Genomic DNA, 121922 nt, shown 5'->3' on the forward strand with positions numbered 1-121922 from the left:
ATTTGTCCCATTGCAGCAGTTTGCATCTGCGTCACTCATGCAGGCTTACCAGCAAGAAATCTGTATTGCAGAGCAGCTCTCCAGGCTCCCTGCCAGGGAGCAATTTCTTAGCAGAGGAGTCCATAGGGTGAGGGAAGACCTGGGGTCAATCTCCGCAGTTTGGAGAAAGAGCAGAGGTGGGCAACAGCAAAAAAAGCGTCCCTGAGAAATGCCCTGGAGCTGCCTCACAACCCCACTCAGCAGCACTGACTACGTCCCTGGAGTCTCCTACCATCCTTCATCAGGACAGCTCACCTCATTACTTCTTTTAAATGGAGGAGAGTGCTAACCACTCACTGGTGATACTCCTATTTTCATCCTCTCTTCTAAGGTGGAGCCCTACTGGGGATTATGGCTGTTTAGGGATGACACAGCTCTGAACGGCATCCGCCTGCTCTGCACCGATGGCACAGTCATAGAGTCCTCTGTTGGGCCGTAAGTACTCTTTGCTTTCTTGTCCTCCTTGAGGTCAGCAGCTTCCGGGCAGCACGTAGGAAAACCTGTGTGATGGTTTCCCCATAGGCACCCACACCCCCTGTGAGCGTGGCTCCCCACCTTGCTTGAGGACGTGGGTGAGGTCCCCCTGGCCACCAAGTGTGAAGGTCTTTGGGTGGACATCCGGTACTGCAGAGGGAACAATATGTACTTTAAAAGATGGGAGTTGAAAAAATCCACATATTAAACCTGTACTTTCTCCTTTTCCTCAAATACTCACTTGGAAAAGGACATTTATGTTAAATAACAGGGACAAAGCAAGGAACTGAACTCCTCAAGGAGTCTTGCAGAAACAGGACAGCCCAGGCTGGATGGTGGCCAGGCATCCAGGGGGTGATGGGGAAGCCGAGTGAAACAGGTGCCTGTAGAAGAAACCCACTGTCCCTCCGTAGGTCCCCTGCCCCCCGACTACTGGGTCACAGGTGTGTTGTGGTGTTGATTGCATTACAACAGGGGCTAAACACATCTTGTTGAGCTGTTTTCTTCTCTGGCAGGTGGGGAAAGTGGACTGGCGCCCAGGTCTGCCACAGCAACAAGCTGGTTTCCTTCTCACTGCGTGTGGAAGGGAGGCAGTACCTGGGTGATGACACAGCTGCCAACAATGTGAGGTTCGCCTGCTCAGATGGGACACAGCTGGAAGGCTACGGACTTTCATGGGGTCACTTCGGCCCATGGAGTAGCAGGTGCAGCTCCGGGGCCATCTGTGGGCTCCAGACGAAGGTGGAAGCACCCCAGGGAGTTCGGGATGACACAGCTCTCAATGACGTAAGAATCTTCTGCTGTGAATAAGTCCAATCCCCCACCCCATGACAGTGTGTACTAAGTGATCCACCATTAAACCTTGAATCTGTCCTGCACAAGGAGAGGTGTGCATTTTTCTCCATCACATTTTGTCAGAGGTAGCCTGATCCTGTGGTGACAACACCCTGGGGGTTTCATCCTGCCCCCATCCACCTGATGTGAGGTTGCTGCAGTGCCTTGCTCCTTGGTCCAGCCTGCAGCAAGGCTGAGGATGTGTTACCAGGAGATGCATGTGCACACACACACACACAGATGGCCAGTCACTGATGAACACAGAGAGCAGTGACTTTACACATCCACACAGACTCATGCACACACACACTGCTCACACACACATGGACAGCATGGGCAGCAGGTGCTGTTCCTCTCAGACTGATCAGTATAAACATCCACTAGTGAAATATGGACCCACACATGGAAGATGGGTCTCTCCAGTAGCAGGCATCAGCTGGCTGAAGGTCCTGGGTTCCCCAGGTGTTGGCACCAGACCGTCCAGCTCCTGAGGATCATGGTCCCGCACCATCCCATAATAATTCTCACACATTCCCACAACACTCCTCCAGCAAACACAGAGAGCAGGTTTGGGCTCTGTTGACACTACTGAGGTTACTGCTCCACCTGATATTGCCTCCCTGATCCTCTCTGAGACTTTGTGTTCACTGTAGTTAGGCTTTGTAATAAATTCATAACCCAACAAATTCCTGGGGGTGAGCACAGAGGATCCCCACACTTGTAGGTAAGGCAGGAGGCAGGACTATAAGGGATGGACAGTGAAGGAGGAGAAGAGGGATATCTGTCCTGGTTTCAAAGGAGAGGAAGACCAGTTCTTCACTCTCTCTCCATTACAATGGTTACAATGTGGAGGGTTGACCAGCATACTTCATTCATCCATGAATAGGTTCAAATATACCATGCAGCTGCAGGCCTCAGCTCCATGCCTCTCCTTCCAGCCTGCTCAGCACAGCATCTCAACATCTCTGGGTGTCTGGTGCAAATCAGACAGCTTGAGGATTTTTGTTTCCAAGCCTGCAGTAATTCACATGCAGTGAAATCAGAAGTGTGCCATCATGTAAGCACCTTTCCTGAACCCACCGCCATCTCCTTCAGCATCAAGACCTCGTATTTCGTCCTGCTTTCTAGAGCTGTAGGTAATACTTCACATGTGAGGACTCTGTCCATGATAACAAGTGTGGGACATGGAGTAGCCACAAACCCAGTTCTCACAGAGTCTTATGCAAGATCAAAATAGTTGAAGAGTCCTATGGTCCACACACACAGGGAGGGCTTGGGGAGGAAGGGAACAAACAGCAAGGACGAGGAGAGTTCCACAATGAATTTGCAAAGATTTCAAGAACAAACCTTTTTCTCAGTACCAAGAGTACAAAAAGGAGGAAGAAATCTGAGAAAGACATAGGGGGGAAGGAGAGTATCTTTCCCTCTAGTTCGTTCATAAGCGTTTCCCACACACATATTTTAAATTTGCTTGCTATGGTATGCTCTCTGATAGGTGATTTTTGCATAGGAAGATTGTGAATGGTTGTCAGTAGCACCTGTGAGCCAAGAGTTTCTGTGCACATATTGAACATCTGAACACACAGATACAGCTAATTCAGTGTTACCTTTGTTTAATCCCTGCTGGGAGCCCAGATATGTCTGAAGCATGAACCATGCCATCGTTTGCCCTTATGCATCCAAACAGTCTGTCTGCCACTTGGCATGCAGCCAAGAGAATTCCAGAGTCATGGAATGGGTTGGAAGGGATCTTAAAGATCACGTACTCCCAAATGCCTTGCCACGGGCAGGGACACCTTCCGCTAGACCAGGTTGCTCAAAGCCCTGTCTAACCTGGACTTGAATACTTCCAGGGATGAGGCATCCACAGGTCCTCTGGGCAACCTGTTCCAGTATTTCACTATCTTCATGGTGAAGAATTTCTTCTTTATATCCAACTTAAACTTACTCTCCTTCAGTTTAAAGCCATTACCCCTTTTCCCATCACTACATGCCCTCATAAAACATCCCTCTGCAGCTTTCTTGTGGGTCCCCTTTAGGTACTAGAAGGTTGCTATAAGGTCTCCCCAGAGCCTTCTCTTCTGCAGGTTGAACAACCCTAACTCTCTCAGCCTCTTTTCACAGGAGGGGTGCTTCATTCCTCTGATCATCTTGGTGGAAGAAGCCTCACAACACATATATTTACAAGCATGTTTAACCCTTTCCACCAAGACTTTGAAAACCAGGGTTTGAAACTCCAAGCCGTTACATTTTTAGTGATCATTTCATTGCTTACCACATACTTACCTCAATCCACACCTATACTGGTAAACCACACAGAGACACCTGTTATCTCAAGAGAACACCAGACCAAAAATCAAAACAGAATCACTGAATACATGAGCTGGCAGCAAGGTCACACATCTTCACAGGTGGATAACCAATTTTAAGAGATAAAGGCACTGTTGAGGCAGCTCAGTTTTCTATTATGGGAATCACTTTACGATCAGATGTAGTAGGAAAATTCATAAGTCAGCTTTTCTTCTAGAAAAAGGTTCCCCTAGAGCACTCTGAAATACACTAAGACAAAAAGATGGGATGCTTGTCATGAATGTCTCAAGAGGTTTTTACATTAGCTTTGTATTATTATATCACTTTCATATTATTCACTTGAGTTGTTGTACACAGCATTTTGCATGGTATTAAACATGAAAGAGACTTTCCCTCTACACAGGTAGTTCCTGCAAAAGAATCAGTCTTAGAAGTCATTTTCTGGTCTTTCTGCTCAGCTCTTAGCCCTCCCCATCATAACAAAAATGCTCGATTGAGCTAAGTCCAAATGCAACGTCAGGTCCTTTCAAATAATAAATATCCAAGTTTCTGGGCTGATAAGATCTAACAGCGAAATTCTGGAAGAGAAATCCATGTCCGTTACTCTTTCGAATTCGTTATTTGATTAATGTTGGATTTTGTACTGTGTGTGCCATTACTTCTCCACAGTGAACCCCAGGGCTTGCCACAGCCCAACACAAAGCGACAAGGCTCATGTCAAGCACTCGCTTTCTGTCCATTCACAGCAGCCTGTGGCCCCTCCCATCTCAGGAAAACCTGAATGGAATACCTGCCAGAACCCCAAGGCTTTTCAATAATGGTCCTGCTTCTTTTGCAGTTATTTACCTTGATGTACATCAAGAGCTGGTTGAGATGTTTAATCTTAAGCCTCTCACTTCATGCTTATTTTGTCTTTAGGCACCATTGATGTTAAATAACCAGCAGCAGCTATTCTTCCTCCATTTACTGGGCAGACCATACATGGTGGTCAAAATTTTATGTGAAGATATTCACAGAAACACTTCCTCAAGATATGTGGGTTACATGCAACAATTACCATTAACAAAGTAATGTCAGTTCTCCACATATATGTGGTTTTGAGCACCTGGAGGATGGTGACTAGCTCTAAAATAACACCTAGGGTTCACCTTGTGAACAGTTTGTAGTAGCTGTGGAACGATGGTGGCCTTGTTCTACCCAAGTAACCAGTTTTCCTCCTTAGAAAATCCTAGTTACTTCCCCAAATAGATTGATTCAGTCAGAGAAGTGCCAATGGAGTTACGCTGTAGTAAAGAAGTGCAACAGGGGATATCCCAAAGCTATAATCTTTGTTAAGCGAATAGGTAGTAAAGGGAATACAATGATGTCATTTACACTCCAGTGGGCGAAGCACAAATCACAGAGGTCTCCACACAACCTAGGCATGCGCCCAGTTTCCTTGGGTGTACTGGCATGCTGTCCATAGACGGCTGTGACCTGCCTCTGCTGTTGTGAGCAGGAGGTTGAGCCTGCAGCCACAGCCATCACCTCCCAGCAGCGTTACCAGTCCAGCACCTCGCTCATCACAGCTGTCCAGTACCCAGCCCAGAGCAGAGGCAGCACCACACTCATATCTGTTCAGAGCAAGCCTGCAAAAATAGACCTACTTTCGTCCTCAGGCCTCACTCCCCAGGGCTCAGCACTGCTTTCCCGCTGCTCCCATGCTTTCTTCTACATCATAGAACTTTCTACTCAATTCTCTTTCTGTGCCAGACACAGGATAACACCTGCTTTTGCTCAAACCCCCTCCTCATTCACAAAATGCAGGGACAGATGGAGAACAGGAGCACTGATGTCACACCTGCTGAAAGCAGCATTCACATTTTATTATTTGCACCTGATAGTTTCTTTTTGACTGTCTATTCTGGCGGCAGATCTAATGTGTAAAGCCACAGTAATGGACCAGGACCCCTGTGGAACCAAGGAGCAGAAGGATGGTCCACGCTCTAATCTTTGTTGCAATTTGAGCACGCACATTTCCATGCATCCTCGTGTGCCAGTGAGGTGACAGGGCACTTCTGAGAAGCCATAGGCCTGTCCCCTGGCTGTCACAACACCTGGGACACCCTTTCTGGAGTGAGAGAAAATATGTGAGTAATAAAATAGAGCAGGATGGAAATTGCGTTGGAAATTTTCCTAGTATTTCTCCCAGGAATACTGAAGAAAGACACACAACATGTTGATCTTCCACATCTTCATTCCAAAGTTTGGTGACCCAGTGGATATCACTGCCATATGACACAAATGGCACAAGCCACTTTGCAGGCTCTGAAATGAATGGATTTAAATCTGCTAATAGATAATGTAAACTGAAATAATTAATACTAAAGCTAGAAAATAGGTGTCTTCAAAGCTTTACAAAATGCTAACGTTGTCAGACAGCATGGACTCACATCTAGGCACTGGATATTTCAAACAATCTACCTTCATTGGAGCAGTCAGCCTCAAAACTTCTCCAGAAAGCTTCTTGTTTCCCCCCTAAAAGCAGCAAGCGTTGGATTCCAGTCTAAACTAGAAAACAAACTGCACTGGGAGACATTGCAGCCTACTAGCTGTCTTCTGCTTATCAGCATTTCCATCTTCTGAGCCCACCACATTCTGGTCAGAAAAACTATATCTCCAGCTCTGTGAAGTCTGAACTTGGCTCCACATTGAGCAAATGTCCCCAAAGTTCAGAGCTCTTCCAAGCCAGCTTATTTCCTCTGAGAACATCTTTAATGAAGTACTTATTTATATTTTCCTTGCAGTAGAAATACTGTATCTGATATTATTTGTTATTTTTTATTTTAGTAGGAGATTTGGGTTTGCTTCCACAAGTGTGTCTTTGGCCTGTAATAAAATCCATACTGAAGCAATGGCTAATTCTGAACAAGCAAGTAATTATTTCAATAAATCCAAGGGAGGACACAAACAGCTACATCCCTCCGACCTTTCTGTGCCCCTTTTCAGCAACAAACATGTGCTTTGAGTAACAGAACAAAATTTCTTGTGCTGTGGTTCTGCAGCGTCATAGTAGAGTGCTACCTATATCCATGTAATTAGAAGAGGGGTTAATGAATTGCTAAAGCATATGTTTTCAGTGGATAAAGTAGATAGAAATCATATTTAAGTGGGCTAAACAGTTTATTAAATGAGATTGTAATAGATAGTTTGTCTCTTGTCAAGTGTAATTTCAAGATGAATTGATGTAATTCTTTATCTCAGGAAAGTCTGCTAGTTAAAAAAGGGCTGTAGGCTCTACTGATGTGAACCAGTGTCATCACTCATTTCTTGTGGCTTGAATACTTTCTCTCTTTTTTCTTTTTCATCCCTTAATCTTTCATATCTTTCCTTTGATTTTCTAAAAAATAGAGATCAACCTCAGCCGTGACTTCAGATACACACACTTTTGAGTACTCACTGCTGTGTTGGAGATTTCCTTCTTCTGTCCAGCTTCAGCACAGTGTTTGCAGGAACAATTCCATGGAGTATAGTTGCCTTCCCTACACAGAACTCAGAAGCTGATTTAGGAACAACCAGACTCTTACATAGCTTTTAAATGCTGCTGTCCTCAGGAAAGAAGAGCGTAGGGACATCGCAACCCTCACGGCAGTTTGCCAATACCCGGGGCAGGTATGTCTATGAAGGAGCTGATCCCTTGCCAAGGTCTGGAGGTGGCTTTGACGAAGAAGAGGAAAGGACATAGTTCTAGGGAGGCTACCTGCTCCCTGGCTTGCAGAGGGACGAGTTCCAGCATTGCTGCTCTTTACAGCTGTGTGGAGCTTTCAGAACTGGGAGGACAGGGTTTCCTCTTCCCATTTCAGGGAGTAAGGAGATCTTTTGAAAGCTTCCAAGTAACAAGCTGCAATGGTGATACTTTTGGGGGAGAGTCCTAATAGAAAGAAAGAAAAATCACCACCTCTCATTTTTCTGCTCTCTAGCGTGATTTTGAAGTATGTTTAAAAAAAAAAAAAAAATGTATCAAAAGCAGCAAGCATCATAAGGATCATCTGCTGTTCTCACGGTGCTTCCAAGCCTCAAGTTTGTGCAAGTAACATCCAATTTTACAAGACCAAGACATCAAGAAAGTGCTAGGATTTCAATGTCTTGCTGAAGTCTGTGTCTTGATTGCAGTGGTAGCACATATTCCAAAGTCTTGTTATGCAGCTACTTTTTCCTGGTTCGTCACAAAGGTCTGTCAAAAAACAGCTACTGTCTAAGGACCTGATTCCCATTCTTCTGTAAATATTGCTTATCTGCTCATACAGATTTGTCTAAATGCATCTCTGTCATCTGTAACAAGGTAATAGGCCTAAAAATTACCTGATGTCATCCTGCATCTTCCACTTAGCTACAGAAGATACTTTAAATCTAAATTGATGCCTTTATTACACCTCTTTCTACTCCTTGTAGCACTTTCGGATATCATCTCCCAGTAACTGCAACACAGAGAAAGAACATAAACCTGTTCTGTTATCAGTGTTATTTTCTTGTGCTGAAAAATCCCCATGCAGAGTTCAGGTTCAATATCTCCACCGATCTGTCATTTTTATTTGCTGTATTAATTAAACAACCCGTAGAAACTCCATACATTGCAGTCTGATAGGAGCTGGTGTCCAGGCTGGATTGCCTGGAGCCTGGACAATGAAGTGGCTCCGCTGGCATGACATATTCATTAATAGCTTGTGTGCTGAAGCTTAGTGAAAAAAACCACAATAAAATCATAGCTTGACATGAAAGAAAAGCAGGACAAATGACCAGTGTCTGTGTTAATAATGCAAACCAGTGCTCTGAGCAAGACAGGGAAGGTGCCCAGTGCTGTTCCGGGTGGGGCCAGCCAGGGTTCTCTTGCAGCTGCCCAGGCTGGTGTGCCCCTCCCGCGCTCCTCCTCCGGCACTCCTCTGCTGTTATGCATATGAATATGATATCCCTGGAGACATTTCCTTATCCAGAGCAACTTCCTAACAAAGTGTGGGGTTCCAAGTTACAACGCACTTATCATCTAGCCCACCTTACACTGTAATGCCAGGCTGGTTTTTGTGTAAATGGACTTCAACTTATTTAAGTCAGTTTTACACACATCCTAAAAGATTCAGAATGCACACTGATTTTTCTGTCCAGTAAGCATGAAACACCAAGTCAGCATATCAAGCAATTGTCTTATGGATAAACTCACATTAAAAAGAAGAACCTGTTCACTATTCACTTACTTAATACTGTGCTAGTCCTGCTTAAACCTCTTATGACCAATAATACCATGTCCTTCTAGGAGTGGAGATTAAGGACCATTAGTTCACTGTTTATACACTGACAGAATGATGGCAAAAAGATACAGGCACCTGAAATTGCTCCAGGTTACCAAGAACAATTCAGCAGTTGGGCAGGAAGGTTTTGGTCTCGTACCCACAAAATTAAGTTTTCCCCAACCTCTTCCATCTCTTCACACCTCTCTTTGTTTGGGCTGTAAGCTGTTCAGGCCAGGCACAATCTTATTATGTATATAAGGTGTCTAGTGTAGGAGGGCACTTAGACCTCAGACTAGATCTAACAGCTGTGGGATTTCTGCTCTTGCCTCCCTCCCCAAAGCTTTTCATGTGAGCTCTAACAGCTCTGAGAAATGTTGTATCTCAGGAGACCTTATCTTTGACTAAGATATCTGCATCTTTTTAAACGCCTGGATAATTTTTGTAACCAACATTCTGAATGTCAAAAGTTCAGTTGATGCAATTTGCAATGAGTGAATTGGAAGTATCTCAAAAATACAAGATTTATAATGGGAGTGAGCCAAAAACCACAAAATGGCCACAGAGCAGCCATTACAGAGTCATATGTCCCCAGCATTATTTTTCATGCAAAGTGAGTAATACATTTTAAGTCAGTCACAAGAGCTACAAGACTCCAAGTCATTCCTTTGCACAAGATCAAAATGTGCTGAGGTTTCTTCATGTAAAAAGGTAATTGATAGATTAGTGCAAGTCCTTATTAGGTGATGCTGTCCTGAACAGCCACAGAAAAAAAGCCAGTTGAGAGCTAGTATTGTCTACAGACTTGCTGAGAAATCTTTAATGCTAGATTGCAGCCTACGTGTGGGGCAACACACACTGGCTTGGTCAGAAGCCTGGTAGAAAAGAGACATCTCCAGCTCCTCAAGTTGAACGTCTGTCAATTATTTCTTTCTGCAATCTTTACTTAAGTGTCTAAAGAAACTCCTCTTGGTACAGCTTCACAAAGAAAGGTTGTCCAAATGAAGATTTTAAAAAAGAAAATGAGACTTGATTGTCTTTTGGAAAATTATATTAAAAGCAGATAGAATACATGCTGTGTCAGGGAGAGGCAGCCTTTGTTATACCTAATCACACTGTAAAAATCAGTAATTAAGGGTGAAATAGTACTTCAGAGACATTATGATCTGTAAGTCCAGATTAATCAGGACAACACTTTACTAATTCAATGGTAAGATGTAACACCTTTAGAACCAAAATCATCAAAAGTGGGTGTTTTCAAGCTCAGGAACTATCCCAAACACACTTCCTTCTGGTTGTATTAAGGCAGCAAGTAGACTTAGTACAATTGCAATGTTCTCTGCAATGCCTAAAGCCACCTCTGTTTGGCAGACAGATTCCCAGGAGCATACCTTCAAGAGGAGACAGGACTCCACAGAAAAATATTTTACCCCCCCATGAGAAGGGACGACTCAGACCTGTTCAAAACTCTTTTAGAATCACAGAATCATTTCGGTTCAAAGAGACCCTCAGGATCATTGAGTCCAATCACCTAATCTTCATACCATACAGGGGTGAAATTAAGAGGGAAAGCGTTCACTCTCACCCTCTTCTTCCAGTTTTTCTTTTTGCTTCTTATTTTCAAATGCCATTTTTGTAGTTCCTCTGAGCAGCCTCAGCAAGCTCAACCAGCCCATTTTCAGGGCAATCAGAGCTGATCCTTCATCCCCTCTGACCATCTTTCCCAGCACTGTTGGAGCAGCTTCACCCTTTGTGCCATGCCTCTCTTCTGGGATTAGCTGCTCTTTGGGTTGGCAGGACCTCCTGTCACAGAAGCAATATCACCACCTGTTAATCCTGGTTCTGCCACAGGTAGAAGCACATGAGGCTGTAACTAGAGGCAGGCAAGAAAAACAAGGTTACTTTATTAGCAAGTTCCAGCTAAAGGGTAGACATCACTCAACTGGATAATTACAACAATTCCTTCTGGCTTCCAAATTACAGAGAGTGAAAGAGCATTATTTTGAAGAGGCTGTGTCTGGCAGCACTCTGAGAAGCACGTGATGATGGAAAACGTATCTGGAAGCCGCCTTTTGCTTTACATGGTTCTGGCTGTACCGCAATATACATCACCTAGTTCTACCTTAAACCTTGAAGTTTTCTTCGTTCTGCTTGGCATGTGCAGCAGTTTCCCTTGAATTTCCACTCATTTTCTCCTCATCTGTGAGTCAGTATGTGCTGGAGCTGTGGTTGCTGGAGGTTCCAACCAATGGAAACCCCAAGGTACATTTTGCCCTCAGCCTAATGCCATGCTTGGGCTCCAACATGCCATGGGGCAGAGTCGTTATGAAAGTGATGCCCATGAGACCTGTTGTCATTAATTGAGACCCCCACATAGGACCTTTGTAATTAGGGAATGAACAGAGGCAATGAGTCATTATATTCGGTACTGTGGGAGTCTTAGGAAAGGATGTTTTCTGTAACTCATGGAAATAACACGCGACCTTTGACATGACCATTTTTTCTTTATTGTTAACAGATGTCATTGCAGTCAAGGGAAGCAGGATACCATATTGCCACTGTTTTAAGAGAGTCACTTAATTAAGTCCATGCCTTTTATACCATATATTTAGAGCCTTCAGGAATGTCAGTCAATTACAAAGTAGCCTTCAGATATCTCAGATGCTTGCAAGTTTGGCCAGTAATGAGGCTGAGAGCATATCCCAGACACACACATGCAGAGGACACCGACACGGGCTGCCACAGATAGCACGGCCTTCGCCAGCATCCCCACAAACACCAACAGCACCCACACACAAGCACCGATAGCTCAGCTCCCTCCCTCCTCTCCAGCTTGTCAGGAATGAAGCCTGCTGGTGAGAACACACATGCCTTCTCTCTCCATGTTCACAAGCACGTCCATGTTCCCAGATCTCTCAGATGACAGCACAGCTCCCGAGTACACCCAACGACCATGCCTGAACTTACCCCCTGACCCCATACAAGAAGTCTGTTCCTACCCACTGGCTCATCCAGCTTGATCATCACCAGCGACACAGATGCACACAGCCATATGCTCAACTCACAGGCATTCCACACTCACCAACACCTTAAATGTCAGCACAGGCACTGATTCCACCTCACATCCACACCCAAAGCCCAGGACTCTCACCCGGCCACTGGCTCAGGCCTTGAGTATTTCTAGAGGCAGGTCTTCTCCAGCTAGTCCGGTTCAAAATTTGCCAGCAAACATATGCACGCATGCACAAGGAATTAAATTCACTAGGCAAGTATTAGCACACCCAGGTTTTTCCAGTTGTTGGAATTTAGGCCATTCAGTCTGAAGCCAGGAGCTCTTCTCAGTCCAGCCTTCCTGGATCTGAGTTTCTACAACACCGTTCCATGTGTCTCCATAAGGTATGTGTCTGAGCTCCAACTCACATTTTTAGCTCATCCCAAAAACATCACTCACATTTACTCAGTTGGCTGAATCACCCTCTCAACTCCAGCAACTGTACTGACTATAACAGGAGTTTAGACACCTTCCCTACACCAGTGCTAAATCACACCCCTAAAGTCAAGGTGAGATACGCTTGCTGCTCATCATTGTGCAGTGAAGAGCTTACACTTTCTACTGCATTTCCTAGGAAACCACAGAATTGATTTCCAAGCAAACTCTGAAGGTTACAGAAGAAACAAAGGCTGAGGGTTACACTTAGCAGCAAGGGTAACATTGTCTTGGTTGGCTTCTTACAGAAGGCAATGTAACTTGCTCTATGTAAAAACTGGACTCAAGAGAGATATGAGGGGTCTTGGTTTAAATGCATTCATAATCCATTATGGCATGTCAGGTTCTCTTCCAGGGGATGCTGATGGGCATTTGAAAGAAGCTTCTTTCCACATACGTACAGCACATGTACAGAGTTTCAAGCAGTTCTGTGATTTAGCTGGGAACAAACACAGACAAATACTGAGATATTCAGCCCTTCACTACCTCTCATTGATGCATCCTGCCTTGGAAAGAATACATAAATTGTTTCAGTACTGAAGCCATTTCTCCTCTCAAAGGGTTTGTCCCAACAGAAGGAAGAAAGATATTTGAAGATCCAGACACAGAATCAGAGTTCTTTTTTTTTTTTTTTTAAATACCCAGGGTCCTTTTTTCTGTGATAATACAAAGCTTGTCAAAGGTGACAAGAAAGTACTGTAGGATTCCTGTCGCTTATGGTAGCTATTAAGCATAAACTAACTGTCACAGATGAGATTTTTCTTTTCAGTAGTGTGGAAGAGAGAAAAAAGTTTCATTAAAATGCGGTTATTTGAATATATTCATTTGGAAAGAGATGCGGATTACTTGATTATAGGGAGAGGGAACAGAGGTGACTTTCAGGATCTGAACATTTTGCTTCTTGTAGCAATGTGTTTTATCTGCTTCAGGGAATTTTGAAATTAAAAAAAAAGCTTCATGGCCACAAGAGGGTGTAAAATTACCCAGCACAAAGAGCAGGTTTTGTGCACTTCAACCTTTCTGCTACACAAATCACCAGGAGGGTAGTGAAAATTATACTCTTTTTCTTGGCAGTAAATCTCCATCTGAAAGAACTTTTTCATGGGTGAGTTTTATTTGGACTGCATAATGACAGAAAACTCAAAGTGGAGATTCTGTAAGCTTTGCTTGGATGGAAAGGTAAATTTTTAAGGAATTGTGAAGATTCCCATGGAGAGAAGTTAAAAAAACAGTACTCTTTTTGGGTGTTTGGTTTTGTTTTTAAAAAACATTGTTGACAAAATGAACAAAGCTACAGGCCACAGGTGTCAGCAATTTGATACATATTGTAACATTATACTACACTTGATAGTCTCTGTAAATATTTATTAGTATGCAGCAATAATATTTTCACACCTTCCCAAATACTCCAAACCATGCAGATAGTTTCTTTCTGATTTTTCAGAGACTGCCATGCATGCAAGTTATTGAACATTTTTTTCTAACTCTTCTTTCTTTATTTCTGACTTCACTATTTTCTCCTTTGAAATCTTCATTTTATTTAGCATTTGGTGACAACCCGCGTTTGGTTTTTCAACAAAGTTAGAAGCCGAAATGACTTCACCTGTCTTCTGCACCATTGGTTATTTCCTGTTCTTCCCAGCTCAGCATGCTGACACACTTCCATTGCCACCCTTTTAGTTCAGGTGAAGAAGCTTCTCTCCTGGTCTTTTATGACCCCACAGGTCACTAGATCCACTTCACATCTTAGCCGTTCTGATTTTATCCCTGCATATTCCTGTTATGTCCTTACATAGATCTCAAATAATTTTCCTTTCCACAAATTAGAAGTGGATTATCATCCTTCCCATTAAATGTTACCCTGTGCTGACCACATGGGAGCAGGAAGGACACAAGCTCCAATCTTTCTGTGGGTCATTTCTCATTAGCAAAATGGGAGTGGAAAGTATGACTTTTCCTCTGCTCTGAGTGTTGGGGTTTTTTGTTTGTTTGGTTGGGTTTTTTTTCTAGAACTTGAGCTCTTTATGACATGGGAGGCCTCGCCGTGTGACAAGGTAATAGCCAGCACAACAGTCGATCTGGTCTGCAGCGTGCTGATTGCAACACAATAATCATAAATTCTAAATCATAACATATCTGTTGTATTTGAGAAACAGTTTCAAAATGCCAATGCTAATATTATTCCTTTCCCATTATAATCAGTAGCAAAACATATCAGAGTCCTATGACAGTATGTTTCTGTCAACAGTTCTCACTCTTCCTTAGACACTGCAGATACCCAACTTGTCTAAACAACCAAATATTCAGAAGTTCAAACACCATGAAGAGCTGCTAACTTCAAGACCAGCTTGTTCAAATCTAAAAGATTCTTTCCCATCTCCAATCTTTGGATTCCATGTTTTAAATAATAATCCATAATGAATCTGTCTTCGTAAGGATCATCCCCTTCTTTAAGACTAGTTGTTGCATTCATCATTCATGGCTGCTAGAGAAAAACACAATTAGCTTCTGGGCAACAAAAACAATGAACTGGGAGTAGGTCTTCAAATACAGGGAGACAAGGGATCTGCATCTGAGCATGGCAGCAAGAAGGATTTTGCTGAAAGCTCATTATCTTTACCACACAAGAGATCTCTGCAACTTCAAAGAGACAGAGAATGAATCCCACCAGTAACTACCGGTGGAGACTATGAATCAGTGGGAGAGTCAGACCTTCATCTCTCCAAACAAAATAAAACCCTGAATTAATTAATTTCTTTAATCAAAGAATTGAAAAGAATCAGAATTTTCTGCCAGGCATGCTGTCAAACCGACACAGTGACTCAGCAAGCCAAATAATTGGTCTGTAATGTGATTATATTCAGGGATTCAGGTTGGGGTTTAGACATGTTTGGTAGGGAGATTATGATCTGGTGGCAGTTACAGAGACATGGTGGGACAGGTCACATGACTGGAATGTGGTCATGGATGGCTACGCCCTTTTCAGGAAAGACAGGTCAGCCAGGTGTGGTGGTGGAGGTGTTCTTTATATGAGAGAGTAACTACAATGTATTGAGTATTGTCCAGGCATGGATGAGGAACAAGTTGAGAGTCTGTGGGTGAGAATTAAGGGGCAGGCTGGCAGGGGTGATACTGTTGTGGACATCTATTACAGGCCACCAGATCAGGGTGAGGAAGTTGATGAGTTCTCTACAGACAGCTGGGAGCAGCCTTGCAATCACAGGCCCTGGTTGTGGTGGGGGATTTTAGCTTCCCTGATGTTTGTTGGAAGGACTACTTGGCCAGCCAGACACAGTCTAGGAGGTTCCTCCAGTGCCTTGATGATAACTTTCTGATGCAAAGGGTGCAGGAGCCGACTAGAAGAGGTGCATTGCTGGACGCCATCATCACTAACGAGGAGAGTCTGGTTGAAGTGGTAAAGGTTGAGGGCTGCCTTGGTTGCAGCAACCATGAGATGGTGGAGTTCAGGATCTCATGGGGTAGGAATAGAATACCAAGCAGAACCACAACCCTGGACTTTAGTAGGGGCAACTTTGGCCTTTTCAAACAATTGCTAGGGGAAATCCCATGGGCAAGGCTGCTTGAAGCTAAAGGGGCCCAAGATAGTTGGTTAGCATTCAGGTACTGCTTCTTCCAAGCTCAAGATCAGAGCATCCTGACACGTAGGAAGTCAAAGAAGGGAGCCAGGAGACCTGCGTGGTTAAACAGGGAACTGATGGATAAGCTCAAGTGGAAGAGGAGAGCTTATAGATCATGCAAGGAGGGGCTGGCCACTTGGGGAGAATATAAGGCTGTTGTCAGGGGATGTAGGGAGGCAACTAGGAAAGCTAAGGCCTCATTAGAATTACACCTGGCAAGAGGGGTCAAGGACAACAGGAAGAGCTTTTTTAAATACGTAGCAGATAAAACTAACACCAGAGGCAATATAGGCCCACTGATGAACAAGGTGGGTGCCCTGGTGACAGAAGATACAGAGAAGGCATAGTTACTGAATGCCTTCTTTGTCTCTGTCTACTCTGCCAGAAGCTGTCCTGAGGAGCCCTGTACCCCTGAGGCCCCAGAGGAAGGCAGGACAATTAAGGAGTTTGCCTTAGTTGATGAGGACTGGGTTAGGGAGCAATTAGGCAATCTGGACATCCATAAATCCATGGGTCCGGATGGGATGCACCCACAGGTGCTGAGGGAGTTGGCTGAGGTCATTGCTGGACCACTCTCCATCATCTTTACCAAGTCTTGGGAAACAGGAGAGGTGCCTGAGGACTGGAAGAAAGCAAATGTTACTCCAGTCTTCAAAAAGGGTAAGAAGGAGGACCCGGGTAGCTATAGACCAGTCAGCATCACCTCCATCCCTGGAAAGGTGATGGAACAACTTATCCTTGGTGCCATCTCAAGGCATATCAGGGATAAGAGGGTCATCAGGGACAGTCAACATAGCTTCAGCAAGGGGAAGTCGTGCCTGACCAACCTCATAGCCTTTTATGAAGACATAATCAGGTAGACAGATGATGGCAAAGCAGTGGATGTGGTCTACCTTGACTTCAGTAAAGCATTTGACACTGTCTCCCACAGCATCCTCACAGCTAAATTGAGGGAGTGTGGTCTGGACGATCGGGTAGTGAGGTGGACTGTGAACTGGCTGACGGGAAAAAGCCAGAGAGTGGTGGTCAATGAGGTAGAGTCTAGTTGGAGGCCTGTGTCTAGTGGAGTGCCTCAGGGGTCAGTACTGGGGCCTGTATTATTCAATATATTCATCAATGATTTGGATGAGGGAATAGAGTGCACTATCAGCAAGTTTGCTGATGACACCAAGCTGGGAGGAGTGGTTGACATGGCAGAAGGCTATGCTGCCATCCAGAGACCTGGACAGGCTGGAGAGTTGGGCAGGGAAAAATTTAATGGAATATAACAAGGACAAGTGTAGAGTCTCGCATTTGGGCAGGAACAACCCCAGGTTCCAGTATAAATCGGGGAACGACCTGTTAGAGAGCAGCATAGAGGAAAGGGACCTGAGGGTTCTGGTGGACAGTAGGATGGCCATGAGCCAGCACTGTGCCCTTGTGGCCAGGAAGGCCAATGGCATCCTGGGGTATATTAGAAGGGGGGTGGTTAGTAGGCCAACAGAGGTTCTCCTTCCCCTCTACTCTGCCCTGGTGAGACCCCACCTGGAATATTGTGTCCAGTTCTGGGCCCCTCAGTTCAAGAAGGACAGGGAACTGATGGAGAGAGTCCAGCACAGGGCAACAAAGATGATTAAGGGAGTGGAGCATCTCCCTTATGAGGAAAGGCTGAGGGAACTGGGGCTCTTGAGCTTGGAAGAGACCGAGGGGTGACCTCATTAATGTTTATAAATATGTAAAAGGTGAGTGTCACAGGGATGGAGCCAGGCTCTTCTTGGTGACAACCAATGGTAGGACAAGGGGTAATGGGTTCAAACGGGAACACAAGAGTTTCCACTCAAATATGAGAAGAAACTTCTTCTCAGTGAGGGTGACAGAACACTGGAACAGGCTGCCCAGGAGGTTGTGCAGTCTCCTTCTCTGGAGACATTCAAAACCCGCCTGGACACCTTCCTGTGTAACCTCATCTGGGTGTTCCTGCTCTGGCAGCGGGATTGGACTAGAAGATCTTTTGAGGTCCCTTCCAATCCTTGACATTCTGTGATTCTGTGATGTTGTTAAAGACTGAAATGAAATAACAGATTAAACACAAAGTCATCAGGCCTGCAGTTTTCAAAGGTCCTGCTGTCTGTCATTAAACAAGTAGGAACTTGGTGCAAGAAATAATTGCCTGCTGTGTCATCACACTAGGGTTAGTAAATAGCCGTAATAAGCTGATCTAGGTGTGGAACACACTCTGCGAGAAGGTGAGGATGATCATGTTTAGATCACTCCCCAAGACTGATGTCTTCTGGCACAATGTTTTTCCTTTAGAAAAGGGAACGATCAATGACCACACATCTCATCTCCAATAAATAGACCCTGTCCCCAAGACCCCCACCCCACTAGGAAAGGCAACAGCACACGTCTCTGAGGTCTCCCAGCATCAGGCAGTGCCAGTCTACTCAACTATAAGGAATTCACATACCGAGATGCTAAGCACAATACCACACAGGAGAAGCATTCTTGCTGCCACCCTCACACTAGCAGATGTACTGCAGCCAACATCTTACATGGAAAAAAAAATGCTATGAAAACAGAATAGCCAGAAATCTGCTATGAGTGTAAAACACATTAACCAGATGTTGTACAGAGATGACTTTGTTACTCAAGTAATGCATATAGGCTAATTTAAGAAAATGAAATGTTACAATTTTATTGTCCTGAATAATAATGCAGCCATAGGCGTAAACCACCACAGGACTGGTAACAACAGAACTGAGGAATCACCTGATCATAAAACCAAAGGAAACTCTATGAGCAGTGGAGAAACAAAGATTTATTTAACAAAAGCATTTATTAAGAAAAGTTATATTGTTATTAGCAAAATACTTGTAATGGGGTGGTCTTTCACATGGTGGACCTTAAACTACAGTTTTCCATTTAAAAGGAATTCACTGCTGAATGTTTAAGGTTGCTAACAATTTTTTTCCCCAAAATAATCATATTGAATTTGGCCTCCATTACTGTAAAACTGATTCCTGGATTAGTTCTTCACTTTCCTGTGAAACACCAGAGCAAGGCTACAGGAAGTGATGGGATGTTCTGTGTCTACCAGTGACACTGGAAATCCTTACAGATGCTTTTTTTCCTCCCACAGTCACAGCTAGCTGTTTGCTGACTTCTTACCTCTTTGTATCACGAGTCATGCTCTATTCCCAAGCATCAGTTCCCAGTACTTAAAAAAAAAAAAAAAAAAAAAAAAGAAAAGCTACTTAAGCCACTTTCATTTTAACTTGTTTGTTTCCTGTAAAATCGCAATTGTTTATAGCCTTTCTGGATCTCAACATTTTCTCTAAACCTGCAGATCCCATAGCTGCGGAGCCCAGGGCAGGGTATGCTGCTCCAGCTCAGGCACTGCCACCACATGTCACAGACACTCATTTATGCCAGTGTAACACATACTAAGCAAATGAAGGAAGCTGCAAATATTGCCAGCGTTACCGGTCTGGGTTACAACAGGCCATGCATTAGCAACATGGTCATGTTTTGCTCATCTTCCAGCATCTTGCTTCCAGCCCCTCTGAGTTTTTGCAGAGGGGAAAAAAATAAACGCCAACAACAGAAACTACCAACCACAAAAAACCCTCTTTTTCAGAAAGTCCCAAGTGTCGTTGAATGCAAACATGTCCTATACTAATTTCAATCTGTTTCTGCTTTTTGTGCTTCTCCCTGTAGGGCACTTACAGACTAAGGTTGCAGGGTCCCAGTCAGAATGCAGAGGAAGCCACTGATGCCTGGTCTCTAACCCAAATGAAGCCAGGATTCTGCTACCAGATGGCCAAACACCTCACAAACTAGTCCCTTCAGAAGAAATTCCTACTGTTCTTATATTTTCATATATCAAATACCTTAGAAATAAGTATTAATGTTTAAATCACAGCAGTTCACAAAAACAATATATGATGAAGAGGCTCCAGGACAGACAGGAGAAGTGAGCATCCTCACTGCACAGCAAACTCGTGTCCTATGAATGCTGCGCAACTCCTCTGGGAATCAAGGGCAAGAAAATGGTGAATTGGAGTCCTCACAGCCCGCTTGTATGAACACTCTTCCTATCATTAAAAGACAATCTAAGCTTTCTAGCACTGCTGTTTTGTTAGGTAAGGACTCATTAACCTTTTAAAAGTTAATTATTTAATATGCCAGAATCATATTACTGTTCTCATCTACCTGTATTCCTGTTTGATTTGTATAAAAATGTACTAAGGAAGACAACCATACCATTTAACTGCAAGACTGAGTTGGTTTTCATTAGTGGAGAGGAAGACAACAAAATTATCCCAGACAGCAGCTCCCACCAAGATTTGATTTGGAAGCTTTACACAGAAGCTAAAAACATAAGTCTGTGCAGTCATAAATAATTTAAAACAGTTCTCGTGGACAAAGAACACTTCAAGGAGGATGTGACCAACTGAAGCGAGTGGGATCTCTGGGGTGCACAAAGAGCTGGAATCCAAGAGGACCTTCTGGGCCCTCCCGGCAACTCAAAGCTGGGTTGGGGCGAGGGATGCACTGAGGCCTGGGGGCAAATTCCCCTGGTCCAAAGGGAGAGCAGTGTCACGGCTGTCAGAGGGAGCTATGTTGGTCAAAGCCTTCAGACATATGGAATTAATCACAGAATCACAGACTGTTAGGGATTGGAAGGGAGTTAATGTTTATGAAGAGCTGTGAAGATGAAAGTCCTGAGGATTAGGATTTCCTTGGAGGGTTTCACTCTTTTCTTTCAGTTTTAAACAAAGTTTTTAAAATGTTTCATATTCAGCAGGAAATATAAATGCTATTTATCCCCACAGTCTTCCAGACAGCTCTATAGAGAGACAAGAATTACTCACACAGATGTGAGGTCAATTCCATATCATCCGTTTCTGTAGTGATACTGGCCAAAATATTTTTGCTCTGAAAATAACCCAAAAGCTTCCACTAAAGACTATGCATCAGGAAAAGTGGAGAGCTGGTTCACAGAAACCTCTCAAGAAGCATGTGATGTTTGTAAAAAGAAATAATACCTAAATTCTCTGTCTATTCTCTGCCTCCAACAGCATGTTAAGTTGTTTAGGGCTTTTAGAATCCCCAGTCTATGTCAGAATTACAGATAACGTTTTCCCCAGAGTTCTCAGGAACAGCCAGCAGTATAACACTTTTAGATTCAAACAACCTGTTTCGAAAGCACTGCAAGTCTTTCAAAACTTCTGTTGGGTTGTGTTTCTCTCACCATCTGCTGATAGCAAAGGCCAAGGAAAGAAGGTAACTGGCCCTCACAGAAACATGGGCCAAACTAGGACCCACCTCAAGCTTTCCAGATCTGTTTTACATGGACAGTCACTTTCCACTCACTCCAAATGCAGTTGGATAAAAATACTAAATATGGGAATACTACATTATTTTCCAACTCATAATAAGCAAGGAGATAGAACTGCTGAGAACATCAGCCATGAAATTTAATCCAATAAGTTGTTTCAATAAAGCTGAGCCATTTCACTGAAATATACTGATTTTGACCAAGTTTTCTTTGCTGACAGACTAAGGTTCAGTGCTCTGATCACTTCTGATTAGAGAGAAGAAAACTCAAGCAAAAGAAACCTTGGATTTCTGACTGTAAAAATCACTATTCAACACAGAATTCACCATTATTTGATTCTATGAGTACCCCCTGCAGTGTGTAAAAGATATTTCTTCCCATTTCATGAATATTCATGAATAGCAACAGAGGGAAAAAGAAGAACTGTTACTATGCAGCAAAAGGGCACTTGCTTAAGTCTGAGATAGATAATACAGTGCATCCTAAACCTGCTGAAATGTAATGACAGTCTTTAAAGGGAGAAAACCAGCTCAGGAATCAGAGATTTGCCTGCAAAAAAAAAAAAAAGGTATGTATCTATATCACGTTTGGCTGGGATGGAGTTAATTTTCTTCACAGCAGCTCATATGGTGCTGTGTTTCAGATATGGGACCAAAACAGTGCTGATAACACAGTAACATTTGCACAGCACCAAGGCCTTTTCCTGTTTCTCCCTCTGCCCCTCCAGTGAATAGAGGTTGGGAAGGGACACAGCCAGGCAGATGACCCAAACAGGAATGGTATTACAGGAATGTCTGATTTTCAACCCAATTTTTCCCCACGGTGACACAGAATATAATCCTAGAGTTCATTTTAACCTCACCTTTCTCAGATGATACCACTTTCTGACTTTCTAAAACCACCCTTCCTGTTGTTTTTGCTACTTGTGATGCCCACAGCCTCTACATCCACAGCAAGAATAATGGTATCAGAAGCTGCAGCAAATCCATCAGCAACAATAAAAGTGACAGCAGGGAAACAGTTTAGCCAGTGTACACAAACACTGCAGGGTTCACATGGACACGGCATCAATTTCCAGTTGCCACAATACAGTATTCTGCTTCACCCAAAACTAAGAGCAGAAGTAGAATTCAAAATTATGTCCACAAAATGAAAAAAAAAATACCTACAGCATAAGTGTCAGAATTAAAAGGGACAGCTAGGCAGTTATGCAAGATTGATCACTGAGCAGAATATAATGTTTAAAACTACAAATTCATCAACTCCTACAATGATAGATAATTATTTTCCAAATATTTCCCTGGGACAGACCTGCAGTTACATTATTAGCTTTAAAATCTGAGACCCAAGGAAGGTTTAAATCTTCTTTTGGAAGCAAATTCCAGTGGTTCTTAACCTAAGGGTAAAATTTACACCAACTTCTCTGTAAAGGGTGTATCAGCATGACCTTCTTGAAGGAAGTATGCTACCCCTCCTTATCACTTTTAACAACAGAAATCCAACATTTGAAAAGTAATGTTATCACCCAGTGACATCAATACGCACATGATAATTACGATGTTAGCAAGCTTGGATTTCTAAAGCCTGTTCCTTCATGCTGGATTAGGTTGTCTTGATTTATGAGGGCTAGAAATGGTACTTTTAGCTACAATAGTTATGATCTTGCTTCAAAACCAGCTCAGATTAAACTAAGAGTATAGCAGCCTGTGTGCCCACATCTTTTCATCCAGCAGTAGAGCTGGAATCAGAAAGAGAAAACATGCTTTAATGATAAAAATACAGATGAAGACAGGAAATTACGAAGAAATTTTGACTGAGGACAGATCCCTTAAGTGACCCATTAAAATGTTTCTTCTTTCATAGACTGTGAGAGATTTGAGATCTCTTGCCATTAGAGTGTATTTACTTATTTATTCTACCATGTTATTTTTCCAATTAGAATTTTTATGAAATTTAAAACAAGTTGGTTGAACTCAATATGTAAAATCCTACTAAATCACATTTGACTATGACTCTTGGAATAACTCATCATTTGGATTCATGAACAAACTGCAAAAAAATCAGCCCAAACAGACCTAAGCCTGAATGTTGCTATATTGATTTTTTAGCAAAGCAACAAAAATCCACATTGTTCTCTTTTGGGTATTTTAACAAGTACAAAGGAACAATCCATCACTGTTACACCAGAACTGCAATAATGCAGCATCTCACATTCTCATTCCAAAGGAAAACACGAAGAAGAAGGGAAAAGCAAGTGGAATAGGCACATAAATGATAAGTACTTATCTGGAAGAACAGTAGTAATTAGCAGAAAGCCCTGCTTTTCATTTCTGCTGGGTTTACCTCCGCTTATATCAACCTTATTTTATAGGGTGCTTCAAAAAGATGGAACCAATTTGAAATCACTACTGCTTTGAAACTGGGTCCATCTTTCCTAAATGTCCTGTACATTACCTCAGTTTCCATCAACGGATGACTTCAGGCAATCACCTCCACATCAGCCAACCACTGGTTATGGATAAGAATAATGATGCCATGGCAGCTTTTGCACTTCATTTTGCAGCTAATGGTGTGATACGAATTCACGTTGCTTTCTTTCCATTTGACCAAAAATAATAACCTCAAAACGTGGGTCCCTGATATGAAGGCAAAGGCCTCATGCTTCAGGCAGCTTTCTCCAGCAAGCATGTGGGCCCGGGAACACCAGGGTGAGAAAAAGCCAAGAAGAAAGTGAACATCTCACAGGAGCCTGTTTAGCTCATTTTCCCCAAGACAGACCCAGGCTGCGAATCTTCAAGGTTTCAAAGCCTGAGGCAGATGATCTGCTTGACTACAGGATCCATCCTGGTTCCCTCTAGAGAACCTCATGGCAAACGTAACTTCATAAAAAGCTCTGGATCCTGAGCTCCAGCACATATTATACACAAGAACCTTTCTGTGTGATAGGGTAGGACATGACTATGTTCTAACACCTGTTAAATTACACACACAGATTCACTTCAAGAGAGAAGTCACTTTACCTCCTGCTTACACCAAAGAGTACATAGGAGAACATTTATAGCCATGTAAAAAAATCCAGCTTCTGATCCCTGTTCTCCCTGGGGACACCTGAATTTACATTTTCCACCTCTTAGTGCCAAAGAATGTAGGTAACGGGTATTCTTCGGGATGAAGATGGTCTATTTAAAATATTTTAATATTTATATAAGACTGAAGTTCAAGTGTACTATGCCTTCCATTTAAGTGCCCTAACAAGCTGTGTTCACTCTCATGGCCTTATGAATATTTAAAGATACTTGCAAAGAGGAACAGCTTAACCTGAAGATATGCTCGTCTAGTCTGTGACCAAGCACAACACGATACTATTCTCAGTGTATGTGGTAAGCACGGTCCCCGTTCTGAAAACTTCTGTTAAGGCAAGACACATTCTCCTGTATCGGCAGCTTGAGGTTGTTACCCTTACTCCATATTTCAAAGTCCTTTCTGGTCCAAAGAGTATCAGTAGTTTTGCCCAAACCAGAACAATAAAATATGCACACACCATGAGTCAGAGAGACAGACTTTTCTACAAGTTAGATATCGTTTGTGAAACACAGCACTTTCCTTGAGTGTCCTGGTTTTGTTAAAAAACAAGTTTCTCTTTTAGTGAATTTTACCTGTCAGCTAAAGCATTCATGTTAGCTGCATTTTCCTGGAGAACCAGATACATGTTTTGGTAAACCTAGCAATGGAATGCAAACTTATTGATAAGCACAGATGGACATCTCACAAGAGGGGCAACGAGAAACCAGTGACCAAGGAACTGACCAATGGGGTATAACATTCCATTCACGTGAATACTTCATATAAAAGTGGGAGATCACGAGGATCTCGGCCCTTTTTCCTTTTCCCTTCTGCTTATGGCCGACATTGGGAGAGGACCTTGCTGGTCGTCCCTGTGAATCGAGGCCTAGTGAGAGACTGAATCCAACTCTGGTTGGCTGCAGAGTCTAATCCAGGACTTTGGGTGCTGGCTCTGCAGTTGCTGAGACTTACAAGATTGGTTTTGTATATTTTGTATTATTTTCTCTATTCTTATTAGTAGCATTAGTAAAACATCTTTAATTTTTCCAACTCTCTTCTCTCTGTCCTTCTTTCCCTCCCGATGGCCTGTCCTGAGTGGGAAGGGGGGAGAGGGAGGGGCAAAGGGGGAAGTGGGGGGGGAGAGGAGGTTAACAATACATCTGCCAGGGTTTGATTGTCACCCCACAATCTTAACCCTTGACACTTGAGGAATACGAATTTTGAGAGAAGTGATATTTAGAAAAATTGTATCTTCAGCACGGCATTGGATAAAAAATTCTTTGTGGCCTTAAAGACACTCACCTCTGCCGCTTCCCAGGTATCCTCCAGGGGGGCAGATGAGACCAGGGGCAACACTTGCTTTCAGAGAAAACCACTTTTAGTCACGCTTTACACCACCAAGACTGCACTCTTCCTACATTTGCTTCAGTGTTACCACATACTCAGCAACTCCAAGCAGCTGCTCTTTCACGTCCTATTTGCTCTGTAATCTCCCCAGTAGACTAAGGACTATCAAAACTTAGTGGAGAACAGTAGAACTGGCCCTTTTATCCATGGCTGGCTGGTGAAAAATAGTATGAATCAGACATAAAAATTACTAAAACTAGTGTGACAGCTTATTTTTAAGGTATTTCTCTTGCAGTGACACAAAGATCCTACAGAAAATGATTCAGAGAGAAGATTTTGTCAAAATGGGAAAAAAAAATAAATAAAAGGTACTAACTCGTCAGGAAAGTTGCAAAAGACCACCAAGGGACTAGAAGTGAACACTTATTCAACCCAGTAATATTTAGTGATCCTTTTCTCAACCTGAGCAGTTCACAACAGTTAAGAGAGCTGTACAGGGCAATGGTGGGGTGGGAAAGGAGTGGGAAGCATGCTGGGAGACTGCCAGGATGCCTTGACTTCCCCTGCACTAAGGGCCCCCATTTGCCCTTCAGAGCCACTCCCTGTGGCACTTTCTGTTCACAAGTCAGTCAGCTCTCTTTGCCTCACCGGCTGCGAGGATGCTGTGGCAACATTTCCATCCCTGTCCTTCTGTCCTTGTCCTGTTCTCCCAGCTCTGCATCTGTGAAGCCTGAGCCTGCTACGGCAGGTTTCCCACGGAAAGGGATTGACACTGATGCGAGAATCTCCCTTTCCCTCCCCCACACTCTCCTACTCGCATTTTGTAAATATTACACAAAATAAAAAACTAAAACCTAGTGCATAACAGAGCAGTCCTTTAAAGAGTGGACAGGCAGTTCTCAGTGACGTCCATGCACAGAGCTTAACCATCAGCTACGGAGCAGCCCTTGCCCGGATCAGAGTGTGCTTTGATCAGCACTAACAGCACCATGAGCAGGAACAACCAGGAGGGAGTCTGAGCAGATCCCGATGAAAACTATACAGTGATTATCAGAAAAGTATTATGGCGGGCCACCTGCAGCACCAGAGGGGATGCCCAGGGCAGAAGAGTCAGCTGGGGAGATCCCTGTGATGATTTTCTTCTTTCCTGGTCATCACAGAGTGTTTTCCCTTAAGGTTCTTTCACCCTCCTCTTTTTCTTTTTTGTTTTTTATTATCATCAAAAGTAACTTTTACCATGGAAGTTGACATTCACCACCAGCAACAGACTGTCTTATCATCCTTTGTGCAACAGCCCAGCTTGAAAAAAATACTAATTCATACTGAAAATAAGTACAAAAAATTGCACTAATTCTTGTGCAGGGGGGCAGCAGCAAATTTATCAATCATATCCCATGTCTGTATTACTGCAATGACCTCAACTTAAAGAACACAAGGACTCAAAATCAGAAAATTATTTTCTGTACGGCTTCCATCTATAACAATGTATTTGTATTAATCAAAATGTTCTTACAATGTAAACCATTTTCTGAAAAAAGTCACCATGATAATTAAGCGCTGTCTCTATACTAAATACAAAATAGAAAAAACAGTTGCCTCAAAGATGATAAACACTCAAAATGTAGCTTCTACTTTTGGAAGAACCCCTGTAGCCACAGGGATATTATTCTTTTGGCTCAGCTAAAAACCAAAAAACTAAAACCACTGTAAACTTCTGTTTTTCCGGTCTTGCAGGTTCATGTCATTCACAGTGCCAGAAACAGGTAATCAGCGGTTAGACAATATCCTTGGTTTTAAAATATATTAGCAGTAGATAAAACACTATTGTTATTCTTAACATACAAAATATCCTTTAACATAATTTATGGCTTGTATAGTTCTTGTCTGCAGAAGTGTACTCATTCCTTCTTTTTGGTAAAGTCATACGGTTTCCACCACTGTGCAAACTGCAACACCTTCTTCCTCTGCTCCTCAAAGTTCTGTCTGATTCCTTTTCTCCAGAGTCGCGGTTCCAAGTCCAGCATCCCACCAATGATTTCCTTTGCAAGAAGAAGACAGATAATGATACGTGAAAATTAGCATTCACTTAACACTATTTTCCCTTAGAATAAAGAAATACATATTTTCAAATTATGAGATTGTCACTGTTTTCTTTGAGTGCTAGTTATTAAAACTTGAAATTCTGAAAAATATATCAATCCAATAATTAGAACCATAGCTGTTGTATGGTTGCTTCAGCAGAATTCCTTTAGGTATAGCGTAGCAATGGACTGCATAAAAATCATAACACTGCAAGATTGTTAATATGTTAGCATGCCTGTGACTAAGAAAAAATTCAGAAAAAAGAAAGCTTCCCAGTTCACTTATAACTCCTTCTGAAGTTACATTTCTCCCCAATCACTCCTGTTGTTTTTGCAATATTGACTCTTTCAATAAATGATTGCTGTGACATACTGTGACATAATGAAGAAAGGAAGAATTTATTGCAGCTCTTCCTGTATATATGATATTCTCTATATCACACAGAGTAATTTAACCATGGAAGTATTTTACTAGGAGTTGCCTGTGAGACTCCATGTGTACGCACCTTAATTTATACAATCACAAGTCCATGCACCTATATGAGAACACTCTGGCCATGAAAACTCTTAAATAGATGTATTTTCCACCTATTAGATTATATGTCAAATATCTGGACATCCTACTAATACAAAAGAAACATGGATCTAGAATCACATTCTGAGTATCAGACAGCAAAGAAAGGAACTACTTCTTCATTCAACAAGCCAAGTTAAAATGAGTCACCAGGAAAAGCTGGCTAACAAACTGGGACAAGGTACATCAAAGTGACTCTTCTGGCAGCATCTGTTTCAATTACTTAAATTTTACAAAACAGGGCATAATTGGTAAATTGATCTTTTACATAACAATACCTTTCCAAAGTAATGAGGAAACTTGTATTGATCTTCAATAACATGAGCAAATCCTCCTTGCAGCCCAAAGTCCACAGAAAAGTATGGTAATCCTTTAGGAACCTACACATGCAAAAACATTTTTATACATTTAATAGACTGTAGGTATTTACTTAACATCCCCACAATGTAATCAATTTGAAAGTGTTTTTGCAGTCGATGGTATCACATCCTACACCTTTGAAGAACAAGCATCAAGCAGAAATTTCAAGACAACCACCAGCAAGTTGCATCTCCTACAATAAGGTGTTGTGTGATAACAACCATTCAATCCCTTGCTCTACTGCATTTATAATTTCTCTCTGTCATATCGGGCTTCACATCTCATTATTGAAACCCATTTCCTCTTTCTCTTAAATCAGGACTTTTTTTAGTGCAAAGGTGCTATATTTATTAAAAGACACTTTCATAAATTAAGTATTATTACTACATAGTAGTAAACTACTTGTGGTAAAGTTTATCTACCACACATCTTTAATATTAAGAAGATGGAACAATCTTTGAACCTAACAGTTTCAGCATTACTCCTTTAAGATTTGTATATACAAAGATGTTTCAATTCAGTATCCAGGAGACAGAGAGAGTTATTGTTCCCTTGCTTTGGGAAAAAAAAAAAAAGCTTATAATGCTATTTATATTTTTTGCTACATAAACTTAGCAACACAAAAGGCTGTTCTAGGTCAATGAAAAAGACACATCATATTTTTCCAGGAAAGTAATTTGCAAATCTTTGATCTACCTTAATTCTTAAAGTTAATCAAGAAAATTATTCTGGTACACGTCCTCATAGTGCCAGCTTTGTTCTCAACCAATGCGTGCAGCTCAGTCCACCTATTGTTGAAATAAATGGGAATCTTTTCCCTGATGTCTGTTATGAGTTCACTCAGCCTTTTAATTCTCATCATGTCTATGCCATCTCCCGACGCACTAATCTAATTGTGTTCCCTTTCTTCTCTCTTTGAAACAGTTATTGAAAAAAGATGAGAAAAATTTGCTGAGAAATTCAGCGTTCTCAATACATTTCTTTACTTACAGATTTCCGAACATCTTTCAAAGAAAGATCAATTAACTTCTTGTTCACGGACCACTCTTCATCAGACTCCATTATAGCTTTCTGTAAAAACATTTTATCTAAATGTGAAAATAGTCTTTCAGAGGAGCAAGCAAAGAGCTAACTTTTCAATGTAGTGATGTACATTGCACTGCAAGTACCAATTATTTCTGAACAAAGTAACTTTATTTTAGCAACCTTTCAGATTTCCAGAACTTACATACTTTATAAAAGCATCGTATAATATCTTCAAACTCACTTAATTCTATTCCTCTTTTTTTTTAATTTAACTTTTGCCTGACACAAATTATCTCTCACAACTCTCAGCTAAAAGGTCACAATGTCTTTTTACTGAGCTCATACAAAAACCTCTTATGAGTTCATTATAGTAGCCTTTTTTTTTTAGTTTTTAAACACTAAGAGGAGAATCCAGCTTAGAAGAGTGATTAAGCTTAAATCCTTTTAAAGCTGCCTCTGTATTCTCCATAGTATAGAAGCAGGTCTAATGTTGCATAACATAGGTACCTTTTAAAATGTACAACAAATAACATTTAATGGTGGAAACTTCTGAGAGAAAGTTTTATGCACATTACATCACAATAAATCTTGTACTCATCTTTCCTTTAGCATTCAGACAAAACCCAAGTTTTACCAGTGCTTGAAGTACAGCAACAAAATCAACCAGGTGAAGAGTTTCAGATGTGGTAGTTACTGCACTACTGTTCATCATACTGACCACCCCACTTCATCAAAACCCAATCACACTATTTATTTCCAGAAAACAAAAATAATATTTCAAAGCACAAATAAAAAAATTTACTTAAAAAAGGCAAATCATGATCTAGTTGCTGAAAGCCAAAACGTTTGTCTTGCAGGCAGAAGGTTCAACGAGCTTTTTCTTGCAGGGTCAGTGGAAACAGACTGGAAAAGCTACAGAAGAAATACCGTGCTGTCTAATGCTCATCAAAAACCTAAGACACATATCAAATTTGGGCCTACTGAAATAAAATGGGGAAGAAATATTATATACTGATATTTCTTACAACAGCTGGTATTATTTTGTCATTTTATGTTTGCCAAGCACATGTATGGGGTTTTAAGTTTATACTACAGGACTTAATTGAGAAATATGGCTATCCTTACAGCACTTCAAGAAACTACAAGTCTCCCGTCTTCCTCCAGTATTTGTCAGCACAGTCAGACTTGAGGCAACTGCACAGTGACATCTGGTCCTTCCCCTCACTGCTTGAAAAACCTTGAATTACCTCACAGGGCTTGTTTCAAGATCAAGTAACAGGTTCAAAGAATGAATCAAGAAGTAGGATCAAAGAATCTATCTTCTCAAAACTAGTACCTGAATATTAAAAAAGGAAGTAATAGATGAATTATGATGAACACATTCAAATGACCTAAGAAAAATTATTTTCATGTACCTTAAAGTAAATTGGAGCCATATCTCCTACTTCTTTTGGAAGAGGAATGCATTCGTAAACCATGTGATACCGTTTCTTCATACCCATGTTTGTTTCTAGGAACACACAGTCCAAGTCTTTAGCTTCAAACATTTTCACCAATGCACTTCTGAACATCTGTTTAAAGAAAAGTGTAATTTGAACAAGCTTTTCAAGGTTTTCAGATATTTTATATCATTTTACCAACATACATTATATTCCTAATAAACTTATGATAAAATGGATAACAGCAGCAATCATACTGGGAAAATGCCGTATTATTCAACAATTTAACATGGACTATAGTTGCTAAGATACGAAGACAGGAAGTCTGGAAAACTATCGTGAAACACACATTATAATTAACACTACAAACTCAGTTTTAATAAATACCACGTATTTTTACAGTTGAAATTAAAGCTATGTTGAACTTCATAACTGTGATGTTCCATAAGACAATATGGTTCTAACAGCAGGTCCCAAGTTTATAATTTCTGAGTTAATGTCTTGCCTTGTATTGACTCTAGATACCATTATCTTTCCAATATTCATCCCAATTACACAGTTTAAAAGAAAAAAATTACATTTCCACTAGGCATGCTTGACCTTTAAGGAAAATATTAACATTGCCTCCAACGAAAACCATGGCTTTAATTGCCATCTTCACTGTATGGCAGCTCGCCAAATGCAATACTGTGATACATACCCCTGTCCTCAGCGTTACCAGTTCCCCTCACAATTAGGTGCTGCACCTATTCCAAGTGTATTTCAAGTTACAATTCTGTCAGCTCCAGTGTGAGGGCCCCACACACTCCCGAGGCAGCTCTGACACGGTGGAGCTGTGAGCCGGGATCAGCCACAGCAGAAGGAGGGGAAAGCACAGCTGTGAGCAGCCGGGCCTGGCCCCGTCACACAGGAGCAGCAGCTCAGCTCAGGCTGAACCTCTGTCCTTGCCTGAGATAAGTTTCAGGGATGCTTGTGCCCAGCCTGGCTGATTGTGACCCAGACTTGCTGACTTGAACTTAACTCATCCCCACAGACCTGTCTAGCCACCACTGGGCTGCGGCTGATGCTTGTCTAACCATGGGAGCTGCTCACTCCTCCTGGCTTGGCTACCATGGCACTGCGCCTTGTCAGTGAGGTGACTTTCCTGCCTTGCCCAGCGCCATCCACCCCCCAGTCTTGCCATCCTGCAGAGCAGGAGTGCCAAACGCTTTTTCACCAGGAATAGCTACATTTATACAGTCCTCAAATTACATTTGGCTCTTTGAAGGCAACCGTGCTCCCTATGCCATTTCCACAACGTAAGCCAAGAAATCACTGAAATTGTATGAGCCTCACAGACTACAGGTACCACAGCTCTGCAACTCACATAACTCATAAGCTGGTCTTTTTGCATTGATTTTTTTTTTTAATTAACAACACTTAGAAGTACAAAGAAAACAATTAAAAGCCTAATCCCACATGAAGGTTTAAGATTTCTTATCTTTAATGTAAATGTTGATGAATCAAACAAGCATAAGCAAATAAATACACATACTCATAAGCATCAAGTACTGAAGTAAAACAGATGGAAATCAAACTACTACCAGGTTTTCAATCCAACATGACTAGAAATTGAGCTCTCTTCTCCCCACCCCTTTGTCACCTTGCACAGTACAGAAAATTTGAAAAGTCAGAGAATCATCTGCCAGGCTTAAGGCAAGATCAGTGTTACTTAAACTATTCCAAACTCATTAATTAACCTGCTTTTAAGTCCAAGCAACCACAACCACTTCTCTAGTCTGAAGTAGTATCCATGATTTTTATGTAAGAGGTTGCAGGTTGTTTTCCCCTTGTAAAAATCCTGATGGGGGCAGGAGGGAAGACCAATCACTGTCCATCTCTTAGTCAGAACTTGATTTTCCTTTTCCAAAGAAAACAGAACTTAAAATTCAAAATGTCTTCATAAGAGAATCGGAAAGCATGACCCATCATGTTTGGCACTTAAATCTAAAAATTCTTTTCAAAAAAGTAGGAAATTGTATTCTAACAGACACCTCAATGATATAAAAAAGAACAGATACTTCTCTCTCAATTATCATCCACCCAAAACTCAGATTAGCTTTAAAAACCCAAAGGTATGTAAATAACTTATCTTCAGTTTGTGTTTCATTATAAGAGATCTTTCTGCCCTGACAATCCTTTTATTTTCCTTGGCACTCTCAGGGAAATCTTAACTGCCACGCCAGTTATTCCACTTTCTGTAGGGGATCAGCTATACCTACATCACAGCCCTGACAGATGTTTGGCCAACCTGGTTTCTAAGACCTCCAACAACAGAGGTTCTGCAGCATTCCAGGTAACTTCTTCTAGTACTAATAAGTGAGAACTTTCTTCAGTGTTTACCCTGCATCTGTCTTTTTCAATTTTTGACCACTAATTTTTATCCATAATGCAAGAATGTTCTGCCCCTTAGTGGAATCAAAGAAGAGCTGCCAGGCTGGAAATTATGAAAACAGGTACTTAATGACAAGAGTATTATTATTCAAAACAACATTATTTTACAGAAATATGAGAACATGAGACAGTTTCGCAGCTGACCTGGATTTCTTCCCAGATGTCTTCATCCAGAAGAGTGGCTGCAGTATGGTGCTGCAGAGGGGCTATCAGGCAGTGACCTTCAGTAAGGGACTGGTTGTGTGGTAGAGACAAGTAAACCTATAAAAAGCAAATAAAAACTAAGTACCCCCATTTTTCTAGCTTTAAAAAACTTCCCATTGCTAAGGCTCAGAAATACATCATTTGTTAAACTTCAAACCAATGAAAGTCATTACCTTTTAATTACAGCAAGGTATTAGTAATTTTAGTAATTTTTTAAAAAGTTTCCATTATTCATCAGTAGATCCAGTGAATTAGTAGTATTCGGGCACCAGCTCCACCAACAAGGCAGAAATATCGGCTTTACAGACAAACTGGTAAACTAACTATTATGAAATCATACTGTTTAGTCCACTACAATACACTTTTAATACAGAAATGTATATACATATACATGTATTAACATAATAAAATATAATATATAAAAATGCATACAGATATATCTCTGTATATCTATCAGATATACAAACACACATATATATGTATACACACAGAGATACATATCCGTATGCACTTTCATATAGAATTCTAGAATGGTTTGGGTTGGAAGGGACCTTAAAGATCATCTAGTTCCAACCTCCCTGACATGAGCAGGGACACCTTCCTCTAGACCAAGTTACTCAAAGCCCCATCCAACCTGGCCTTGAACACTTCCAGGGATGGGGCATCCACAGCTTCTCTGGGCAGCCTGTTCCAGTGTCTCACCACCTTCATGGGGAATAATTTCTTCCTTAAACCTGATCTAAACCTACCCTCTACCAGTTTAAAGCCATTACCCCTTGTCCCATCAGTATGTGCCCTTGTAAAAAGTCCCTCTCCAGTTTTCTTGTAGGTCTCCTTTAGGTGCTGGAAGGCTGCTATAAGGACTCCCCAAAGCCTTTTCTTCTCCAGGCTGAACAACACCAACTCTCTCAGCCTGTCCTCACAGCAGAGCTGTTCCAGCACTCTGGTCATCTTCGTGGCCTCCTCTGGCCCCTCTCCAACAGGTCCATGTCTTTCCTGTACTGAGGGCTCCAGAGCTGGACACAGGACTTCAGGTGGGGTCTCACCAGAGCAGAGCAGAGGGGCAGAATCACCTCTCTCAACCTGCTGGCCACGCTGCTTTTGATGCAGCCCAAGATATCATTGGCTTTCTGGGCTGCAAGTGCACATTGCCAGCTCATGTCCAATCAGTCTTTCATCCACCAGTACCCCAAGTCCTTCTTCACAGGGTTGCTCTCAGTCCTCTCATTTTTTATATCTATATCTAGTTTTATATATGTGTGTGTATATGTATATATTATCTATCTATATTACAAACAAGTGCAATGTACCATCAGTACATATCTATGCATTTAATTCCTCGGCCTATAAAAAGTTTCAAATCCAATTAAAAACATCAATAATAAATTGAAACTGTGGATAAAGAATGACAAAAATAGCCTATACTTGAGTATTTAATATGTTATAAATTCAAATATTTTTGCAACATTTAAAAGCATTAACAGAAACAAGAAGGTTCCCTGTACCAAACTATTTAAAAGCATTTTAGGCTTAAAACTGGAATTCTCCACTTATTTTTTTAATATCACTGAGATACAATGTGATATAGTGTGATTTAGTCTTCCACAAATCCAGCTACAGTTTAATCTCTGCACTCAGATCTTTCATTATTGCTCCTGTCTTCCACAAATCCAGAAAATCTGAAGTTCTGATATCAAAGATTAGCTTTATAATTCATGACAGATTTATATCTTTTTCTCCTTCACCCTTGAGGAATTTGTGAAATGAACTGTAAGGACAAGGAAAAGAAGATGCAGAACAATAAATTATTCTGTAGAAGCAATTTTGTTCTTAAGCTTAGGAACTCTAACATTAACACTGCCTTCCTTTATATCTTTTTTATTTTTACATTTGTGTTAAATTGCTATTTTCTTACCTTGGTGCCAATTGCAATAATAAGATGTTTAGTAAGTTCACTGCTCTCAAAGCAGTGTGGGCACTTTTCCATGCGAGCAGCAAGCTGCTGGTGCTCATGTATTGCTTTTCTTCTTTGTATTTCTTCCTCTTCCCCGCTGCGCGCTCTTTTGGCTGCTTTGGAAACAAACATGTCATCCAGAGTGTAGTATTCCCTGTCGGTTTTTTCCATGAGCTGAAAAGATACACAGAAAAATTGTGTGTATTTATACATATGCAAGAAAAAATACTTAGCTCTTTGTAGCATCCTTTATTGAGAAAAGCATTAAGAGCGTAAGCAGCAGCATTGCTTCCTTCCATATGGCACCTGCAGTACTTGCTACCACCAGGTACATCTCCTGCGAGCAGTCGTACGCAATCTTAGACAGCACAGGTATGAAAATATAGATGAGTGACAGTAGTAAGAAGAGTATAGTACTATAATATATTCCATCTCAAGTTAAGGACTAAGTATTTCGGTATTAACTTGACATAATTTCAGCTTGCTTTCGATGGCTACAAATTTTTAAAAAATCATATATTATCATATATTTTATTGTAGTCTTCCCCTTCCTCCTCCTCTCCTATTACAACTATCACTCTCCACCAAATCATCTCTTGTGAAATAACTAGACCACGATTCTGCACCTCATGTTCTGTGAAAACATGCCAATAGTCATTCTTACCTAGTCAACAGTACTAAGCTATTTTGTGGAGAAAACAGTCTTTGTCTTCAATATTTAGTCTTTCTTGAATACAGCTGTTGCTAGATAAGGATAACAAACACAACCAGCACATTACCAGAAACAACACTGAATGACCCACAGGTTTTTTGCTTGCTCATTAATTGCTACATTTTAGTTAAATGTGCCATATTTAAAAGAGAACTCTGAAAATACTGAATTTGTTATGAAGACATGCTTGAGGATCAGTGGTGTCTTAAAGGACCTTAACAGTGGAAACCCACACAAACTGGCTACATCTCATCCAGATGATACTTGGCAGGGATGGAGTCTGTAGAGAGGAACCGGAGGAACTGAAGGTGACAGAGCACATGGTAAGAAGGTGGCCTTACGGCAACAGCAGCAAGAGACAATTAATGGGAAGGAAAGCAAAAAAAAAAACATGAGGTCACTGGACTCAAACCCAAGTGAGAGTAGATTTCACTAAGCTTCAACACTCACTGAATCTGTACATTTATACAGCATTAAGCTTTATCAAGCTTTTTTTTTTCTCATTTTGATGACAAAAAAATCCCACGACACTTTGCCCAAACCAAGACTTAACAAGTCTTGATTGTAAAGATTAACTTTCTAAAGAACTTAAGAAAGTATTTCTCCATACCTTCACTTCTAATATTACTAAACAGTCTACATACATAAGTGGAATGTGTAAGCTCCTACTACAGCCTGGATCCCACCCAAGGTCTGTGTTTCAGACTAGAGTAAGTCAGTGGAGAGTCTTAAACAAAACTTTGGATTTTTCCTGGAACCAATTGGTATGTAGAAGAGTTCTTCATGCAGCTAGAGGCCATGGGAGCCAGACAACATTGCACTTACGGTTTAAGATGCAATATATATCACTCAACAGAATTAGATGAAGCACACTGGGAAAGGAAGTAAAATAAACATGATTACTTTGGAGAAGTGAAGGGATGAGAAAAGTTAAGTAGCAATGCAGCATTTTGGGGAGAGGAGCCAAAGTAAAGGGATATTTCAAGGAGCATTCACAGATCAGGTTCAGATTAACTCTACCACAGAGTCTCTACCAGCAACAAAAGTATAGATTCCATTGCAATACTAACAAATAACAGGATAATAAGGAATGCAAGGCAATTCAAGAAGCCAACACCCCAGCTTCAAAGACATTAAATAAGTGCTTGAAACAATCAGGGTCTAAGAAAAAAAAAAAGGTGTTTTAAACATTTCAATCTCTTTTTGCAATAAAAGATGCCTAGTCATTAATAACTCATGTCCAATTGGATGTTCTTCAAGCACTATACCTTTCCCTCGCTGAAGAAAAACAGACAAGGACAAAGTTGAAAAATGAGGGCTTATTTCTTTCCCCCTTTTCACACCTTTAAGAAGCTTATGAGACCTTTATTCAAGTCGTAAGTCTAGCACATCAATGCACAGTGCTGTTATATTGCAGTTCTGAGACAAAAAGACCAAGTTACAGATGGTCACCCTGTCCCTGAATCTTCATTTCTTGCCATGTATTATCACATCCTTTAGATGACTTTAAAAGAGTGTTAAAATGGGATATATTTTCACCTCTAAAAACAACAGTCATGTAAGGAATAAGAATTTCTTTGCAACTCCTGTATTGTCACAGTGTCCTTCCAACCCACCTCAAAACAGTTCAGGAAGTACAGAAACCAACACCAGGCAAAAATATCAGTCAGCAAGAACTGTGTGTTCCTACTGAAATAAGATACGGCATGAATACAAGTGGGAAAATTCGTTCAGCAATGCCTTAAAAACAAAGAAACCACTACTAAAGACATTTAGTTTGCAATATTGCAATAATAGCAATGAACATCACTAACACATTATTTGCCAGGAGCAATGAAAAAAACCTTTTTTTCAAGGGCGTAATCCCCTAAATGTTATAATCCCTTAAATATTATTATCCCTCATATCCTACAAATGCCAAATATTAATGTGTCAAAACTGAAATAAAATGTAGCTGCTACTATGGCAGACTAGAGGGTACTCAACTGCTACTCTAAATATTGGTCTTTTGAAAAGTTATTCAGGAAGAAAATTCAAATTCTCTTTCAAAAAGTTTACTTTTACAATAAGGTGCCCAGTGTGTTCTGCCAATTGCATTATTTAGCTATAATAAAATTTCTCCAAACAAGTTAAAGGGAAATGGAAAGAACAAGAAGAGAGTGTTCTCCAAAATGCCAGAAGGAAAGCAAGTAACCACTGAAAAACCGAATTATTTAATACATATCTTCTTCCATATAAAAGACAGAGCTAAGTACAAATCCAAAGAAGGAACTATGCTGATGTATTAGATTTACTGGAAAGCTGCTGTTCTGCATCAGCTGAAGCATCACACCTGTTAAATGTGAAAGTCAATGCATTCTGCAAGTTGTGTATTTAGTTCCCTCACTGTGCTGGATGCTGCACTCGCTGTATTTCAGGTGCTACACAGAGATCAGAAAAGAAGCAGGCAGTCACTTTGATATATCAGTTTTAAGTTGGAATGTCCTAAAAAAACGTCACTGATCAGCCTAAAGTTAATATCAGAAATTCAGACATCTATAAAGACAATGCACCTGAAGGCCTTGTTTCTATCAGACGCTTGCCAAAACCAAGAGCTAACGTAAACTGGTGTTCTCATAAGAAGACAGATCATCCCCACAGTCCCTTGTCTGCTCTTTTTCATTCTACCTTTTCATTCTGAGCTCAACTACCACATTTTTTCCTTTGCATGTGCATCTGTTTTCCAACCTTTCCTTCTCTCTTGGCAAGCACTGGTTAACCAGAGAATACACAGGCTGCTTTAGGACTTTTAGCACCAGGCAAAATGACACAGCCTCCTATACCTCATGGTGTCATTGTACAACTGAGACTTTTCTACCACCCGTCTAACAGGGGATCTGTTTTCCACAACCAGGATGCAGTTTTGATTTAACCAACAGGGACAGCAGCACAGTTTTGCTTGCCCTGGCCAAGAAAGGCCTGTATTACATAAACGCTTATAGAGCAGCTGGGGAAGGCATTCAAACTTCTTCCAGGAGCAAATAAAAATCACCCTTAGGGATCTCATTTGGACAGATCTAACAGGTGCAAATGTGGCCAACATGCCAAACAAGGAGAGAAAGCACCAACCATTCACCAGAATTCAGAAAGAGATCAGCATCTGACTAGGCACACATGAGAATTAATTGAGAGAGGGAAAAATTACAATGTTGTATTTGCTGATGAAACCCTTAACATTATAATTACCATGAATAACATGAATATATTTCACTAAGGATTTCATTATATAACATTATTTTCATAAAATAATTCGTGTCTTTTTCCACTTTTTTATGTTACTGAAGCCATTTGCACAGGGCTCACTCCAAAAACAACTCCTGTAGGTCTGTGTCAGGTACACTCTGGGGTCAGCCTCACGTTTCCGCCAAGTGTTCAGACTGATGGAACAGTATCTCACAGCTTCCTTTTAAACTGGCTCTTACACATTGCTGGCTGCCCACACCCTCCATCCCAAGGGTGCTGCACACTGTGTCTCCTGCTTCTCCCTCCGCTGCTGCCACTTGCTCTTTGGGTGCACCCTTTGGAACCACTGAAGAATTTAATGTCGCTGTGATACTGAAAGGAAACCTCAAGCGACAGAACTCCAGTCATCAGAGATTATCCCTACATAATACCCCAAGCACACCTTTTTCCTCTTCAAATTTCCTCTGAAATTTGGGGATGAAACAGGAAATTCTCTTAAACACAATTAGCACAGCAACAAAATATACCTGCTTCTTCTAGCATGGGTAATTTTCAGCTCTTTTGTACACATATTTTTCTGCTTATTTTCTTGTTCTATTTTGTATGCAACTATTGAACTTCTGTTTTTTCTGTTTTCTCGCTAACGCAATCATAGCTAAAAGTTACTTCCATATAAGCTAATAAAAGTGCATCTGCTTGGAAAATTTGTGAAAAAAAGTCTATAGATTGTATAAAACGTATCAGTTTGGTTTTGTATTGTCATGGCAACACTGACGTCTTCAACTTTAAATGACAGAGTTAATATTTGTGGAATGTTGTCTCTTAATGTATTTTGGGAAGCTGTGATAAAGAAGAACAAACTATTATTTTAGAATAGAAACCTGAGCGATATATGGATATATCTCATCACAGTCACATTTATTCATCATTTAGCATTTCAGCTCAGAAAAAAGAGTTCCTGATCTCAAATAGCATTTGCTCAAGCCAAGTCAAGGTAGAATTTTATCATGTTAGCATTATTACAACTCCAATCTCCCTGTGACCACAGATACCTGAACGTGTAGGCTTAATTCAACATATAATTCAGCATATAGGCATTTCAGAAACCTATCATTCCAGGGTAATAAATCACAGTATCACAGTATGTTTGGGATTGGAAGGGACCTCAAAAGATCATCTAGTCCAATCCCCCTGCTGGAGCAGGAACGCCTAGGTGAGGTCGCACAGGAAGGTGTCCAGGCGGGCTTTGAATGTCTCCAGGGAAGGAGATTCCACAACCTCCCTGGGTAGCCTGTTCCAGTGCTCTGTTACCCTCACTGAGAAGAAGTTCTTTCTCAAATTTAAGTGGAACCTCTTGTGTTCCAGCTTGATCCCATTACTCCTTGTCCTATCATTGTTTGCCACTGAGAAGAGCCTGGCTCCATTCTCATGGCACTCACCCTTTATATACTTATAAACATTAATAAGGTCACCCCTCAGTCTCCTCCAAACTAAAGAGACCCAGCTCCCTCAGCCTTTCTTCATAAGGGAGATGCTCCACTCCCTTCATCATCTTTGTTGCCCTACGCTGGACCTTCTCCAGCAGTTCCCTGTCCTTCTTGAACTGAGGGGCCCCGAACTGGACACAATATTCCAGATGGGGTCTCACCAGGGCGGAGTAAAGGGGAAGGAGGACCTCTCTCGATCTACTGACCACCCCCCTTGTAATACACCCGAGGATGCCATTGGCCTTCCTGGTCACAAGGGCACAGTGCTGGCTCATGGTCATCCTGTTGTCCACCAGGACCCCCAGGTCCCTTTCCTCTACACTGCTCTCTAATATGTAATAAATAGTAAGTTAAAACACACAGTATCAAAGGATTTTAACTTATCAACGCACAGCGTGCTTTTAAGGCCCATGACACATACAGGAAAACATTATGAATCATGTTGATGAACAAGGTAGTTCAGAATTACCTTTGAGCAGCAGAAGTCAAGGAATAAACACACAGCGGAGTCCTGTGCAATGATTAGGGACCACAATCCTTTCTGCTTCAGTTATTTGAAATGAAAACTGTTGATTTTGCTATGATTAGTTATTAGGACAGATAAAACTTTATATGCAAGCCAATGAAATGAAAGCCAAACAAAATACATTCAGTCACAGAATTCTGCTGTTAAAAGTGTGATTAGCATTTAACTTTACAGTTATCCCAAGGCCATAACTTACACAAAAGGAAATACAGCTGTGGGCAAGTCTTTATTTGCAACATATCTTGGAATGTTAACATAATTCATTAAGAATGCCAAATGCTTACATGGCCATTTATTATGGGCTGCTTCTCCACAGTTGCTCCTGTTCCCAGGTTTTCTCTCCTATCCCAGCTGTCACTGCTGTGGTTGTGTGTCCACATCCAGAAACAGCTTTGTGTCCACACAATATTCACAGAAAGTCGTTTAGTGTATTGAACTGACATGTAGCATAATGCAGGTATTTGAAATTATTTCCTCTTGGGTTTTCATAATTTTTTTTATAGCAAACCATGCACATGTATAGATCTTCAAGTAAATGTAAAAAGCAACAGTGCACTAGAGCTTTGTTAGATGTTATCACGTCTATTAAATCCTGTGCTAGAATGGCTTCACTACGTGAAGCAAGAGAAGAAAAGACTTTATTACACAATAGCAGCAGAAACATCCTGCTTTTTTCACTTTAGCTTTTAAAATGTTTCTAGACTATTATTTTGGTTTATGGTGGTGGAAATGCAAAGATGTGCAACAGGTAGGTTTGCACAGCAAGTCAAAAAGATAAAGCTGAAAGCAATTTTCCATTTTACAGACTTCAGAACCAAGGAAAGGCGCCATGCAAACTCACTTTTTACAAACTTGTAATACCAGCATATCTCTTCACTAAATCCATAAATGACAGGTAGAATTTCTAATATAGTTCTGTATTTTTCACTGCTTAAACTAATGTTATGGATTACTGCAGAGACTTATAAAGAAAACGAGTTTATGGTCAAAATTTAAATGGTTTGATGAGCAAAACAAATTAATTCTTCTCACTTTCTTCCAGTAAAACATAATCAAAACGAAAAAAAAATGCCTTAGTAGAATTTACGTGTACAAATAGAAGGTAATTTCTATTGAGGCAATGTTCTACAAATCAGTCTCTACACACCCACAAACTTCTATTGACATAAGCGAAAGGATTACATAAGCCTTGAATGAATTTGGGAAAACTGAACTACTTACAACAGTCAAGGGCAGAAGGAACTACAGACAGGTTAGTTAAAGCTCTCAGTAGTGAAAACCTAAGACTTCACACATATTTCAGACTTTAAAACTGGCAGGAAAAAAAAATGTTTTCAACTATTTTGTTGACTTTTTTGTACCCTATAGTTATACTCCTGTAGCGGTGAGAACCCAATCTGCTTTCCAAACTGAAGAAAGAAAAAAGTAGAAACACAGTAACCCCAAACAGCTTATTTTCTTTAAGTGTAACAGTGATATATGAAAGAATTAGACTTTAAGGCCTGCTTTCTTCCATATATCAAAAATATCACTGTTGGCCTTTTATTTTTTGTTTAAAAAAAGCTTTTTCACCACTGAAGATTAAAGATTTGAGGCTTTTTCATTATGTTCAGAAGTCTGACATAAGAACATGCACGGGACACCGTAGCAAAGGGTCTATTTCAAACTGCTTGAGGTAACTGATGCCCACATCAACTTGCTGTGCACAGAAGACAAAAAGTAACAGGAGATGAGAGCCTCAAGTACAACAGGGTTGTACTAGAACCATTACTAGAAAAAAGAAGAATGAGCAAAAGGGGAATGGTAAATCAGAATTTGCTTTTGATCTAAATTTAAAACATAGGCTCAACAGGCAAACAAATAGCAAGGAGATGGCATATTTTCTCGATCTGATCTCATGGAGCCCTTAAGAAAAGGAAACTTTACAGGTGGGAAAAAGATTCGTAAGGACGCATATGCATTGACCACAACACACGTTCAGCCTGCGAATCTGAGCGGGAGTCAGGCATGAGATAAAATTATATCGACCTTCATTTGCCAATGGGATTAGACAGAGATTCCATGGACAGAAATTTTGGGTCTACGTACTACCATTTCTTCCATGTCCCATTTAAGAAAGTAAATCCTTTCATAAATTATATCTATTTCAACATCCCTGTCTCCTGTTACAAAACCGCAATTATGTCATTATATTCAGAGATTCATAACTACTAGCCCATATACCATTTGAAATACCATTAAAACACTAAATATCAGGAGAGTAACATTGCTGTGGAACAGAGCATTCAGCTGTGTAAAAGCCAGAAAATACACTGGTCTGTCTTTCTCACTGCATTCCATGTGTGAGAGCAGCGATCATTTCCTCAGTCCTCAACAGCCGTGTGGTTGGAGTTTCCTTTTTGGCACAGTCTGGGAAAGTGATAAAAGCGCTGGGAAAACCCCTGAAGGAAATTATAGTGCTGCAGTCCGTATACTTAGTGGTAACCACAGCTGGCCACTGCCACAGCTGCAGGGGAATTACACCACATGACGGGAGCAGAAGCAAACCCACCGCACAAGCCTGTACTAGACGGAGGGATGAAGACACGGAGCGCTGAGGCTCCTCTGTTCACGCTCATAAATTCACACTGGATTAAAGGTGCCAATAAGGGTGATCACACTGCATAACCAAAGAGCTGTAAGGGCTGGAGAGCCACCTTGCTGCCAGGCATTGAACGTTCACTGGGCTGAACAAGATACAGACAACATGGAAAAATAGAACCTGACCATAAGATAGAAGCTCTAAACAAAAAAAAAAAATCCCCAGACATAATTGGCTATATTATGGTAGCAGAAGCTCCCTAAGTTTGTAGTCTAAATTTTCTTTTTACTCAGGCGAGCAGCCAGCAATTTTAACACAACTAACGAACGCAACAGAATTTAAAAAAAATATGTATTTTTGGTAATTCAAACAAATTTTAGTTTGTTTTCTGTTCAGCTGAAAAGAGGCATCCAAGTCTACCTAAGGATGAGCCACCCCACATCCATTTTCCTGCAAATTATGTTGGCATCAGGTTTGACATTAAAGCTCATGAAAGCAAAAACAACACCGTAACGAGAACTGTGCAATACAGATACTTAAAGGAAGGTTGTTGGTAAAAATATACCCTATATTTCATTCTTTAAAAGCAATTGCTTTGTCTGCAGTGGGTTGCTTTCTTAGGTGTGACTACTGAGATAAATCCACAACAATCACTCAACAAAAGCCATTCAGACTGATAAAATGAATGAGACCAGCAGGTCGCAGGAGGTTTATGCTCCCCCTCTACTCTGCCCTGGTGAGAGCACATCTGGAGTACTGTGTCCAGTTCTGGGCTCCCCAGTTCAAGACAAGGAATTACTGGAGGGAGTCCCGTGGCGGGCTACGAAGACGATTAGGGTTCTGGAGCACCTTTCTTTTGAGGAGAGACTGACAGAGCTGGGTCTGTTCAGCCTGGAGAAGAGAAGCCTGACAGACAATCTCATCAATGTTTATAAATATCTCAAGGGTGGGTGTCAAGAGGATGGACCAGACTCCTTTCAGTGGTGCCCAATGATAGGATGACAGGCAATGGGCACAGACTGAAGCACAGGAGGTTCCATCTGAATGTGAGGAGAAACTTCTTTGAGGGTGCCAGAGCACTGGAACAGGCTGCCCAGAGAGGTTGTGGAGTCTCCTTCTCTGGAGACATTCAAAACCCATCAGGACACATTCCTGTGTGATCTGCTCTGGTGAACCTGCTTTAGCAGGTAGGTTGGACTGGATGATCTCCAGGGGTCCCTTCCAACCCCAACCATTCTGTGATTCTGTGACTTTCAGCAGTTTCCTCCCACTGCTGTTCTGAAATATTATACATTCATTTTCGCGGATATTTATTTTCCACTTCTCAAATGAAGGCACAAAGAGTAAGATGTATGTGTTAAATTTGTGTACTATGTTATCAAACCAAAACTGACTAAAGAGGTTTGGTTGTTAGACTTCCTGTTGGACATAAACACACCTTGCTGAATCTACTTAAGAGAGATGCAAGATTTTCAAAGATTGTCTCACTGAGCCCCAGACCGTAATGTAGATACCCTCTGTAGCACAGGTTTATGAAGTACATAAAGAAACCATCTAGAATATCTGTAATCACACTCAAATTTTTTAGACTCCTGCCAACACTTCAGCACTAACACTGATCTTGTAATGCTGTGAACTTCAGAGCCTTCCCAAACTAAAATGAAGCTGTTGCTAAAGTCAGAAAACACAATACATTCTTGAAACATCATTAAAAGTTTTATCCTTAAACAAAACAAACAAACAAAAACTAAAACAATAAGAAAGAAACCTTTAGAATGAAGCATACTAAACAGCTGTTTGCTCTAACCCAGTGTGACCAGTTTGTGTTGCCAAATCAATCTCCAGCAATGGCTAAAATGTACAGGGAAAAGCATCAGCAAGGCACGTAGAACTGACGCTTCTGCTACACACCTGCAGCTCTCAGCATTTCTCTATGGAAATCCTAAGGCAAAATCCTATTTAGATCTCCCTACTCAGTATTTACCAATGAAACAGAACTTCACAAAGGCGCTGTATCCTTTTTCCTCCCACTCACAATTAAGGTCTCTACAGCGTCTCATGCTCTGCAGCACACATTCTACAATTTCCTTCTCCACTGGAAAAAAAGAAACAAACAAAAAAAGCCCACAAACCTCCTTCATGTTAAACCCTGCTCTGTGACCACTTCACATTTGAGAAACAAAATTAGTTGTTTTCTATTACAGTTTTAAGTGAATTGTGTGTTCTAGTCTAACAGCTGCCTTTTTCCCAAGCTGATGAAATTTGGGCTACTTTGTGTTGTTTTTTTTTTTTTCAAATGGTACCATTCTGTATTTTTGACCACTGAGTATGATTTACAAACTTGGGTAGCATCAAAGTATGGGTGCACCATGGGTGCACCAGAGTAGCCTTACGTTTTAAGTATTTTAAGTATGTCCTAAATTCTCTTTTTCTCCACAGTCCCACCAGCACTGAGACGATGTCTGCAGATCCACAATGACTCTCAAGTCAGGCAGAAACAGCCTGTTGTACATGCACAGTTCACTCAGCTTCACAATCACCATTATTTTGCATTCATTAACCCTGAATTTCTTCTGAATTTACTGCCTCAATACCTATGGTGGGATCTCTTTCTCCTTATCTCAGAGGTCTATAGCGTAATCTCCTGTGTCTGAATCTTAATTCCTTCTATACCCATAGTGTCTGTCAGACAGCATTCAAAATAGGACAGATGACTCACACCACTAAAATATGTACATCTCTCCAGCAACCCTCTGAAGTGAATCTTAAGCATCAGTTCAGATAAAAGTTTCACAATGCTAGAAAAATCCCAGCTTTGTATTTTGAAATTCTCTAACTTACAGTTTACAGTGACCTCTATTTTTGATAGTCCTTAATAATTCTGTAACAAAAACAAATCGTCAGGTCATAAAGTGTCCCTTCCTCCAGAAGGTTTATGTATGTGGTGAACACAAGAGATTCCTGATGAATCCACTGGTTTTGTAATATTTTGTAATAAAAACCAACCACTTACTCCTGCACTGTTTTCTTTTTCAAGATGGCCATTATACTTGCCATCATCTGTTCCTCAGGAGGAGTAAAGATTACACTCAGCAGTTCATGGTTCATCATATCACTCCTGACTTCTTTCAGACCACTTAAGTGATGACCATTCAGTTTCAGTCGTTTATTACTATTCATCTCAAATTCAAGTTTCTTTTTAAAACAATGGATTTCCATAAATTTGAGCTAAAAGTCATTTTACTGACACTGTTAGCTGGAGATAGCTTTTTCTTGATTCCCTGTAAATAATGGTTCATGCAAAAGGAATGCTTTGACCTCGTTTATCTTTCCTAAATGCTCTAATTATACCTTGGTCAGGTTTTTTCAACACCACATTCTTGTGGGATTCTTGTTTCCAATGAGTTTAACTCGTAGTTTTATGCTTTTAGTAAACTCAAAATAATTACTTAAAGTAATTCCCGGAAGATAATTTTTCAATCTTTCTTATCAAAGCTTACTTCTAAGCCTGCTAAGCTCAAGTTCTTTTCCATTCTCCTTACTCGGACATGAGAAGTACTTTCAAAATAATGGCTGGGTTCTGGATTTGGTATTTGTTTCAACTCCAGAAACTCTTTACTTTTTCGTTCACCCGCCCTTGGATTTATTTCTAAATAAAACCAACGAAATAAAGTTTTATCCCATTTTAGCAGGGCGTTCTCTCCCTTAGAATGTTGCATACATGTGCAATTAGCACTGTGTACTAGAAGGTCTCTCATAACCTGCAAGCATTTTCTCTTTAGGTACTCATTTTAAACTCCCAATTAAACAGACTCCTAGTTCTTCATAGTTACCTGTTTATAGAGGTTAAATACTATATTGCGCTTTCTTCTACAACATGAATGCAAGTTCAGTTGCCAAATTTCACCCTCATTTGTATAGAATCGTTTTTTAAAACAGTTGTACACTGAGCCAGGCTATTTCTGCACCATTCCTAAACTGGTCAAATTACTCACTGTCTCGGAAACCCTTACGGTGCAAGTAACTAAAATCTTGGAGGAACTGGCTGCAGTTACAAGAATGCCAACCAAAGATGTTACGCATACAGGATTTAGTTTTCTGTTTTCTTCAAAATCAATTATTAGAGCCCATACCTTTTAGCAATAGGTACAGATGATGGAATGGGAGATGAGCAGTCACCGAAAGGAAGTAACAGGCGATCTTCAGACAAATCCCCAATTAACAGAAATATCCATAAACCAAAAGCAGAGAGAAATACCAGCTAAGGAGTGTCCACCTTTTGCTTGAGATTATTTTCTTCCTAGGAGCTGGTATAGTGCTGTGTTTTGGATTTAGGATGAGAATAATGTTAATAACACACTGATACTTTAGTTGTTGCTAAGCAGTGCTTACAGCAAGTCAAGAACTTGTCACTGCCAGGACAGCTGACCCAAACTGGCCAAAGGGATATTCCAGACCATCTGACATCATGCTGAACAAAAAATGGGGGGAGTTGGCCGGGTGTGGGGATCACTGCTTGGAGATGGGCTGGGCATCGGTCAGTGGGTGGTGAGTGATTGCATTGTGCATCACTTGTTATGTGTATTTTATTACTATTAGTAGCAGTAGTAGTAGCAGTATTATTATGGTTGTCGTTATTTTCCCTTTCTGTCCCATTAAACTGTATTTATCTTAACTCAAGAGTTTCACTTTTTTAATTCTCTCTCCCATTCCCCTAAGGTGGGTTTGAGTGAGTGGCTATGTGGCATTTGGCTGCCTGCCAGGTTAAACCACAACAAGGAGGTACCATAAAAGCTTCCAAATAGCTAAAGGCCAGGAAAATACATGAAGGCTGCATCATTGGAAATGTCACCTGTTCTTACACTCTTTCTCCTAAGCAGCCACTACTGGATACAGAATACTGGGCTGAGTGAATCTCTTGTATCACTGCTCTTGCATTAAGTGTCTCAGTCATTAAGAACTTGGAAAATACACAGCATTTCAAAACTGAATAGATAAAAAGAAAAGAACAAAAAGAAATAGAAAGGAAAAATATCAGAATTTTCCCTTTGAAGGCTTGTAAAACTAAATAATAGAGAAACCTTTGATCTCCCTTCGAGTTTGCTACTCTTCCTTGCATCAATAATTAATTAATATAATGTTAAAAACCCCAAAACTAAACCAAGGACAACTGAATATGCTCGAAGAGTCAAGCGTTATTTCCAGCTCGAACTGAAAAAACTTGAAATCAATAAATATGTGAATACACAAACAATATTTCTCACGAAGTTTAGTAATTTCACAGCAAGCCAAGTACATTACTGTGTAAATGCACATGTGTCTCAGAAAGTCAAAATGGCCTTTGAGTTTGAAAAAATCCAAGCAAAAAATATTTCTCTTTTTGAGAGTACTCCCCACTCCATAGGGGCACTGCAAACATTTGCTATTACCAAAATCAGGAAATTCAAATTAGTCTGGTATTATTTTCACATCTCTGGAAAGAATCAGAGCAAAAAAAGCAATCCTGTAAACTGCTCAGTGGAAGAAAACACATGAAAACATCAGACTAAAATCAGACAAATTGAGTACATCGATAATTTCAGAAAGACATGTTAATATTGATTTACAAACCCTTGTTCGATGCCCAGATTTGAGTTAAAGATTTTTTTTAAAATTCCATTCCACTTGGAATGGAAGGTCCTTGAGAAAATGGCAACCATTTGTCTTCGTTATTCTTATTATCCTATGATGTAGACAGTACAGATCTTTACTGTGTCCCTACATTTTCATTTACCTGTAAATATTTGCAGGACATATATGCTAGTTAATTATAGTTAATAGTTTGCACTGTTACACAGGTTTTGTAGAAAAGTATTATGTGTTTGTGGGTTTTTTTTAGAAAGGAAGGTAAAGAAGGAAATCAAATACTGGCAACAAGACACATTTATTTATCTGGACCCCAAGGGCACCCATTTTTTTAGTATGCCAGTGGAAGAAAATGAGAACTTCTACCAGAAGCAGCTGAAGGAGAAGATGCATAAGCCACACTACTTTCTACAGTTCTGACAATCTCTCCAGAAGAACTTCCTGTCAGGTGCTTTATAGCATTAGGTTAAATATTTTCTACTGGGCACTATCTCGGCTTTTCTGATTCTTTCAAGTATAACCTGAAGAAGGAGGATTTGAGAAAAAATATAAAATGAAATAATAATAAAATAAAAATAATAAAAATAAAAACGATAAAAATAAATTAGAAAAGAAAAGAAGGAGAGAAGGAGAGGGGAGAGAAAGGAAAAGAATACCACAACCATCAACCAAAACGTGCTCTCCGGGATCTTGTCTGCCTTCTAGATAAATGGAAAAAATGAAGTTTGGCTGTGATAACAGCAATTCCATACCAGCAAGCTTTTTCAAAACCTGCTCAGCAGTGCACAAAATACTGGAGCAGTAATCTGGTAAAATATGAAGCATGGATGCCATAGTTATTGGAAATCACCTCTGCCAAACACTTCCATATCAAGCACAGAAAGTATCCTTTATTATTCAGTTTGGATGACAGAAATTAATAATTCCATTTGCTCTGCAGTATCTGTTGTGACCTGGCCACTCCTTTAACCACAGAACCACTCACAGAACCATCATGTATAAATCTGTGTGGCCTCCAAGCATGAATTATCTCATCATCCAGGACATCCTGATAGTATTTCAGGTAGTCTGCTTCATATCTCATTGACACTCGTAACTTCTAGATGGAAAAGACATTCTAAACACTAAGAAAATGTGGCTTTTATTTGTTGCTAATGCGGGGAAAACCTGTTTTCTTGGGCATAAGTAATCTATTAATGTACAACACACTCTAAAAGTGTTCACCTCAGAAGCGTCAAATTCTACAGGCAGAGGAACAGCACAATCACTTCTATGAAGGACCTGAACTCACCCCATTTCTCCATGCATTCAGGTTTTCATCACTTCAACAACATCTACCAGGACCATCTTACTACAGACTTGATTATTATTCCTGACAATCAGTATTCTCAACCAAAAGTAGCATACATGGAGCACTGAGGCCTCATGTCCTCCCTGATATTTCTAATAACAAAATTCTCGATTTAAAAGCCATACATGTGACACCTTACCTTTGATGCCATACGCATGAAGAGTGAGTTTTGATCCTCTGCTGTTCTCATCTTCTCATTTTTGACCAAATCCTTCAGGTCCATACTATCATCATCCTGAAAATACCTTACTCTTTCTTTATCTACATGAGTAGGGACCTGGAAATAAACATATTGAAAATATTAACCTAGTGAGAAAGATCAACTATAAAAATCAGATCCTAGTAATTTCAAAATGTTTAAAGAATCAGAAATCAAACTAACCACATCTAAAACAATTGGGCTTGCTGCTTCATTTGACCTAAGGGAAAGAAAAAACCAGCTTTCTCTTTCTTCAATTGCATTAGTAGGTCTAAATAAAAATACAGCCTCTTCCCACAACTGCTACATCCTTTATATCCTTAAGCTATCACAGGTACGTCATTACAACTCAGAAAGGTGTACGGTAATTCACTGAAACAGTCAATCAACTCAGAAACATGGAATATTCCAAAAAGTAAACTTTATTATTTACAGAAGCTTTTCAATTGTCAAGTCACAGACACTACTAAAAATATGTATAAATGTGATACCTCTGCTGGGAAATGCTGCCATCTTAGACAGAGAGTACAGGAGAACAGAGTTTGCCCTTTAGGGCAGGCCTAAACTAAATCCTGAAGGAGCATAGGGAACAGTCATCAACATAAAGCAGAGAGAGCATTTTCCAAAATGGAAACAACAGCAAGATGACAAACAATTCCTCACATTCTTGTGCCTTTCACTCCTCCACAGCAGTGTTACAAACTGAGCCGTCCTACTAATCAAAAACATACTTGCTAGAAATATGAGGTATTGTCATCTCCTCTTTTCCCAAGATGATAGAAATATTAGTTTATCTACTGTTGCAAGCAAACATCCTAAGAATAAAACACTATGAGCTTCTCACTGTCCCCCAAAGCACTTTTTTGCAAAGATTAGGTCATAGTATTTATTACCAGGAGCAGCAGTATTTTTGATCAGGAGAAAATAAAATGAAAATTAGCTCCCAAGACCTGAGTATCCCAATAAAATATTTCTTATTTTGGAAATATTCACCTCTACTAATCTGCACTATTTACATAACTTTATGTAATATAAACTACTTGGCTAAGAGACTGTGATAACTGGAAAAACTTTTCCTTGAACGTGCATTTAAATAAGCCCTAAACTGATCCCTAGGGAAACACAGTCTGAATATAAACTTAATATATGCTTAATAAATATGTACTCAAACACCTAATTACAATCATCTTCCAAAAGAGACTTTTTAACTACCTATTGACATTCTGATAAGATGCTCAGATTCATAATGGCATCATAAAAGTAAAACTACAAAATCATTTCAGAATTACACTGTAATACACTTGTAAAAGTTACCATTTGTCGCTTTCTCCGTCCCCCTTTAGCCTCTTGCGGTTCAGTTGGTGCGGTCACAGGCCATGCCCTTCCACTTCCATCTGTTCTGACAAGGACCACTTGTTCATCTTCTTGACGGCCTGAAGCCTGTGTCAGGTTTTAAAATGTATTTTAAAACAGATGATACACACAAAACCAAAAGAAACACCTAATCCACACTAAATAAATGTTTTAAATCCTGAAGATTCAATAAGAGCTTCTTTACATTGTGTGTGTTCACTGTAATTGAAAGCAGACAGTATTACCTTACACAAGGTATTCTTTTCCACATTCAAAAAGAACACAATTTTAAAAATGTCTTCAGGTAGCTAAATGCAGTGTTAATAAAACCTTCCCAAAATGAACTAAGTTTGTATTCCTGGTTCTTTCTCATAAAGCTTCATCCCCAGAAGAAATAAAATATATTCCTGAAGACTTAAATAGATAATATTGAATTAATATACACTACCATGATTATAACAGTGTATTCCTGAAAACCATCTGAAAAACTGCCAAATATTACCACATCTGGCCTTTTTGTGAACTGGGGACATCAGGGGTTTTTTGTTTCTTTAGTGGATTTTTTTCTTTTCAAAACTTAGCTAACAAACTAGCCAAAACATTAGATATTGCTTTTCAACATATTGAATTAGATCAGACTTTTCTTTCCTGCACTGCACCGACCATTAGTCATGGATCACTTTTATCACAATGTAACACTAAAAATTTTTTAATCTTGATTCTAGGATATGCAGAATAGGAGATAAAAACAGCTCAACATAAATATATCTCTCTATAGTGAAAAAGAAACAGATGAGTAGATGTACATCGATTATTTAGGTCAAATTAAATTATAGATGAGGCAGAAATGACAACGTTTACATCATCTGTTTGTGTGTTGAAATATATGGAAACAAAACCAAACATTTACCTGATATATGCCAAATAAATCATTTGCATTTGTATGGCACACACATTCAGTCTCACATTAACAACAACGGTACTTAGGTACTGTTTCTACATACCAAGAGCAATTTGGAATCATGAGGAAGATATATTTGAAACCTGACTAAACCAAGCTCTTGAGGTGCTGGATATGTGAGGTAAGAGGAGAGGGCAACAAGGGAAGCTGTCACACACTAACCCTTGGTCCTCATGGTGGAACAGAACCAGCAGTTCATCTGCTGGAAGAGCAACACAGTAGGGCACAAGCAATCCAGACTCGAGTACATGGAGGACAAGTATTGACACAAATGCTGAACAAAGTAACAGCCATGGAAGTGAGCAGCTGCCTTGGCTACAGCAACGATGAGACAGTGGAGCTTAAGATTGCCAGGGAAAGGAAGAAAGCAAGTAACAGAACAAAGAAAAACCCTGGACTGAAGGAAAATGGACTTCAGTTTATCCAGGGGTCTGCTTGGCTGGATCCCAGGGGAAATGGGAAATGGTCATGAAAGACAAAGGTGTCCACAAGAACTGGATGGTCTACAAGAACAACTTTCACAGAGGATGAGAAGGGTCCATTTGATCTGCTATTTGGCTAAATGGGGAACATCTAACAAAAATAAAAGGACTTTTAACAGCAAGTGGAACCCGAGAAGAGTTACCCAGGAGGAACACAGAAGCACCTTCCAGGCATGCAGGCACAGAATTAGGAAAACCACAGCTGAAGCTGAAGGTACTAAGAGACACAAAGAACAAAGAGAAGGGATTCTGTGAGCATATTGGGTATGCTTCTACAAGCAAGGACAGCACAGGTCCACTGCTGAAAGAGAGGAAAGGCCTAGTGACAAAGGACATGAAAGGCGAAAGAGGCTAAGACACTTGATACCTTGCCAGCCTCTACCAGTGAGGTCTACCCTCAAGTTTCTCAAGCCCCAGTGCCCAGCAGCAGAGTTTGGAGGACAGTTGTACTACCTGCAGGAAAGCAGAACCAACTTAAATACCACCTAAGCAAATGGGAAACATACTAGTTTATGGATCTAGATGAGATGCACATATTGATTAAGCTGCACAAGAGGTCTCTCCCTATCACATCTGAAAAGTAGTGGTGATCGACAGATGTCCCTGGAAAAAGGTAAATGTATACAGTCACCTTCAAAAAAACAAAGAAGAAACACCTGGTGAACAACAGGATAACCACCTTCACCTCAGTCCCCAGAAAAATTACAGAACAAGTCCTCATGGAAGCCCCTTCCAAGCACAAAAGCAGCAAGGTGACTGGGAACAGCCAACACGATTTGCAAAAGGCAAATAATTCCTGATAAATCTGCCCTCTGCAGTGAGATCACTGGTTCAGTGCACAAGGAAAGTACTGGGAATGCTGTTTACCTTGATGTTTGCAAGGTTTTCAACGCAGTCTCACAGTATTGTCTTTGCCTGATTGCAGGGATGTGTATCCTGCAAGATGGGTGGGAAATCATCTGAATTACCAGGCTCAAAGAGAAGTTGTCAATACTTCCAAGTCTAATTGGCATTCCTCGTGGGTTAACTACCGTGTTGTTACAGATGCCGTTCCTTGGGGGCTGACAGCGGGATCTACACGACTTCAACACCCTGGACAATGGAACAGAACGTGCTCTTGGCAAGTTTGCTGAGACTCTAAATAGACAGGATGGGGATCTGGCTGACAGACTGGAGGGCAGGGTTGGCATTCAGAGGGACCTCAGCAAACTGAAAAAACAGGCTGACAGGAACCTCAAACAAATGCTAAGTGTTGCACCTGGGGACAAACTCATACATCGGTAAAGGCTGAAGACAGATGAGGAGGCAACTCTGTAGAAAAAAGTCAGAATGCTTGGTTGACAGCAGTGAAAAAATAACTTTATGAGCCAGCTAATCACATTCTGAGCTGTGGTTTCCACTCTGTAGATTATACAAAGTAATGAGAATTCCAGAGGCCAAAATGCTACTCTTAGTCCTGCACATGCAATTTATTACATCAATTTTCTACCCATAGAAGAACTGCAAAAAAGTCATTTTCAAAAGATCTCATAAATTGGTAAGATTACAGAGGGAAATGGGCAAGTGAAACAAGCTTGAAGCATTCATTCTCCAAAAATTGCTCTAGCTCTGGACAAAATACAATAGAAGAACATCCTGCCATAACTCTTATTTTTTTAATGATATAAATATGTAGCCTTTAAACATGGTTGAGTGAAATAATCAGTTTTGTCAAATACTAAAAAAATATATAAGGTTGTCATTTTCCCCCTCATTTAAAACTAAACAGAAATTAATTTCTTGTAAATGTATTTTCAGATTAACATCTTTTGTATTATCAGCAAGAAGTTTTTCAGCAATTTCCTACTCCATATTTTAATATTTAATGTTGTTAAAGACACAAAACAGTCCTTAAGCAGACTTCCTGTGTCCTTTATATAGAATATAATACAACTGCTTATTTACAATGGATGTAGACCTTTGCAAGACGGCACACTGCCTTTGCTTTCCTTGTAATGAACAGATATCCGCAAGAAATCTTTATTATTTGCAAAAAGAACAGTTTTCTTACTGTTATTATTGCTGTCAACAAGTTCTAACCTGTCCTCTTTAATGAGACAAACAGAGCTAAATGCACATCTTACCAGCTATTTCACAATTACTATTACCTGACAAAGCATGGAGACCTTTTTATGACACAGAAAAGGTGACGATGTATTTTCTTTTTTCTTTAATATGCTTATTATAACTGCTGTAAGAGTTCAAAACTTCTAAACAGGAGCTACGTGATCTAGAAATAGTGTGATCAGTCAACCAAATCTTTTGCCTGACATACACCTGTTATTTAAACTGAATAAAGACCAATAGAAACCTAAAGATAAACAGTGTCATTTTCCTTTTACTATCTCTATCCATATTCTGAACTTTTTTTTTCTTCCGCAATACTGGCATTCACAAAGCACCATGAACCGGGATTCAAACTAATAGAAGACAGAACCCACAACTTGTCATCTGGTTTGAGTTTTTTAAACTTTCATTTCAAACTTAAAAGGTAGATCACTACTGAAGAGGTATCACAAGATCCATGTCACAATTTACACAGGGATGTTACTGAAAAAAAAGTGCCCATCCAGTCTGCATTATGCTCCTATTCTCAACTTCACCCCTATTAGCTATGACTGACAGCTCTCAGATTAGTTTACAAAGAGGAAAAACAGAGCAGCTGTGAAAACATTAAATGCTGGATATCAGAAGGAAAGAAGTTCACAAAGTGGTCCTTACCATTAGACATAGGTAGAAGCTTAATATGAAAACTAGTGGCAATGTTGATCTTTCCTTATCAGAAGCCAAGCAGCAAGCTGCCAAGTGTCTGCCTGCAGTTCAATCTGTCAGCCAGGGACAGGTGAATGGACAGTAAAATCACAGAGGATACCTCTCAGTTTCCTTGTACAATCGAAACATTTTGCCAGATAGTGTAAACCCTTATTATACCAGGCATCTTCAGAACTGTAAGACCAGAAGCAAACACCTGCCTCAAGGAATTACCTACAAGTGAGATCATCTTAGTCTGGACAGAAAAGCATAATCCCTGAACTCCTCATCTACCCTTCAGCACCTAAGATGTTAGGAGCACCTAACTTGATACGGCTCTAGAATTCCACTGATAACAAGCTTCCAAGCATGCTCAAAACTGCTCCCATTTTGCCAGAGATGGATGGTTTAACACTGATTCCATATTGCCTGGACCAAGCATCCTTACCCCTAAGTTTTATCCCTGGTTGGCTTAGGTCAGATCCAGTGATCCTTAACACTCTTGAGTTCATTAAAAGGGGCCACAAACTTAATGCAGAAAAAAATTACCCTTTAGTAGCAATATCCTAGAGGAATATCATTCACTCATTTAACTTCAGTGCAGCTCAGGAAGGTTACAGACTCTATGTCATATAACTTCTCTACCCATGAAGCAGAGAGGAGAAGGAAAAGGCCTGGAATACCTGTACAGCAGGAGTGAAAAACAGACATGGAGGACTCATTAAGTCAGACGGAATTTATCAGCACATATGAAACTGGAGCATTATCATGCAGCTCAGTGATGTAAGCACACCCACAGATTCCAGTCCTTCAGAAAAAAAAACACCAGGGAGCAGGACAAATCCATCCATTTCCCAAAAAACTGCTTAAATACTTCGCTGCACCTCAGCTACTGCAAACGCCATTTCTCAGGCCGTGCAACTGCAGTTCACACGACTGCTGCCGGCTGCCCAAAGTGAAGCACGGGAGCACTGAGTGCTGTTCCATATCCCTCCCTTTGTGCACCCACACCTTCACCTGCTGCCACCAACTACCTTCTTGCTTGGAAAGGAAGTTGCTGCCTTTTCAGCCGACAGACGTCTGTTCAGATGATGGAGCCAGGTCAGCTCAGCTCCCTCCAAAACAGGGACAACTGTGCATTTCCACTTCACAGGGGTGTTCTCAGACTTACAAATATATATGGAGAGACACACATATAAAAATAAAAAGGCAGAAATTCTTCACCAGCAAAGTAAGTATTTATGAAATAAAGAAAAAAAAAAAAAAGAAAGAAAAAAGAAAAAGCCCGAGACCTTCTTGATTACACTACAAAGATGTTTAGGTCAGTCAGTTGATTAAATCAGAGCCAATAATGGGGACATCACTAAATCTGGTGATATTAGGACAGCCTTTGTCAAATCTTCTAAACAACTTTATTAATCTCAATTTGAAGCTATTTTCCACCAAACAACTGATGTCTGCTTTACATCTGCCATCCTTGCCTAATGAAAGCTTGTCCCAGAAACCTTAATAAAGTCTGAAAATGTTGTAGATACTCAAGTATACTAGCTTCAATGACTTCACTATATTTTTCCAAGAGACGTTACAGAAACATAAAAGTTACAGACCAAAAATCTGCCTAAATAAGCCAAACTTCTCTCTTCTGTCTCATCAAAGGCAAACCTCATTTTGCAAAGCAAACCAAGATGTCCAACACTGGTCTGGTTCCAATAACAATAATGATATTTTCAGAGAATATACATACAACACTACTTATTTCCAGCATCAGCTAGATATCTGCCTCACCTGCTACATTTTCCCAAGATAAGGCATTTTCTCTTTGCTGGGAGGGGGAGAAGAGGCGATTCATTGCACAGGAGACAAAGGCCATGTGCGTGCACCCCACACTTGCCATGTGCTAAGTGTCAAACCTGACTACAGACAGAGACAACTGGGGGGACACTGTTTTCATGTCATTGCTACGCTGTTCAGACAGGTGTGAGACCTAGTTATCACTACAGCACTAAAAGCACTATTAATTTGAAAGCAGAACAACAACAATAAATGATCAGCATTACATTAGCAAAGACAACAACAGGGTGGAAAAGGAACACAATGTAAGGGAAGAGCAGAAGGATGTATGTTATACTTTTAAATGGGATATAAATGCAATGGAGTATTCTGGATATAGCAGAGGTAACCAATGTGAGCTGTTAGGGTATTGGTCATTTCTTTCTTCAAGAAAAAAAAAACAACCACAACAGGTAGACAATTGTAAATATTGTAATGCTTAAACAACCTATGACTTAGCAAGGCTCAGTGCTGTGACAGAGAGTAGAAAAAAAATTTAACAGTTGAAGAAGCTGAGGAAGAAAATGTATAAGAAAAAAGCAAAGTTTTAAAAAATGAAATGAGGGGGGAAAATGTTTACTAAGGAGTAATTCACTTCACAACAAGAAACTCACCCATCTGCAATATTTGGTTGAAATAAGCACATTTTGTTTGAAATGGTGGAAAACGCAAATATACTCACAGGCTCAGTATTTGAGACACAAGATAATCTTGCAGAGAAAAATTATATAAAGAGCTCTATGAAAAGGTAGACAGGAAACAATAACTTTTAAAATTTATACAGCAGACAGGGAAAGCAAAGATGAAGTTAACACCAACATATCACAGGAAACATGACAAATATCCCAGCTGTTTAAAGACTTGGATAACTCTACAAGTTTGGAAGCTGAAGACATAACCATTGATGCTGCAGTGAAAACTCAAAAATCCAGAGCGTTGCTTACTAGCCTGAAATAAAATAGACCTTACTAGACGGAAAATGCCACCTTGCCCCAAACCACCCACACGCACGTGGCCAAGCAGGGACATGGCAGGTCTCCCAAGAGGACCAGTCAAATCAACAGGCAGAAGGGACAGCAAGGAACAGGAGCTGAAGGGGTGGAAAGACACGTCTGACCGGGGATTTCACAGAACAGGACACTTCAGAAATGGGTACTGGGGAGATTGTTCACTGGAAACGGTGGAGGGGCCTGATGACTTCAACAGGGGTTCCTATGAGTCTCCGAAAATATGCTGATTCAGGTCATGAGCCAGCACTGTGACCTTGTGGCCAAGAAGGCCAATGGCATCCTGGGGTGTATTAGAATGGAGGTGGTTAGTAGGTCAAGAGAGGTTCTCCTCCCCCTCTACCCTGCCCTGGTGAGACCACACCTGGAATATTGTGTCCAGTTCTGGGCCCCTCAGTTCAAGAAGGACAGGGAACTGCTGGAGAGAGTCCAGCGCAGGGCAACAAAGATGATGAAGGAAGTGGAACATCTGCCTTATGAGGAAAGGCTGAGGGAGCTGGGGCTCTTCAGCTTGGAGGAGACTGAGGGGTGACCTCATTAATGTTTACAAATATGTAAAGGGTGAGTGTCACAAGGATGGAGCCAGGCTCTTCTTGGTGCCAACCAATGGTAGGATAAGGGGCAATGGCTACAAATTGGAACACAAGAGGTTCCACTTAAATATGAGAAGAAACTTCTTCTCAGTGAGGGTGACAGAGCACTGGAACAGGCTGCCCAGGGTGGTTGTGGAGTCTCCTGCTCTGGAGACATTCAAGACCTGCGTGGACACCTTCCTGTGTAACCTCATCTGGGGACTGGACTGGATGATCTTTTGAGGTCCCTTCCAATCTCTGACATTCTATGATTCTATGAATCAAGTCCCTTCTTCCCCACATCTTCATGTTGCTCAGACAAGAAAAGGGATGGAAATTTTCCACAAGGAATGGTCGCACCTTTTCCATTCCCGGCCTGTAAATTTTTATCGTATTGTATACACAACTTTTCAAAAAGATAAAGCCCTAAAAGCAACATACATTACAACAGCACTGCTGCTTTGCTCAGCTACTGCACAGAATAGTAAACATCAGATTCTTACGTCAAATTACAAGCACCTAATTCCTTTTTTAAAATCCACCCCCATATTTAGGTTTCTTCACTGAATTTTTTAAAATACAGACATTTCAAAGAGGATGCCATTGTTGAACAGCCTATTATTTTCCCAAAATGAATACTTCCATTTTCCCACACGCAAGGCCTTACACCCTATATGGGGTATTATGCTTCAAGCAAGATGCAAACTTAACAGATGAGAAACTGGAAAAAAGCAAGAAGATTTAACAGAGGACAAGAAAGGGTTATTATAAAAAAAGAGATAGAAGAGAAGGAAGACAAAATTAGGGAACATGCTGGTAGATAGCAAAAACTCAAAAGGTTTTAGCAAACAGGATATGTGATGAATAAGAGGAGAACAAAAATGTTTAAATTGCAGAAGAAATTCAAGTCAGGTATTAGAAAAGTTCTTATAACACTAAGGAGTGTGGAACAACAGCACAGCGGCTCAAGAACATGGAATCATCATCATGGTTTTTGTTGTTTTTTGCTTGTTTGGGTTTTGTTTGTTTGTTTAAAAAAACCAACAAAACAAATCAAAAAAGGGTTAGAAAACTACCAAGAACCCCAGATGTGTACAGTGAACCTAGAGAGGAAGACAGTAAGGCATGGGTAACTTCTAATGAGAGATTTCAGGAGGCTCCCATTTACACAATGTGAACTCATGCAGAGGATGAACTTTTAGATATAATATATACCGAATTCTTTGAGTCAGAACCTTACAGCTGGCTGGTTTTTGTGGGGTTTGTGAGGTATGGGGTTGTTTTTCCTAATTGCAAAGTCCAGAGTCCTGAAACAATGATGCATACGAGTCTGATCATAACATATTTAGATTTAATATTCCAGAGAAAAAGAAAAGACAAAAAAAATCATAGCAATATTTAGCTTTAGAACACAAAGTAAAAAAGAAAAAAAAAATCAAAGAGTAGTCCATCAAAGAGAAATTAAAAGGAGCAGATAGATAAAAGGACAAAATAATTATGGGCAGCATGAAGACTAATGTGAAGTCATGTGAGAGATTAAAAGTAAATTTGTACTATGAAGCAAGATGAATCCAATGGCTCAAATACACCAGGCACGATTATTCAGAAGATTAAAGATGTTATCAGAGGCAAAGACATCTTTCAGAAGTCACAATCCTGTCTAAATAGAACTGAATGAAAAACACAACAAATATAGAAAGGTAATTGTATTAATATAAAAAGGCAAGGCGCAAGTTGATTTTGAGGAAGATCTTACTAACAATAAATAGTAAAGCTATTTCTAAATACATCAGAAGCAGAAAGCTTTCTGGCAGAAATGATGATCAAATGATTACAACAGCATCAGAAGATGACATTTGAACAACAACTTATTGTTTTTCATTCTAAATATAGTATTTTCCTACTCAACCTTATTTTTCTTTTAAAAACAGAATAAACTTTAGGAATCATCTTTAAATTGAAGTATCAGTAAAAGGAGTTTCAAGCAAGCTGCCATAAAGAGATGATTTTCACTAGAGGTCCACAAAAGAATTCCAATACATAATGTCCACATCATTCAGCATGCATTCTATCATTTAAACAGGTCTCAGTACAAAAGTAATGGAGGGTGGCAAGTAAAACATAAACTTTTAAAAATACGCGAAAGGCTGATTCTGGGAGTTACAGGGTGATGCATCTAACATTTGTAATGGACAAACTCACACAAGTGTAATAAAGAGCAGAATTCCTCTACACTTGAACAATCATGGCACACTGGGAAAGAGCCTTTGCAGGGAAAGCCATGACTCACACAAGCATTAGACTTTTCTGAAGGATCTAAAGGAGTATGGATACCAGTCGAACTGGAAGAGTGTACTTAGAACTCTCATTTTATCTGTTGGTATTTTGTTTACACAATATAGACCTGCATTTCTATGTGACATCATACCCAGGAACACCTATGTGCCATTCAGCATAGCACAAGAGTGGAGTAATTACTTACTTTCCTACTAACAAACTCTGAAATTGTCCAGGCAACCTTATATAGCTTACTTTAAACCTCTCAAGTTTCTGAATGAATGACTTCTTAAATAATATTAAATATTACACATACTAAGCTAGATTATTAGTAGAAATGTTGATTCTAGTATTACAATAATTGTTCTTTAATAATTATCATCAGATAAATATTATCTCTATTTATATCAGTACAACATAGATTTAAAAAATATATTAAAGTATTTTAGATATTATACATTTTATTAAGTGTTACAACTGAAACTGGAGAAGAGGCTCAGTCCCTATCCCCGAATCCTGTGATGACTGCTATACAAACAATATAATTTACAGTCTGAAACGAACAAAGATAGAGTGTATTTACAGAATGAGAGGGGAATTGTTTGTTCCCATTAAGGAATACAAATTTTTACTTCAGGCCAATTAAATATGCAAAGTACACAGTTGTTCTCTCCAAATGTACTAACCACCATACAGCGATTAGCACCCAATTGAACAAAACAAAGCAGACAAGTCTGGTTTTGAAAGATAAATGTTTTAAATTAAATACATAAATAAATAAAATGCAGTTCTAAAAAACATAGTTGAACTCCCCAGAGATGATGTCTGTTCCATAACCCAGCAGGAGGAAATGGAAAAACGCTGCCACCAGGTGTGCAGCTGTATTTGAGCAATAGACACTGAACAAACGGAGTGAAAAGGCCAAACCTATTCCATTGGAACAGGGTCTCAATGTTAACAGCTAAAGAGAAGACAATATTTTTTAAGAGTCAGTATGTTGTGGGATAAGGAGCAACTAGAGCTAGGAAAAACTAACTTTTTTTAAAATTACTGAGCCAACAAAAGCTGGATGTTGCAGCTGTCTGCAGGTGTTTACCATGAGCGACACTGCAGCGGTACGAGCACAGTGTTATGAGGGAATAACAAAGCTCAGCAACAGTTCCCAGCAAGGAACAAACCTCCGCTACCAAACACTATAATAGCTGTGGACAAATCGGACACTGGACTAAGCACACAACATGTGCCCTTTCTGTTACAGCCTATGGCCAATGGCTATGCTTTGAATATTGCCTTATGCCTCTCTTGGAAAAGTCAGCCCTTATGATATCAAATACACGTCTAGGAAACATCTAGCACTTCTCAGAGTGCTGGATGTAGCTACATCGTCCACCCACTGTCTCCTGCTCTCTTCCATTACTCTCCCCACATTTCAGCTACCCCTCTGTCAGGCTCTCAGGTTGTGTTTGCACACAATCACCAGTTTTCAGAAGGACAAGTCCATCTCACACAGAAGGAGCCGTCTGCCTCCGCCAGCACAGGCCACACGTACGCACGGTCCATCGCTGAGGAGCTGGTGCAGCCGCACCTGGAGTCCCCGTGTGACACAGGCTGCAAAGCCTCTGAGCCACCCGCCAGGCTCTGCTGTTTGTGGTGAATAATGAACCGTCACCTTGGAGGTAATGCTTATGAAATCAGCATAGCAAGACCAAGGTTTGGAACTCACCGCAAGATGAAATTAAAACAGCCACAGGTCTGTAACAGTAGTCATAGAATCAGAGAATCATTTCAGTTGGAAGAGACCCTCAAGATCAAGACCAAACATAATCTAACTCTAGCACTAAACCATGCCACTAAGAACCTCATCTAAACACCTTTTAAACACCTCCAGGGATGGTGACTCCAGTGCTTCACAACCCCCTCCGTGTAGAATTTTTTCCTAATATCCAACCTAAACCTCCCCTGATGCAACTTCAGGCCATTTCCTCTTGTCCTATCTCTTGCTACTTGGGGGAAGAGACCAACACCCTCCATGCTACAGCCTCCTTTCAGGTAGTTGGAGACAGAATAAGGTCTCCCCTCAGCCTCCTTTTCTCCAGGCTGAACAGCCCCAGCTCCCTCAGCCGCTCCTCATCAGACTTGTGCTCCAGACCCCTCACCAGTGTATTAAACTTCTATCTTTGATTTGTTTTCTTACAGCAGAAATAATAAGACTAAGATAATTAGCAGCATGAAGAGGACAAGGAAAAGCAAACTTGTACCCAGGTTAAAAATTCAGTACTGCAAGAAATACTCAGTAAACATAGTAATAAGCATCACTATTGCAACTTCAAAAAGTATTACGCTAACGTAGAAATGGGATTTAAGAAAGTTAGAGAAGATCAGGAAGGTGGTCTGCCAAAATTATCACCTTGCACTTAACAGCAGAACAGTAAAACACAGGAATGAACTAGTCTACATAACAGTATTTTCATCAGGTAGTGCTAAGTTTACATATGAAGCATGAGAAAAAAAGAAAAAAACAGCAGACAACACACACAAAAAAAAAAAAAAACATAGCTCCTATTTCTGAATTAAAATGCTAATAATTAGAAAAGGATTAGGTACTTAGATAACTACTAATTGTTTGGTCTCTATCCTTTCTTTCTCCCAGTCAGTGAGTGACACAGGTTCATAACTTGTTATGTAAAAATTTAATTTCATCTTATTGATACAAAATCGGTTGCCCTTTAAATCAACAATTCTTTGTTATTATATTATGAAAAAGTGTATTTTAACTCACTGTTTATTACTCAGAATGAGCGCCCTGACCTCCTTATTCAACTCCTCTTTATAACGAATGTCTCTAAGCACCCCTGCATTCAAAAATCCTTTTATTTGCTTTCAGTCTTTATTTCCTTACAGCATCTCTCAGGGCGATCAGAATAAAACCTCCTGAGTCAAATGGACATGCACACAAACCTCAAATCAAACTCAGTAAACTGAGTCATACTGCCAGGCTGTGCAAATAAGATTGAAACTAGTAGTTTGCAACTCACAGTTTTAAGTCCAGTGATGTGCCTGATAATGGAGAAAACTAAACCAATTAAGCCTAACTTACAATAAGATTGGATGTCAGTAAGCCACATAACCTTTCAAATACAACTTTAATTAAAAAAAAAAAAGTCTAAATAAGTAGTTTGATGTTTTAAATTGTTAGCTACACTTTGAAACGGTGAGTCACTTAACCATGTCATCAATGAGCCACTGTAGGTATGTAATGAAAGAAATTTTTTAAAATGTAGTGATTCAATGGCTTGTTTCTATAGCAAGAACATCTGATAGAAAACACATATACTCAGATGATAAAGACAAAAAGTAGGTTGCAGCATGTTGGTTCTTAAGTCCACTAATTTCATTTTCATCTTGTCAAATACAGAAATGTAATAGTCAACTGAGGTGTTAAGCAGAGGTTCAGCATATGTAAATAAAAATAGCATTTACATAATTAAATATAAACATTTAGTAACAAGTAAATTAAAAAGTCCAGTAAAAATACTGCAAGAAGTTTCAAAAATGTTCAGGCCTCAATATTCTCTATTTAGAAGAGAGATTTACCCTAGCTCTGCTATGTGAGGTATTTTCTGAGACTGTATGATCAGAAAAGGTACTTCTACAAACAGATTATCTCAACCAAAAAACAGTAATTCAAGCATATGAGAGTGCTTAATAATGCATTTTTATTAGAAAGAAAAGTAGTCCAATATGAAAAAACCATTATTAAAGAAGTATATGAAGAAAAGCATCTTCAAAAAAAAAAAAGGAGATGAAGAATGTGGATAACTAGATGTTGCAGAACAAGGATTCAACTGTGCATCCTTTTCAGCTTCTGCTCATGTATATCCACACCCTCAAGCCATTATCACTGCTGATATTTTGGGAGACATCAGAAGACAGACGAAGACTGGAAAAAGCAAGGAGCCTGTAACATCATCTTCCCGAGACAGGCAGCACAGAACAGTGACGCTGCTACTGACACTGGTGGTGGCACTTCCACTCCCCACAGCCATCACTGCAGTGCCCGGAAAGAACCTCTGTAAAAATCACACACACACAACTGCACAGCTGGAAGTGTCTCCTTCTCCAGATGTGCTGGCCCAAAGCCAAATGTCTCAGTTCTTTGCAGATGGATGGCTGCGCTGTGTAATTGCTCCCCTTAAACAGCCTATTTCTGTAAAACGTTTCTGCTTTATGTTGGTAGCAATCGCTAATGAGACCTAACATGTAATTATGCCAAAGACCAGGTGGTCCCAACAGTCACTGGTTGATCAAATTCTCTTTTCAAAACCTCACTCCAAACACAACCATTTTGTTTCATTGCTGAAACATACAAAATACATTGTTAATTTATGGTTCACACTTTCATAAATGGTTTTGTGTGTAAATTATTTTAAGTCCAAACAGGTTTAATGATTTACCAAAACTGTGTAAGGACCAACAGAAGCATGAGCAAGGTTCTACCTTTCCATTTCACACTGGCAGGATCTACTGAGAAAGGCCTTCCAGGAACGCTTTTGCATTTGTTTTTGCTCGGGTTTGTGGGGTGTCAAACTTGATAAGGAAACCAGAACTTATTCTGAGGAAATACAACGAAAGGCTAGATAAAGCACTAAAAAGATGCAAAAACTCAATACAGTATTAGGAGGAAAACAGGGCTAGAAAAAAAAATGACAGCACCAGCTATGAGTGCTGGATGGCACTTGGATATGGTTTTTGCTTCCAGTGTCAAAGCACATTCCAAAGCTTTTTTATTATCAGTTTGAACTCTAAGGAAGTTTTATCTGCTCTGCCCTTTATGTACTGAGACCAGTAAGATATTTTACACCATTTAGTTACCAATACAATTTCTCCAGTCCTTTTTAATTGCAAAAAACAACTTCCTATAAATTACATTCAGGAAGTTAAGACGTTTTCTCTTAGTACATTTTTATCTTACAAATAATTATGTAATCATCTCTTACTGGCATCAGCAAGAGTGTTCAGGAAATATACTCACCAGAATCTGCATATACCCATTATTTTTTAAAAGTACGAACTAATGATATTAAAGCTGTTGTGCAAAAGTATGCCCATTTTATTATTCCGTTCCAGTTAGAGATAGTCAACTCTTTGTATGGAAAATATACTTTCAGTGAAGAAAGAAACAGCTATCCTGCAGATGAGATTAAAGTGTGATGGAACAGCAGGAATTAGAAATTATGATGAGCTGAAGATATCTGAGAGTAAACAGGCCAAGAGCCATCTGCTGCTGTATCTCCCCACCATCTGAAGTTCCAAATGAAATCACAGATTTTTATTGTGCATTTAGCAAGGATCATTAATCCCCAGCATACCAGTTTTTATACAAGTGTCTCAGCTATATTTTTGTGAGAGGCAGTTTTAAACATTTTTTTTAAATTGTTCTTTATCGTAAGTCTAAAAGCATCACTACAACTGTATAGAAGTTCTGCATTGGGCATGTCACAATGAAAGGCCACTCAACCAGGTGTTATTTAAACATATTACAGGTAAATTTTGACAAACAAATATTTTTTTGCAGAAAAATGCCTGTATTTATAGTCTCCTTTCCCAAACCTAAAATTAAACATCCTGGCACTCCTGCAGTATTGAGTGTTAACTTTCAGGGTGTTTTGGGGCATTTTTGTTTGGTTTGGTTTTGTTGTTTGTTTACTTGTTTAAAAAGACAAAAACCCACACCTCATAAGCACTGATTATTTTTCTTCTATTTCTTTCACTTCCTATTCCGAAGTATCAATCAGTATCTAAATTTTACATGTTTACACACATATACACAAACACACACACACACACACACACAAACACATCGCTTTACTTTTAGATAATTTTTTCCAAGGCTCTTTTTCCAACCTATTTTCAAAAAGGCCCATCTTGAAAACACATGAAAAATAAAGAAACACTCTCAATTTTATCTGTTATCATTGCTGGAACCAATAGAATATTATTCCAGGTTTGTTCCACAACTGATTGCTCTCAGCTACTCCTAACATCATCTGGTTTGCTTGTCTCAGGATAATAACTGTGTTGCAAATAATTTCACTGGATAAAGATCCAGCATGTTCTGTCCTGTCTCTCTTAAGACAGAACTGTATGTAATGGTATGCAATGGATGGTATTTTATCATAAATAGGATTTGAGATATAAGCTGAGCTGTTGTATTCAGTTTCCTTTCTGAAAAACAGTAAGTATTACTTCTTAAATAAGAAGAGAAAAACAAACAAACTTTTGTACTGATCTAGGTTCGCCAGAATTATGTCTCAGTCCAGACTCTAAAGCATCTCCGGGATCCAAATGAAACATCTGACATTCAATACATCACAATTTGTGTTCAGATGCAGTTTGTAAGAGGTGGTGTTGGAAATGTAATATTCCTTATTTTTTATACTTGGGAAGAGTAATTTTAAAAAAAGCAGAAGCATTTGAAGTATGTGAAGCTCTTGATATGAAGAATGGTTTCACTAAAAGACAAGCCCTACTTATGTCATAAAACTAGCTAAATTAACTTTTCCTTGCACTATAAATCATCTCTATCTGAGATGCAAAAGCAATGGAGACTGTTACTCTTACAGAACCAACAGGTAGCTCAGAAGAAGTTTTCTCCTCTAAAGTAGCATCACGTCAGTCAGTTGCCAACTGTAAAGTGAAATACAGTGGCAGCCACAACTGAAGACTATGGCTCTAGTGATACCTTTCATGCCCAAGAGGCTTCAGAGAAGCATCTACATACCCCTCATTAGACAACCTTCAGGAGATTGGTTTTTGCTCTGTGTTGAGAAATATATATATCTGGTGGAATATATTTATATATTCTATGTGTGCATATATGTGTGTATATACATATATACATCTATCTCAATCATTGTTGTATTCCTTATGCTTTAAATATATTAATTAAATTAATTATACTAGACAGAAGATTGATGAACTTTCATAGAAAATTCCCTTATTCAAATGAAGATTTGCTATGCTGAAATCATTTGTGTTTTCCTCATAATTTCTCAAAAGCATGACAGAAAAGCCGGTATCTATTCATACTTTTCCAGAACTTCATTCTCTTATTTTAAATACTCTCTATAATAGTATATCCTCTAACATGTTATTTTGCTCTAAGTACCATCTTCTACTTCTCATTCAATTTTGCATTGATTTTGCCTTTTAAACACAATTCATCATTATTAAGCACTGCCTCTGGCAACTGCTCAGCAGAGACTACTCTGTGTTTGCTGCATACTGATTAAGTGCCATGGAACAGGGTAACAAGCTTAGGGTTGAGAAGCTTTTCTTCTAGGTCAGATTTCACTTAGAATTCAAAACAGTTTTAAAAGATGCATATACTTATACTTCATTTATCCACCACCATGAACTGAATCTAGATTTACTTAATTCTGTATTGTGTCAATATATTTTCTGATTAAAAAAATAAACACAGTTAAGTTTGTAGCAACAGAAAACCATTTTTCATTTAGCAGATTTGACTCTAATTCTTATGCAGAGACCATACTGAATGAAGCATGAGAAAAAATAGAAAAAAATTCTTGAAAAAATTGAAAAAGTCAAAGCACACAAATAATGCACATCATATATTATTTAGAATTGCCATAAAGAACACCTTCTACATGCAGATTAAAACATAAAAGCAGCTATACTTGATCAAACCAAAGGCAAACATTCCTTCTCCAGCAGTCTCCAAAAGGGAATGCCTGATGCAGAGTACAAAAGGAAGGATGCCTCCAAGTATCTGTGACTCTGAAGTTGAGAGCCACACATCATTCCTGTACAGTTCTCCAGGGATTTATTTTTCATGACCTTGCCCAGTCTCTCCTTGTATCTACTTAAGCCCTCAGCACCCACAATATCCTGGAGCAACCATTCTGTGAAGAAACACTTTTTTTCCACTTGTTTTCAATTTGCCTTTTCAATTTGGACTGGATGATCACTCTATGTCCCTTCCAACCAAAATATTCTACATTCTGCCTCTTGCTTATTTAAATTTTACCTCCCAATTTTTGTACCACCAAAAACCACTGCAAATGATGTGCTTCAAAGGAGTGCTAATGTTCCAGATATATTTTGTTAAGTAAAAATACAGAATAAAAGCATAAATTACATCAGGCATGGCTAGCATTGACAACGGCAGACGTAACATCCTCCTAACCGATGCATTCAAGTAAAGAGCTGTGTAGCACTCTCAGATAACAGAAATACAAACTGTACTTAGAGGTAAACCATGAACACTTAGAAGTTATTTTTTAAGTGCTGAAGTCTCTACAATTTTCTGCTGTCTCCTCACATTCAATAAGTAATCATTTTCATCACCTACTCTAACTCAGAAACCCTATGGTACAGTAGCCTTCTCTTGCACAGTTTCACTAGGGCTCAAAGTGAAACTTTGCATTTCTCAAAATGCCCATCACAAATTAGACATGACCATCTGAATATAAGCATCATTTACTTCTATCACAAATGAAATTAAAATATTTAATTCAGGCTTAGTTCCTTCATGCAGACCAAATTCCTCTTTTGCATATTCTCCCCACTTTTTTATTTCCATAGACCCTGAAGGTTGCCTCCTGCTCAAACATAAACACAAAACAAGCACATTTTAATTAATCCTTTTAAAAAGGGTCTTTGCATATGCATTCATTGTAGTTGTATAATGTGTACTTCAGTACAGTAGCCATTAAGGCCCCAAATTTCACTTAACAGATCATTTAACCGTAATCCTAAAATTTATAGAGCTATAGGCTTAAGGCAGCTTGCAGTGAACAACAGGGGGCTCTACCCAAGCAGAGACAATGTGCAACAGCCCCACCACACCAATAACTTCTGTCTATGGACGTCCAGGGTGCTACACGCACCCAAAGAGACACCTCTCTCACTGGAGCCAAGCGCACAAAACCAGCTGAGACACTCCTGCATTTTGGACTTAGTGCTTTTAATCATAGATTTTCCATTTACAACACACGCAGTCTCTGCTCTGTGACAGGTATCTAATCCAACAAGCCCAAAGTCAGGTTTGTTCAGTGCCTAGAGTGCCTTAACTGTTGTTTCAATCTGATTTCATGTTTCAAACTGGAAATATTTGGATCAAAATGTTTATTTAATGTTACTAATACTGTGTTGCACTTAAGGATATCAGATACTGGCATCTTTAAAGGTGCAAAGAGAAGAAATGTTAATAAATCTACCTTTTACCTCCCATTATCTTCCTGTCTAGTCAGGTGTTGTTTGACAAAGCCTCGTTACTGAGGAGCTCCCCCAAATTATGGCAGCCTCATATACCGTGGTGTCCCCACAGTCCTCCTCCTCACTGCAGAGCAGAGAACTTGGATCTTCTTAGCTTCATATTCAGGCATTAAGCCTGATAATAGGAATGCTTTGTAGCTCTCATAGCACAACTAACTAGGAAAATACTTATGACAGCACACCACATCGATTTCTTATACATGTGTGTGTGTATATGTGTAGATATATATATATATACACACACACACATATGTATATATATGTATATGTTTGCAATTATTTATAGATACAGATATTTTATCAAAATAATAGTGACAGGAAAAAGTGCAATTGAGAAACTATATATTTAACATGATGTGGAAATGATGTGGTGGAAAAAATTCAACAACTTCAGTGAACCAATATCCCCAAACAACACTCCCTAGTATTTTTTGTGAAATCCCAAAAAAGCAAGATAACAGCTGTTCATACGCCTTCAGGAGGAATATATATATAAACTAACCTCTTTAAATACATATAAAAACTCATCTCTTCAAAAAAACCACGCAAATATTATTAAAAAATTCATATCTCAATTCAGGCAAAATAATTCCATTTATAAAGCTACTCAAAAGCCACAAACAACTTAAGAACAACCCAATAAATCTTTGGCTTTTCTGTGCTTTTGACACATGGAAGGCAGTTGAAAACAAATCAAATGTTAGACAGGCAAAATGAGGGCTGGTAGTGCAAAAAAGAAATGTTTCAATAGTGCTGAAAAATGGTTTAAGACAAAGTTAGCAATTTTTTTTTTCAATTTCAAGAGAATCCAAACATGTTTTGGTCTATACTGAAATTTAATATGGTTTGACTTCATACACAGAAAACCTATACCATTATTATTTGTGGGTGTTTACTTCATCTAATAGAAACATTTCGAAAAATAAAGAACAAAACAACAATCCTCTTCCTCAAGGTCATTTTTTTGCTATAAAGTTACCCAGGTGGGCTTACTTCGGATGCAGCTATGGACTTCCCTTCTGCTCCAGTATCTTTTACAATTTTCTTGCTACTCTAGGTTCAAAAGATGTACACATCCATACTTTTTGGCTTCTTTCACCTGGAAATCTCTACTTGCAACATCTAAATGAATCACAAACAGGAGGTCTTAAGGATGACTTTGGCCAAAACAAAAACTTGTACCATAAGAGTCTTACCAGGATCTGTAGGCACAGTGAAATGTATCAACTGATAGACACAAAGTTTTTAAACACCAAATGTAGGTATTTGTAGATATGAAGTACAATTTTCATTCCTGCTGTTGCTTGGGGTAGAATTCTTGTCTAAATCAAACAAGCTATAAAAGTTACTTTTGCCTCTATTCTCACTTACAAACAGAAAAATAAATAAATCCAGGATTTAAGTCCCTTCAGTCTGTATTTTCTTCATCACTTTGAGACAGAACAAACTAGCGCTGCTGTCAAAATAATTGATTTTGTCCTCTGTACAAACCTCTGCCCCTGCACACCCCTTGTTCTCGCATGAGTCTTCATTCAGTCACACAGGGAATTGAATCGGGAAATTGATCCACATTCGATTAATCAAGAAGGAAAAAAAAAACCTTCTTAGGGAGATGCATTCAGAATTGCCTTCACTGCTTCCTGATTTCTCTCCCCAGTTCTCCCAACAGAAATGAAAATAAGGAAAGGCCACATTTGAGGACCTTTCAGTATGACATTGGCCACACTGCTCCCAGGAACCAGAGACAGACCTGCCTGAAACAAAATGCTGCATGTTTGGTATTCGTAGCAGAGGCAAAGCTATCAAACCTTGGGATCAATGGGACAGCCTTCTGGAAAACCACTTCTGTGGAAACTGCTTCAGGTATCGTACCTGCAATACATCCGGCTGAGGCTCTTACTTGGCTGGTCAATGTTCTAGAAAGACTGATTTGTACAGTCTCCAATACACCTTCACAAATCGGCCTCTTTTGTGTTCCGAGATGGTTTCTGAACATATGGGCTGTTCAGAAACAGTGTGGTATAGCTGCCACTTGACACCTGGGAGTACACATTCTGCTTGTGTCCCAGTAGCCCAAAACCAGTTTGAAAGTATAAAACCAGTAAGACTACCCTGGCAACTATCACAAGGATAGGACTTAGGACACAGCAACTGTCAGCTTTGCTGGGACTGTTCACACTCAAAACCCACATAATATAGGCTAGAAGTTGCCATGAAACAAGCACAGACAAGGCATATTCAAGACAGCAAGCCTCTAAAATGCACAGGAAGACCTTCGCGCTCTGGAAAGCAAGACCTGGAAGTAATTAAAACCCAAATGACTTCAAACAAACATCGAGGTTTCCACCATCATTTGCGGAGTCTGCCAATTTAATGCCACCCTAAGAAGCTGAGCAATTTTACAGCAAGTTGTAAAGAGGTTGATGCTGTTCCAGCGTGACGCAGTTCAAGAGCCAACCTTTGTAGAATTACCAACATAAGCTGCTGTATCTGCAAGAAACGGTTTGCATTGGTAAACCATGGAAAGTCCAAAACAGCAGGACTGTCAGCAGCCCTGGCTCTCACAAGCTAAAGATCGTTTCTGCAAGACAAATGAACTTCAACATAAAAATAAGCATTCTGAGATGAAAAGACCTAAAAACCAAGCTCCTACATCTGGAGTTATGTAAGACGCTGATTCTGAGCGTCAGAGAAAGCCAACGTGGAACTCACAAGGGTAGAAATTTTGCTACTAAGATATTTCAGAAAGAAAATTGGGGTCAAATTGAACAACAACATCAGTTTCTGCTTAAAAGTCTCCTCTCTGACATGAGGAGAGACCTCATAAAAGAAGATACAGACTGCTTCCTTATAGCTGTATCAAAGTTGGTATGGAAGATTACTATCCATTTCTTGAGTATCAACCACTCTTTGAAAAGAACACCATTTGAAGCAGTGCCAGCTTCTTCAGAGACAGCAGAACTACTTAACAACTGGCACAGTCAACACCACAACACATATCAGTTTTACTTTTAATGGAAGATATATAACATTGCAGAGAAAATATTACCAGTAAAAAAAAAAAAAAAAATCCTTTGGAAGTTGTTAAATTACAATGGAAAAAGTTTTGTTTACCACCAAAAAGTACAACTCAGTTTGAACAGTAACTCACCTAAAGTCACACCTAATAATTTTCCTAAGTACATTTCTCTGTTCACCTGCTACCTGAATTATACTATTGTGTTACCACAAAGAAAAAAAGAATAGTTTCTCCTTACCTCTCTGCCAGACTTTGCTGGAACCTGCCCTTGAGTCTCTCTCAATTTGCGAGCGTCATCAAGTTCTGCTTGAAGTTTTGAAGCTAACTCCTACAAAGTCATAGTACTCCATTAGTTTAACCATTTAAACTTTTAGAGACTTTTATATCAGAATTAACTATTCATTCAATTTCTTTATGTTTTGGTATATTTTTTTTAACTCTAATGACATAAAAGATTTCAAAAGGACAGGATTTCTAGAAAAGGTGTATTTGCTCAAACTTTGTAAAGCTAGATACACACATTTATGTCTAATGTCTGTGTAAAAAGAATTCATAATATAAAATCAGTTTGAAAATATTTATAAAATGGACACTTTCTCCTAACAAAACTTAAATTATGTGATACGGGCATTGACAAAGACCAACACCATTTCCTAATCCAGCAATAAATTCATATACCAAACATCCTAAAACTTCCCACAAACCAAAGAATCAATGGCTCTCGGGAAAGATTAATTTGGCACGTGAAGGTGTAACATGTCTTATTTATCACTTCTTAGTGATGCAGATTTCAGTGCAAATACTCTGTCACAAGAGGCAACTTAAACAGGTGCACTAAAAATTATTCCTGTTTTAAAGGCCCATAGTGACAGGATCCACTTCTACAAAATGTTATTTTACTATATCCTTCAAAAATTTCAGCAATACTTCCTTAAGAGCAGTAATTCAGAGCAAGCACTTGTAAAACATGGCTTAAAAACTAACACACTTCGACCTTGTTACAATTAAAATTTCCAGGCAGTATTACTGACGGCAATTAACTCACTATAGCCATACTTAACGTAATAAAAAGTATATACTTCCAGAGTTTTGAGTGTTCCAAAAGACTGAAATTCTTGTTCCTTCAGATCACTGTCTGAAACAAGCCTCTTGAAGCAACATTAAATATTTATATTTCCATAGCATAATAAGTATGCTCATACAGCAGAGCTATGGACCTCAAGCACCTACTTGTGACAAAGCTGATGAACTAACAAAGTTCCACACATTGTCTACCTAGTAACACTGGAAGCTTTGAAGTTTTCACCTGCTCCCTGCATAATAAAAAGACACTAAATCCTACAAAAAAAAAGACAGATAACAACTGGGTTTAGTTATGCTGCCTAGCCTGCAAAACCTGGGGACCCAAGTGCCCTATTCCAGTCTACAAAGCACTGCGTTTAAAGCAGAACGTACAGTAAAAGTAGTATCTTCAAATCCTACCCGATCAAATTTTGCAGGAATATGTATATATATACACACACACATATATACACACATATATTTAACAATTAAATCACTGTGAACTTTAAAGAAAAATTTCAGTAAATTATGACAATTTTTCAAAGACATTACCATGTCTCCCATGAGTTCTGCTTTCACAATCCTCGCTCCCAGTCTGTTCATCTCATCTTCACTAAGGACCCGAGGTGGCTCATCCTTCGATGTATATCTGTAAAACACCAGCAGCGCTAAATCCATGGAAAAACAACTTAGTATTCACCTGTGAAATTAAGTATTATATGTCTACTGTACCAGTACATATGCTCCTATTGTCAAATTAATTGATAACAACATATAATAAAAACATATTTGCAGTCAGAAGTTGCCAAGACCTCTGAAACCACAAAGTTTGAATAAAATTTTTATGAGCTGGGTTTCCTTTTACTTTTGGTATCGATGCAAATGAAAAGCGCTATCTAGGAACACTTTCTCTGCAAGAAAAAACAGTCAAGAGCGAGTAAGAGGTATAAGCAGACAAAAAGCAAGGAAAAGAGGAACAGAAAGAGTAACTTAAACCCACTCTGTAATTCTCCTTTCTGGCTTTGGTCATGCTTTTACTTCTCAGTTCCAGCAAAATCACCCATTTCCCAGTTCTTCTCCTGTACACCAAATGGCTTTCCAGCTCTTGAAAACTACCTAAATGCTCATACATACCTGCTAACAGTACAATCTTTGCTTCAAGAGATGTTATGGTTGGTATGGTAGAGTTTCCATAAAAAAATAACTGGTACTGGTTTTAAAATATGAAGTCTCCCTAAAGAAGCTACAGAGAGTAAGACATATTATAGTATTGTATTTTAATATTAAAAGGCCAGTGTATGAGATCTTATGATAATAAATAAGGTCTCTAAGAATTATTGCAAAGAGGCATCAAACAAGTTTGGCTCTTCCTCTCTAACCCTAGGAAAGACTAAAACCAACTAACTCTTAGAAGTAAAATATCGAACACAAAAGAGACAAGAACACAGCTATGATATTGGTTCCTGCTATTAAAAGAGGGAGAGACAGTTCACTCTCCACTCAATATGGTTAAACCCTGTAGAATTTGAAGAACGGGAGAACTTTGACGATGGAATCATCTTTAACTGCCAGATCGCCCCAGCCCAGAGGAAATAAACAAAGTTACTTCTGTCTGTTTCGAAGATGCCCAATCCAAAACCAAAAAACTCAGCAGAAACATCTACATTAACTTCACCAGAAACAGAACCCTCAAAGAAGTTCTCACTTCTCCTTAATCCATATTTTTCAAAACAAGCCAGACTATTTCAGTTAGAAAAGTACTTCATACATCATTTTTTTAAGCAGTGTTAGTACTTGATTCATCATCTGAACTTTTTGAGACCATAGACATTATTTTCATTTGCTTTTTATCTTGTCTCAGATCAAACTCTGAAGCAGTCACATAATTAAGTGGGATTTTCAACTGGATGGACTTTTGCTCTGGGGAGATCCCCTGGACATCAAATCAGTACTTTTAATTAACCTGTGTCATAACTTTGATTTATAGGCTGAAGAAACTCCCTCTGTGTTTTAGAAGAGATAAAACTTTAAAGGTACATTGCCAGCATGAGAGATGAGGAACTGAACCAGCAACACCTATTAATCCAAACCTTCACGTCAATTAACATTTACTTTTTGTGATTGACTGACACCACCACTGAAAGAGTACACGTACTACAAGACTCAAAACTCTAGGAAGAAAAAGAAAGCAGCAGTCTATAAATCATTCCCAACAGATAACTACCCCACAGAATCAAACCTAAAATGTTCCAAAAGCCAGGATTTTTGAGAAAATTCTGCAAAAAAAGACGACAACTGTCACTGAAAACAATAGGAAAATAGGTCGTACACTATCTCAAACACACAGAAGCTTAGGAGTTAAGAGTCAGCTTAAAGAACTTGGAAATAAATAAGTCAATAAGCAGAGGCTAGATGGTTTTCCAGACCTAAGTAATCTCCACTTTACTAATAAATCTGCTCAGTAATTGTGTTGGCTAAGAAATATAATTAAAATAGCAAAGATTATGCACAATTGGGTTTAACAGAACTAAAACAGAAGACATATGCAAAAGAAAATATCAGCTAAATAGTTTCTGTACTTAGTTCTCTTCTGTGAGGAAAGGAATTACCTTTTCTATCATAATAATTGAATTCTTTGAACTTAAATAAGCTAACCACTTCCATACACAATCTAGTTTCCCAAAACTTGCAGCTCTGTCCAGGTAGACAGCATTGCACTTTCTTCATGTGGTAAACAAAAGCTAAAAGGAACAGGTTTTGTAATTGCAACTAAAAAAAAAAAAGTGAACCACCATTTTTTAACAAAAAATAATAATGAGGCAACGGTATCACCCACTTGCATTCAATAATTACACTTTCTACTAGGTCTGGCTAGGATGGAGTTTATGTTCTTCATAGCAGCCTGCATGGTGCTGTGCTTTGGACGTGACTGGTGCCAGTGTTGACAACACATCCATGTTTTGGCTGTTGCTGAACAGTGCTTACGCAGCCCCAAGGCTTTGTCTGGTTCCCACTGCACACCCCAGCAAGCAGGCTGGGTGGGCAAGAGGTGGGAAGGGACACGGGCAGGACAGCTGACCTTCGCTGGCCAAAGGGCTGTTCCAGGTCACACAACTCACGCTCGGCAGTGCAAGCTGGGAAGCACAGTCTTGGCAAAGCAGCTGCTGCTCAGCGGCTGGTGGGCATCAGGCCACTTCCGGGAAGTGGTGAGTGACCGACTGCCTTTCTACCACGTGGCTTTGTCTCTTTCCTTCACTTGTTAAACTGTCTTTATCTGGTACAGGAGTCTCTGTGCCCTTGTGGCCAAGAGGGCCAGTGGCATCCTGGGGTGTATTAGAAGGGGGTGGTTAGTAGGTCGAAAGAGGTTCTCCTTCCTCTCTACTCTGCCCTGGTGAGACCGCATCTGGAGTATTGTGTCCAGTTCTGGGCCCCTCAGTTCCAGAAGGACAGGGAACTGCTAGAGAGCGTCCAGCGTAGGGTAACCAAGATGATGAAGGGAGTGAAGCATCTCCCTTATGAGGAAAGGCTCAGGGAGCTGGGGCTCTTTAGACTGAGGGGCGACCTCATTAATGTTTATAAATATGTAAAGGGTGAGCGCCATGAGGATGGAGCCAGGCTCTTCTTGGTGACAAGCAGTGATAGGACAAGGGGTAATGGGTTTAAACTGGAACACAGGAGGTTCCACTTAAACTTGAGAAGAAACTTCTTCTCAGTGAGGGTGACAGAGCACTGGAACAGGCTGCCCAGGGGGGTTGTGGAGTCTCCTACTCTGGGGACATTCAAAACCCGCCTGGACGCCTTCCTGTGTAACCTCATCTGGGTGTTCCTGCTCCAGCGAGAGGACTGGACTGGATGATCTTTCGAGGTTCCTTCCAATCCCTGACATTCTGTGATTCTGTCATTCTCCCCCTTTTGCTCTTCTGATTCCCTCTACAGGAGGGAGAACAAGCAAGCAGCTGGGTACACACTTAGCAGCCTGCTGGGGTCATATCATAGAATCGTATTACAGAATGTTGCTCTCCAGCAGTTCCCTGTCCTTGAACTGGGGGGCCCAGAACTGGACACAATACTCCAGATGGGGTCTCACCAGGGCAGAGTAGAGAGGAAGGAGAACCTCTTTTGACCTACTAACCACCCCCCTTCTAATACACCCCAGGATGCCACTGGCCCTCTTGGCCACAAGGGCACCTCAACACTTCCCCATCTCCCGCTGGGTCTTCACAACGGCTCTCTCGCTCACTCTCTGCATTTCAGACAATGTCCAGTCCAAACCACTAGTTCACTACAGTTAAATAAAATATATTGGATGTCAGGATTCTTATTTGCCATCAGCTGTATGACACAGCTGTTAGAGCTTGCTTTCTCCTTCTGGAAGTCAAAAAGGAAACAAAACTGAGAAGGAAGGTAGACTTACTGAAGGATTATATGTCATTTACAGAGATTATTTGCTGCTAGTAAGCATTTGGATTTTTTTTTAAAGTGCAGGATATTTGGGATGAAGGATAAGACTCCAACCACACAGAATCGTGCCTTTCTATGTGCACAAAAAAGCAGCTTCTTAACAGGGTAGGTTTTTCCTGGAAGTATAGTTCTGGGTGTGTATTTTCATTTTCATGGAGGACATCCATGAAGTGCAGAGCAGACATCCTCTCCCAGTTCACCACAGCATCCCTCCTGAGATGAATACCTACATTTCCCTATGGAAACCAATGCGCTACCCAAGGCAGACAGAAAACAACTGTGGATTGTGCAGACCTTGTACCTCAACAAAGTCATAAACAAACCAAGACTCAAGAGCCGAGGAAATCTCATAGGATCCAGCTCAGACATACTGTGAATCATTCTAATCAAAAGCTTACAAAGTGCATTTAGCAGTAAACACCAGGCACTTCAGGACAATAACTATTTGGGCAATATCTACATAAACCAAGACAATCACTAGATTCGAATGTCTAATAATGCCTCATACATCACAGGTTTAATGCTACAAGAGTTTTTTCTCAGAGTAACCAAAACAACTATAAAGTTACATTTCTGATTTGCCAGCAGAATAACACCTAGGGAAATACTAAAATAAACAATAAAACAAGACATGACAAACTCTTACGAGTGGGACTTCCCATAATGCATATAAACTATTCGTATCAGAATCAAGAATTACTCCTGCCACCAAGTATATTCAACTCATGCTTTTTGAAATAAATAAATAATTTTGATTAAGTGAACATCATCCAAACAATTTATCTTCCTGCTATCAAAGAAAATGTACATTTTATTTGCTCGTATCAATGTGGAAAATATAGCAAGTATAATCTGGAAAAAATACCCAACCTATACAGACTAAGCTGCCTGTTTCTGGTTAGTCATGCAGTATTAATTTGATGTACAATCAATACACAGTGACGTATCTGCAAGTACTACATGTAGGAAGAGTTATAAATAAAATAAATACTTTTCAGGTATTGTCTTGTTATTAAAATTCAACAATTAAACATTAAAAGTAAATTCATAACCCAACCATAAGCTTCTTTCTGCAAATAACTGACACAAGCACATAAGAACGGAGGAAATTAATTATATTTCATCAAATGCTGTTCCAACCTAAATCATATCATCCTTCTTACTCCAACCAAGAATATTTACTTGTCCAGCATTCCCAAGCAATTAAAAAAACACCATCCTGACTCTAAAATACTTTTGAACATGCTTTCCTGTTCTTGGAAAGAGTGGAAGGAAAGTAATAACCACACTGCTCATACCACCAGAAGAACTAGGTGGTCATACTGGAGAAGAGGCATCCTCAAGTGGAGCAAAAGCTCAGTTGTTTACAACCTACTTCTCTGACCACCACTCCTTACTATTCTCCACTGTTTTTCACTAAAGCAAGTCAGGCAAACTGAAATTCCTACCACGTATTAGTTTGCATTTCCCTTCCCACTTTTATTCAGCTTCCCTCTTTTCCTCAGAAAATGCACTTTTCTAATCAAAACCCTCTACTATTTTTCATATGCTACTACTTTAGTATATGAGTTTACCTCATAGGTGGAAAACCTGCCCTCGCTGTATTCATTATTTCAGTTTTTAGTCAGCATTTTCTAACATTTCAAATTTGTCTTCTATAAATTCAACAACAATTAAGATATTGGATTGCAGGGTTTTTGCCTAAGAGGCCAATTTTACTGCAGTGTGAACTAACATTTGAAAGAAGTAGAAAATAACCTATCATTAGCAATTCTCAAATACACTGAGGAGACAGGACAAGCAGGGAGTGTTCATTATTCCTGAAGTTCATTTTAGCAGCCCCTAGCGGCGAGGGAAGCCTCCTCCTACATAAAGAGATCTGACCATACCAGATCTAACACTGTTACAAAAAAAGAGTTTCCAGTAACTTTTGCCATGAAAAACAAGGCAAATAAAGACGAGATGTTTGTAAAATACCTAGAACATGACGTTTTACTGTCAGATAACGTTTGGCTCTTCTCAGGGATATCGCTTGTGTATTCCTGTCGTGACTTCTCTTTTTCATCACTTGAAGTTCTTTTCCAACTATTGTCATCAGTTTGTTCCCTAGCATCTGATGATTTTTGATCAGCCATTAATTTCTCCTTGTTATCTTCTCTGTGTGTTTTGGTCCACAGTGCAGTATCCTCACTAGGTTTTTGGAAACGGCTGCTCAAAGAGCTATGAACTGGCAGTTTGGAAGAGGACTGCTGTGACTTGTAGTCTCTAGGTGCACTGTAAGATGGTAAATCATCATCAGAGGGTTTCAGAAATTTGTGTTTCATGTTACTAAAAGATGAAGTCTTTTCCTGACTTGGTTTTTCGTCTGAGTGTTTTTCTGCTTTGGAGTTGTAGCCTCTCAATGCTGAGTCCATGCTACTGTGTCCACATTCTTGGTCTTCTCTTGACATATCTCTTTTGTAACCTTTGTCTTCTTGTGCCCATTCCCTGCCATACTTCTCCCTAGTGCAGCTCCCAAATACGTTCCTGTTTCTATCATCTTCATCTCGCGTCTCCCTTTTCATACGCTGTTCTTTCTTCTCTTTCTCACTTTCTGAATAGTCGCTTTTCTTCCATCGTCCAGTTCTACAATAATTTTCCTTTGTAGATGCAACTTTTTCAGCTTCTTCTAATCGTGACTGAAATACCTCCATTGACTATAAGAAAGAATAAAAAGAAAACATACTGCTTGTAAGATCATGTGGCATTGTGAAGCTCTCTACAAAATATTACAAGGAAGGCATCACTCTGTGAAAATGAATCACTGTGTGAAGGACAATGCAGAAGCCATGGAGTGGAAAAGAAAACTAGAACGAAAAAAGGAATTTAGAGCCTCATGTCCAGTATGCTCTGCTGGGAAGACTTTCTGATCCCCTCTCTTGGGCTATTTCTAAATGTCATCCTGTGGTGCTAAAGTAAAGCACCAAACACTCCTGGGTACAGGGACCACAGTCTCAGAACTGTCCCCTCCTGGCAACCAGGTGATCAGAGGCTTAAACCAGGCTGAAAGGCTTCCTCTTTCTCACTCATGAACTTTGTGTGTATGCTCACCAGATGCTCAGCTTCTATAAAACTAATTGACCCTACCACTAAACTATTTTACAATCTAGTTAAACTCTTAAAAACAACAGGAGAGCGGGTTCAAAATCCTTAGCTTGAAACAGGCTTTGCACCCATCTCTGGCTTTCTGGATAAATACTCCATTTGTTACACAATTATGCAAAATGTAGACTGTTCCTCTTCCCTCTTTCGAGCTGAATTAAAAGCCACCAATTACTTTTTTTAATTTTTTTGGTTTGGTTTGGTTTTGTTCAAAACATTACATACTGAAGCAAATCAAGCAGGGTTCTTTTTCAACCATTATCCCATATTTTAGCACCCAGAGTGGTTCATGCTGTTTGAATTTTAATTTCTTGAGAAAGATTCTTAAAAATAATATTCTTTACAACCACAGACTCCGAATAATTTCTACAAGTGCTGACCATGTTGTTTTCATCAGTCAGGAGTGACTACAATTCAGTTCAAAGACAATATTATGAAGTCATACTGCCCTATCCAAGATTTCCACAAGCAAATCAGCCTGATCAAAAAACCCCACAGAAAACTCAAATGTAACACTATGGCCAAGATTTAACACCTCACATGTTTGACCAATGCTTTTAAAGACAATTATATAATATGTAAGGGGAGCAGGCTTTAAAGAGTTAACATTGTTATGGTAGACTGTTCTAGTTAAAATAAATTTTGAAGACTTTCAAACCTTTCAGAAGCAAGTATCTTCCTCAATGTATCTGCACTGAGCACATCATAGGTGGTCAGAAGATTCATATTTGGTAAAATGTAACACAGCTCTCAGATTATCTTGGCATCATTATTATTATTATCTACAATGCACATTATTATCCACTACATGTAAGAGAAGAAAATGTATTTTCTAGTATACATCATAATTTTGGAAGCACTCAAGTACTTTGTAACTGGGACCATTTGAACCGCCTGATGTAGAAGACATGTCTTAAATTCGCTATAGGATCCCATAAATTAAAAAAATATTTAACTTAAAAGATATAAAAGGCTGGGTAGCTTTGAACTCTTCATCACTTGAGAGAAGCTTCAGAGGCTGTTTTTTCCTTCTTTCCTTACGTCTTACACTACACATTGAGTATTTGTGCCTTTACATGAAAGTAACCTTTTCCAAGCATCTATCAGTATGACAAAAAATCCTTACCCCATATCTCTCAGCCACAATTTCCTCAAAATCTCGTTTCTCTCTCTCAGCCTCCTCCTTCATCCTTTGGTATGATTTTCGTAACCAACTTAATCCAGCATCTTCTACCACTGTAACTGAAGAAAAAAACAATGAGAGGTCATAGCTTTACATCTCAGTAGTCATTCTTATTTAATCTTACTCTGTATGTGACATTAAACCTTTAATACATTAAGTTTACTTAATGTATTACCAAAAACTGAAGGGGTGAAAAAGAAAAACAGAAATAATATAATAACACAATTACTTGTTTTTATGAGTTAATGCTGGATGTAAGTCAGTAATACTGCTAATTTAAGCTTCTCCATTTTATCACAGAACAAAACAAGCAGTTTCCATGACAGGAATTGCATATGAAAAGTTGAGGGTTTTTTTAAATGAAATTAAAGAACCTTCTTATTGTTTCCACTTTCTGTGTCCATTCTTTGGCATACCCCTTACATTTGAACCAATGCATTCCCCCTTCTCGGAAAATTAATGAGTAACCCATCGCTTTCCATTTGAGAAGTTAGCAGAGGTTTTAACATTCAGGACACATACTCACTGATGCCTGTCACCTCTTATAGATTGCTGATCTCTGCGACTCCTACAAGTGGGCATGAGGCTAATGGTTTGCAGGACAGACTGTCCACAGAGAAAGACTCCCAAAGAGAAAAGGCAGGGACCCTACTGTTCCCTGTTGACAGAATACAAGGACCCTTCTTATCACACAATAAATGCTTCATGACACTATGAAAAACATTTTCCTAACAGCTCTTGCTGGAAATAGGCAGAATAACCCCAGGGTAAGGAAAGAGTGAAAAGGTTACAGAAATAATATTTTTCACCAACTGCATCTGTAATGTACTTCATTTTAATGTGACTCAGACTTCACTGGTTGAATATTTTAAAACTATAATTTGTGTAATGGAATGAAAGGAACCAAATGAGATGACAACAATTTATCTTGTCTTGGTTAAATCATGCTTTCCTTTAATTAGTTCAAAATGGAGAATTTCTGTAAAGATACTGAAGGTCAAACCGCTCAAGATTAAAAACCAGTGAACAGAAATTCTGCAGAACAACATACCGTGTTAGCCCAATATTCAATACTGGATTTCCATCCAAATTTTACTTTATTACATGTAATTCATAATCCCTTTACATCAACATTAGTTGCAACTTGTTAGCGAGACAGAGACCAGAGACTGAGGACCATAATTTAAGATTATTACTAAAAGTTGCTGTTTACCTTTTTTAACTGACACTGCTTGATCCTTCTCTGGTGGCAAACCTGTGCCACCATCTTTCCAATAGGGATTGAGTTCTCTCTCAGACAGCATGGCCTAAAACAGAAATAATTTTAATGTGTGCATAGCATACGGTTTGTATTTTGTAAAACATTTCATAAATTTTGTGATGCTTGTGTGGGAATGAACAGTTTACTCATAACTTGTACTATCTAAAGACAGGTAGAAATAAATGTAACTGTCCATCCAAGTCAAAGCTCCCAAGCATGCTGTCACCCTTCTCACACAGAAGCAGTTTCACTGTTTAACTGCGTTGCCAGTGTAGCAGTAATATGCACTTGCAACTGAAGCACGCTGTTATGGGGGATCCTGGTTTTACCTAAAGTTGCTGCTTTCCATCCTCAAACTAGATCACTTACTGTGAGTCTGTGAGGAAAGGACTGATTAAGCATTCCAGCACTGACAAAATTTTGAATTTATCTATGTTATATTGTCAGCTCTTCACCTGCTCCAGCATGCTGTATGCATCTGTTGCACAAACTGTTTTGGGTATCAAAGGAAGCACAGACATCCTGGTGTAGAAAACACAAAACTATAAACCCGCATGGAGAACAAGTGGGTGGGTGGGAGAGTCTATAAAAAAATCATATTCTTCTAGGATCAAGAATGCATATATAATAACTATATAATACATGCTGTTATTCCAATGACTTAAGATCTCTACATTAAATGGCCCTTCAATAGTTCAGAAAAAATGTTCAGCAAAAAATTATGCATGGAAAAAAGAGAAGATTAATCCCTTTTCAAAAGACAAGAACCAAAGCACCACATACTGTCCAAGAACAGTGCTCCACATCAATCTCGTTCGTAGCCACAACACAACTAACTGGAAAAACTAACAGCCACAAGTGGCCTACGGCCAGATGTGAGGACAAGTAAATATTAGACCATGATCAGCAACTATGTTTTCAGATCAGATTACCTTGCATTTAAGGAGATGAATGAGCAAATGAAGCAACCAGCAACTAACTGTATGTAAACAGAACTAATTTAAAGACAGCAGCTCCTTCCCCAGTCAGATTCTGATCCGCCCACAAGTTCATACACAACTGCACCATGAAAGGCACAGCAACTGCTCTGAATTCTTTCTTCAGGAAAAAACAAGTCTCAGCACCCTACACTTTAACACAGTAACTTAGGTAAGCTTTTATCACACAAAACAACTGTTCTCCTTTCACACACACCATGGGGAAGAAGGCCAGACAAACAGTCCATCATTGTCATTAAGGAAGAACTTCAAATATTACAGAACTTAGTACTAACAAAACTGGCTTTCTCCTTACCTAGAAGATACTTTAAAGACTTTTGTCTGCACATCAGCTGTATGAACCCTTTCCATCCCAAACAGAATAAATAACTGACCAATTTAATTAAAATCACTACCACACAATACATCAGGCATTGGTTTAAAAACTATACAAGACTCATGTATTTGGTTCATGACTTATGCCATTGGCTCATTCATCACACAAAATTCAGTAAGATGCAGAAAAAAAATTATATATTAATTTATCCTACCTGCTCACGTTCTTGAGCTTTCTGTCGTTCCAGTATTTTTTCTTTGTGTCTTTCACCTTTGACAGCTGCTACTGATGTGGTTTTCAATGACATGAAGTCTAAATTCATCCATTCTTCCCTCTTTAAAATAAACACAAAGAATCAGTGTTCATGCTTTCAGCAAAAACACAGTTTAGGTACAAATCAAACCAGTACAACTACTGACAAATGTTACTGATAGGTTTTACAAACACATACAAAATACTTCGATCAAAAGCAAATATGATTTTAAGAGCCTATACCTTTCAACTTTTAAATATTTATTTACACAAATAAATTTCATAAATGTCTTTCCATTATCTCAAATACATCTTCATAAGATACTAGTAAATATGCAAACCATACAGACTGTCTATTATTTGTTTAAACAAACACTGTACATCTAGACCAATTCCTTTTCATCTTGCTCATTCTGACTTCATGGCCCCTTAGATCTCTTCTAGCGGATACAGAATCTGCAATCAGTAACTGAGCAAGCTCATATCTAGGCACTAACTTCACCCTCAAATTTAAGTTACACATCTAAATTCCACATATTGTACCCAAAATAACAGGTAAAAAACCTGCATTTACAAGACCTAAGCCAGCCAAGGACATGTTAAAAGTGAGGACTACTCTCTAAAGAAAAGTAGCATTTAAAAAGTCTCGATATACCTACTGCCTTTATACACACAAAACCTGAAGCCTCAAAAGAAACCAGTGATACACACATTATAAACAACCACTCTGTAGAAACAAGTATTTGGAACACTTCTATGGACAGAATAGCAAACAAAATAACAAGATTACACTTATTTTGAAACATGTCCTTGCAGAAGATTCTTCATATCTTCAGTAGAGTTCAAGTCTGAGTTGTCAATATGAATAGATGCTATATGACACACTTTCTCTGTTTTAAAAATCACATTAGACAACACACCAGACAGTTTCAGAGGTGACACACAACATTCTACTTCTCAGATCTCCTCTAGCAAAGAGACAGAAGTGAAAAACAATCCATCTCCAAATGCTTCAAAAGTACTATGTCCACATTAGTAAGCAACATGGATCAAGAGAAGTGGATGTGCACAGGACCTCTGCAGGTTGTCTGGTCCAACCCCCTGCTCCAGCAGGGCCACCTGGAGCCAGCTGCCCAGGGCCATGTCCAGACAGCTCACAGATACATCCAAGGAGGGAGATTCCACAGGCTCCCCAGGTAACATGTGCCAGGGCATGGTCACCCTCATAGTAAAACACTGTTCCATGATGTCCAGAGGGAAACTCCTGTGTGGCACTTCGTGCCTGTTGCCTCTGGCCATGTCACTGAGAACCACTGAAAAGAGCCTGACTGTCTTCTATGCTTCAGATCTGTGGTTTGGGGCTTTTTTTTGTTTCTGTTTGGTTGGGTTTGATTTTCTTGTTGGTGTTTGGATTTTTTTGAGTAAGCACGCTAGACTAGTCCAACACTGGTCCCATGGAGCAACTCAGGTGCACTTTGAGAACATTTAAATTAATTTAAATTCAACAGGAAATGGATGTAGATGCTCCAAGACTTCTTCATAATGTGAGTCAAAATCAAAAAAAAAAAAAATAGGGATGACCATGAAATTCCTTTCAAAAGCACTCTCTTCATGCAAAAATAGACAAGCCCAGGGAACAGATTATAAAAGAAATGCTCGGGAAAAAAAAAGGCTTTGCAGTATAAGTTATTATGACATACATAAGGATTTATATTTCATTACTTTATACTTTTCCAGTAACATAGATATGATTCAGAGATCCTTTTTATTTCTCTTAACAAGATGTGCAAATTCAGAATGAGAAACAGACTTTTTTCAGGAGTGGAATTAGACATAAAACTAAAAATCATCATTTTCACACAACTGAGAATGTTGTGATATGTGAATACATTTATTTTACTAAAATCACAGTAGTTCATTTCAGAATGACTCCATTTTCCAGAATAAACACTGCTTACTGGACATACAGTTCACCTAACAAGATCAAAAGAGACATTGATTCCATAAACATTGTTGCTGAAAAGTTCTACACCTCTTTTTCTTATATCTTTTTAAGCACCACAGAAGTAAAACTTCATTCAACTGCAGAATAGTCATCAAAATTATGCAGGAAAAAAACAACATGCCTAGTCAAGGTCTTTAAGTTGACCTCTTCAAGAAAATGAAGCTAAGATGCTAGACCTTCAAAATATGATGAAAGGAATTGGTGTAGTGCCTTGTTAAATGCTAAGCAACTATTAGAGAAGCTAAACAAAGACATTTGTCTGTAAAATAAGTTTTGTTCAACACATTGCAAAAGAGCTGTCAAGAAATGTAAGCGGATTTCACATTCGGTCATGCTAAACTTATTTCTGGAGTATTTATCAAACTGCTCACCTGCAGGGAGGGTTCTTCCACAGCATCTGATTGCTTGTTGACCTTCCAAGCTTTTTCTGTGTTATCTGACTGTGACACATTTGACTCAACCCATTCAACTGAAGAATCCTAGAAACAGAGTTTAACATAAAGAATATTAATAGCCCCTTAACACACTTTTATGTTGATAAAAGGCCATACTTACCAAGTATATTGATCCTGATTAGCATTACTAATATAGTATTGTTTATTATTTTAAAATACTGATAATAAAAAGAGAATATTGATATTCCCATAGAAGATTGTTCCTTCATGATCAAAACATTCCACCACATTATGAGCACATCACAGCATGTAATACTAGTTTATACTGGCAGTTTATTAGCATAACACTGCTAAAGTTAAAACTGTTACAGTTAAAACTGTCAGAATAAAATCAAAACCAATTGCTTTTATGGTATTACAAAAACAAAATTTTAAAAATCTAAATTCAATAATAAGTATGTTTTATATTAAAAAAGTGAAATCAGTAACAGTACAAGATAAAGCACTGTACATGCTATCTCCTTCTATTTTCATATCCAACTCCCTACACTTGCACCTGCAAATACTGCACTGAGATTTTACCCTTGAAGCCCATAGGACTCCACTGAACAGTTTCTTTGCTGTTTACATGAACCTCTCATGTGAAGAACAGACTCTGGATCAAAGGCATCAGCCAGGACTGTACTGTAACCCAGTACTCACTGACATGATCTGAAGGGTTTTGATGACTCTCATGGGACATGTGGGATATTTGTGCTTTAGGTTACTTCCTACACTGAAAAGCATAGTTCACCTCGGATATCAGTTCCTGGAAAATAAATCTCATCATACTTCATGTTCCTTCACCCAATAAAGAGAATCTCTGAAAATAAAGTTAAAATTAAAAAAAAAGGAGGTATTTGTTTACAGATTCAAGTTTGAGCCTTCCTTCAGACCCACGTACAATTCTCATGTTGTTGGGAGTTTCCACGGTTGAAGATTTCAGTTTCTCTCTGCTGAAAAACCATAAATCACTTAGCTCCTGATGAGTGAATTAAATATTATAAAATTCACAAGCACTCACCTAAGAGCACCTTTTAAACTGATTAAATACTCGGTATGGTACAAAAAAGGACAAACTCTACCAGTTTTTCTCAATAGAAAATGGTTAAGAATGAGCCTTAATTTTATTAACCATGTGTACCTACAGAGAATGAAATTGTGCAAGTTTTAAAAATTTCATTTGAAACATTTGAAAGTTTTTTTACTTACTGAAGAACTATCAGCCAAGTCATCCTTCTTTTCAGATTTTTGTTTCTTATTTTTCTTCTTTTCTTTCTTCGCCTTTTTTGAATGTTTATCCTTTTTCTTTTTTTTGTGCACAGAATGTTCCTACAAGTAAATGTTTGTAAATGAGATCCAGTAAACCCCATCACTCACATACAAGAAAAAACAATCTCAATCTACTTATCAAACCACGCTGAAAAAGGTAAAACACACACAGCTGGATACTGCTGCATTTTATAGAACTATAGAATCATCTTTGTTGGAAAATACCTTTAAGATCATCGTGTCCAACCATTAACCCACCACTGACAATTCCACCTCTAAGCCATGTCCCTACTTCTACTACTCTTTCTCTCTCCTGTTGGGGGAACAGAGGGACAGTGGGAGGGCATGCCTCACATCCATCATCGACTTCTCTTCCCCCCTCAAAATCTTTCTCACTGGAACTAAGGCATTATAACTATACATAAGAACATCTTCTACACTACATTTATTTCAGTCAAATCTATTGCCTCTGGAATCACTACATCATCAAGACACATCTGTCCTTCGTTGAAATATCTACACAGATTTCTACACTAGAAGAATTCAATATTCAGAGGTTCCATTAAGGCTTCTCCTGTGAATGACCACAAACAGGACAGCTATGAAACCATGGATCCTCGAGATCTCTTCCCATGGGGCTATTCTTCTCTGGCAACTCTTGCTCTTCTAAATTTGGTAGAAATTAAAGCTGGAATTGAATGACAGAAATTTTTCCTCTTTGTGAGTAAATGATTATTTGCACCTAAAAAATAAGCTAATATTTAAGCATGAAGAATTCAGAAATCGGGAGGTTTTTAAAGATCATCTTAAAGCCCACAAAGCCTTCTAGTTATACAAACATGCTGTAAAGCTAACACCACCATTCAATGATTTACAGTTCCATCACCTTTTCCAGTTGTTCCACACGTTCGTTCACATCAGGAAGCAGCCACGTATCTTCACCTCGTAGATGCTTTAGCAGCTTATGTCTCTGCTCCTTTTCATAACTAATTTTGGCCTAAGACAAACAGAGAAGAAAAATAACCAGGCAGCATTCAGTAGCATTTACTTACGGACACACCTTTGTAAGCCACACTGACAAAACCATACACAATGCTGAGATCTGTGCTTGAGAACTTTTAGAGGACTACACAAAACTTAAGCTTATAATTGGACAGAGATGAAACCATGGAGATACAGGGAACTCAAATAACAACAAAAACAGACTCCTAACTTGTTTGCTCCACAAGTAAACATAAAACATGTTGCCAAGATTTAGCCAGGGAAAAGAACAAGTTTTCTGCATTCTCCATTTCACTTCTGGTTGAGAAAGACCAGCAGTTGGAGTCAACAGTTCCCTTCCATCCCTTGAGCAGCTCTTGGGCACACAAATCTATAAACACCTCAAATAAAGGCCAAGCCAGATCAGCTTGTCAACATCTCTTCACTTAACATGCTCTGTGCGTCTCTAGGAAGATTCAGCCTCTTACCTTTCTCCATAATAACAAGTATATTTTAAATAAAATTACTATTTCCTTCATATTAACAAAGTTACGAATATACATTGCAGAAAATGAAGTTAACATTATAAATAAGATACAAAAGGAGCTTTTATACTTTTTATTAGATCTAAGAATAAACAGGAAAAACACAGGCAAGTATTTGGGTAATTGAGACACATGATCCTAATAAAAACAACGGATCATCATTCTGGCTGAATTATACAAATACATATTCAGAACAAAGAATGAGCAGAAACCATCATCAAACTGCAGACTGTTGTCTCCTGAATACTAAATGAAACAGGGCTGTGCAAGATGACTCTGTAGTGGCAATACCACCAGACTGTTAAAAAGAAAGACGGATACAAATGCATCAGGTGAAAGTTAATTTCTTCTTAGACAAAGACACAAAATACAGAAAATTCTTAACAATTTCTGAGTGTAAAATCAAAAGAGAAATCTGCCTAGGCATTTAAAAAAAAAGATAAAATAAGTATTTTCACGTAAATTATCATTTTAGCATGAGAAAGTTCGCAGCAAAACCCTCTGATCCTTTCTAAAAACTGTCTAGCTACTTCTACCATCAAATCACAATATTCATTTTATTGTTGGTGAATGCTTTCCCCTCACACATACACACACAATCATCTCAGGCAGGGAGGAGGAAAATCTGTCTACGCTACTCTCTTAGCTTCAAAACTTACCTTTCTATTCTACTTGTCTTTAATAATGACACAGGGCTTACTAGATCCTATAAATTGTAGAAAAGTAAGAAAAACTAGTTAAATCCCTTGTCAGATTTTATATTCTGTGCTATGAAGGCCAACTCTAATAGGTTCACATCTCCCAACCCACAAGAGTTCAAGCAATTAATTCACATTAAGGTTTATTAGTATTTTCTGATGCCAAAATAAAATCCAACAATTTATCCTTTCCCCTTCACAAATGAATACTTAACAATAGGTACATTTTAGGTCACCACTGCAATATTTTTAAGTTTTCTTCTCCATAAATACAGGATGCTACATTTCTGAAATACCTCTATTTCAAAGTAAAGCAATAATTAGGCAAATGACTGCATGCTACACACAAACACAGAGGACCATTACAAGCAACAACCAGTCAAGAAGGAGAAGCATCATGCTACATTATGTACTCCTGTGACATCCTAATAAAGTTGCTCACAGTCTCCTTTACAACAAGCACAAGCTGAAGTACAATGCTGGTAAAGCACTCTGAAACGTCTGTTGGTAAGGTACAATAAAAACGGTAATTATTCTACAGCTCTGTGTTAGCAATAGTGTCACCAAGGTGAACAGTGCCGAACTTTCTAGTCTTTTCCACAAGCAGGCCAAAGGGTCTCGGATTTCACAGCCCCATCTCAATGAGGAAGGAAACCAAGTTCAGGGAAAGTGTTTTCTGGTTTTCATTAGGCAGGTCATTAAGGCCAGCCTGCATGGTTACTGACAACAGTATCTGCTAAATGAAGAATAGAACTTGTTCCAAACAGCCTGTAATATACTGCAGACACAAACACCAAAAGCTGTAAAAATTACACCATGCCAGCCCAGGAAGAAGGAGAAAAGATCAAAGAGCCTGCCAATGGCCAAGGTCTAGGTCACCTAATAAAGAGAGGCTGTTACACAACAGTTCCCTCGGTGAGGTCCAGAAGGGATGGAAGGATGTCACCTAGGGAGGGTGGCTAAAATACTCCCTCCATAGCTCACAGAGACCCTGACCAACACTCTTCCCTGACCCCAACTCTATTTACTATTTCAGCTCTCACCAAGGCCAGAGAAAATTTTCTGCACCGCTAGAGAGACCATGCAATTTCCCAGCTTTAACTGTGGTCAACCTCTGGTTCTTCAGATGATAAACACTACCATTCAATAGTCAACTTCTCCATGTAAAAGAAGAAAAATTCCTTTTTTCTCCCAACAAGCATTCAGAAGAAACTCTACAGCACACCACCAAATCAAAACAGCATGACAAAACCATCCAACACAGACCTAAGCTGCTCTGAAGGCCATCTACCACTGAAGGGCAGGGCTCCATTCCTCTCTTCCCTGTGCTCCCAGCACTCCCTGCACCCTGGTCTCAGGGGAAGCCACTTCAAGGACAACCCTGACACAAACTGAATCCCACCTGCAGGTCAAGCTTCCAAGGTGCTCCCCTGGCAAGGTCAGCAAGGCTACCAGTTTAAGCACAAGGAACAAGAGAAAAAGTGTGCACTGTGCAGGGGAGGGAGGAACAAAAACAAACAACAAGTAACAGAAGAGTAACCCTGAAGTACAGAAATACCATGTTATAGCACAAATGCAAGAATAATTCAATTTGAATTATTTCTAGCTTTTTAAAAAAGAAAAAAAAAAAAGGCATTCATGTCTAGGAAAAACACACACCCCTGCACTTACCAAAACACCCATCTGATTATTTTCTTTTTCTAAACTTGAAAATTAAAACAGTAGTGTCATGAACTACTGCTCTCATCAAAGCAAGATGCTATTTCTGTGGCTTAATAACAATTTGTATGTCAATACATAATTATTTAATTACCGATCATTATCATAAACATTACCAGCTCCTGGGTTTACCAATGCAGTTGGAAGGACACAAATAAAAGAGTAAGTTTCCAAAATTTAAAAGAGAAATCTAAATCAGCGAGTAGGGTAGTATTTTGGTTCTTCAAATGAAATGTAAGTTCATAACTGGCAAAAAACACAAAACAGTAAATTAAAAAAAAAAAAAAATCAAGAAGAAGCAACTTCTTCTGTTCAGTTTTAAAAGTAAAAAGTTCTAATGAAATCTATTCTATTTCCATGACTGTTTCAAAATCTACTACATATTCAACCTGCAAGAGTGAGCTAATCCCACATTCTTCTACTGAGCTCACCAATCTGAGAAGAATTACTTCTGAAGAGATAGTGAAGGTTCTCTCAGACTCCTCACTGCCAACAATGAGATTTAAAGAGTTCCCTTTTATCTTAGCCCCAACTACATACTCTATAGAACAGAAGACAGACTAATAATTTCCAATATTTTACAACTTAAAGCTCCTTAACATGAGTTTGTTGAATGTCTCATATTTCCAGAATCAGAACTGCTGAAGTACAGTCATTTCTGCAGACTTCTTGGATTATCACACACAAAGACCTACACAGCGTCCCAAGTGTCTCTGCCAAAACAAAAAGCAGGAGCTTCCAAGATAGCAGCCACCAAATAACTGTCTTAACTAGATTAGCCATACATGCAAAGTCCCTGCAGGTCTCCTTTTTTTTGCCTTTGAAAGTGAGACAGTCAAAATGCACCAAGATAAAGCCTTGCAGCAGTTTTCTCCCAGTTCTGTCCCACCACTGTAGCAGCAGGCAGTGTAACCATAAGCAAAGCAGAGGAAGTCAATACACTTAAGACATTAACCTGTTCTCACTTACTAACATTATCAAAACTATACATATTTAAATGAACAGATGAACATCTTCAGGAGTTCTGAAACTTCAGAAATACTTCATTTTCTTCAAATTAGAACCGATTTTCCTTCTGCAGTAAGAAGCAGGGAAGCAAAAAAAAACCTCCCACCTGCCTTGCCACTTGCAACTTTTTTCCTGCATAAAACTTCAGGGACAGTACCCTGAAGGGGAGGTTAACTTTATTCGTTTGTCTGTTTTCTGCTTTCTTATTTTTCTGAATGGACAGAGGAAAAGAAAGATTTTCATGTGTGCTTATGATAAAACCTGGTTTTAACTTAATTCAAAAGAGAGTTTATTAAGAACAGTGTAAAACATTAAAAAGGGGGAGTTCAAATTTAGCTAAGTACTGACTATTGCTAGATGTGTGATGCTTAATGGGAACATCAATTGCTTAAGCTGAACGAAAAATATTTAACCACTTTATCAAATGCTGTTTTAAATGGTACGATATCACCACAAATCTGAAGTACTAGTATATATCACCTATACAGGCTATATCCTGTATATATTTATCTCCTATATATATATCTATGTATCATTTCAACTCTAGGTTTTGCAAGTTACAGTGTAAGTAAGCCTCAGGCTACTCAGGCCATTTTCTCATTACTTTTTTTCTTAAAATATCTTTGCCCAGTAAAATTTGGCAGCTGCTTACTTTGGCCTTTCTCTCAAAAGCCCATCATCACAACCTTGTATTTTGTCATACCCTGGCTTCCTCTTACAATTTTCTTTCCAGTTATCCCCCACTCCTTAAACTTCAAAACAAGTCATGTCATCTAACTGATGCACCATTTACCCTTTTATCATTCACTCTACCTACAAGTTACAACAAGAACCAGCAGCTTATTGCACAAGTACCAAACATGGCAAATTTTGAATAAAATTAACCAGGATTAGCACAGGTCTCCAAGTCACAGCAACTCTACCAAAGCATCTGTGAGCAGGAGCCTCCTAATTCTTGACTAACACTTCAGCAAGATATAACCAAGCAAGCAACATCCTGGCTCCACAAAAACAGGCTGTCTGGCTTGTGTTCAAGTTATTACAAGTTATTAGTACTCCATGACAGGAGCACTGTAATGGAGACCACAGAATCACAGAATGTTAGGGATTGGAAGGGAGCTCAAAAGATCACCTAGTCAAATCCCCCCACCAGAGCAGGAACACCCAGATGAGGTTACACAGGAAGGCGTCCAGGCGGGTTTTGAATGTCTCCAGAGTAGGAGACTCCACAACCCCCCTGGGCAGCCTGTTCCAGTGCTCTGTCACCCTCACTGAGAAGAAGTTTCTTCTCAAATTTAAATGGAACCTCCTGTGTTCCAGTTTATACCAATTACCCCTTTTCCTATCATTGGTTGTCACCGAGAAGAGCCTGGCTCCATCCTCATGACACTTACACTTTACAAATTTATAAACATTAATGAGTTCACCCCTCAGTCTCCTCTTCTCCAAACTAAAGAGCCCCAGCTCCCTCAGCCTTTCCTCATAAGGGAGATGTTCCACTCCCTTAATCATCTTTGTTGCCCTGTGCTGGACTCTCTCCAGCAGTTCCCTGTCCTTCTGGAACGGAGGGGTCCAGAACTGGACACAATATTCCAGATGTGATATCCTGACTCTTTAGCAAAGGCAGGCCATGAAGACAAAGAGGCGGAGGAGGAGTTTCCTTTGCTTTGTCACTTAAGGAAAGGCTGAGAGCCAGGACAGTTTGGCCTAGTGAAGGGAAGGCCAGGGAGTGGGGGTGGTGTCACCTTATCAGTGTATATGAATATCTCAAGAGAACTGCAAGAAGACCGACCGTAGGTCTTTGAAAGGTGTAAGCACAGAAACACATAGTAAGTGAAATACCGATAGAATGATATCACTACCAGTGGCAAAATACATGAACTCAGGTAGCTGTCACTCAAGACCGCTCCTCGTTGCTTTCTGTCTCTCCCGGTAGCACAGCCCAGCCCCTCTCGGGGCAGAACCGGCTCTCCGCAGAGCCTCCCCCTCCCACAGCTGCCAAACCTGTGGGCAGGAGCCCACGGCCAGGGCCGCCCTCAGCAGCGCTCCGGCGCCGGCCGGGCGGGGGAAAGGAAGGGACCGAGGGGCTCCCGGGAAGAGGCCAGGCCAGGCCAGGCCAGGCCAGGCCGGGCACCCCACCTGCGCCAGCAGCGCCTCCCGTTCGCGCTGCCGCTGTTCCCTGCGCGCCGCCAGGCTCCGCTCGCTCTCAAACCCCGACGCCATCACCGGCCCACACCGGAAACACCCGCCGCGCAGCAGCCGTACAACAATCCCGCCGTACGGCGAGGTCGCGAGACTGTCGTAAACGGCGTCCCTGGCAACGGCGGGCGGGGCGGAGCTGGCTCCTGCCGGCGGGGTCGTGGCGCATCGGCGCATCGTACCCTTTAAAACTTCGAAACTAAAGTCATAGAGTCACAGCATAATAGGACAGTTTGGGTTGGACGGGAGCTTCAAAGGTTATCTAGTCCAACCCCCTGCAATGAGCAGGGACATCTTCAACCAGATCAAGTTGCTCAGAGCCCCGTTCAGCGTGGCCTGCAATGTCTCCAGGGATGGGGCATCTACCACCTCTCTGGGCAACCTGGGCCAGTGTTTCACCACCCTCACTGTAAAAGATTTCTTCCTCATGCCTAACCTGAATCTCCTCTCTTTTAGTTTAAAACCATCACCCTTTCTTCTGCCATAACAGGCCCTGCTAAAAAGTCTGTCCCCATCTTTCTTATAGGTCCCTTTTAAGTACTGAAAGGTCTCAGTAAAGTCTCCCCAGAACCTTCTCCAGACTGAACAACCCAACTGTCTCAGCCCGTCCTGACAGCAGAGCTGTTCCAGCCAATGATCATTTCTGTGGCTCCTCTGGCCCCCTCTCCAACAGGTCCATGTCTTTCCTGTACTGAGGCTCCAGAGCTGGACACAGGACTCCAGGTGGGGTCTCACCAGAGTGGAGCAGAGGGGCAGAATCAGCTCTCTCAACCTGCTGGCCACGCTGCTTTTGATGCAGCCCAGGATACAACTGACCTTCTGGGCTGCAAGAACACATTGGTGGCTCATGTCCAATCTTTCATCCACCAGTACCCCAGGTCCTTCTCTGCAAGGCTGCTTTCAATCCCTTCATCCCTCAGCCTGTACTGATATCAGGCTTGCCCTGACCCAGGTGCAGGACTTTGCACTTGGCCGTGTTGAACCTCGCGAGGTTCACATGGGCCCGTTTCTTGAGCTTGCCCAGGTCCCTCTGGATGACATCCCAACCCTTAGGCATGTCAACCACACCATTCAGTCTGGTCTCATCCACAAATTTGCAGATGTCAAATTGTGGAAGGCTTTCCACAACCTCGCAGGTGAAGGTCACAGCAAATATTGTGTTGTGGCACAAACAGCTTAGGAGGTGCTTGTGCCACTTGACTGACAGGACCACAAAGTCCTGGGATGGGGACACTGTCCTCCAGGCTTGCCCCTGCCCCTTGGCTGAAATTACCTCGTGTAAACCACAGCATCCTTGTCTGGACCAACATTTATGGGAAGTGAACAAGGGAAACATGGCCAAACCAACACTCACAGCACCAAGGGCTCCACATTGCAGTCACCCACACAATGGCCTTCCAGCCACTTTCTGCCCTGTTTGCAGCCGGTTCAGTGTGTCCATGCCTCCCTGTGGCTTCTGTAATGGCAGCATGCTGGCTGCTCAGGATGTGCCTGCATGGGAGGAGGGAAATTAAAAAATACACACATTCAAGCACTTACAAGTTGCAGTTGGTCAACAGTGTTTGAGAGGGCTGCTATATCTCAGGTGAAGCAAACATATGAGACATCATCCTTTGGAATGAGACCGGTGCATTATTGGTGTTTTGACGCAAAATGTGTTCACAGTTGCCAAGTAATAACATTATTTAGGTAAAAGTCTGAGAAGTGCTTGGGTAATTTGTTAGCTATTTGCATTGGACAGTGTGTTTTCAAATTGGTAACTGTAATTTAATCATTATCTCCATGGTGGTATTAACTGTGTAAATTGCATTTGCATCCTTGTTCAGTTTATGCTGTGATGGTTAAAAACAACTCAAGAAAAAGTGGTCGAAGATCACCACTAGATAGTGATAACTAATAGAGCTTAATGGGCACCGTTTGGAAAAGCAGCACACGAAGCCCCTCTGGAGACCCATTTGCAAAGCAAACAGATGGATACAGAAGACATTCCAGCAGGACTGATGAATGGTATGCTCAGCCCTCAGCTATATACAGAAAAGTACACTGGTTTGGCTCAGTAAGGAAAGCTTCTTCTCTGATCATGATATTCTTTTCTTATCAACAAACTGTTTTCTCTCCATGCCGGTGTTACCGCTTACTCCAGGAAAACAGCAGAGTTCTCAGGTGGGTGCTCCCAATTCACTCAGCACACAGCCAGTCATATTGGCTTAATAGAATCACAGAATCACAGAACAGTTGGGGTTGGAAGGGACCTCTGGAGATCATCTAGTCCAACCCACCTGCTAAAGCAGGTTCACCAGAGCAGGTCACACAGGAATGTGTCCTGGCAGGTCTTGAATGTCTTCCCAGAAGGGAACTCCACAACCTCTCTAGGCAGCCAATAGATGCATATTAAATCTAAACAGCAAATTGCTAGTCCATAAGCTGACCCAACTAGTTGTGGCTGAACCAATTTAGGAAGTATTTGGCAGAGCTGCATGAGAACAGAAAGCCTGGCAACTGTGACAGAGCATGGATGGTGATGCTGTGGACAATTTCTTCCTCCAGTATGGGAGTGAGAACAGGAAATGTGTTTTCTACAGCAGGAAGTTACAGACAAAGAAAAGAACCCAAAGCAGGGTGTCATCTTTTGCAATATTTGGTGTTATTGATATCAGAACCTTCCACAGCATTAGTAAGGCAGCTCTGTAAATTTTCATTTTAAAACACATTTCCAGTACTCCTGCTTTTAGGATAGAAACCATGATGCAAATACACTTGGGAATCTCAAAAACTGAAGAACAATAGAAACTAGAAAGCTGCTTTATAAATATGATCATTCTGCCATTGGGGTTTCTGAGAGCTGACTTTCATTTTGAAGTCAGCAGTTAGGGAACGGCTGATATAATTTAATCTTATTTCTTCTCCACACACACACACACACAAAAGGAAAAAAAAAATAGTTTAGTCTCATTTCAAGATGTTAGTATGTCTGAGCACTCCTCACATGCCCAGAAATCTCCTTGATGTATCACTTTTAATGGTCAGCTGGGCACCTATGTTCAGTCTTCTCATTCTCAGTGCCAAAATTAAACACACTAATAAAACAATAATGCTTCAGAGATACTAATCTTTGCTGCACTTCTGCAGAGAAGCACTGACCTTGCAGAGTGAATTGTTATTTCCCATTTAATCACACATTTTACACTTTCTCTGAAAGAAGCTGGTGACTCTTCAACTGACTCATGTTATAAACCTTCATGCTGCTAACCTTCGCTGCTTGCCTTCAGCATTCTGTTTGATTTTTTTTTATATATGAAAAAGGTTGGAAAAAAATCCTCTCAGTATGATCCTGTGCAGTTTTCTTTAAGCAAAAGGCAATGCTTCACTAGGGAAAAGGAGTTCCTTACTTTGAGAATATGAAACTTATTTTTTTCCACAGTGTCTCTGGAGACAGTCTCTTACCAAAATTTTAACAACACATTCTGAAGTCTTCATACTAAAGAAGCACAATATCCAGCATGATGCTGGGTAGAGGGCAGAAAGGGGGTACACCCAAGTCAAAATATTCTTAGTTTTAGTTAATTCTCATTCTGTTCATTTTTAGAACCACCTGGTTTCCATTTGCCATTGGTACTGCTGAGCAGTCATTTACATTAGCTTACTTAGACTGGGATGGGAATTTTCAACAATTTGTCCAAGAAGTAAAAATGTCAGTCCTTGAAGAAATTGCAGGAGAAAAAAAATATAATAATGACGTGGTTATGAGGAAAAGCATATTCCTTTCACAGAAATTTCGTTATGTTTCCTCAGGAGAAAATTAGAGCAACTGTGTCTAAACTCACTGCCGCAAAATAATAGAACACTTTGCCCAAGAATCAATGCTGGAGCAATGCCTGGGTTATTAGATGCTCATGCCTGAATTGTTCAGTGAGCACCTGCATTGAAAGAGTAGACAAATTTCTACTGTCCATCAAAAAGTGTGCTCCTGGCAGCAACAAAAAGCCCCTGCGATGCTGAGGATCCTGTCAGCCTGCCTCAGAAAGGAGAGCTCTCCTTGCAATGAAAACCAATGAGAAGACACGGTGGATTGAAGAATGATTCACCTTTCGTTCCATATTGGATAGCAAATCGTGTTGTCTGCCGCTGAGCAATAGTTAATTTGCTCAGGTCCTTTTAAAGCAAGTGATCTCTTCAGCTGTAGCTCGAGAGAGCAGGGGAATGGGGTTTAGAAACACCCATTTTCCATTTCCCCACTCCAGCTTCATGATTGTACTAATGAGAATCATTCATCTGGGAAATTCTCTAATGACAACTACTACTAACAAATGCTTTGTGAGGCCGTTGTTACATATGTGAAACAATAACTTGTTAGATCATTTCTTGTGGGTCTTTTACATGCTATCGTTTTTCCTTTGATAAGTTGAAAACAAAGACTTTTATCAGACGGGAAGCTCATAGCAGTGAAAACACCCATTCTGTCCTTCCTTTACTGAGTCTGGTAACACATTTTTTCAGAAATTATTTGAGATAAATGTTTTTTTTCTGATGTCTGCTCAGTTTGGAGAGATCCAGAGGTGCAGATGTCAAGGAGCTTCAAATCAGCTACTTCCAAAACAAGACATAAATACCGACTAAGGTCACCTGGCCAGGACCGGAATTAACACCCTGGAACTTTAGTTTATCAGTCTTCATGCAGCAGACCAGTGCAATAAAAACTCAAACAATCTTAGGTAGAGTTTCAATGCAGTTCAATAGGTTGGTTTTATTTTTGAAGTGGAGATTGAGATGGATGTTTGGTTTTTAAAGGCAGGCCTGCAGCCTGGTCCCACAGGCAGTTGTACCTGCCCGTTAGTTACAAGAGCAGCAATACCAAGGCTGGTGTTGCAGACACTCTGTGCAGAGCAACCCCAGCCCTTGGCTGCTCCAGGGACCTGGGGCTGCCCCTGCCCCCTCTCCTGCAGTGCTGCTGCCCAGCCCGATGCACCCTCACGCAGGCAGCACCCAGCAAACCAAAGGCAGCTGCTGCAACGCTCCCAGCTGGACTCTGCATGTGGAGAATCGTGGGAGAGTCTCTTTCTTTCATTGCAATAATCAAAAAAACACACGGGGATGTGAGCATGTCTTTCTCTAATGAAATGGTGAACACTCACGGAAAAAGAATTGTTGAGACCAGTGAGCTCTTGCTCCACAGAAGAGCTCCGAGGCATTACAGCACTGTAACAATAATTATAAAGAGAATTTGACTGCCTCAGAGAGTATACATAATTGTCTCTTTTGGCAGCAACTTAAACGATTTACTTCTCTGTAATTTTCACCCCACAATTCCTGAAATTGCTCCTCATTTTTTTTTTATTCTATAGTACTGTGCTAAGAGGGAAGGATAATTTCATATCCAATTCTTGTCTCAGCCCTTGACCCAGAAATAGCTGTAAATACTGAGTACTGTGACTGACATCCCAGGGCACTGTCTTTGTCACTGTTCTTGACAGCAAACCCTTTGAGGAGTGTCACATTACCAGCTTGTCTTGCTGCTCACCTCGTTTCCAAGCACAAATGCCCCATCCAGGCCCCTGTTAATGCAAACACACAGACACCACCAAGCAACCATTTCTTCAAGCATCTGTCATGGTGTTGGGTACTGCAGAGTCAGGAAAGAGACCATATAGCGGCAGGAACTTGGATTTCTTTTAGTGTGCGGTTTGGCCTCTTCTGTCCTAGGAGTTTCAGAGTGGGAAAGACCAAACAAAGTATCTTTCATAGTCAAGATGAGGTTCAACAAGGCCAAGTGACGGGTCCTGCATTTGGGTCACAACGACCCCAGGCAGCGCTACAGGCTCAGGGAAAAGTGGCTGGAAAGTGCCTGGTGGAAAAGGATCTGGGGCTGTTGATTGACAGCTGGATGAACATGAGCCAGCCGTGTGCCCAGGTGGCCAAGAAGGCCAACAGCATCCTGGCTTGTATCAGGAATAGTGTGGCCAGCAGGACCAGGGCAATGATCGTCCCCCTGTACTCGGCACTGGTGAGGCTGCACCTCAAATCCTGTGTTCAGTTTTGGGCCCCTCACTACAGGAAAGACATTGAGGTGCCGGAGAGTTCAGAGAAGGGCAACAAAGCTGCTGAGGGGTCTGGAGCACAAATCTGATGAGGAGCAGTTGAGGGAACTGGGGCTGAGGGGAGACCTCATCATTGTCTACAACTACCTGAAAGGAGGTTGTAGCATGGTGGATATTGGTCTCTTCTCACAAGTAGAAAGAGATAGGATGAGAGAAAATGGCCACAAGCTGCACCAGGGGAGGTTCAGATTGGATATGAGGAAAAATTTCTTCACTGAAAAGGTTGTAAAGCACTGGAACAGGCTGCCCAGGTAAGTAGTTGAATCAACAACCCCGGAGGTGTTTAAAAGACAAGTAGATGAGGTCCTTAGTGGCATGGTTTAGTGCTAGAGTTAGGTTATGATTGGACCGAATGATCTTGAGAGTCTATTCCAACTAAAATGGTTCTATGATTCTACGATATTTCTCCATGATGGGGTTTCAAGCTCTCACCCTGCCTGTCAGAAGCATCTTAGGGATCTTAGCACAAACCTGGTGGGTATCCTGCCTGGGTGGTGTGTTCAGAAAGGGATTGGTCACACAGGAATAACACTTTATTATAAGGCCTTTATGCCTTATAAAGCCAAGCACATATTAGACAGGATAAATGGGTGAGAAGTGATTCCTGCCCCTGTATTTTCTGCTGCCTGTTCCCCCAGAAGACACCTGGCATGTCAGCCTGGCAAGGTGGATTGACTCAACTGAGAAGATTAGTTGGGAAAAGCAGAGGCAGGGCAAGAGTTCTGGCCATCCTAACAGTGCTCCTACTGGGGATCCTGGTGTGATAAATGTAACCATGTCCTGCAAGCTGGCTCTGTGCCTTTCAAGTTTGGAACAGAAATGAGAACGGCAACAGTGCCATAGATTGCAGAATTGTGTTTAATTTGTGAGATATCAACAAGAAAAAGATTAATCACAGCAATTCCTCTAACTCAAAGCATACCGATAAGCTAAATCTTCATGATCAGCATTGCTTCATTAAAAGGAATTGGTGCAAATGTGTTCCACTGCAATCACCTTCTAATTTACATCCTTGTCACATACAGCCTGAGACCCAAGAAAAATGCATGATAAATAAACATGCTTTTTAGTGTATTCTTAATAGCACTACCTGAGAAAGAAGACCTAGACATCTTTTCTGGTAAAAACAAGAAAAAAACTCTAGCCCCTGTTCAAAAATGTGCCTTCTGTACACTGACACCAGAATCATTCATGCGAGGAAAGGTTCAGCTTTAATGAGTGGTGTGGTAAATCACTGCATTCAATGAACATGTTTGCAGTGCAGAATAAGGTGATATGGGCTCGAGATATTTTACCATGCATTTCAGTCTCTTTTGGTTTAATTTTAATTGCATACAGACACTGTGATGCTCTGACTCCCTTAGAAACTTTGAGGCTTAAGTTAAACTAGATTAGAAGGCCATGTTACTTTGTGAGGAAGCAAAGGGGAAAGCACTGTAACTGTTTTCCTCTGGTCTGCACGGCTGCGTAACCCAGTCGAGCCCAGGGTCAGGATTCCTCTGACCCTCTCAGACCTCGGGTACCACCAGAAGTGCTGGCTGTCCTCAGCCAGACAGGGACCTAGCATGGTGACCAGGCTTCCTCTGGCCTCCACCACAGAGGCTTGTACTAGGTGCTGTCCTTAAGCCCACATATGGTGTGAAAAGCCACAGGTGACAGCTCTCTCTTTCCTATACCATAGAAGGTCTTAAACCAAACTGCCTACCAGAATCAGGCTTTTAATTCTCCATCTGAGTTTCTGTCTGAAAATCCCAGTTCACAAAAGCCAGAGTAGAGAGCACTGATACTGGAGGCGAGTCTGATTCATTTATTGTTAATTTAAAAAGATACTACACTGATTGGAGGACTCAAAAATACTACTTGTGCTCTGGTTATGGATGCCAGTTTCCAGTGTCTTAGCAGTAATTTAAGTTCAAGGCAACTGAAGGAAGATGGGGAACCAAACAGCTGGGCCAGATGCAATGTATCCTCTCATTCTGGTGGCCTGGTGAGAGGCAGTGATGAACTCCAAATAAAACGTTCTCTGATCCTTCCTTAGAATATGGGATGTAGAGTAAGGAAAGCAAGATGTGAAGTGAGTACACGCAGCAGAAATCATTAGATTAGAAATAAAATAATTAGATAGGAAGCATTCCTCAAAGAAGACGTGTTCTCTTGAAGGGCATAACCCTCCAAGAAATGGTTTATGCTAGAAACTGCTAGAAACTGGTTATTATGGTAAATTAAAACCAGCATCAGGCTAGTCACCAGACAGACTATTTACTAAAGGGCTTTATGTCAAAATTTCCCAGCCTGAGATGCCTGAAAAGAATCTATATTCCAGGAAGAAAAAATGGTTCTCAGAAAATTCATGTAGTCCTAAAGCTTAATTGTTAATTCTGAAAGTAATTCCTTTAAGCTCTGTGGAAGTCAGGCTTTTGGTCATGCTTGCTCCCCTGTGGATACCTAAGAAGGGGAGAGGGCTCAAGGACTCATCCAAAATATGAGCAGCATTTGGCCAGTGTCGAGGCTTGTGAGAAATCCACCTCCCAGAGGAGTGCAGACCTGATGATGGGTCGGTCTGGTCCTTGAAGATCAGGGGTGCACATCTCACATAATCCCCTCAGACAGAGCCCTCCCCAGGATGCCCAATATCCTTTTAAAAGTCAGTGCTTGATTAAAAAAGAACCATAAAAGGAGATGGTTACAAGTAAAGAAAATGCAGATATGCAAAAGATTGCATAACATCCTACAGTGAGGAGCAAATAATCCGAGGAGAGTATTTGAACAGGAAATACAAAGTGTCAGGATTTTGAAGGGACTCAGGCATGGCATTATGTGTGAGTCAAGGGATCAGTTCAGTGTTGGTGTTATTAGGAAATCTGATGTGGGTGAGAATTTCGAGGCCATGAGGCCAGAGAGGAAACATATACATTAATGAGGGTGAAAAGATGGATAGCACACACGCACAAACAAGGTCTCAGAAAGGGATGTTGTGCACAGAAGATTGATATGGTAAGGAAGAAGAAGGGAAAGAAAAACAGCAGGTCTGTGTTGCTAAATTTAGAGAGAACAAAGGAGTGCATCGAGACTATATGTTGTGCAAATCACTTTTGGAAACTAAGCAAGAGGAAAGGGGTAGAAAAGAATGAACAACCTCTTCTCTGTTTCACATCCTTGCCATCTTTAACTACAAGAATAAGGCAATGCAAAAAGCTGGGGAGCTTAGAAAATTGAAAAACTGAGGGCAGGATTTTCCTTCCAATGGCAGGAATGCAGGATTCACTGCAATTGTTTTAAAAGAGTTTTAGATATTGTCTGATTGCAACTTCAACAATTGCCAAAGAGAGCTGTAGCACACTGTAAAGGACTCTACCTCCCCGAGATGAACGCTTTAGCAGTTCCTTAGTTGAAAGTTTATACTCTGAACTCATTCAAGGATATGAGAAGTCTGACATGAAGGACTGGTGTGTGTTCGAGCAGTTGAATGTGATAAGGAATGTGTTTCTCCATCTTCTGCTCTGCACAAGACATCAAAATGAATGAGCTGAGGAGACAGGATGGCTCAGCAGCAGACTATGAGCTCTTTTCAGTGTTAATAATTTCTAAACTCTGTCTAGGCCTTGGAATCACTATTTCAGTTTTGATCTAGATTCTGAACAAGACATCACATGAAGAAGCACAAAATCATTTAAAAACATACTTTACACTAATTTATTCTATTTTATGCTTCAGTTCAGTAGGTTTTCCTTTTAATTTAAATTTCATTAGGAATAGAAGACAAAGACGCAGCTAAGAATAACTACAGCGTTTGATATCTTTGATTGTTGTGATAGAAGATTCCTTTTCTTTTTATTATTTAGATAAAGGATATTAGTTTTACAACAAAGGTAAGCTTGCCATCACATTAGAGTGATAATACAGAGTGTTTCTGCATTGGAAGGAGAAATTTAATTACTAACATTGCAATGTTGCATCTCTCTTCAACTTATTGGCTTGTGAATTGGAAATTCCTTGCCTTTGCTTTTGTAAAATCAAAGGAAAAACTACTGCTGTCATTGGGGTTGCTATTTCATCATGGTAAAGCACAGGCATGGCCTGCTCTAAGGGTGGGAGATGCTTCGTGTCAGAGAGTCATCCCTGTGTCCCAGATGTGTCTCCATCAAGCTGCCTGGATGGAGGGGCTGCCCGCAGCGAGGTCCTGGCGCCCTCGGAGCCCTGAGCACCTCCACTGCTCTCACACCACACCAGACCTGGGGCATCCAGCCACCTTCCTCAGAACCTCATCCAGAGCTCAAAGAAGTCAGAAGACAGGCAGCTCTCCATCAATTCCCAGGAGGCTTTTGGTGAAGTCATAAAATAAAATGGTTAGATCGCCTTGTTTACTGGAAGCAAAGGGAAGAAGAAACAGAGAAGACATGGAATTGCACTGGGTTGCCTCTAGCTTCTTCCTTATGTTATCCTCAGCTCTCCAAAGCTATGGTTGACAGGAAAAATGTCTAGTTTTGAGAGTCAGTTCACACAGTACTGGATATTTGATAATACAACAAAGTCACAGGTTATACTAATTTAAATAAGGCTACCTTTAAAATAGCCAGTAGTGGCTTCCTGCAAGTACAACAGGAATACTGCAGCCTTAACCACCCTCTTCGTTTGAACAAGTTAAAAAAAACAAGTTATACGTTGTGAAATGTTTTAATTTTCCTTGTAGCCCATGATTTTACTTATGACTCTTAGCCCTGGTTACATTACCTCAGCTATCTATTAACCACAACAACCCACCTGCATGCAAAATCTTTCCGTGAAAATAAAAGAAAACAACAAACCCAGGGTTTCAGTGATCAAGTGCATTGACACAAATGACTATAACCTGTACTGGAGAAAGAGAACTGGGGCCTAGATGACCCATACAGAAATTATATTGATATTTCACTATAGTTCAGCCATCATTTAGCCAAGTTACACCCATACATTCATGCTACTCATGTGCAGGTTGGATAATCTGCCCAGTCAGGGTGACCATGGGGCAAGCTGGCATTCACAGTTTAAAACTCATCTTTTCCTTCCCTCTGATTTCAGCCCAGAGAGGAGTAACACTGATGCAGTGGTGGCTCTCACCTTGGAGACAGTGAGGTCCATCTCCACCAGAACTTCAAAGCCACCAGTAAAACCTTTTGGAGTTCTCTTTCCCTCTTGCAGCGGGTGCAGGCAGCACACACAGGAGCACTGTGCCCAGCAGCCCTTTGCGGCCGGGGGTCCCTGTCAGCTATAAAACACAAGATCAGCTTCTGCACAAGCGAGTGCATCAGAGCACTCAAAGGAGAGCTCTGTCCCCCTTTACTGGGAAAGCAGGAGAGATCCAGGCATTTTCTCAGTGTAAGAGTAGCTCCTGGGCAGGCATGAAGGAGGAAGCACAAGGAGAGCAGTGCTGAAGGGTTCTCTTTAGTGCCCAGAAAAGGGCGAGGATGTAAGAAGTGGTCTGAAGTACGGCAGGTATCAGATGAGCCTGAATGAGCTTGTCACTCTCATCTGTGGTCCTGCAGGCACAGACACACACTGGGCAAGAACAGGAGCACCCCTGGAAGTCTTAGATGCAGAAAGCTGGTGTTGCCAGCTGTTGCATCACATACACCTTCCCCCCACCCCCCATCTTTCAGGGCTTCTTATGACCTCCTTTATCTTTCACTTAACATTGGTTCACAATACAATCCAAAGACCTTGAAAACAATGGAAAAACAAGATGTGACAGATAGGGGGTCAGTAGAAGAATGTAAAGAGAGTGGCAAGACAGTGAAAGTGAGAAGGGTGAAGACAACCTCTGCAGTAGCACACTGGATGTAGGTATATAACCAGATATAGATGTAGTAAGATTACATTGCTGAGGCCAAAGAAATATAAATGTTGCAGCAAGCAAGCCATTAAGACTTACAGCTGGAGAAACACTAAAAACCTTTGGTTTAGCCACAGTGAGTTGTGTCTGCCAGACAGCCAAGGGAAAGAATGAGGATTTTAATCTGTCATAAGGAATCAAGTCTGGAATGGAGAGTTTGACTTGCAGCTTGTCTGCATACCAATGATAACTAATTTTGTATTTGTGGATGAGACTACAGCAATATAAGGAGAAGAGAGGAACAAGGGCAGAGCTTTACAGAGTCTATCAGGAGGAAGGGAAGGAGAAAAACTCACTCAAGGACATGCAGAAAGTGATTAGAAATGTAGGAAACTCAGGAAGGAAAAGTATCACAGCAGCAAGGGGAGGACGAGTCTGCGAATGAAGAACAGCTGGCATTCTCAAAGCTAAAGTGAATGTCAGTGAAGATGAAGCTTCAAAATCTTGGCTAAGAAAAAGTCTTAATTTTGTAACTGTCTGACAAGAGATGTACAGAATATTTTGTACAAAACGAAGTCAGTAAGGTAAGTAACGCTATAAATTCCCTGTTTGTCTCTGATAACGGTTCAGAGAGTTTTGCTGTTGATCTGAGATGTAGGCATCAACATCGATGTCTTCTAAAGCCAGGTGAGGTGGCTCAGCCTAGAAATCTGTGTCTGGCTTGTGGACAAGAGCCCCACCAAGCACAGGAACAAGCTGTGTGAGTTCAACAACCATCTCTGTAACAAATACCTGGTGGGGAGGCAGGCAAGAGAAGGAAAACAATTCATTTGCGGCCACTTGAAATGTCAGGTGTGGCCTTTCAGAGCAGTTTGGACAAACCCATGCAATTCTGATTCTGCCCCAGGAGGACACATATTAGTTAATGCAGAGCAAGTTATTTGTATAATAGATTAGGGTCCAAATGCTGCTGTCTTCAGTACAATCACTTCATATAAAGCGCATTAACACAAATAAAAGAGATTTGCAATGATGAATGAAATGTCTTTCCCTCTTTTCTCCCCAATAAATTACAGAAAACCATAGTGACAAGCAGGAAGTGCTAGTGACAAGAAATCCTTAATTGTAGCAGCAAGAAGAATACGCAAAACAAAGCACACTGGAGACAGTAACTAAAGAAGATTAATATGTTCTTTAGAATTTCTAGACAAATCTTTACCCTTTTTATTTTGCAAATGGAAACTGTTTCTGTGATATTTACAGGTATAGCATTTCTAAACCGGAATTCTGAGACTAAAACTCATCCACGTTCTGGTAAATCTGAAAATCTTGTGATGTATGCGAAATGTTTTCACTCTTAGTCTCTTACAATATAAGTGTTTGGGATGGCTCCCCATTCACCCAGTATTTCCCATGCTATGTCAAGGGAACAGTTTGTTTAATTCAGAACACTTGCTCTATGCAGTGACAGCTGCATGACATTAATTTCCGGCACACAGTTCCCCACTTTATACAAAGCACATCTGAGCTCTGCTCAGGAGAGACCTACCTACACGGCTGACTTTCTGTATTGTTCTTCAGAAGTTCTCTTCATCCTGTACGCACACCAGCAGCTTGCTATCACTCAGGCTGATTGCTGTTTTTCTAGCCTATATTTAATATCTCTGATAGATGTTTACTTTAATGGTTCCCACAGGGATCGTGCCATTTAACTCATCACTATCCATCTCCACTCTCTGCTGTCATGCTCTATGGATATTAAGTTGAAGTTTCTATTCACCAAGCTGTTCCCTATGAACTGTTCTTATAATCTCTCTGCTATTCCATCTCTGAGTATGTTAAAGTGACTTCCTGACTTCCTACACTGCCTTATAGCTCTTAAAGACTGAAATGTGAATAAGTTACCTTATATCCAGTATAAACATGGATGTGATGGAAATCAGCTCTCTCCATCAAAAGCCAGAAGCAAGGTGCACACTTTCATCTTATCAGTACACATGAAGCACAACTATATTTGTATTTACATGGACTAGAAGGTTGAGCACATGGAAAAGTTTCATACTCATAATGGTTCTGTCACAGGAAGGAGATGACTAGTCCTGGCATAAAAACAGGATAACACCATTTCCCAAGGCATGAAGACAGAGGAACAAATATTAAAAGTCAGGGAAATCAAAGACAAGAGTACAGTGGGTTAAGTGAGGAAGATTATTTCAATGCAGATCAAAGCAAGTCCCAAGTAAGACCGGGCACATGAAAGCTAGCACTGTTTTTCATAGTTCTTTCCTCAAAAGGAAAACTCAAAAGAACTCAAGCAGTCCATGGCCATGTGGTGAGGTAAACAATTTTAAGAGAAGAGGACACAGACCTTTCAGGTTTGAATTTGGGAAAGTACATCAAACACAGTTTCTTCCTACTGGTATTAACACCTTAATTGTTTAGATTTTATAAATAAACACAACATTTGTTTTCCCTGAAAGCTGAATTAAGGGTGACTTCGGTGTAGATAGCTAACATCAAATTATTACACTCCATTCTAGTCTTCAGACAAGGGAACAGGAACATTTCCCCATCGTTCAATGCCAGCCACCCTTTAGGGCACACAGCAATGCAACACAAAGTGCTTCCTCTGGACTCTCCAACACTTCAACATCCCCCATCAGCCATTTCTTTGTTTGCTATTTCTACCCTCCCACCAACCCAAGTTTCATGCCTTTCTCTGACTCAGAGTTTTTATTTCCATCTCCTTGCTTTGTTAAGAGGGTTAATTTAGCAGAAGTTAAACTCGCTCACATTTCAGCTTGTCCTCAGTACGTTACTGGGGGCAGCTGAGCTTAACTCCTGAGTGACACCCAACCACACCAGATGACCTCAAGTCAGCACTGTGAGTCTGATTGTGCTCAACAGCCAGTCCAGCGATATGTTGAATTCACACAATTACAGACTCACTAATAGTGCGGGGTTGGGTTGTGGTCATTGAATTTACACACTTCCACAGATTCACAAATATTATAACATATACTAGAAGTCCGAGTGCATCCAGTGAGAGATTCTCACTACTAGATCCACAAAAAAAATGAGGTTCATTGAAGCAATAGATAGAAGTTCTTTTACATTGCCATTGATAAAATAGACTGTCTACAAAAATATACTTCAATTACAAAAAATATGTATTGGGACCAAATATATAAATTCTAAGATGACTATATAGCACTACTAATGTGATTACAAATACAAGTTTGAAGTCTGAGTGTCCCAGGGAAACACTTGGTGCAACCAAGTGTGCAAATCTTACCCCAAAGTGTCCTTTTGGGGCAGAAGATAGTCTCAGCCCATCTACTGACCCCAGAAGTCTGCAATGCTGTTTCCTTGACTTCTCAGTGATGATATTCTCCCTAACTTTCCCCTATCACTATGGTATTTTATACTATTTTCTGTGTTTAGGTGGAGCTTGAGTGACTCTAGTCATACATACCTTTGTTATCAATCGGTGTAAAATTCTCTTGCTTCAATTTTACTTAAGAGAATTCACAAATCATGCTCAAGGGAGAATAGAGGCATGATATAGGTGGGTACCTTTTGGTATGGAGGTGTGTTTTGGTATTATCATAAGGTTATAATGAGCAAAATTCATCCACAGGACAAAGTTCGACACATCTGCTAGCTCAGCAATTAGCATTTGGATGGAATGCAATATTTATGTCTTTATGGACAGCAGCTATGTGCACAGCACCATCTGGTTCCTGTACCTGCCTTGCACACAGAGCCTGGCTGTGCTATCTCTGCCCCCCACCCCATACTCCTTGTTGCCAGCACACTGGGCTCCCCACATGCAGTAACACCCAAGAACACAGGCCAGGCCAGGGGGAGAACCATGCAGAGCAGATTCCTTGCCTGCTGAGCAGCTGCCTTATGTACTGAAGATGTGGATATAACTTTATTCTCAATAAGCATACCGTCAATAATTAGTTTCAATAATGTGCCCCTCAGTAACGATTCCACTATTTCAACCCTACCTCTCCTGTTTGTTACATCATGTAGGGCAAGAAGAGACTGGTAACATATATTCAGAATTGTTTTCATGCCCTGATCAACAGCTTCTTCCTTTCCAATCACTGACTTGCAGCTTTTCAAGCACAAAGCACCCATTATTCTTGGGAAAATATTTTAGATCTTTCCACCTCAGTGGCTTCATTAGTCATCATTTTTTGAGGGAGCCTCTCCAGTGACCTTCTTTAAACATACTTGCCTACTCTTAAGCCTCTTCTTGTCATTTTTCCTTCTACCCGGACCTATTTTGCTATTTCACATTCTCTCAGCACAGGAATGTCACTGTTAATAGCATGTGAAACCATTTCTCTACTGGTTCCTCTTCCAAGTTATTATTTTCTGTAGGGTCAATGCCCGATCAACTTGTGCCATCCTTCCCCACCTTTCTTTGCTTTCTCTAGGGTCCCCCAGAGACAACTGATCAACCAACACTCAACCTTTCTAAGCTTACAGTGTTATGTAGGAAACAGCCTGAACTGGCCAGGCCTTCCAACATACCAGGGATCTAAGGGGAGTGTCAGTTAGGAGGGATGCTGCTACATCACCTGTCATAGTCAAGTTGCTAAGTAGAAATTCCCTCTTTTTTGACCAGAAGAACCATTATTTCTCTACACCCCACTGTCCAGACACACAGGAGAGGTGCTGGTGTGGGACATGCTCTTAGTCCATGTCCTAGACAGCAGCAGGACATGTCATTGGTGGAAAGATGCAGCCTTTTCTGTGTTATGTGACAGAAGTCTCACAACTCCCAACAAAGATGTATTGTTCTTGTAGCGAGAGACCCCAAAACCTGATTGTACAAAGAGCCCAGAGTTTCAGCAGCACAAGAAAATCCTTGGCTGTCCTGTCATTTTCCATTTCCATTTTCTATTCTTTATTCTCCCAGTCTCTATTCAAAGATGTCTTTAAAAATACAACATCCCCTCAGTGGGGATTAGTACAAGAAAGTGAGCAGCAGCAGTCTGAAGAATTTTAAAAGGAGATCTACAATCGTATGCCCAAGTTGAAACCTAAGCACATAGCTGAGCCATTTCACTTCTTTTTTCTAATCCTCCTGGAATGGCACCAAAACCCAGGGCACCCCTGAAGCAAGCAGCCGCAATTCAAAGTGCTAAATCTAGCTCAGTTGACAGTGTCCAGATGTGACAGTAACTTTTGACATAGCCTCTTGTAAACACATCTGGTAGGAGTTGCCAGGGATGCTTTTTTCAAACCACTTAAGAAAAACATACGCACACAGACACCCACTGAAAATCCGTGTTTACCTTAGTCTGCAAATATATGTTAAATGAGGTAAATGCAGAAGCCTCTTTCTTCCTACAAATCATATATATTTAGTATTTTTTCTCCATGCAGCCATCTCAGAGTTTTCAGCACAGGTGAGCGATGGGATCTGCAGCTTAAGAGAAGACACATCTCAGTCTGCCTTTGCTGGTGAGGAACGTGCCCATGGAACCAAACCCTATGTGAAACACAGCTGCAGAGAAGACACCAGCTGTGCTCACACTACACAAACACAAAGAGCACATGTGCCAGAGAAGGTGCAAAATAAGGCAGAAAGAAAGACATACGGGAGCAAGAAATCAGCTGGCTGTGGGACAGGAATAGCTACTGACAGTGTAATGCTCCAGTATTTTCTGGGCATCACTACAAAGGAGAGAAATAGGAGGACAAGATAGCACGCACCATTAACTATACAAAAGACATGGCAGAAAAGCTAACCAAACCCCATTTTTGGAATTTGCAGAAATATGGACCCCAGTAAGATGGGAAATTTGTAGGCTGCACATTGAGGCCCCTTCCAGATTCACATGAGAAAAAACAGAGTAACCAGCTGTCCTGGTTTTGTTCAAAACAAGTTTCTCTTTTAGTGAATTTTTGCCTGTCAGCTAAAGCCTTCATATTAGCTGCATTTTCCTGGAGAACCCAACACATGTTTTGGTTAAACCTAGCAATGGAATGCAAACTTATTGATAAGCACAGATGGACATCTCGCGAGAGGGGCAACGAGAAAACTGATGATCGAGAGACTGACCAATGGTGTATAACATTCCATTCACGTGAATACTTCATATAAAAGTGGGAGATCACGAGGATCTCATGCCTTTTTCCCTTTTTTTCCCTTTTTCCTCATGGCTGACATTAGGAGAGGACCTTGCTGGTCGTCCCTGTGAACGGAGGCCTAGTGAGAGACTGAATCCAGCTCCGGTTGGCTGCAGAGTCTAATCCAGGACTTTGGGTGCTGGCTCTGCAGTTGCTGAGACTTACAAGATTGGTTTTGTATATTTTGTATTATTTTCTCTATTCTTATCAGTAGCATTAGTAAAACATCTTTAACTTTTCCAACTCTCTTCTCTCTGTCCTTCTTTCCCTCCCGATCGCCTGTCCTGAGTGGGAAGGGGGGAGAGGGAGGGGCAAAAGGGGGAAGTGGGGGGAGAGGAGGTTAACAATACATCTGCCAGGGTTTGATTGTCACCCCGCAATCTTAACCCTTTACACCAGCCAGTCCAATGGCCAAAGCGTGGGTTGTCACGGGGCTGAGTACTTGGGAGTTCTCTGTAATGGCTTTTTATTTTCATGTTTGATAAACACAGAATTTACTTACAATGAAAGTTTAAAGCTTTTTGTAGTGTTTCTTTCATGTGGAAATGGCGGGTTTTTTCCACATGCAGAACATCACTAAACACATCCAATGAATTTTTCATCACAGGTTTCAGAAATATCATGTTGGAAATTGTTGTGCACACAAAAATAAAGATATTAACAAACTCCACTAAAAATAGAGAAACAGTTCAGGAAAACAAACAAACAGCAAACAAACACTAAACAGAAAGGGAGGAAAAAACCCAGACAAATAGCAAACTTGAGACTGCTCAGCAAAGACCTAAATATTCTCTTAGAATGATCACTTGGAAGCTTCATCAGAAAGAGGTTCTCAAATAGATTTTGATGCTTTGATCAAGGACTGACATATAAATCTATCAAGAATTCTTTCATCATATTAAAATTGTTGGAGAAATTCCAGAGATGGCAAGTTGCCTTTCCCACTGCATTCTCCTCTCTGCTAAGTTCATACAGCCTTGAGGAGCAGCACAAGAGCTCATCTTCTGCTCCCTCTGCCAAACCCAGTCCTTCAAGTGCTCTGAAGTGCAGCTGTGGTCCCCAAGCAGCTTTTCAGTCAGCAAAGCAACACAATGAGCGTGTTGTCCCTTGTCATCTGCTGTCCTGAGCCTTGCCCTACCAAGCACAAGTGGAGCTCTTCCAGCCTCTCCCCGGTCTAGGACAGTTTTGTCACTGGCTCTGCTGCACCAGTCCGACAGTCTGAAGGACTCCTGTGAAGTTAAGAGGAACTCTTGGTGCTTTGCAGGTTTAATTTTTCATCTGCCCCAGGGACAACCCACTCAGCTTTAAGCCCACAAATGCTCTGAAGCGCCTGTTTTGTCAGGGCAGGACAGTGCAGCGCACCAGCAGGCAGGTCTGTCTGACACAGGGGCAGCTGGGGTGGCCTGCTGAGCCCCAGAGCAGGAGGCTGGGAAGAAGTAGGACAGTGACCCCCAAACAGCCACCTCTGGTCATACCACCAGACATTTGTCTGCAGATGCCCAGAGCTAAACTAACAGTCGGGTTTGGGCTGGAGAAGGAATTGCCACCTCCCTGCTGCTGGAAGGAGCGCACTAAAGGTGACAGGGACATAGGCAAGGCTGCCGCAGGAGTTGGCATTCATAGCACAGGTCGTACCCACATGCTGCTCTGCCTGCCCTCTATCTTCTCAACGACAAGGGAATAACCATTTAAACACATTTGGTTTATATTTAAATAAGGCCAAATAAAAGGAACGATTATTATGACAACCATTGCACTGTGAAACCTGTAATGTTTAAATTCAACTGTTGACCTTAAGGAGTTTTGGCTCGTTACACTTCCAGGAGGTAAAACGGGACAAGTGAGCACTGCGGAGTCGCTGTGGTGGCACGTAATTCTGTGTTGTGACGAGCTTGTTGATAAACCTCTGCAATATGTTCTGTTAACATCTACCTGCCATCCTCCCATGTCATTTTCTCCTTCACCACTTGATTCCTTTCTGAGCATCTGAGGAGCCTGCCTGACTTTAATCAAATAAATATTTAATGTTTTCAGGTCTCAGAGGATGTCAGAGTTCTTTCAACTCTTCTAACATCTTTGAAGAACTGACTTGCTCCTGGGACCAGCCTCCAGCTCACAGCCCTTGGGAACACCTGGAAAACCTCCTTCAGTGATGAGTTATGTACTGCATGTTCAACCCACACATCAGCGCTGCCCAAACCGGTGTTCTTCATGCAAGAACCCCCTTCCAGAACCAGGACCAGCTGAGACCCATCACCACCAGATTGCCTGGGACAGGGAAAGCAACACTTTCTGCCCTGGATCAGGGTGAAACAGGTGGGAAATGCTGCTGTGACTTTGTTAAAAGCAGTTGGCTGAAGGGAACACCTTGTAGCAGGAATGCTGATGGTACTTGAAGGCTGACAGCAAAGTCTGACTTCTCTTGGACATCCCAAGTGCCTCACCTTAGACTTAGTGGAAGAGGGAATCTGACATCTTTATTTACGCAGCAGTCAAGAAATTACGTTAATCAGCCTTGGCAGTCCAAAAATGCTTAATGCCGCGTCAGACGCTGCCTAATGCTGCCTCTCTCAGGGAAGTGGAGAGAAACAGGAGAGCTCTGGGGCAGCCGAAGGACCTCAGAAAAACAGATCACTTGGTTACATGAAGTACATATTTGACTATTCAGGGTTTATGTCCACTCAGTATATTTGAGCCTCAAGTTAGAACAGCACTTAACCCCACGCCCAGCTCAGACCAGTGGTTAATTCAGAAGCAGCATCCCTGTGCTCTCCTCAGTCAGAACAAGGGTATGTTGAGCACTACTGCAGACGCGACTCCTAAACTGTCACACAAGATCAAGATACAGCAGCAGTTTGGCCTGTTTCAAGCAGTGCTTGCATTTCTTTCCAGGAGATGGTATATTCTTACAGAAAACACACAAGCAAACAGAACCGCAGCTGCTGTGCGCTCAGCAGGCATCCAGGCACCGACAAACAAGCAGCCAAGCAGATAAAGAGCGTAAGAGATGCGGTCCTCCTACTTTCTTCTACATGAATGCTATCCACAGCAATCAGAAATAACAGGCAGGCCAATCACTGCAGACGCCAGCAGAGGCTGTCCCTGCCCTCTGTCACCAGTGACACTCCGACACCACGCAGCACTGTCTCCAGTCCCACAGCTCACCTGGGAAAGGCTGCGCTGCTGCACCTGAACACAGTCTCCCAGAACTGACACCAGCTCAGGAGCCTCGCTAAAAACTCTGCCACACAGAGCCCTTGTGAAAACCGCTTGCCAGTGGGAAATGCAACTTTCACACAGAATCACAGAATGTTAGGGATTGGAAGGGACCTCAAGAGATCGTCTAGTCCAATCCCCCTGCCAGAGCAGGAACACCTAGATGAGGCTACACAGGAATGTGTCCAGTTGGGTTTTGAATGTCTCCAGAGAAGGAGACTCCACAACCTCCCTGGGCAGCCTGTTCCAGTGCTCTGTCACCCTCACTGAGAAGAAGTTTCTTCTCAAATTTAAGTGGAAATTCTTGTGTTCCAGTTTGAACCCATTACCCCTTGTCCTACTATTGGTTGTCACCAGGAAGAGCCTGGCTCCATCCTCATGACACTCACCCTTTACATATTTGTAAACATTAATAAGGCCACCCCTCAATCTCCTCTTCTCCAAGCTAAAGAGACCCAGCTCCCTCAGTCTTTCCTCATAAGGGAGATGCTCCACTCCCTTCATCATCTTTGTTGCTCTGCGCTGGACTCTCTCCAGCAGTTCCCTGTCCTTCTGGAACTGAGGGGCCCAGAACTGGACACAATATTCCAGATGTGGTCTCACCAGGGCAGAGTAGAGGGAAAGGAGAGCCTCTCTTGACCTACTAACCACCCCCCTTCTAACACACCCCAGGATGCCATTGGCCTTCCTGGCCACAAGGGCACAGTGCTGGCTCATGGTCACCTTGAAGTGTCCCAGGGCTTGGAGAGCACTCTGGGGCACCCATGCAAAACATGATGCAGACTTAATAACTGGTAGGCAGGTTTCTCATAGGTAAGTAACATCAAGTAAAATAACAACCCAGGTCTCAGAACTGATTTGCCACATTTCCTTAAGTTTTCTTAGCCTGAATATATGTTACGCAGCGTCACCATTTACTCACGGTAACTATCAGCACAGCACACTCCTGCATGTCTTCCCAAGGCTGCCCTCTGCCCATGGCATGTCAGCTGGGAGCAGAAGCAAGGACAAGGAAGTTCCCCTCTAAGCCAAAGCAGGAGGAAAGCAGGAAATAGGAAAAATTACGATTGCTAAGAAAAAAACAAGGGGAAAGGTAGAAGCAAAAAGCAGAGCGAGGGAACAGGTACCAGCCCTACCGACTCCTCAAACACACGTAATGACTGCCCACAGGCTACACTCTAGTGTATGGGAACCTCCATATGAACTGCAAGGGCCATGATGAGACCCTCACTCTGACCGTATAGAGATGCCCCACTCCAGGAAAAGGCAGTGGGACGTGGTCGTCTGGAGTTGGGGAGTGAACAGTTTGCTATGCCGTAAATGTTTTAAGATTAGACAGGTAGCCCGGTCCTGCAATGCAGCGGGGGAATGGATTATATTTCCATCTCTGCCTACAGCATCAACTGGTTTACTTCACTCTTTGGACTCAATTTCTGCTTCCCATCTTGCACTTTCTTGCTTAAGTCAAGGCTTCGAGTGACAGCTGTTCCAGCCAGTTGCTTCCATGAGAGAAACCTCAAAATCAACAGTCAGTTCTTCACTTTCCAGTCCCATGTCTCCCCTGACAACACAAGGGCCTGCTCACATCACTAGGGCTGGACCAGCCGTGCCCAGCAGCCTGACCAGAGATGTTACCAATAAGAAAGGAAGGCTCCTCCTGCACTCACCGGCCATGCCGCAATACCCAAAGAGCCAAACTGCACACATATAGGAAGTCCAACACTTCCTAGCCAGTATTTTATAGAAAAAAAAATCACTATTATTTTATAAAAAAAGAAAAAATTATTAAAATTTGATGTTCTATTTTTCTATTAGTATAAATTTTATTATTTTTCTATTATTATAAAATCTTATTTGAAAGAAAAATTTTATAAAATAAAGATAATATTTTCCCTGTTTTTTTCCAGGGTCATCTGAGCTCACAGCACCCCACAAGCCCTGGTGTTGCAGCCACAGAGCCCTGTGCTCACAGGACA

At 40.4% G+C, this 121922-nt stretch overlaps 2 protein-coding genes across 3 annotated transcripts in view; one reads left to right on the forward strand and one right to left on the reverse strand.

Annotated features, from left to right (window-relative positions):
* The window catches only part of LOC136114565 (vitelline membrane outer layer protein 1-like), a 1634-nt gene extending 267 nt beyond the window's left edge, over nucleotides 1-1367 (forward strand). Inside the window, exons 2-3 of the mRNA XM_065859937.2 lie at nucleotides 371-474; nucleotides 1029-1367. Of these exons, the coding sequence (XP_065716009.2) occupies nucleotides 371-474; nucleotides 1029-1323 (399 nt within the window). The 3' untranslated portion in view covers nucleotides 1324-1367. The remainder of the gene's footprint in view (nucleotides 1-370; nucleotides 475-1028) is intronic.
* Nucleotides 1368-13652: 12285 nt separating this feature from the next.
* Nucleotides 13653-98865, reverse strand: CWF19L2 (CWF19 like cell cycle control factor 2). 2 transcript variants are annotated; one of them, XM_071803755.1, is made up of 18 exons: nucleotides 98614-98865; nucleotides 92410-92520; nucleotides 91464-91583; nucleotides 90189-90296; nucleotides 87775-87894; nucleotides 86199-86292; nucleotides 84929-85044; nucleotides 82639-83357; nucleotides 76753-76849; nucleotides 75377-75466; nucleotides 52862-52987; nucleotides 51488-51625; nucleotides 35806-36018; nucleotides 33831-33947; nucleotides 31230-31385; nucleotides 29779-29859; nucleotides 28706-28808; nucleotides 13653-17166 (listed from the first exon to the last, which is right to left on the reverse strand). In XM_071803755.1, the coding sequence occupies exons 1-18, from the start codon at nucleotides 98848-98850 to the stop codon at nucleotides 17141-17143; spliced, it is 2772 nt and encodes a 923-aa protein (XP_071659856.1). In that variant the 5' UTR covers nucleotides 98851-98865; the 3' UTR covers nucleotides 13653-17140. The 2 variants fall into 2 exon arrangements, with proteins under 2 accessions (XP_071659856.1, XP_065687804.2); XM_065831732.2 differs by lacking the exon at nucleotides 13653-17166 and adding an exon at nucleotides 27227-27812 and having other exon boundaries at nucleotides 28707-28808.
* Between the last annotated feature and the right edge of the window lie 23057 nt (nucleotides 98866-121922).

The sequence above is a fragment of the Patagioenas fasciata genome, chromosome 1, assembly GCF_037038585.1.
Source record: "Patagioenas fasciata isolate bPatFas1 chromosome 1, bPatFas1.hap1, whole genome shotgun sequence".
NCBI classification, from domain to species: Eukaryota; Metazoa; Chordata; class Aves; order Columbiformes; family Columbidae; genus Patagioenas; species Patagioenas fasciata.

Excerpts from the sequence above, each read along its gene's own strand:
- CWF19L2 (XM_065831732.2), bottom strand. The coding sequence starts at position 98,850 with ATGCGCCGATGCGCCACGACCCCGCCGGCAGGAGCCAGCTCCGCCCCG. Across the intron at positions 91,584-92,409 it reads GTGTGGAACAACTGGAAAAG|GAACATTCTGTGCACAAAAA; the intron begins GTGATGGAACTG and ends ATTTACTTGTAG. Across the intron at positions 31,386-33,830 it reads ACATCTGGGAAGAAATCCAG|ATGTTCAGAAGTGCATTGGT; the intron begins GTCAGCTGCGAA and ends TTCTTTAAACAG.